At 41.2% G+C, this 144,179-nt stretch overlaps 2 long non-coding RNA genes and 1 pseudogene across 4 annotated transcripts in view; all 3 read left to right on the plus strand.

Moving 5' to 3' along the window:
• Nucleotides 1-45,766: 45,766 nt before the first annotated feature.
• On the plus strand, nucleotides 45,767-102,352 carry LOC141414826 (uncharacterized). Of its 3 annotated transcripts, none has more exons than XR_012439712.1 (6): nucleotides 45,767-46,439; nucleotides 91,398-91,606; nucleotides 91,982-92,116; nucleotides 94,485-94,612; nucleotides 96,197-96,307; nucleotides 96,972-102,352. It is a non-coding gene; the product is annotated as an uncharacterized lncRNA (long non-coding RNA). The 3 variants fall into 3 exon arrangements; XR_012439713.1 differs by lacking the exon at nucleotides 45,767-46,439 and adding an exon at nucleotides 68,450-68,532; XR_012439714.1 differs by lacking the exon at nucleotides 94,485-94,612.
• On the plus strand, nucleotides 61,721-61,816 carry LOC141415343 (small nucleolar RNA U13; annotated as a pseudogene).
• Nucleotides 102,353-141,664: 39,312 nt separating the features above from the next.
• Nucleotides 141,665-144,179, plus strand: part of LOC141415041 (uncharacterized) — a 4,097-nt gene continuing 1,582 nt past the window's right edge. The window contains exons 1-3 of the long non-coding RNA XR_012440068.1: nucleotides 141,665-141,745; nucleotides 142,121-142,394; nucleotides 143,501-143,620. This is a non-coding gene — a long non-coding RNA (uncharacterized lncRNA). The remainder of the gene's footprint in view (nucleotides 141,746-142,120; nucleotides 142,395-143,500; nucleotides 143,621-144,179) is intronic.

Consider the following 144,179-nt stretch of genomic DNA (forward strand, 5'->3'; position numbering starts at 1 on the left):
ATGATCCTCTGGATTTCTGTGATATCTGTTGTTGTGTCCCCTTTTTCATTGCTAATTTTATTATTTTGGGTCTTAACTCTCCTGCTTTTGGTTAGTTTGGTTAAGGGTTTGTCAGTCTTGTTTATCTTGTCAAAGAACCAACTCTGTTTTATTGCTGCTTTGTATTGTTCTTTTAGTTCCCATTTCATTAATTTTCACCCTAATATTGTTTCTTTCCATCTACTAATTTGGGGTTTGGCATCTTAGTGTTTTTCTAAGACCTCAAGGTGCACCATTAGGTTATTATTATTTCAGGAGTGGAAGTACTAGGGTTTGAATTTAGGGCCTGGTGCTTGCTCTGCCTATACTTTATCACTTGAGCCATACAGCCAGACCTCATTAGGTTATTTACTATGAGAGCTCTTTGATTTTTTAATGTAGGCACTCATAGCTATAAACTGCCCTCTTAGAACTGCCTTTGCTATATCCCAAAGGTTCTGGTAAGGTTGTGTTTTCATTGTCACTTGATTTTAAGAGTTTTTAAAAATTTATTTTATATTTCCCTCTGATTTCTTTAATGACCAAATAATCATTAAAAGAATGTGTTGTTGACTGGGCAGTGGTGGCTCTCATCTGTAATCCTAGGTACTTGGGAGGCTGAGATCTCGAGAATCATGGTTTGAGGATAGCCTGGGCTGATAAGTTTCAAGACCCCCATCTCCAAAATAACCAGAGCAAAATGGACTGAAGTGTGGTGCCTGTTTTGCAAGCACAAAGCCCTGAGTTCAAACCCCAGTCCCACTAAAAAACCAAAACAACCAAAAAACCAAAAACCCCACAAAAACTAGAAGCTTCTCTTCTTTGTGTACCAGGAGGTGCTTGTGGCCTAGGGGCTGGGCAGATTCCAACATTCTCCAGAGTTCCCCTCTACCCCCAGTTAGTGTACCCAGGGGTGACAAACATCCAAGCCAATGTGTGTGTCCCCTGAGTGCATCAGAGAGTGGGGAAAGCAAAAAGAGCACTGACTTCTGTATTGGAGTGGACCTGATGCAACTGGGCACTCTGCCAGTCCATCAGAGCCCAACCAGCAGTAAACCACCTCCCAGAGACTGCAGAAATCCAGTAGTAATACAGACAGGATGACATTCACACCTTTGCCACAGAAGGTGGGCTACCCACTTACCACACCTTCCACAGCCAGAGCTCCTGCTGCTTAAACTTCTCAGTAGGTCTGCATCTGACCCTCCTCTTTTCCATGCTGCCTCCTGTGACTGTCTCTGACCCAAATGCTGTGACAGGGTATGCCTAGGCTTTCTGATTTACGACTGTTCCTTGTTTTTAGGTCCCTGGAGTAGACCTAACAATACTCCCTCTCAAGCACCTACCTGGCTGTAGCTCTTCCAGATATGTGGAGTGACATAATTTTTTTTTTTTTAAGTTTTCTCTCAGATACGAAGATTTCTTCTCTAATATTGGCCTGCCATGCAGGAGGAGTCAATGTCACACCAAATGCACACACTGGATTTCAGGTTTGCGAGAACCATGGATTTGTCCTGCAGCTAGAACTGACAGTGTTGTCACTCGGGCTGCGTGGCTTCCTTTGTAGTTGTGGCTTCTGGTCCCCTCCCCCTGGGGGCTGGGGTTGGAGCTGGGGTTGTCTGTTTCTTAGTGCTTCTCAGCTGTCCTGTCACCTGTCTCCTGATTCCCAAATGCTCTTCCTCGCTTTCTCTTCTTGAATAGTCTCTCCTTTGTTATCCTGACTCTTCTCATTCACAGAGTTGCACAGAGGAAACTTCTAGTCTGCCATCTTAGTCCAAAGTGGGGATTATTTTTAAAAGGTGAAATCTTCAAATGTTGGCAATTATTTCAGCTTTTAAAATCTGCACCTAGAGCAACAACTGCACCAGGCAAACATGGTTGTATCTGTGAACCATATTCACCCAATGGCCTCTGTTCAGCCTCCCTGGCAAGGGTTGCTCAGGTCAAGAACTGGCCTGTCAGACAAACAGACAGACAGGCCCACTGGGGTCTGTTCCCTATGACCTGAGCCAGTACTCTGGTTAAATAAAGCCTTGAGAACTACTGTGTGCTCCCCGTTAATCGGACCTGATCTTGGACTTGATCAGAACTTGGTAGCTTTTGTGGTCTTAGAGATCCAACCAAAATGACACCTCTGGGTGCTCCAGCTTCCTTATCTTTTTCTTATGTTTTCCTTTGAACTCCTTCTGGTCCCCAGGCCTCTGTACAGCCTGTTTCCCATTTCCTTGCGATTTGTGGGATAAACCTGATGATTTTCCCTGTCTCAGCTGTTGGTTTTGTAATTGGGGGCCCTCCAAGACTAGAAACCATTAGATAAGTGAGTGGCTTAGGACAGACTTTTGTCCTGAAAGGGCCAGAGACATGCTGGATCGTGGCTAACCACGATTGTTGGAGTTGGTTGATAGAATTTCACCAGCATAAAGCATCCCCAACCTTGATGGGTTTTCTCCCTTTTCTTGGGCAGCAGCCTGCCTATGGCTCTGTACTGGGACCTGGGCTCACAGGCTGCCCCTTGAGGAGGGAGGCAGCCAGGCCCCAGCTCTCAGATCTGGTTTAACTTCTTCATTCTCCACCTGCTGGGTGGAGGCCCTCTTAGGGCCCCTGGGATGCTGCTCAGGGTAATTATACTTAATCCCTTTTCTCCTTGGCCCAGACAGTCTTGGATTCTTGTAGTTAGTGAATTCTGACTTCACAAGATGCCCACACGGCTGCCTTTTAGTGTAGCTTACTTGGCCGGGGTGGGAGGGCAGTAAGCAGAGTGGGAATGAAAAATGGGAAGAAGGAGAGGAAAGGGTAAAAATTTGCTGCTGTGATTTCTCAGCTTCTATAAAACTTGCTTGGCTTGGACTAAAATGTGGACAAAAACTCAGAGAAATTTTCCACAGGGATTGTTTCATCTGCCATGAAAATGCTCGGCTGTGTGTGTTGCCTGGAGGAGATACTATCAGGCTTGTTTTAGAGTTTCTGAAAGGTATTTGGTTTCTCCATGTGCTCATTATAACATGTGGCAGCTTGAAGTTCAAGTCAGATTGCTTTGTTGATGTTTTTGAAACTGTCACGGGATTTTTTTGGGTGGCAATTTAGGTACATTCCTGCCAGAAGCAGCTTGCGGGAATTTCTCTTTTCCTCGGGGTATCCTGAAGCTATTTTGGTTTGTTTTTGGTGTGTGATGGCCTCTGGCTCATCTGAACAAATCCCTTATGGAAAGGGTCAGAGTGACTTTTCTGATAGAGCTGGAATTCTTCCTGGCAGTGGCTCGTCCAGGTGGATGTTGGTACCTGGAGGGAGGCAGTCTTTCCTTTTGCCAATGGCCAGGTATGTTCAGTGCTGGTCTGGACTTGTGACTCCAGCTCTGAGCTGTGACTGGGACTTTCTCAGTCCTGCCTTAAAGAGGGTTCCTAGTGTGTTGTAGATTGGGCCCTTACAATGGATCAGTGTGGGGAGGGGAAACGGGGCTGGGAACTTGAAGGATGGAATGGGGTATCTTCCTCTTAGTGCTCCTTTCTTGCCAGTTGGTTGTATTCACTGCTCAGACTCCCAGCAAGGACGCCAAGATTCCTTGGCGCTGGGGGAGCTTTGACAGGCATCCCTGGAGGCTGGGTCTCTAGGCACTGTGACAAGATGGCTGGCCTCACAGTTCCTGGCCTCTGGACAGCTGTAGACCCCAGGAGTTGTGGTGGCCCTAGAACATGACAAGGACTTCCTGTTTTGCTGAATTTTAAACATTACTTTAAATGTAAACATCTGTGCATTTAGTGACTATTGTCTTGGAGGGAGGCCGTTCTAGAGGCTCCTTTTAGGTAGTGGTCAACAGATAGGAGTGCTGTCACCAGACAGACTGTGTGCCAGCTTGCCACCAGGAGTCAGGCTGGAGGAGTGGTTCTAAGAGGTAGTGCACTTGCCTAGCAAACCAGAGTCCTTGAACTCAAACCCTACTACCACAAAAAACCAACCAAACAAAAAAATAAATTCCCTCAAAATCACACTAAGAAACATTCAGATTCTCAGGGGCCCTGACAGGCAGCTGTAACAGCAGCAGATAGAAAAAGGGACCGATTTCTATTTCTTGGCAATCTTTACATTGTCAGCTCTCAGTACATGGCTTTTGTACAGCGACCTGGTCATAGGATGGACTCAGTGTCCTCTGGCGTTATCCAGTATTCCCGGCATTCTGGGACAGTCTAAATTCCTTTTATGTTTTGTCTTAGAGTGAAGAGTTGGGAGTTTGGGAGTGAGACAGAAAGGAGGGGGAGTTTTCCTTTTTGTTTATATTCTCACCATGGTTTGAAATTTTGATTGTGTGTCTGTGTAACTTTTATCCAAGTAAATACATGAAATGATTTCAAATCTCTCAAGTTTTCACTGCATTACCATTGACACAGAGTTCCTTTTTTGAGTACACACTTATATAGACAGTGAGGAAAAATTTTGGTGAAAACAGTCTATTACTTGGTAGTGGAGTTTTGGATGATTTTAAGTACTTTTTCATATTGCACTTTCTTACTTTTCTTCCATGAAGATACATCATTTGCATTTTAAAAATAACGGTAGTACATAACTGTAATCCCAGCACTCCAGAGGCTGAAGCAGGAGGACTGGAAGTTCCAGGCCAACCTGGTCTACATAGCAAGAACTTGTCTCAAATAAACAAACAACAAACTATCTTTGCCATCATAAAATACTCTGATTTCTCTCTGTCTTTTTTTTTTTGTGATTTATTTATTTATTTATTTTAAGATAGGGTCTCACAAAGTATTTGCCTGGGTTGGCTTCGAACCTCAATCCTGCTCTCTGCCTCCTAAGTGGCTAGGATTATAGGTGTGAGCCACCAGTGCCTTGCTAGTTACCTTTTCAGATAGTATTTTTGCTCAGGCTGGCCTCTGACCTCAATCCTCCTATCTCTACTGCCCTTGTAGTGGGGATTACAGACCTGCACCACCTTTCCTAGTTTATTTGCTGAGATGTGGTTTTGCTCACTTGTTGCCTGGGCGGCTGGCCTTGAATTGTATTCTGTCCCAATCTGATTCTCAGGCAGCTGTGATTACAGGTATGAGCCTGGCCCTGATTTCTTGGTCTTAATTCCTGAATTGCATACCTGCACCAAGTCCTGTGTTGAAACCCTAGCCTCTAATGTAACTGTATTTGGAGCTAGTACCTTTAAAGAGGCGATTCAGTCAGAATGAGGTGAGGGTGGCCCCTAATCCAATATAACTGGTGTCCTTATACCAACAGGGCGTTAGGACACAGACACACACAGCCAGAGGTGGCCACCTGCAAAACAAGGACAAAGTTCTCCAGATAAACGAACCCTACCAATACCTTGATCTTGGACTTCCAGCCTCCAGCCTTGTCAGAAAACAGATTTCTGTTGTTTTAAGTTACCCAATCTGGTTATTTATTTTTATTATTATTTTTGGAAGTACTGGGGTTTGAACTCAGTGCCTTGCATTTTCTAGGCGGACTCTTTACTGCTTGAGCCACTCCACCAGCCCTTTATTGTGCTGGTTTTTATTTTTGAGATAGGGTCTCTTGAACTATTTTGTCTGGGTGGGCTTCAAACCTCAATTCTCCTGATCTCTGCCTTCTGAGTAGCTAGGATTACAGGTGTCAGCTGCCAGCACCAGTCAGTCTGCTTGTTTATGATGGCACCTCAGCAAATGAATATACTTGGGTTTGATGTACTTGATTCATCCTGGCCAAGGAGAAACTGGGGAATATTTTCCTTTCCTTTCTTTCTGTCTCTCTTTCCTTTCTCTCTCTCCCTTCCTTCCTTCCTTATTTAAATATACTTTTTAGAAGAGTTTACTTTTTATTATCGTTATGTTTGACAATAAAAACTAACTATGCTGTCAGCAAAACAAAACAAGTTTTTTTTTAAATCACAGAAATTTACAACCAGCATTTAAAGATAAAGCTTTTGAAAGATTTATTGAAATAAATTATCTCTGCCTACATATTTACCTAGCACCCTTTTTTCAATTACTTGTCAACATTCTAAAAACTTCTAGTTAAGTAAAATGCATTTTACTTTGCCAATAATTTTAGGTAATACTTGATTTCTTCCCAAAAGGACTACCTTAAAATATGCTTTAAAACATGGGGAAAAAAAAATCCAATGGGACATAAAACTATGTAACCTATGATTACATGTTTCACATTCTCTCTCTCTCTCTCTGTTTTTGGTGGCACTGGGGTTTGAACTCAGAGCCTCATGCTGCTAGGCAGGCACTCTTACCACTTGAGCCACTCCACCAATCCTTTTCTTGTGATTAGTTTTTTTTTTCCAAGATAGGGTCTCATGAATAACATTTCCCTGGCCTGGTTTCGAACCAGGATTTTACTAATTTCTGCTTCCTAAGTAGCTAGGATTAAAGGCGTGAGCCACCTGGTGCCCAGCTCAAATTCTTAAAGTTAAATACATGAAGAATTTGACAGGTTTCAGGACCTAGTCTGCTCATCTGCTCTAATGCATGTGGATTCAACATCTTACCTTTCCACGTTTTTTTTTTTTTGTGTGTGTTTATTTACTTTTCTATGTTTAATTAAACCAAAGAACAAAGTGGTGAAAAGGGAGGGCTCCAGGGAAGAAAGAGACCATAGTGCCCCAAAACTTACTCTCCTATCTTGTAAGGCCCACACCTTTTCCAAAGATCAAACCCCCAGGCTTTTCCATTGCCTAATTTGCTTGACCTTTCTTTTTTGTATCATTTTTTAATTAGAATACATTGATAGTACAAAACCCAAGCTTTCTCTTGAATCTAAAATCTGGCAAAATTAAGACTGGAAATTTATCCATTGATTATTTGAGGGCTATTTCTCTTCAAACCTTTGGGGACAACGACATCTAGTGGTAGTTTCTTTTATCTACCCTTTTCAGTGGTTCTCGATCAGGCTGTTCCTTAGCATTATTTGAGAGGTTAAAGGCTTCAGCCTAGACAAATGACATCAATCCCTGGGGTTGGGAGCCAAGAATCAGCACTTTAAAGCTTTCTATAACAGTCCAAAATGCAGCCACGGCTGAGAACCACAGGTCAATGGTGAAAACAGAATTCAGCAAAACCAGTTCTGGCTTGCAAAAGTCTGAGCTTATATTACAAAGTGCTGTCTCAGAATAGGAAAAAGTGTGCTGATTTTTGTTTGCAACTTTTAAAATACATGTGTGTGTGGAGTATGATCTGGTTTGCCCAGGTGCCCAGGAGCCTAGAACAGTGCTGGGCAGAGTCAGGGCTCAAATCACTTTTTTGAAATTAATGACCTAAAGAGAGTCTGCTCTTAGGCTATGGCAATTAGAAATGATTTTTTTGGGGGGGGGGTAGTGGGGTTTGAACTCAGAACCTTGAGTCACTCCACCAGCCCTTTTTTGCGATGAGTTTTTTTTTTTTTTTGAGATAGGGTCTTGAGAACTATTTGCCTGCTCTGGCTTCAAACCATGATCCTCCTGATCTCGCCTCCTGTGCAGCTAGGATTACAGGTGTGAGTCACCTGTACCTGGTTAGATATATGATTTCTTTTCTTTTCTTTTTTTGCGGCACTGGGGTTTGAACTCAGGGCCTCATGCTTGGTAGACATGCACTCTGCCACTTGAGCCATTCCACCAGTCCTAGAAATGTGATTTCTATAGGACAAAAACCAAAACAAAACAGTGTCACTATAGAGTTTAGTTATGATCAGTTCAAAGTGACTTGTGGACTCTTAAAGGAAGATGTTTCTTGGGCTGCCATGTGACCATGTCTGTCATGCTGGCTCATTTTTTTGTGGTCTTTACTGCCTCTGATCCTTGGAGAGGATTCTTCTGAGGTTCAGTAGAGCAGCTAAAAAAACAAAAAATATTAATTAATGTTAGTTAAAAAGAGATGTTAAAGCTAGTAGCTTTTTTTCTGTGTTTCCCCACTATTACCTTTAGCTTAGAAAGTTTTCTGTCACACTTGGAAATCAATCACGGTTTCATTTACAACTTCTAGCTTTGCCAAGTGCTGATGGCTCACGCCTGTAGTCCTAGGTACTCAGGAGGCAGAGGTCAGGAGGATCGCAGTTTGAAGCCAGCCAACCTGGGCAAATAGTTTGCGAGACCCTATCTTGAAAAAACCCATCAGAAAAAAGGGCTGGTAGAATGGCTCAAGGTGAAGGCCCAGAGTTCAAGGCCCAGTATCATAAAAACAAATAAAAAAACACTTCTAGTTTTAAAAAACTGGCAATGATACGTGTGTAAGGGGGATGGGGAACTCCTCATACACTGTTGTGAACTGGTGCAACCACTATGGAAATCAATATGGAGGCTTTTCTCAGAAAACTAAAAATAGAACTTCCTTACGACCTGGACAGCCCACTCTTATGCATATATCCAAAGGAGTGTAAACCAATATGTAAGACAGATACCTGCACACCATGTTTCTTGCAGCTCTCTTCACAACAGCCAAATTGTGGAAAAAGCTGAGGTGCTCAACAATTGATGAATGAACAAAGAAAATGTGGCATGTATATTCAGCCATGAAGAAGACTGACGTTACATTGTTTGCAGGAAAATGGGTGGAACTGGAAAGGTCATCATATGGAATGAAATAAGCCAAGCTCAAAAAGCCAAATATTCAATGTTTGTGCTCACATGGAGAATCTAGATTTAAAATGATGGTAATGATGATCACGGGGCACGAGTGTAGAAGGGGGATTGTCAGATGGGGGTATCAGTGAGAGCTGGAAGGGGGAAAAGGAGAGGAAATTGGGGTACAGAGGTTTGAAGTATATTATCTATCTACCATCTTTCTGTCTGTCTATCTATTTATCTATCTATCTTGTTATCTGTCTTGCTATCTATCTTGCTATCTGAAGATGACATAATGAAACCCACCAAATACTGTTTGAAAAAGGAAGGAAGGAGGGAGAAGTTAAGAGAATGTAAAGGAATAGGTGAACTTTTTCAAAGTACAATGTAATTCCCTTGTACTATTAATGATTTCTACAATAAAAGAAAAAAATGCAATTGAAAATTTAAAAAACTCCAAACTTTTTTAGTGTTAAAATAGAATTAAAAAAACAACAACAAAAAAACCAGGGGCCAGTAGCTCTCTTTATAATTCTAGCTACTCAGGATTGAGGTTCGAAGCCAGTCAGAGAAAAATGGTTCTTGAGACCTTATCTCAAAAATACTCAACACAAGAGGTAGAGCACTTGCCTGGCAAGTGTGAGACCCTGAGTTCAAACCCCAGTATTGCCTCCCCCCCTAAAAATGAACATCAAGCTGGGTATGGTGTCACGTGCCTGTAATCTCAGCACGGCAAAGGGTCATGAGTCCCAGGCTATCCTGTGCTGCTTAGCAGCCCCTGTCTCAAAACAAAACAACTAATGGAACAACACAGCTGGAATCAAGTTTTGTACATAGTGAACATCCACCATTATCATGATTTGTGGGTGTTCCGTCCCCTTCCCCGCTTGTTGAGGTGCTGTGTTCTGCACTAAGTCCTGTTGCAGACAAGTGTGGAAGAAGTTAGGAGAGACAGTTAAGACACTTTCCTGGCAAGGTGAGGGGAAGACTATTGTGCTTTGTTGCTGTTGTTGTTGTTTTGCTGTGCTGGGGATTGAACCCAGGCCCTCCTGAATGCCAGGTGAGCACTCTGCCACTGAGGTACAGTAGTAATGGTAGCTCAGACAATCTGCTTTTGGAGATTCTTTGAGAATCTCTGGGCACCTGCTCCTGAGCCTCAGTGGAAAGAGAACAGGGCCTGGTGAAGAGGTCTTTGGAGACAGCCGTTGCTGAGCTCTGGGCTCTGATGTCCCTTTCCAGGGAGTGTGGCAGGGCTTCTCAGCTGAGCTTGAGACTCTTAGGGGAGCTTGGGAAAGCACTTTCCATGGGGGCAGACCTAGGCTAAGGAGGTTCTCAGGCTGCCTGGCTGCTTTTCAGAGTCAAAGAGAGCTACTGCGTGTGGATGGGCCCCAGGCCAGCCCCACACCCTCAGTGTGTAGGACATGGGATGTCTTGAGGGCCAGACAGAGGGGAGTACCATATGGTATCATTTGTAAATTCTTTAACATTTCCTTTAAGAGGTCATGCTTCATTCCCTTCTGCTCAAGTGTGAAGTGGACTTAGTGACTTGTTCTAATGGAAAGGTAAAGATGCAGGAGGTCTGGCATGAGGTGGGAAAGACATCTTGCTCTCTCTTGGGTCACTTGCTCTGGGGGAAGCCAGCTACTATGTGAGGTCATTCAATCACTCCTAAGATTGGGCAGTCAGATAAAATACAGCATGACAGGTACTTAGAAACTGCTTTTGCTAAAAAAAAACATTGACTCTAGACTGACTCTAAAAGTGGGTTAAGATGGGTGCTGGTGGCTCACACCTGTAATTCTAGCTACTTGAGAGGCTGAGATTGGGAGGATTGCAGTTCAAGGCCAGCCTGGAGCAAATAGTTCTTGAAACCCCATCTCTAAAATAAGCAGAGCAAAATGGATTGGAGGTGTGGCTCAAGCAGTAGAGTGCCTGCTTTACAAGTGCAAAGCCCTGAGTTCAAACCTCAGTCTCACCAAGAAAAAAAAAAAGGCAGGAAAAAGCTTGGCATCTCTGCCTCCATCTTGCATAGGTCTCCTTTGCTCTGAGTCTCTCTCCTGCAATCATCTTGAGTTTCAGGAAGGACAGACTGATGAATAACATATTTATCTATTTTCTCTCTATTAAAAAAATTATCATCATATTATTGTACTGGGGTACATTGTGACTTTTTACAAAAGTTCTTACAATATATCTTAGTTAAATTCACCCCCCTATTATTCTCCTTTACCCCCCTTCTTTTGACACGAGTACATAATATTTACACCATACTCACTCCTCTTCTCCCCCAACCAAGATGTTTTACCTTCCTGCCCTTTGTTTTTGTTTTTATTTTTTCTTTGCCTTTTGTTTTTGAAAAAAGATATTTCTGTTTGTTTGAGATAGCTACACAAGCAGTCTCGTTATGACATTTCCATGTATAATGAGTTACAACAAGAATTACAAACCTCTTTTTTCTGCCTTCACCACTACTTACCTCTTTATTGGTGTTTTGGGGTGAGTGGCCCAACCTGATGTGTGGAACCCCTGGAGATGGGCCTCTGCCCTAAAACTCCAGTTACAATAGGATACTCAGTTAAGTCTGAATTTCAGATAAAGGGTAAGTAACTTTTAAGCCTAAAATGTGTCTCAGATATTGTACTGATGGTGATCTTTATTCTGGACCTGAGATTGTGCTTGGATTTGTGGTGATCTGTGGATTATCTGTGACCTATGAGTGGGCAAAAAGCTGGTGGCATTTTCATCTGAGGAAGGGGCTGATGCATTTGTAAGGACAATTAAAGGGACTGGGGGAGACATCAAAAGAGACCGTTTAGACTACTCAGCATACTGATTGGACCAGGAGTGGTTTCGAGGCTTCTCAAAATGCTGCAGATATGGCCTGTCTTAAGAAAGACCTTTTTTTGTTGGTTCCTAGTAACAGAATCCTCCTGCAGCAGGAAAGAGAGTTTATTGGAAAGATACATAGCTGGATGGAATAGTAGGCATTCTTTTTCTAATATTATATATACATATATATACTATGTATACACACACACATTTAGGGCCGTGTGCATTCTGGGGAATGCTCTACCATTGAGCTATGCTCCCAGCCCAACATTCAGTATTTATTTATTTATTTGTTTTTTGGTGGTACTGAGGTTTGAAGTCAGAGCCTCAGGCTTGCTAGGCAGGCGCTCTACTACTTGAGCCTCTCCACCAGCCCTTTTTTGTGATGTGTTTTTTTTTTTTTTTCGAGATAGGATCTCGTGAACTATTTGTCTGGGGCTGGCTTCAAACTGTTATCCTTTTAATCTCTGCCTTCTGAGTAGCTAGGATTTATAGGTGGGAGACACCGGCACCTGGCCAGCATTCAATATTTTTAAATGTATGTATTGATTCAGGGATAGACATCTCACATGAACTCATGCTAATTAGTGCAGCGTTTTCCCCTACAACAGTGATTGGGATAGGAAAGAGTGAGGTCAAGCTTTTGCTTAGTAGTTGGGGGAAGATAAACTGCTTTTCTGATTGTGTAAGTGGATGTGAAGTTGGGAACTGCTGCAGCCATGTTGATACATTGAGCAAAACCAGATTCAGGACAATGTTGACAAAGGGAGAGAGCCTTGGATGATAAAAATACAGAGAAAGAGCCTGAACTCTGGTCCAAATGCTCCTGAAATCCTCATCATCTCATTTGCCAGTATCTCGAGACGTTTTTGGTTGTCACAACTGGGTGGGGGCTACTGGCATGTAATGAATAGAGGACAAGGATGTCGCTGAACACTCCAGAATAAATCGGAGAGCACCGTCACCCTGCCACAAGGAACGATGTGGCCAAGGTGGGGAGCGGACCCAGTGATCTGGTAACATTCAAGTCCTTTTGCCACAGATGCTTTGCAGGCGGTTCTGTGTCCTCCCTACCTCGTCACGAAGGCCTTGTTCTTGGGGCTCTTGGGGACTTTTGTACACATGGTTGTTCCCCTTCCAGTGCTTGCCCCTTCTCATTGCCCAGGACCCCCCTCCCACACACTTTTCTAAGCCCCGCTGCTGCCTTTCCTGGTGCTGCCTGCCTTCCCAGGGTTCTTGTCATTGTGGAATTTGGCTGGGCCTCCTGGGCTTACTGGTGTGTGCCTGGCCCTTCAAGGCTGGAAGCACTGCAAAGGCAGTGACTCTGTCTGTCTGTCTTCTCTTATGCATTCAGAACAGTGGGACATGGTAAACTTCAGTATGTGCTTGGTTGTAACTAAATCAAGGACAAATGAATGAGCCACAGCTCCGATATCTGCAGTAGCCAGAGGAAACATCTATCTCTTTCTTTGTAGCAAGCACTGAATGAACAGTTGTATTTTTTGTCTTTTTTGGTGGTACTGGGCCTCATGCTTGCTAGACAGGTGCTGTACCACTTGAGCCACTCCACCCGCCCTAGTTGTACTTCTGCAAGTCCATTCTTTTGCACTGTTCAAGAGTAAAGTAGCGATTAACTCAAAATGGATCAAGGATCTTAATATCAGACCCCAAACTCTTAAGTTGATACAAGAAAGAGTAGGAAATACTCTGGAGTTAGTAGGTATAGGTAAAAACTTTCTCAATGAAACCCCAGCAGCACAGCAACTAAGAGATAGCATAGATAAATGGGACCTCATAAAACTAAAAAGCTTCTGTTCATCAAAAGAAATGGTCTCTAAACTGAAGAGAACACCCACAGAGTGGGAGAAAATATTTGCCAATTATACATCAGACAAAGGACTGATAACCAGAATATACAGGGAACTTAAAAAACTAAATTCTCCCCAAACTAATGAACCAATAAAGAAATGGGCATGTGAACTAAACAGAACTTTCTCAAAAGAAGAAATTCAAATGGCCAGAAAACACATGAAAAAATGCTCACCATCTCTAGCAATAAAGGAAATGCAAATTAAAACCACACTAAGATTCCACCTCACCCCTGTTAGAATAGCCATCATCAGCAACACCACCAACAACAGGTGTTGGCGAGGATGCGGGGAAAAAGGAACCCTTTTACACTGTTGGTGGGAATGTAGACTAGTACAACCACTCTGGAAAAAAATTTGGAGGCTACTTAAAAAGATGGACATCGATCTACCATTTGATCCAGCAATACCACTCTTGGGGATATACCCAAAAGACTGTTACTCCAGAGGCACCTGCACATCCATGTTTATTGCGGCACTATTCACAATAGCCAAGTTATGGAAACAGCCAAGATGTCCCAGCACTGACGAATGGATTAAGAAAATGTGGTATCTATACACAATGGAATTTTATGCAGCCATGAAGAAGAACGAAATGTTATCATTCGCTGGTAAATGGATGGAATTGGAGAACATCATTCTGAGTGAGGTTAGCCTGGCTCAAAAGACCAAAAATCGTATGTTCTCCCTCATATGTGGACATTAGATCAAGGGCAAACACAACAAGGGGATTGGACTATGAGCACATGATAAAAGCGAGAGCACACAAGGGAGGGGTGAGGATAGGTAAGACACCTAAAAAACTAGCTAGCATTTGTTGCCCTTAACGCAGAGAAACTAAAGCAGATACCTTAAAGCAACTGAGGCCAGTAGGAAAAGGGGACCAGGAACTAGAGAAAAGGTTAGATCAAAAAGAATTAACCTAGAAGGTAACACCCACACACAGGAAATCAATGTGAGTCAATGCCCTGTATAGCTATCCTTATCTCAACCAGCAAAACCCCTTGTTCCTTCCTATTATTGCTTATACTCTCTCTACAACAAAATTAGAGATAAGGGCAAAATAGTTTCTGCTGGGTATTGAGGGGGGGAGCGGGAGGGGGTGGAGTGGGTGGTAAGGGAGGGGGTGGGGGCAGGGGGGAGAAATGAACCAAGCCTTGTATGCACATATGAATAATAAAAGAAAAATGAAAAAAAAAAAAAAAAAGAGACTGAAAAAAAAAAAAGAGTAAAGTAGCACAGAAAAGTTGTCTAGTATATGTATATTGGAATACACATAATAATAATAATGGAATATTTTTCAGTCTTAATTTTTTTTGTAATACTGGAATTTGAACTCAGGGCTTCACATTGTAAGGCAGGTGGTCAACTGCTTGAGCCACACCTCCAACCCTTTATTCAGCCTTAAAAAAGAAGGAACTCCTGCCACAGGCTACAGTGTGGATGACCCTGGAGGAGATTGCACTAAGTGAAATAAGCCAGTCATAGAAAGACAAATACTGCAGGATTCTATTTACATGAGGACTCTGAAGTAGTCAACCCTTAGAAATGGAAGGTAGAATGGTGGTTGTCAGGGCACAGGAGAGAGGGAAAAGGGGAGTTGTTGTTTATTGGGTGCAGAGATGCAGTGTTGCAAAATGAAGAAGTTCTAGAGATCTGTTGTACAACAATGTGCATTTAATTAACACTGTTGTGCCGTTTGCTTAAAAATGGTTAAGATGACTATGGGAAGGGGACCAGGAAGTAGTGAAGAGGTCTGGTAGAAATGAACATGTGCATGGAAGCAATGCTAGGAATCTCTCTGTATAGCTATCTTCATCTCAAACTAACAAAAATGCTATGCCTTTCTTATATCTCTTATGTTTTCTTTCAACAAAATCAACAAGAGGGTGGAACTGGTTCTGCCTGGAAGCAAGGAATGCGAGGGACGGAGAAGGGGGGAAGGTGACCCAAACAATGTATACACATGTAAGTAAATGTAAAAATGATAAACAAAAAGAGTGAATAAAAACAAATAAACCTGAAAAAAAATGGTTAAGATGAGGGCAGGGTGCAGTGACTCATGTCTATGAATCCCAGAGAGTCAGGAGGCAGAGTTTGGGAGGATAGCAGTTTGAGGCCTGCCTAGGCAAAAAGTTAGTAAGACCCTTTCTCAACCAATTAGCCAAGTGTGGTGGTACACCCCTGTGGTCCCTGCTATGTGGGAGGCTATAGGTAAGAGGATAGTGGTCTGAGGCCAGCCCTGAACAAAAACACAAGAACTTGCCTAAAAAAAAACTAAAATAAAAAAGGGCTGGGAGTGTGGCTCAGGTGATAGAGCACCTGCCTAATAAGTGTGAGGCCCTGAGTTCAAATCCCAGTACTGCCAAAAAATGGTTAAGGTGGCAAATTTTATGTGCTGTTTTAAATTACACACACACACACACACACACACACACTCTTAGCAAGAATTAAAAGTGAAATTATTCACGTCAGTTGTATTGAGGGAGCAGGGCTCAGGTGGCTTCTTGTATCACGTTGTGCTTTTTTATGAGATTTTACCTGCTTGTTTCAGAGGGTGGTCTTGTTACCAAGTTCTGGGGCACCCATTGAGTCTGTGCTGCCTGAACCTTCTCCCAGTCCTGGTCAAGGGGGTGGGCTTCTCTTTGTCACCCTGACATGGGGGTAGGTGTGCGGAGGTGCCAGAACCCGGTATCTTGGTGCTTCAGTCCTCTATAGCAGGCAGACAGCAGAACAGCAAGGCCAAGTTCACTAAGTGACACACAGTCAGTGGGTTTTCCCTTTGCACTCTACAGCAGAGCCTCTGCTTTTTTAATCATGGCCCGCCCCACCCCCCAACCCCCCTCCGCTGGTCCTGGTTTAGACCCCATGTGGTCCTCAGTGTATTTTCCAAGTGTGTCTCAGCCACAGGCAAAAGGCTCTCTCCAGCTCTGAGAGGGGCCCTCACACCTAGTTTGTCACTTCTCCTGCCTTCAACTGCCCCCCTCTACCTGGGCCTGGCAACCAGTTAGCACCTATGCTGAAACAGAAGGCCTGGAACAGAAGGGGTCCTGCACCTCATTCCCAGCTCAGGGAGCCAGGCTGGAGAACACCCTCCCTCCAGGAAGAACAATCCTCCCCTCCTATTTTCTGCCCTCATTTCCAGGGAGAACTGCATCTTGGCTAATGTCACATTCTCACACCTATTTCCTAATCTCATTTCATGTCACTTTCACAACAGAGGTCAATTAGCCTTGAAGACGTGATTATAAGCTTGGGGGAAAAGACTTAAAAATAATGAGATGTATTTGCTGCAAGAATAATTAGAAAACGGAGGTAAGGGTTAGGAAGAAAAATTAAAAACAACCATAAAAATGTGCCACCCAGAGATAGTCTGAGCTCAGTGTGCCTTTGCCAGAAAGCAGAGCCCGGGAGGAAGCTGGGTGAAGGACAGGGTCATGAAGCAGGAAGGAAAGACCCAAAAGACAAATACTTATTTGAGTTGACTGCTGGGAGACAACTGGTTGACCTGTCAAAAGCCCTGTACCCTGTGAAACACGTATTGGGATCTTTAATGGGAGAAGTAGCTATCCACAGTCTCTCACCCCTACTGTTCAAACATTTGACCTGTGGGAGGTGACTGCACCTGCATTCTGAATCACGCATGCATATACAGAAAATCTATAAAAATCATAAAATCTATAAAATGCTTTATAGAGAAAACAAAAAAGAAAGACCATATAGGCTGGAATTTGGAGTTGGGGGAACTGGTTTGCGTGGACTAAGTCAGGTGAGGCCAGGACTCTGAAGTGGCGTGTGAGAGGCGTCTGACGTATGTTGCCGTTAGGTTTGGTACACAGAAGTCATGCAGACTAGCAGTTACCATGAGCTAGTCTCAGAGCCAGGGTTTTATACCTATGTACACCTCATCTCATCCTCTAGTGCCTCAGGAGGAAGCACTGTTGTCCTCATTTTAGATGCTAGAAGAGTGAGCTTCAGGGAGGCTAAGCTCACTTACATAACCCAGTTAAAACCCAAGCTGTCTGAATCCCCCTCCTCTTTAATTAGTGTATAGTTATCATTTGGCTTGCCTAGCATTCACTCTGGCTTCAGGTTCGATTGAGTGTTTGACCCTCGTTTTGCATCTCTCCTTAGCTTTCCATAGTGCCAGCTACATTTTAAGTTGGTCAACAACTCCCAGAGCTATAATGCGTTGTGATCCATGTCTAGGGGGATAGATTCAGAAAGACAGTTTCCCGGATTTCCAGTTATTACCTGATTGGCTCAGCCCAGCTGGTCTATTCATTCATGAACCAATGGTTGAGGTCAAGGCAGTGGAACCGGCCAATAGGCCTAAGTCAGGGTCCACCCTAGAAGGATTCACTTTCTCTAAATAAGGAGTGGAAGGCCTGTGGATACATGGACGTCTATGTTCAGATGGGAAGGTGGGAGAATGAGAATGGGTGTTGGGTAGATGTCCTTTGATAATTTGGGCATCTTTCCTTCAAACTTTCAATTTTGAGCTATCTGTACAAGAATGCAATGGTTGGAAGGCACATTGAAGAGGTGGTTTGCTCTCCCTAACTGCCCAGCTAGCACGTACTTATTCAGCATCCTGATTTCTGACTTCTCCTGAGCCTGGTTCTCAGGTCTTCCGTCTAATCTAGAAACAATTCTCTCTAATTGTTCTTTTAATAAATTCCTAATAGTTGTTTTTAATAAATTCCTCTTGTCAAGGCCAAGATCCAAGAAGGAATAAAGAAGGAATTCCTCTTGATTAGTGAAGACTGGCCTTAGCTGCTAAGGAACTGGAAGATGGATATACTTTGTCAGAGGACAACATTCAACTTTCAGCTAGTGTTGAGAATTCATGGTGGTGCCAAGAAAAGGGAGAAGTCTTAACCACTCCCAAGAAGAATAAACAAAGAGAGAAAAGGTCAAGTTGGCTGTTGTGAAATACTGTAAGGTAGATGAAAATAGAAAAATTAGTTGGCTTTGTTGTGAGTGCCCTTCAGATGAATGTGGTGCTGGATTTTTATGGCCACTTTGACAGACATTATTATGGCAAGTATTGTCTGACTTACTGCTTTAACAAACCAGAAGACAAGTAATTGTGCATGGCTTAATAAAAGACACGAAATAACAATAACAACAACAACAAAAAAAACAAAGGAGAAGAAAAAAAGGTCTTTGTATATTAAGGGCATCAACTTACATGTTGCAATTATTTCTGCTAGTTGTGGTTTATATTTTAATTTAATTTTTTGACCTATGTAATATAAAAAATTTTATATGATCATGTCTATCAATTTTATCCTTCATGGTTTTTACCTTTGATATTGTGTCTACAGGGTCTTTAATCTTCTTACAGAGGACACTCAGGTCTCCACAAAACTCTAACAAGACAATATGCTTCTGCTAACCACCTTGCACCCCTACTCAACAGTCTCCCTTCCAGAGCCTTCACAAGCATTCTTTTCCTTTAACTGAGTCTCCTTAAATTTCCCCACGCTCGCCCTGACTCTGGGAATACTATGTGCATGGTCCTCCTCAGTTCTCTACCTCCCTGATTGTAAGTTGATCATCCACTCAGGACGTGAGAGGAGTTTAAATGTTAATTCTCCAATGAGTAATTAACTGAAGCATCCTGTGCTCCGGCAGTTTATAAATTCATTTATTAAACTACATAATGCAGTAGATCCACGACCCCTGCTCAGGGGAGAAGTATATAATCAGATCTCAGGCTAGGCATGGCCAGGGCTTCCAGCGAGCTCTTTCTGCCTTTACTAACAGCAATCAGCATAACCATACTGGATCATGGAAATCAGGCACTGGAAAGAGGCCGGTGGACACATTGCTGAGGTCCATGGTTTACAGGTCATTCACCCTGTGAATGAATGACTACATTGTCACTGGAGCCTCCAAATGGGGTTCTAGGAAACATCCTTGGGGTGTTGTCAGCTGTCTTGATCACGTCTGTGGGCGTCTGCGATGGCTGGTGCATCCAGAATATCCCACATGATTGCTTCTCCCTTCCCTCTTAAGTCCACGAGCGGCCATGAGATAGAGTCCTGCTATTCTTGAAGTCCTGAAGTTTCCCAAAGGCAGGGAGTGCCATTCCAAAGGAGGTCAGAAAGGCTCTTTTTCTTTCTGGGGAGTCTCCAAATAGTCAATTCAGAAAGCTACAGGGTGGTTTACTTTTATATAAAGCTTCCTTGGAAGAAGTCCACATTTACTTGTGTATTTATTTTTAAGGGAGTCATGTATTTTCCAGGTTGGGGTGAAATGTTCTTTACCTCCAACATAGAAGTGCCCCCTGTAGAATAACCTCTGCGCTTGGCTTAGGGAAAGCAGGGTAACTTCTCTTAAGAGTTTAATACAGGGAACAGCTCCACTGGTAAGTGAACTAGAGCCACTGGAAGGAGGTCTTTAAGAGTCTTGGGCAGCCCTGGAAGAAGGGGGTAGGGTACATCCACAAGAGTCGAGAGACTTAAGGTCTAGATAAAGGTTTAGGTAAGGCTTGGGGTTTGGGGAACTGATAAGCTGCACAATTTGTGATTGTGTGTGTGTGTTTGCGTGCCTTTTGGGTGAGGGTTAGAGTGAGCCTCCAGAGGCTGAATAAATTGTCTGAAGGTCATACAACCAATAAATGATAAAGTCAGAGCTCTTGACTCAAGGCCCCAGTGTTCATTCAACTACATTTCAGTGGACATAAATGAATCCTAAGTGTTTTGAAAACGGTATATCATCACTTTTTTTTTTTTTTTGGCAGTACTGGGGTTTGAATTCAGTGCTTCATGGAGCCATTCTGCCAACCCATGATTCTTTTTTTGGTGGGACTGAGATTTGAGCTCAGGGCTGGGTTCTTGCTTAGAGCTTGCAAAACAGGTACTCTACTGCCTGAGCCATGCCTTCAATCCATCACCACTCTTTACTCTTCATAGTGTCATGGTGATGGATGTCCAGAGTTTTCAGTGTATTAGGCTCTTATTGCTGCTATAACAAATGACCACAAACATAGTGGTTCAAAGCAACACAGCTTTATTCTCTTACAGCTCTGGAGGTCAAAATTTCTGAAATCAAGATGTCAGCAGGGCCATGCTTCTTCTGGAGGCTCTAGAGGAGAAGGTTTCTTAGCTTTTTCCAATTTTTAGTGGCTGCTTGTATTCCTTGGCTTGTAGCCTTTCCACCTTTGAAGCCAGCAGAATGGTATCCACCCTCAAATCTCCCTCTGACTCTCTGATCTCTGCTCCTGTCCTCACATTTTCTCTGACTCTGGTGTTCCTGCTTCTCTCTTTCTATCTGTACTGGGAATAGAACCCAGGGCTTTGCACCTGCTAGCAAGCACTCTACAGTGAGGCATGTCCCCAGCCTTCCTGCTTTCCTCTTGTAAGAACTCTTGTGACTATCCTGGGCTCATGGGATAACCCAGGATAACCTCCCACCTCAACATTGATGACTTAATCACATCAGAAAGTTCCCTTTGCTATGAAAGGTTACATAATCACAGATTGGGGATGGGTTAGGACATGAACAGTTTGGGGAGAGCCATTATTCTTTCTTCAATATTCAGTGAGGTAGATCTGTTCCACTTTTCACTTTATTGCAAAGTCCCCCAGGGAGAAATGAGGACAACGATGACAATGGTTTATAACATCTTACATTAGATGGTGATATACCATTTTCAAAACACTGATATTTATTTTAAGTCCACTGAAATGTAGTTGAATGGGCACTGGGAATTCGAGCCATGAGCCCCGACTTGATCACTTATTAGCTGTCAGACCCTCAGACAATTTACTCAACCCGGGGAGGCTCAGGATTCATGTCTATAAATTAGAAGAGCATTGTGGTCAATAGGAAGAATTAGCTGGATAATGAGTAAATTGGGACTGTTGGAGTGCTTTGTGTGAGAATTTCCTTTGGAGAAGTGCTTTCCAACTCTTCACAGTCTGGGATGAATTTGCAAACTTGTCCAGAAATGTTTTGTTTTGTTTTCTTTTTTATTCTCCACTTGTGTTATTTCAAAGAAGCCGACACTGAGTTGGGATTAAATGTGCAGATTTATTGGGGGAAACTGTGGGTGGAAACGGAGAGGGGGTGGAGAAAGCAGAGAGAGTCATCGGATGCTGTTGGAAGTCTGGCACCTGAGGAAGAGAAAGCTGGGTGGCTGGGAGCCAGGCTTGCTGGAGGAAGTGGATTTTGGGTGAGATAGGCTGGTATCGGATTGTGCAGGGTCTTGAATAGGAGCATCAGAGGGCTTATGACAGAGGAGCTCCTCATCTCCAGCTGCCCTTTAGGAGGGTGGTCCTAGGATAGAAGAGGGTGGGTGAGAATGGCAGAGCACACAGCTGTAGCACCAGCATGGGCTGCTGCAATGCCCTGTAGGTGGGCAATGGGGAGGTCTGCACCAGGTCAGGAGGTGATGGGGATGGGAAAGGAAGAAGAACCACGTGTAACTATTCACCCCCAAGGATAAATCCATTTCATTCCTCCATGCCAATAAAACCATTGGAATGTGTTGGTTTCAGTTGTCTCTAAGCCAGGAGACGTTCACCATGCTTTGTTAAATGAATACTGTAAAGATGGCATTCATTTGGTATGTATTGACCCCATCCCAGTGTGAGATGTTCTGATAACTCTAGTCTGCAGTGTAGCACATTCATCTTTCCTTTCCTTTCTTTCTTCTTAGACCTGAGAAGCAAACATAATTTATGTCAAGAATAGGAATGGTCAGAGCATAATTCTCCCATTCTTTGATAGACGATAACCACCAGAGGAGCGATGTCAACTTGTGTCCTTTTGAATTTATCCTAACATCTGAGGTTTCTTATATTGCATTAAGATAAAAACAAGCAGGGGCAGAATTCAAGTAAATTTATGTAAATTTCAAAGATCATCACTCTTGTTGCTAATTTGACCTGAGGATGTTGCATCTGTTTATGAGTAGTGCTGTCAGGCAGTGGTAGATTCCAAAGCAGGTTAGAGTTAGAACAAGGGAATGGCTCCATGACCTTATTGTTAGAGGGGAATCCCATTGAGCATGCAGAACAGGCTTTGAGACTTATTGTGACCATAATAAATGGCCTGGGGGTATTGACAGATGGACAGAATGTAGCAGCAGAGTACACCTGAAAGTCCTGGCAGGTGGTCCACTTCACAACCCCTAGCTGCTGGCTGGGTTAAAAATAGGATTCTACTCTTTGGACTGCAAAAAGCAGAACAAGCCCTCATCCAAGAGAAAATTCACATTACCAACAGTGGGTTCAAAAAGAGTGAACAAGACATGACCAGGAGCTGTGGATTAGGGTCACTGCTACAATAGGGATTGGTAAGTGTCCACCATGCTGCCTCTCTCTCTTTTTTTTTTTTTTGGTGGTGCTGAGGTTTGAACTCAGGGCCTCATGCTTGCTAGGCAGGAGCACTACTACTTGAGCCACTCCACTGGTCCTTTTTTGTGTTGGGTATTTTTGAGACAGGGTTTCCCAAACTATTTGCTGGGGGCTGGCTTCCAACCTGATCCTCCTGATCTCTGTTTCCTGAGTAGCTAAGAATACAGTGCCCAACAGAGCCACTAGTGCCCAACAAGGCTGTCTCTTGAGTTTTCTGTGTCTAAGATTAAGCTTAGAATGAGGGTAGTGAGGCTCAGCTGGCCCTTCAGGTGGAGATAAAAGTTCCCAGTGGGGAGGAAGAGGCTGGAGCCAGGGTCATCCAGGTGATGGATTTTTATAACATAGATGGTGATCTCAAACTTAAGAATCAGAGCCATCTGGAATGTTTGTTAAAACACAGATTCAAGATCCCACCCCTATTCAACATACGAAAATCAATAAATGTAATAAACCACATTAACAGAAGCAAAGACGAAAACCACTTGATCATCTCAATAGATGCAGAAAAAGCCTTTGATAAGATCCAACACCATTTCATGATAAAAGCTCTAAGAAAACTAGGAATAGAAGGAAAGTTCCTCAACATTATAAAAGCTATATATGACAAACCTACAGCCAGCATTATACTTAATGGAGAAAAACTGAAACCGTTCCCTCTAAAATCAGGAACCAGACAAGGATGCCCACTATCCCCACTCCTATTCAACATAGTACTGGAATTCCTAGCCAGAGCAATTAGGTAAAAAGAAGGAATAAAAGGAATGCAAATAGGTAAAGAAACTGTCCAAATATCCCTATTTGCAGATGACATAATCCTATACCTTAAAGACCCAAAAAACTCTACTCAGAAGCTTCTAGACATCATCAATAGCTATAGAAGGTAGCAGGATATAAAATCAACACAGAAAAATCATTAGCATTTCTATACACTAACAATGAGCAAACTGAAAAAGAATGTATGAAAACAATTCCATTTACAATAGCCTAAAAAAAAATCAAATACCTAGGTGTAAACCTAACAAAAGATGTGAAAGACCTCTACAAGGAAAACTATACACTTCTGAAGAAAGAGATTGAGGAAGACTATAGAAAGTGGAGAGATCTCCCATGCTCATGGATTGGTAGAATCAACATAGTAAAAATGTCGATACTCCCCAAAGTAATCTACATGTTTAATGCAATTCCCATCAAAATTCCAATGACATTCATTAAAGAGATTGAAAAATCTACCATGAATTTATATGGAAACACAAGAGGCCATGAATAGCCAAGGCAATACTCAGTCAAAAGAACAATGCAGGAGGTATCACAATACCTGACTTCAAACTATATTACGAAGCAATAACAATAAAAACAGCATGGTACTGGCACAAAAACAGACATGAAGACCAGTGGAACAGAACAGAGGACCCAGATATGAAGCCACACAACTATAACCAACTTGTCTTTGACAAAGGAGTTAAAAATATACGATGGAGAAATAGCAGCCTCTTCAACAAAAACTGCTGGGAAAACTGGTTAGCAGTCTGCAAAAAACTGAAACTAGATCCATGTATATCACCCTATACCAAGATTAACTCAAAATGGATCAAGGATCTTAATATCAGACCCCAAACTCTAAAGTTGATACAGGAAAGAGTAGGAAATACTCTGGAGTTAGTAGGTATAGGTAAGAACTTTCTCAATGGAACCCCAGCAGCACAGCACCTAAGAGATAGCATAGATAAATGGGACCTCATAAAGCTAAAAAGCTTCTGTTCATCAAAAGAAATGGTCTCTAAACTGAAGAGAACACCCACAGAGTGGGAGAAAATATTTGCCAGCTACACATCAGACAAAGGACTGATAACCAGAATATATAGGGAACTTAAAAAACTAAATTCTCCCAAAATTAATGAACCAATAAAGAAATGGGCAAGTGAACTAAACAGAACTTTCTCAAAAGAAGACATTCAAATGGCCAAAAAACACATGAAAAAATGCTCACCATCTCTAGCAATAAAGGAAATGCAAATTAAAAGCACACTAAGATTCCACCTAACCCCTGTTAGAATAGCCATCATCAGCAACACCACCAACAACAGGTGTTGGTGAGGATGTTGGGAAAAAGGAACCCTCTTACACTGTTGGTGGGAATGTAAACTAGTATAACCACTCTGGAAAAAAATTTGGAGGCTACTTAAAAAGCTAGACACTGATCTACCATTTGATCCAGTAATACCACTCTTGGGGATATACCCAAAAGACTGTGACACAGGTTACTCCAGAGGCACCTGCACACCCATGTTTATTGCAGCACTATTCACAATAGCCAAGTTATGGAAACAGCCAAGATGCCCCACCACTGATGAATGGATTAAGAAAATGTGGTATCTATACACAGTAGAATTTTATGCAGCCACGAAGAAGAACAAAATGTTATCATTTGCTGGTAAATGGATAGAATTGGAGAACATCATTCTGAGTGAGGTTAGCCTGGCCCAAAAGACCAAAACTCGTATGTTCTCCCTCATATGTGGACATTAGATCAAGGGCAAACACACAATGGGATTGGACTTTGAGCACATGATAAAAGCGAGAGCACACAAGGGAGGGGTGAGGATAGGTAAGACACCTAAAAAATTAGCTAGCATTTGTTGCCCTTAACGCAGAGAAACTAAAGCAGATACCTTAAAAGCAATTGAAGCCAATAGGAAAAGGGGACCAGGAACTAGAGAAAAGGTTAGATCAAAAAGAATTAACCTAGAAGGTAACACACATGCACAAGAAATCAATGTGAGTCAACTCCCTGTATGGCTATCCTTATCTCAACCAGCAAAAACCCTTGTTCCTTCCTATTATTGCTTATACTCTCTGTACAACACAATTAGAAATAAGGGCAAAATAGTTTCTGCTGGGTATTGAGGGGGTGGGGGGGAGAGGGAGGGGGCGGAGTGGGTGGTAAGGGAGGGGGTGGGGGCAGGGGGGAGAAATGACCCAAGCCTTGTATGCACATATGAATAATAAAAGAAAAAAAAAGATTACCAAATACAGTCTTCCCAAAGGTCAAAAAAAAAAAAAAAAATCCCACCCCTAGAGTTTTTGACTCAATAGAGCTGAGATAGGTCTGAGTATTTGCATTTCCAGTGTGTTCCCAGATCCTGCTGGTGCTGCTGGCTCTGTGTCTGGTGTTTCTGCATATTTACTGTATTGTATATTTGAGTCATCAGGGAGTTTGAAAACTACTGTTGCCTGAATCCTATCTTCAGGGATCCTTATTTGATTGGTCTAGAGTTCCCAGGTGATTCCAGACTTTACAATCATTGCTTAGGCCCTGATAAACTCTCGTCACACCATGTTTGGTTTGTTTATTTTTTCTTTTATGAAATTTATTCTAAAATTTACATACAGTAAAATTAATTCTTTTATTTATTTATTTTTGGTATTTGGGTCAATGAGTTTTGACAAATCCTGTAACCACTATTGATGTCAAAATATAGGTCCAGCCAGGCACCAGTGGCTCACACCTGAAATCCTAACTACTCAGGAGGCAGAGATCAGGAGGAGTTTTGGTTCATCACTGGCCAAGTTCCCTCTTGCTGTCCCTTGAAATTCAACTGCTCTCCTGTTCTCGTCCTGGCAACCAATGTTCTGGGGTTTTTTTTTTTTTTTTTTTTTTTTGGTACTGGGGTTTGAACTCAGGGCCTCACCCTTGCTAGTAAAAAGAATTGTCTTTTCTGGTTATGGAACTCTTCTGTGTCCTGACTGTGGTGATGGTCACACAATTCTATGCATTTGTCAAAACTTATAGAGAGAATTTTATTCTATGTAAATTTAAAAAAATGTAAAAATAATAATAATTCATGTTTTTATAGAAGTGTCAGATGTTACAGAAGTATAGAAAGGACAAGGCGTAAGAACTTTTTACACAAACACGGCGTGGAGCTTTGAGCCTGCAACCCAGTGCTAACTCTGTTGGCAGTTTACTGAGTACTCTCTCACACTATTTTCTATGAAGACACATGAATTTATAGAGATTTTATTTATTTATTTTTTGGTGGTACTGGTGTTTGAACTCAGGGCCTCATGCTTGCTAGGTAGGCACTGTTCCACTTGAGCCACTCTGCCAGTCCTGTTTTGAATTGAATATTTTTGAGATAGGGTCTCTCCAACCATTTGCCAGGCTGGCTTCAAACAGCAGTCCTCCTAATCTCTGTCTCCCATGAAGCAAGGATTACAGGTGTGAGCCATTGGCGCCTGGCTTGTTTTGTTTTTTTGAGCCTGGAATTTTGTCTTTTCTAGGATGTCTACCTCTGAAGGGAATCATACCGGATGTTGCTTTTTGAGTTTGGCTTATTCAGCTCGGCATAATGCATTTGAGATTCATCAATAGTTTGTTCCTTTTCACTGTTGGGTAGAATTTCTATTGTGTGGATGGAGCATAGTTTGTTTGAATACACCAGCTAAAGGATATTTGGGTTGTTTATAGTTTTTGGTGATTGTGAATAGACTGTCCATAAACACTCATGTAAAGATATATAGTTTCCCAAGCAGGGTCTCACTATATTGGCCAGTTTCTCAAACACCTGAGTCTCCCACCTTAGCTCCCCAAGTAGCTGGGAGTACATGTGCATCACGGCACACCGCTTCATGTAAAGATTTTGTGTGACCATTAGTATTCATTTCTCTAGAATAAATACCTTGGAGTGTGATTGCTGAATCATATGATAAGTATATGTCTAATTTTACAAGTAAATGCCAGACTGTTTTTCAAAGAGGTTGTAACTTTTGCATTCCTGACAGCAATATTTGAGCATTCCGTTTGCTCCATTGTGTGGTAGGAATTTCAATGAGTGGAGATACAGTGGATATACAAGCACCAGTCCTTGCCAGTATTTGTATGTCGTATTTTAGAAGGAGGAGAAGGACCCTATACTTTTAATATCATAGTGTGACTTTAGCTTGCATTTTCCCACTGACTGATGATGCTGAGCTCATTTTCAGGTGCTCTTTTAATATCCAAGTATCTTTGATAGATTTTTCTCTTTTTTTGGCAGTACTGGAGTTTGAACTCAGGGCCTCACACTTACTAGGCAGATGCTCTACCACTAGAACCACAACACCAGCCCTTATTTTTATTTATTTTAACTTCATGTATTTTGACAGGTTCTGTTGTTAGGTATGTTCACATCTTGGATTGTTAAGTCTCTTAATGAGCTGACCTGCTTATTGTGTCATCTTTCTTTTTTATCTCCAGTAAATGTCTTGCTCTGAAGTCATTTTCTGACACTGATATAACCATTCCAGATTTTTAAAAATTAGTATTTGCATGGTATGTATATTCCATAATTTTACCTTTGACTCATCTATATAATTACATTTCAATTTTTTTTTGGAGGAAATATTACATAATATGGAAATATGATATACTCATGTATGAAAATGGAAAAATGAGACTTGTTGAAACTGTTCTAAGAAAGGGTGGGAGAATAAAGAGGAATGATGGAGGGGGTGAATTGGACTAAGATATATTATAAGCATTTTTATAACTATAATGTGCCCCCAGTACAACAATAATATAATAAAAGAGAACGATTATAAAAAATAATTGTTTTTTGTATGAGCATATAGTTGGGTCTTTAAAACTTCAATCTGATACCCTTTATCTCTAAATTGGCATGTACGAACCATTTATAATTTATATGGTCATTTCAGTGTTTAGTTTTGTCCTGTTTTGTTGTTTAACTTTGTTATTTGTTCCCTTTATCCTCCTGACCTAGTAATTGTCACAGCTGTGGTAGCTCCTCACACTGAAAACCCTGCCAGACAGTGTCATCATTTTTGCAGCAACATCCTTAAATACTTTTAAGAAGAGAAAAAAAGTCTATTATATACCCAGATGTTTATGTTGCTTTTCTTTTGTCTGTACACTTCCAGGACTCATCTGGTATCACTTCTTTTTCTACTGACAATGAATTCTGTTTTTTTTTTTTTTTTTTAATACCCAAAAGTCTTTTGTCTTAGTCTGTTTTCTGGTGCTATAACAAAATATCCAAGACTATGAAGCTAAAAAACAGAGATTTATTTGACTTATGTTTATGGCACCAAGAGCATGGTGTTGGTGTTTCGTGAGGGCCTCTTGATACATCATTCTGTGGTGGAAGGACAAGAGGTAGAGAGAGAGGGAGAAGGAGAAAGAGAGAGAAGGGGAGAGAGAGAGAGAGAGAGAGAGAGAGAGAGAGAGAGAGAGAGAGAGAGAGAGAGAGATTGGGCTGAACTCATTCTCTATGAGGAGCCCACTTGAAATGACCCACTGCCATAATAATGACACTAATCTGTTTCATGAGGACTCTACTCTCATGAAACAGTCACCTCTTAAATGTCTCAAAATGGTAACTCAAAAAGTCAATTACATTTCAACATGAGTTTCACTGCTTTTTTGGCCTCCACTGTTTCTGGAGAGAAATCTATAGTTATTTGTTCCCTAGATGTAATCTGTTGTTTTTCCTCTGGTTACTTTTGAGATATTTTTTCCTTCTCTTTCTTCACGGTGCTAGGGTTTGAACCAGGGTTCATGCTTGCTAGGCAGGCACTCTACCACTTGAACCATTCTGGCAGACCTTTATTGTGTCAGGTATTTTTGAGATAGGGTCTCGTGAACTATTTGCTCCAGTTGGCTTCGAGCCACGATTCCTCCGGATCCTCCAGAGTAGCAAGGATTACAGGTATGAGCCACTGGTGCCTGGCATCATCTGAGCATCTCGTGCTTGTGAATTTATGTCTTTCATTTGTCAGATCAATTTGAACTCAGCCACAAAGATGGCCCTTCTGTCAGCATTAGCCCATCTCTCTCATTCTCTCATGCAATTTTGTACTACTTGGGCTGCCCTCAAGTTCAAAGTGATGGAAGAAAAGAGAGAGAGAAAATATAACAGGAATTCCCTTCCTAGTCTTTGGACAACAGACTTGGGGCTTTAGGTGGTTGTAGAGTGGTGACACTGAAGCTCAAAAACTGAGACTGGCTTAGGTCAGAGTATGGAGAGGAAAATAAATAAATATAAAAAAAGGCTATTCTTCACATACTCTCAGCAGCACCATTGGAGTCTTTTTTTTTCTTTTCAGTCATCTGACCAGAAAATAGAAGTTTCTTTTGGAATTTTGCCATTCAAGCCTGAGTCAAAGTTTCACACTTGGGCTCCTTTTGGGTCAAATTTGGAAGATAAGGAAGAGAAAACTTCATATGTGTACTGAACATTCTTCAAGCTTTGGCTTCGCTGAGCTGCCTGCTATTATGTACTTATCAGAGCCCTCACGTGGTTGCTTTTTGTGGTCTGTGAGACTTTTATACTCAGAGGGAGAGAGAGGCTATGATGCAATTGACTTCCATCTTGATTGGCACTGGAAGTTACCAGACTTTCCGACATAATGACCTACTCAGTCTGTTTTGTTCTCTTTAAACCAGATAGGAAGGGGGTTATTCTTCAAAGGTGATGGCTATTTTAATTTGCTTTAACTGATCTGGCTCTTCCAAGGTTGTTCCATCTTCTCCTTTCTCTGTAGCTTCTCTTACAGGAAGCTTTGGTTCTTCTTGGGTCTGGGTGGTAAATTTTGTGCTCCACTCAATTCTCTGCTGTTTCTTCCACAGACTCTGTGACATATAGCTGAACATAGATCCCCAGATTCTCTTCCTCTTGGGCTGTCTGAGGCAGCACATGTATGAGAATGTGTGTGTGTGTGTAGTCTTTTTGTGTGTGCATGTTGCTGTGTATTGAACCCAGGACCTTGTACATGCTAGGCAAGCATTCAACCACTGAGCCACATCTCAGACCCTGTGTGTAGTGTCTTGATGGCAATGTCTAAATCTCTAACTGTAAATCTTTAAATTATCTAGGTCTAAAAGGACTCAGAGACCTTAAGGAAAATAGGATATCAGAGATATTTTCCAAAACCCCTCTAGTTCCTGAGGTGTTGTGTAGGAATGACCTGAATATGGCCTTCTGATATGTAGTTACATGGATTGTATCATGTAGAGTTTTGCCTTCCATTTTAGCATTGTCATTGCTTATAAAAGATCCTTTTGAGTCTAGTTTTATTACCTCTATGTGTGATCCTAATCTTGCCAGAGGATGTGGAGTTTATATTACACTGATGTCTTAGAATCCAGGTGTGTGAGATAAGACTACATTCCACTGTGGAAGTGACTGTATCAAGAAATGACTGGAGGCCAGACTCAGTGGTTCATGCCTGTAATCTCATCTACTTTGGAGGTGGAGATCAGGAGGACCATGGTTTGAGGAGAGCCCAGGAAAAAAGTAAGTGAGACTACATTTCGCTTTACGTGTGTTGGCTTACGTCTATAATCCTAGCTATGTGAGAGGCATAAGTAGGTGGATTGTAGAACGAGGCCAGCCCTGGGCAAAAATGAAAGACACTATCTGAAAAATGACTACAGCAAAAAGGGGCTGGGAGCATGGCTCAAGTGATAGAATGCCTGTCTAGCAAGCACAAGGCCCTGAGTTCAAATCCCAGTACTCCCCCCACCCAAAAGTGACTAGATCTCCATTTGCATTCTTCTTCATGACCCAAGTCCTCACGAATTGGGATGGAGAGAGAAATTTGGGTCCTTTTCTGACTGGCCTTTGCTGGAAGCCCCACCATTGGCTATTCCACAAGGAGGAACAGTTGTGTTCAGGAAGGCAGGAATAGGTGCAGTAGAATTTCCCTTTTTATTATTCCTAAGCTTTTAGCTCAAGGAGGAAACATTTGTATGCTGGTCACAGGCCCAGGCAGATGGCAACTTTCTGAGGCACCTGTTTTCCAGCTGTTTGAACCCCCCATGGAGGCCAGAATGTATGCGAGTAAATATATAAAAAAAAAATGCCACAAACTCTGTTTAGGATGCTAGTAAGTAGCCAGGTAGAATAGTTGTTTAAACAAAAACCAGTGTCCAGGGACATTTGTATTTATGTCCTGTTTTGCCCAGTGCACATGTATTAATCTTGTAGCTGAAAGAATGACTTGATATTAACTTGATCTGATGCCACACTCAGAACTCTGTTTGGAGTAGAATCAAGAAGTCTGGGATGTGGGCCTGATCCTGCCTTTGTCTGTACCTTATGAAAGACAAACCTTTTGTGTTTTGGGCTGAAGTTATTTTCTTCATGAGTAAAAGTATGAGATTAGTCTTTGTTCTCCACCTTTGAGTCTGATTTTTGATTTAATTATCCTGCACGAGTAATCTTTTCGTAAGGTGTCCTATGATAGCGTTAATGCTGTCTCTGATATTCTCCATGTGAACAGAGCCTGACTCTCCTCCAAGTGTTCAATTAGGATAACTTATGAGAACAAAGTGGGGGAAATGACATTGGGTATCATACCAAAACCACTTATGTTATCAAATAATGATGTCTCTTTTCTGGAAACACATAATTATATTTGGAATTAATGATAACATTCTCCAGTATTTCAAAATCCAGACCACAAACAGATAAAATATCAGAGGAAGGAAAATCTTTTGATGTGTCAGAATTCATTTATTTTCCAACTCATCGTGCTTTGTTTTACAGTATGTGAATGAGCACTTATCAAAATATAACAAGGGTATTACTAGAATATTCCATTCTGAACATTTGTCCAAATTCAGTTTAATATGCCCTATTAACATGAAGAATGTTGAAAAGGGATACCAAAGAGACTTCAAGAGGAGATTAGAAACCTAAATTATTCATTGTCCTTAAATATTAAAAAAATATTTAAATTGTAAAAATAATACATAAACAGTTACTTAATTGAAAAAATCAAATAAAAATTTCTTAAATATTAATAACATGAGATAAAAATCCTTCTGTGAGGAATCTGAGAATCTATCTTTTCATGGCTGATACCAGTAATTTAGCATTTTTTCACAATGTGTATAAATTATTATTTAGGATTTTCCTTAAGACATTTTGCATTTTGGTTTGCTCTTTCTAGGAAGAAGGAGACTTATAAAGTGCATCACTTACTTTTTTGTTTATTCACTTATCTATTTTTATGCTTTGCCCTGTTGTATCAGTCATTGTGATGTTTATTTTTTGCAACTCAGAAATACATCTATTGCCATCCTAAGAGGACCTCTTATTTTTGAGACAGAAGGCACAAAAAGATGAGGACTGTGTAGTTGTTCAGGTAGAGAGCTGTTTTATTTTGATTTAGTTTCTGGGGATGACTTGAATATTTCTTTCCTTAAAAGCTCTAGGTTTTCTGATGGTCCAGGTCTTTCAGGTTTTTAGTGAGTTAGTTCTAAGGCTTACTGGAGGGTCTTCAAAGTGTTCTCAGTATCCATCAGCCTAATGGATGCCAGACATTCCTTTTAAAAAAAATTTATGTTTTTACATTTACTTACATGTGTATACATTATTTGGGCCACCTCTCCCCTCACCCCATTTTTCTTTTGTGGTACTGGGGTATGAAGTCAGAGCCTCACACTTGCTAGGCACATACTCTACCACTTGAGCCACTCTGCCACACTCATTGTGGTATTTTATGGTTATTTCCACGTGTCTCATTTCCCCAGCTAAACTGTAAGCTTCTGGAATTATGTATCTGTGTCCTGTAATTTTTGCCTTCCATTTCAGTGGAAGGATATTATATGCAGTAGGTGCTAAGTAAATGTCTTGCCTTGTTAGATGTGCATATCTGTTATACCAAGACATAGATAGCCCAAGTGTCACTTTTAGGAGTTATGCCATCTCCTAGTTCAGCTGTGGTACAACTGTTTCTTCAGAAAGAATAAAAAGAATTCCAGTTAATTGAAAGTTCTGATTTATTGAATTTCATTTTATGAAGATTTTATTTGGAAAAAGGGGAAACTAAATCCAGAGTATTTAAATTTGAAAGATAGTGAATGACAAAGTTGCTATTTTTTTAATGTCTTTCTGACGTCCCCATTCCCCCTGATACACTCGTGGTCATTTCCAAAGGCTGGTTTCTACCATTTTTCCCTCTTCTTGTGGTAGGCACTGGTCACCAGGATGAGATGGGTAGCAGGGGGGTGGAGACACCGTGAAGGTAGTTTACAATGATCTGGGTGCTTCTTATCATATTCGGGCATTTATTTATCCATTCCCGCAGCAAGTAAGTATTGCTCACCTCTTCTGTAGTGTGCAGCGCACAGCTCAGAATTCCAGCGCAACAAGACAAACACATCCTGGCTCTGAGGACTTGTACTGTTAGAGTCTGTTAAGCCCTAAATATACTTCTTTGTAGATCTTTATTTTATCTTATCTTTTTTTTTTAGAGTTTGGGGTCTGATATTAAGATCCTTGATCCATTTTGAGTTAATCTTGGTATAGGGTGATCTACATGGATCTAGTTTCAGTTTTTTGCAGACTGCTGACCAGTTTTCCCAGCAGTTTTTGTTGAAGAGGCTGCTTTTTCTCCATAATATATTTTTAGCACCTTTGTCAAAGACAAGTTGGTTATAGTTGTGTGGCTTCATATCTGGGTCCTCTATTCTGTTCCACTGGTCTTCATGTCTGTTTTTGTGCCAGTACCATGCTGTTATTTTTTTAATTTTTATTTTTTAAAATTATTCATATGTGCATACAATGTTTGGGTCATTTCTCTCCCGTACCCCCACCCCTACCCTTACACCCCGCCTCCTCCGTCTCACCCACACCCCCTCGATACCCAGCAGAAACTATTTTGCCCTTATCTCTAATTTTGTTGAAGAGAGAGTATAAGCAATAATAGGAAGGACCAAGGGTTTTGCTAGTTGAGATAAGGATAGCCATACAGGGAGTTGACTCACATTAATTTCCTGTGCATGTGTGTTACATTCTAGGTTAATTCTTTTTGGTCTCACCTTTTCTCTAGTTCCTGGTCCCCTTTTCCTTTTGGCCTCAGTTGCTTTTAAGGTATTTGCTTTAGTTTCTCTGCATTGAGGGCAACAAATGCTAGCTAATTTTTTAGGTGTCTTACCTATCCTCATATCTCCCTTGTGTGCTCTCGCTTTTATCATGTGCTCAAAGTCCAATCCCATTGTTGTGTTTGCCCTTGATCTAATGTCCACATATGAGGGAGAACATACGAGTTTTGGTCTTTTGGGCCAGGCTAACCTCACTCAGAATGATGTTCTCCAATTCTATCCATTTACCAGCGAATGATAACATTTCGTTCTTCTTCATGGCTGCATAAAATTCCATTGTGTATAGATACCACATTTTCTTAATCCATTCGTCAGTGCTGGGGCATCTTGGCTGTTTCCATAACTTGGCTATTGTGAATAGTGCCACAATAAACATGGATGTGCAGGTGCCTCTGGAGTAACCTGTGTCAGAGTCTTTTGGGTATATCCCCAAGAGTGGTATTGCTGGATCAAATGGTAGACCAATGTCTAGATTTTTAAGTAGCCTCCAAATTTTTTTCCAGAGTGGTTGTACTAGTTTACATTCCCACCAACAGTGTAAGAGGGTTCCTTTTTCCTCGCATCCTTGCCAACACCTGTTGTTGGTGGTGTTGCTAATGATGGCTATTCTAACAGGGGTCAGGTGGAATCTTAGTGTGGTTTTAATTTGCATTTCCTTTATTGTTAGAGATGGTGAACATTTTTTCATGTGTTTTTGGCCATTTGAATTTCTTCTTTTGAGAAAGTTCTGTTTAGTTCACTTGCCCATTTCTTTATTGGTTCATTAATTTTGGGAGAATTTAGTTTTTTAAGTTCCCTGTATATTCTGGTTATCAGTCCTTTGTCTGATGTGTAGCTGGCAAATATTTTCTCCCACTCTGTGGGTGCTCTCTTCAGTTTAGAGACCATTTCTTTTGATGAACAGAAGCTTTTTAGTTTTATGAGGTCCCATTTATTTATGCTATTTCTTAGTTGCTGTGCTGCTGGGGTTCCATTGAGAAAGTTCTTACCTATACCTACTAACTCCGGAGTATTTCCTACTCTTTCCTGTATCAACTTTAGAGTTTGGGGTCTGATATTAAGATCCTTGATCATTTAGAGTTAATATTGCTATAGGGTGATCTACATGGATCTAGTTTCAGTTTTTTGCAGACTGCTAACCAGTTTTCCCAGCAGTTTTTGTTGAAGAGGCTGCTTTTTCTTCATTGTATATTTTTAGCGCCTTTGTCAAAGACAAGTTGGTTATAGTTGTGTGGCTTCATATCTGGGTCCTCTATTCTGTTCCACTGGTCTTCATGTCTGTTTTTGTGACAGTACCATGCTTTTTTATTGCTATTGATTTGTAATATAGTTTGAAGTCAGGTATCGTGATACCTCCTGCATTGTTCTTTTGACTGAGTATTGCCTTGGCTATTCATGGCCTCTTGTGTTTCCATATAAATTTCATGGTAGATTTTTCAATCTCTTTAATGAATGTCATTGGAATTTTGATGGGAATTGCATTAAACATGTAGATTACTTTGGGGAGTATTGACATTTTTACTATGTTGATTCTACCAATCCATGAGCATGGGAGATCTCTCCACTTTCTATAGTCTTCCTCAATCTCTTTCTTCAGAAGTGTATAGTTTTCCTTGTAGAGGTCTTTCACATCCTTTGTTCGGTTTACACCTAGGTATTTGATTTTTTTGAGGCTATTGTAAATGGAATTGTTTTCATATATTCTTTTTCAGTTTGTTCATTATTAGTGTATAGAAATGCTAATGATTTTTCTATGTTGATTTTATATCCTGCTACCTTGCTATAGCTATTGATGGTGTCTAGGAGCTTCTGAGTAGAGTTTTTTGGGTCTTTAAGGTATAGGATCATGTCAACTGCAAATAGGGATATTTTGACAGTTTCTTTACCTATTTGTATTCCTTTTATTCCTTTTTCTTGCCTAATTGCTCTGGCTAGGAATTCCAGTACTATGTTGAATAGGAGTGGAGATAGTGGGCATCCTTGTCTGGTTCCTGATTTTAGAGGGAATGGTTTCAGTTTTTCTCCATTAAGTATAATGCTGGCTGTAGGTTTGTCATATATAGCTTTTGTAATGTTGAGCTACTTTCCTTCTATTCCTAGTTTTCTTAGAGCTTTTATCATGAAATGGTGTTGGATCTTATCAAAGGCTTTTTCTGCATCTATTGAGATGATCAAGTGGTTTTTGTCTTTGCTTCTGTTAATGTGGTTTATTACGTTTATTGATTTTCGTATGTTGAACCACCCCTGCATTCCTGGGATGAAGCCTACTTGGTCGTGTTGAATAATCTTTTTGATGTGTTGTGAATTCGGTTTGCCATTATTTTGTTGAGGATTTTTGCATCAATGTTCATTAAGGAGATTGGCCTATAGCTCTCCTTTTTGGAGGTGTCTTTGCCTGGTTTTGGGATAAGTGTAATACTGGCTTCATAAAATGTGTTAGGCAGTTTTCCTTCCCTTTCTATTTCGTGGAACAGTTTAAGGAGGGTTGGTATCAGTTCTTCTTTAAAGGTCTGATAGAATCATTAGAGAATCCATCAGGTCCTGGACTTTTCTTTTTGGGGAGACTCTTGATTGCTGCTTCAATTTAATTTTGTGTTATAGGTCTATTCAGGTGATTAATATCCTCTTGGTTCAATTTTGGATGATCATATGTATCTAGAAATCTGTCCATTTCTTTAAGATTTTCAAATTTATTTGAATATAGGTTCTCGAAGTAGTCTTTGATGATTTCTTGGACTTCCATGATGTTAGTTGTTATCTCCCCTTTTGCACTCCTGATTCTACTAATTAGGGTTTTTTTCTCTCCTCATTTTAGTCAGGTTTGCCAGGGGTCTGTTGATCTTGTTTATTTTTTCAAAGAACCAACTTTTAATTTCATTAATTCTTTGTATGGCTTTTTTGGTTTCTATTTCGTTGATTTCAGCTCTTATTTTTATTATTTCTCTCCTTCTATTTATTTTGGGATTTGCTTTTTCTTGTTTTTCTAGGAGTTTGAGATGTATCATTAGGCCATTGATTTGGGATCTTTCAGTCTTTTTAATATATGCACTCATGGCTATAAACTTTCCTCTCAGGACTGCCTTTGCTGTGTCCCATAGGTTCCGGTAAGTTGTGTTTTCATTTTCATTGTCTTCCAGGAACTTTTAAATTTCCTCTTTTATTGCATCAGTGACCCATTGTTCATTTAGCAATGAGTTATTCAGTTTCCAGCTGTTTGCATGTTTTTTGTCTTTACTTTTGTTGTTGAGTTCTAGTTTTATTGCATTGTGATCAGATAGAATGCATGGTATAATTTCTATTTTCTTATATTTGCTGAGGTTTGCTTTGTGCCCTAGGATATGATCTATTTTGGAGAAGGTTCCATGGGCTGCTGAGAAGAATGTATATTGTGTAGAAGTTGGATGAAATGTTCTATAGACATTAACTAGGTCCATTTGATCTATTGCATATTTTAGATCTAGGATTTCTTTATTGATTTTTTGTTTGGATGACCTATCTATTGATGATAATGTGGTATTAAAGTCTCCCATGACCACTGTGTTGGAGTTAATATATGCTTTTAGGTCCTTCATGGTATGTTTGATGAAATTGGGTGCGTTGACATTGGGTGCATATAGGTTGATAATTGTTATTTCCTTTTGGTCTATTTCCCATTTTATTAGTATGGAATGTCCTTCTTTATCTCATTTGATCAATGTAGGTTTGAAGTCTACTTTGTCAGAGATAAGTATTGCTACTCCTGCCTCTTTTCGGGGGCCATTGGCTTGGTAATTTTCTTCCAGCCTTTCATCCTAAGCCTATGCTTATTTCTGTCGGTGAGATAGGTCTCCTGTAAGCAACAAATTGTTGGACCTTCCTTTTTAATCCATTTTGTCAAGCAGTGCCTTTTGATGGGGGAATTAAGTCCGTTAACATTAAGTGTTAGTACTGATAGTTATGTGGTGATTCCTGTCATTTAGTTGTCTTAGTTGTTTGAAGGTTTGATTGTGTGTACCTAAGTTGAAGTTACTCTCTACTTTCTTGCTTTTTCTTTTCCTGTTTGGTGCTGCCTACCCTTTCATGGTTATGTTGGGTTTCACTTTCTGTGTGCAGAATCTCTTGAAGAATCTTTTGTAGTGGTGGCTTTGTGGTCACATATTGTTTTAGTTTCTGCTTATCATGGAAGACTTTTATTGCTCCATCTATTTTGAATGATTGTTTTGCTGGATAGAGTATCCTGGGGTTGAAGTTATTTCATTCAGTGTCCGGAAGATCTCACTCCATGCTCTTCTTGCTTTTAATGTTTCTGTTGAGAAGTCTGCTGTGATTTTGATGGGTTTACCTTTGCATGTTATTTGTTTTTAAAATCTCTCTTACATCCTTCAATATTCTTTCTCTAGTTTCTGTACTTTTTGTTTTAATGATAATATGCCATGGGGTAGTTCTATTTTGGTTTGGTCTGTTTGGTGTTTTGGAGACCTCTTGTATCTGTATGGGCATAGATTTCTAGATTTGGGATATTTTCTGTTATTATTTTGTTGAATATATTATGCATTCCCTTTGCTTACACCTCTTCTCTTTCTTCAACGCCCATGATTCTCAGGTTTGGTCTTTTGATGGAGTCGGTGAGTTCTTGCATTTTCTTTTCACAGGTCTTGAGTTGTTTAACTAATAGTGCTTCAGTTTTGCCTTTAATTACCATTTCATCTTCAAGTTCTGAGATTCTGTCTTCTGTTTGTTCTATTCTGCTGGATTGGCCTTCCGTTTTGTTTTGCAATTCTGTTTCATTCTTTTTTCTGATGTTTTCTATATCCTGAGTTGTTTCCTCTTTAATGTTGTCTATTTTTGTCCTGAGTCATTTATCTCTTTATTAATCATGTTCTTTGTTTCACTTTGGTGTTTATACAGTGCTTCTATGGTTTCTTTTATTTCTTCTTGTGCTGTTTGAATTCTCTATTTTTGTTGTCTTGGAATTTCTTGAGTGTCTCTTGTACATTTTGGTTGACCATATCCAGTATCATCTCTATAAAATTCTCATTGAGTACCTGTAGTATTTCTTCTTTTAGATTATTCTTGTGGGCTTCATTGGGTTCTTTGGCACAGTTTATCTTCATTTTGTTGGAGTCTGGATCTGAGTACCTGTTTTTTCATTTCCCTCTGGTTCCTGTACTAATTTTTTGCTGTGGGGAAACTGGTTTCCCTGTTTTTTCTGTCTTCCTATCATTGCCCTTGGTGTTGCTATTGTCCCTGTACTGTGTGCAATTAAGTATTTTCTGTCTTGTAATAATAGCACTAGTGATATTTAGAATGGAAGGGTGAGAGGAGATGGAAAGCAAAGAAGTTAAAGGAAAAGGGAAAAACAAATAAACAAACAAAAAACCCCAAAACAAACAAACAAACAAAAGTTTCAAAGATATAAACAGGGAGAGATTGTGTACTAATCAACATAAGCTGAACAGGTATTAGAGAGACAGAGAGAGGATTGAGAAAAAAAAATCTCCAAGTTTAAATGCAATAAAGTTTCAGTCTTAATAGTTTTGGTGTCTGTCCCTCAGCCTCCAGTCCTGGAGATGGTGTCTCAGAACTAATTCTGTCATTGTCTCATCAAAGGGGAAAAAACCAAAAAAACCAAACCAAACCAAAACAAACAAACAAAAAAACACCACAAAGTGTCCCAAGTTCAAATGCAATACAGTTTCAGTAAGTTTTTCAGCATGCAGGTGTAGTTTGGTTGTTGTCTCATCAAAGGGAGAAAGAAAAAAAAAGAGTCTGGAGACAGTTCTGTGAATGGCTATCTGAGGCTGTGGCTCGCCTGCCTGCTGCTGTCAGCCTGCTGTTGCTGGAGGCTTTATTTATGCAGATCTCAGGAGTGAGCTTAGCACTCACCTGGCCCCTCAGGCTTTGTTTACCTAGAGTTCTCCTGGGTGCGAGCCGCTGCTACAAGCTTTCACCTTTCCAAGCACACTGGGGGAGGTGACACTGCACCCACTTTCTCAGGCTGGTGTGTTTATTTACAGCTCACATGGGAAGTGGGTCTTTCCCCTCTCCTGTGGAGTTTTCCTCCCACTGCCACTTTTACAAGCTTTGTTGCTCCTGGCTGCTGGGCATGTGCCGCCGCTCCTGCCTTTTCCGGCCGGCTTGTTTATTTACAGTTCCATGAGGGATTTCCCCTCCCCCCCTCTTCGGCACTCAGGGTGCCCCGCCCTCTTTGCTACATGTCTTTTTTGTTGTTATTGCTTATTATTCAGTTTTTTTTTTCTTTTTTCCCTGGGTGGGGGTCTGTCTGTCCAGGGGGCTAGGCTGATCTGGCCCAGGGTTGTCTGTGGGAGTACTGTGTACCGCTTAGCTCACCTTGTGGTCTGTGTCTTCCCAAGCCATCTGGGTGCCGGCATCTGGCAGTGGCGTGGGAGCCCTCCTGCTTTCTCCGTTTAACGTGAAGTGGAGATGCTCTGCATGGGCTGAAGGTCTGGAGGAGTCAAAGTTTTGCCTCTTCTCAGTGGTTTTTCCTGTAAGGTGTATCTCCAGCATCTCTCCAAGATTTTACTTTAGGAGGCACGCTTTGTGCTTCCTCCCTCTAGCCGCCATCTTGGAATCTCTCCTATTTTATCTTATCTTGTTATGGTGCTGAAGATTGAACCCTGGGCTTTGGGCATGCTGGGCAAGCATTCTACCACTGAGGCTACATGCCCAGCCTTACTTCTTTGTAGAGAGGACAATGAACTGCTTAAAGTCTGGTGATGTCAGAGGAAAAATTGGATGTCTTCAGATTGATTTCACTGATAATTACTTCACTCTCCATTTGACTCACACAGACTTAAGTCAAATTGCTTTTCCATCCTAAGTAGAAAACTACTTTAATTTTATTAAAAATAAATTCTAATAAATATAGAACATTACATATAAGTGACACATACCACAAGACAGCTTCTTGTGGAGAACTATAATCTTTTATAATACTAATTAACCTCCAAAAATATATTTTTATTCTTTTTCAATGAAAGTTGACACTGTGTCAAGGGCATATTGAGGAATGAATGAATGAAATAGACATTTGACTTGTTAGAAACAGGAGAAAATGGGAGTATGATTTTAAGGATAATCCAGTATAGCTTGGCAATAGCCCTTGATAACTCTCCTGCTGTGTTTTTTGGATAACAGGGATGGAGGAAACAATGAAGATGAAATTTCCAGGAAATAACCCAATCAGGTGTTGCTTAATGGAGTCTACTACCATTAAAATCCAATTCGATTCATTTGGAGAGTGAAATATCACAATGGCAAGTATGCTATAATGGTTTTTGGAAGATGGAATTTGTATAAACTGGGTTAATCCCTTGATCACCAATTCAAATAAAAATAGATAAAACATGAGGAGGTTGGCAGGGCTGAAGGACTGGGAATAGTAGTGGTGATGCCAGAAGGTGTCTTTCCTGCCAAAGGGAATTGGCATAGGGACCAGTCTTGGAGCCCCAATCCTGGAAACCACAAGTTGGTGGAGACAGAAGACAGATTACTCCCATCCAGCTGGGGAGCTGGAGCATGCTCACAAGTGAACTGTACCCTCTGACCTGCACATGTGGCTTTGTGTGCAGAAATTTGGATTTTTTTCCAGTTAGAGTTTTGCTTTCTTTTTAGCCCATGAGGAGTTTAATGGCATGTCATTAACAAGTTATATTTTTGGAAATATACAACTGATCAAAATCTCTCTGGGGACATGCTACTCCCTGTTTGGAGAAGAGTCCCTTTCACCGTAGTAGTTAGGAAATCATTTAGTGATTCTGGCTGGATACCAAAAATGTTCCCCAGAGGTCTGAAAGAGGAACTATTGCAAGGTTCCACTGGACTTCCAGGATATACCTTGTACACACAGGCTGGGTCAGAGATAATGGGAGGATTGCACTAGAAAACCTGAATTATAAGGTTATTACCTTGGACTTGAAATACTTGGACAATCAACAATAATTAGCAGGAATGGGGATTTGATTTGTTTCTATTTGGCAAATTCTTTTAAGAAACTATAAGCAGAGCAGGATTTCAAAAGCATGTTTATATTGTTCTTGACAAACTTTCAATTACCTCACATCCAAAAACTGGGGCAGTATTTGTGATTTTAATGTAGTCATTAAAAATATCCTGCAAGAACCTCTATTAATTCAGTGCTTGATTTGCCTGAATAGAGGGGAGAATGCTTTTGGCTATAAGTTGCAGAAAGCCCAGATCAGAATAGTTTAAACAATATGGATAATTTGTCATCTTGCATAATAAATCCAACATAGGGAAACTTTCAGGACTGAATGAAAATTTGCACCTCAAAAACATCCTGAGGGTCTTGCCTCCCCCACCTCTTTTTCTTTTTCCATTTGTCCTTCTCAATGAACTTGGCGCTTTCTTATAGCAAGAGAGCTACTAGAGTTTGGGCATCAAAACAGATGTGACTGTGTCTAGTAGAATTAAATTCTCCCTGTGTGTTACCTTTTATTAGAGGAGTCACCTCCACAGCCCTCCTGCCCATCTCACTGGCCAGGATTGGAGCTCCATCCCCTTCCTGTCACCCAGGAGTGAGGCCAGCACACTGACACAGATCCAGTGAGGGTTTACTCCTGGTCAAGAAGGGAAGGGATGGAGTTCTGACCAAAATCTCTCATGCCTGTGCATATGTATGTGGCTGTCCAGCAATAGCCAACTGCTGAAGTGTGTGCCCTCCAGAAGCAGATGTCTAGACAAAGTTTAGGGTGTGAGCTGTTAGAAGGGTTCACTTCCTGGGAAGGCAGGGAGGAGGAGGCAGGATTGGGCAGAGGAAGAAGTTAAAGTGCGATGCAGGCCTGATAAAGCTGTGGCCAATGGTGGAGAGTTCTGGGGCAAGTACTGCCAGTCTGTATCATGAATTGGGCTGGAGTGACCAGAACTTTCTACCCATCACCAGATGTGGGCTGCTGGGCAAGGCAGCTCTCTGGGGCTGAGGTAGGCCTGGAAAGGTGCACACTCCACAGCTATGCATAAGGTCCTGCCCTGCTGGGGATCTGGGTGGTGTACCCACTGTGTGCTCTCCACCCAGTGCCTACCACAGCGCAGTGTGAATAATTACATGAATGTGAAGAAAGAACCTGGATTTATTTAAAGGAATTCTATTTATTAATTTACTTATTTGTTTGAATTATTGGGTTTGAACTCAGGGTCTCATGCTTGCTAGGCACATACTCTACTACTTGAGCCACTCCGTCAGCCCTTTTGTGTAATGGGTTTTTTTGAGACGGTCTCATGAACTGTTTGCCTGGGCTGGCTTCGAACCCCAATCCTCCTAATCTCTGCCTCCTGAGTAGCTAGGATTACAGGCATGAGTCACTGGAACCCAGAGTTTTTTAAAAAACTATAATAAGAAAAGGTTTCTGAGCTGAAAAATGGTTCATTGAAAATTCTAACCTCAGTATATTTGAAATCTCCTAAACATAGTAGAAAGGCATTTTTGAAAAACAAACAAAAAGCCTCATTAGTAGAGGATCAAATCACAGTTTTCTCTGCATGTGTGAAGAGAAATATGTAAAAATTGACAGTCCTATGACTGAGTGGAGCCTGTCAATCAGGGTTCTGTGCACCTAGACCCCTTAGGGCCCTGTGTTCTCATGAGCTCAGATCACTAGGAACTCACCTTCGCTGAATGGCTGGTGGGATGTTTCTCTAGAGGAAGGGAAATGTCCACTGTCATACATTCTCCTGGCTTTATCATTTATGACACTGAGTTTATGCTCCAAGATGTCCAGAAGTTGGCTTTTGATATGAAAACCAAGATATTAAAATTCCTGAATCTTTAAAAAAAAAAAAATCTTTGCTATGTGAATCCTGAAGTTGGTGGTAGTGACGCAAGCCTGTAATCCCAGCACTTGGGAGGCTAAGGCAGGAGGATTGAGGCAGGAGGATTGAGAGGCCAATCTGAGCAAGACACTGTATCCCTCCCCCTAAAACAAACAAACAAACAAACAAAGCAATGACAACAACAAAACCATTTTGAAGCCCATTTTATTTTTTTGTCCTGGACTGTAACATCCCCTTTCTAGTCAGGGAGCGCAGGAGGCCATCCTTGTTGCCCGAGGTGAGGGGAAGATGAAGGGCAGGGAGGGTGGGGTGGATGCAGACTCCTATACTCCATGCTGCTCCCCTTCTCTCTACTGTGAGCCTCTGGAAGGCAGCCTCCGTATCTTGTCTTATGCCACAGGCTTGGCTGGCCCAACAGGAGCTACTGAAAAGGTCTTTGAATCAAGGAATGAGTGAATGAATGAGTGGGTGCTTTGACTTTGTGTTTTCCTACTTATTAAATAGAATTAGCAATTCTTAAGGGTGACCACAGGCTAAAAGTACCACCCAAGTGTACGGGTCCCTCACTTTCTCTTATATTCCCTTTGGGTGTCCTGTTTTTCTTCCTCATTGAACTTTCTCTCAGGAAAGGCTCACTGATGGCTTTGCTCCACATCACCATACTGGCTCATGGGCTGTCTTTTGGAATGGTATTTATTTCCTAAGTCTCATCTGGATTGTGAAATGAAAGGGTTGTTTTCGTTAAGGCAATTTTCAGATGCAATTTGTTGGGAGGGATTCTCTGAGGCGATATGGCCTTTCCTGGGCCCCCAGATCCACTGAGTACATAATCTACTTTGCTTACACTAAAGGCAGGCCCTGGGAATCCTTGCTCCACCTGCATCACCAGGCTGTCAGGAGGATAAAGTGGGATGATGGATGGAGGAGGATTTTGAAAACTTAAAAGCTCCTCTCAAATGCAAATGGTTATTGTTGTTAATCCACAGCTGTCAGAGAGGTACTTCTCTTGAAAACAGACCCATCTCTGCAGAGACTGGGGGCAATTTGGAAAGAGGTGTCATTTATTGTTTTTTTGTTTTAAAGAAAATGAAAAATCCCTATCAGTGTAAGCAGTGAGTGAATAGGATGAAAAATTGTTCTTAAAATCAGGATAGATAAAGACACTCTCAATGCCTTCTGTCCCACTCCAAACCCTCTAAAAACTGCAAACTTTGTTTTGGCAGGTTCACTGTCAGATGATAGTGAGCCAATAGCCTTAACTTGCCTCTGTTCCCATATGTGTCCCTACCCCCATTATTTTAAGACAAGTCTTGGCTTGGATCCCATCTTGATTTTCACCTTCTGTAAACTGAACGGGTTCCCTGCATTTAGTTTGGCTGCTGGAGGGGAGAAGGACTTCAGCAGAGGGAAGAGGGCAGAGGGCAGAGGGCAGAGAGCAGGAGAGTAGGTGGGGAATTCTAGGATCTGAGAGGACACAGGAGGTTGCAGTTCAAGGCTGAGCCCTCCTTTCCTGGCCCTTCTTCTGTTTTGTTCAGAGTGCTGTCAGCACAGCCCTGGGCTTGTGGGGGAGGAGGGGCAGGCAGGAGGGTTTGAGGTGGTCAGGTCCTGGGTGTGATTTGTATCCTTTACTGCTGGTCAGATTTCATTAAATACAGCCCAATAGCTTGTGGGTGTTTATGGGACAGTTTGCTGTCCTGTGAGAGATGGCCATTTGAATATGGTGTTTGAACTCAGGGCCTCACGCTTGCTGGGCAGGCACTCTACAATTTGAGCCACTTGCTAGCCCTGCTTTGTGTTGGGTATTTTCAAGATATGGTCTAGTGAACTATTTGCCTGGGTTGGCCTTGAACCTTGATCCTCCTGATCTCTGCCTACAGAGTGGCTAGGATTACAAGTGTGAGCCACCGGCTCCTGGACCCATTTGAAACCATTTGAAGTGAAAGAGGGAAGTCCCTGCTGCTGCCTTTCCTCCCTTTCCTGTCATGGTGCCATTTTCATTCTTTTCTTGAGGAAGGCTTGGCAAGAAATAATAACTAGAGGCCATGTACCTGGCAGGATTTGGGAGACCCCTGAGCTGGGGCACTCGGATTCCATCCTGCACCCTCACCTGTAGCTGGCAAATGGAGCCCTACCATCCTGTGAGTAGCCCTGTGTGGGGAGGGCCTTTCTCCCAGCAGCTGCTGGTGGGTGTGGGCAGGCTTATCAGAGAACAGGAGGGTGTTCTGGGCTTGGGAGGTGGTCCCTTACAATTTTGTCACATTGGTGGAGTTGGAAAATCATGCTTAGATTTGTGGTATGCAGGAGGGGAAACCAAATGACAATTTAAGGCTCAGTAGGTGTTTTGAGACATGGCACTTGGATATTCAGGTGTCCAGGTACCACACTTACTTCCTGGTTTGGGTGTGACATAAGATCAGTGAACAGTCCATTGCGAAGTAATTGCTCCTCTCTCCTGATTTATACCTGCCTCTCTAAACTTTTCAGGTTAAGAATTGCTATAAGAAGTTAAGGTTAAGATAGTTTCAATGTTCGCTTCCTAAGGGATGTAACAGACCCTGCTGGTGCCCGTTCCCAGTTCTGTGCACCCACTGCCCAGCTGCACTTTGCTTCTAGGCTGGCACCTGAGACTTCTTCAGAGGGGCGGCTTGGGCCACAACGCAGAGAGCCAGAGTGCCTGGGTGTTTCCATCTGCCCAGAGGTGGCCGGTAACAAATGACTGGCTGTGAGGGATAAGAAAGGCTGGTCTCCTTGCCTCTGTGGGGACACTTTGTTCCAAAGTTCCCAGTGGAATCAGGGTGAGGCTGGGCGTGGCCTGTAGTCACACCTGGATTTAACTTTTTCACTGTCCCTGTTCTGCTTCCCTACTCCCTTTGTAGAATCCCCTGGGAACAGTGGCAAGTGAATTGTAGTTCTAAGGTCTGGTTCTGGGGAAGCTGTCTTAAGATGTAGGTGGCAAAAGGGGAGAGGTGGTGATGAGTGGGTGTAGGTCATAGATAATCCCAGTCATGGCTAAAATAGATCTGAGCTACACACGTACATGCAGGTACATAGCCTGTGTGTAAAATGCAGAGGGATGGCTGGAGTACCTAGTTACCAGCAAGATGTCAGAACCAGAAGTATGGAGCTGTTCTAGAGAACAGTGCTCAGGATGGGGGCTGGGAATCTGGGTGGGTGATAATCAGCTCACATAGCTCAGGTTCAACCCCCTCCTGGCTGACAGAGGGTTGGCCACAATTGATTTCCTCAGTTTCTAAGGTTCAGGTTGGCATCACCCATGAGATAGTCACAGTGGCCTTTGAGGACACAAGGTTCTGCATGGGACCCAATCCCTGCTTCCACGTGACAGGGTTCAGCCTTGGAGAGGAATCTTTTCCTTCCTTTATGGAAAATCCAAACCTACCACTTGCACTGTAGTCACCCTGTGCACAAACTCCTGTGTGAATGAAAAGAAAACAAAGGACCCACGTTATTTCCCAGAAACTCTAAATGAAAATGAAAACCTTATCTACCATGGCTAACCAGATACCAGATTTTTTTTCTCTTTTTCTCCTCCTTCCACCACCCTTCATGGATTATTACTTTTTTTTTTTTATCACTATCGCATGAGTCTGAATGGGTGTATCACTTTTAATTATCGTTGCTTGCCATTCATGTTGGAACAGATACCCTGCAATGCCATCTCCTATCAGGAAATAAATGCTGACTTAGTGACCTGCGGGAGATAGCTGGTGACCCATTCCGCTGGGGAGATGGCAGACAGCCGCCAGGCTCTTGTTGAATTAAGAAGTGTGACTACAGTAATTAGCGGCAAGTGTCCAGCACAGGATAGAGTAGATTCAGGGCTGAGCACAATCGTCGTACAGGTTGACCTCAGTGAGGGAGAAACGAGGGATTTGGGATTGAGGCCTGAAGGGCCGGGGCAGGGGGTCACAAGAAAGAAGGTCAATACAGAAACCAATTTGACATCTCTGAGCTTGTAATAGGATTTACCCTGGGCTTGCAGACCTTGGAGGTGTTGTCCATGTAAAAGCTTATAATTCTGCAGAGTCCAGGAGTGTGTACTTGGGATCAGAAGAGTTAAATCTTGACTGCTGTGTCTGTAGTATGTGCTTAATGGAACACAAACAAAAAGGAAGAGACAGAGTGTTAAAATAGAACTGGGACACAGATTGAAATGATACGTGATTACTAGCAGTTGTACGATTTATGGAAAAAATGTGCACGCAGGTATTTTAGGAAGTGTAAATAAAACAGATGGATTTATAGAGGGGGAATGTATGCTTTACACACTCAGCTCCTATATCAACAAATGCTGCCTGCAAGGTAGATTAAAAAAGAAAGTTCTGAGCTTGTGTTAGTCACACCCATTTATTTTTGGCATAATTTGCGCACTATTTGGAAGTTGGCAAGAAGAAGAATGTCAGGGCCAACATTTGGTCTTGCTTCAGGAGTTTCTATGAATATGAATGCCTGGAGTTTACATAGGCTTATGCTGTCTCTATAGCAACGTGTGTTTGTTGTGAAAATCTAGCCTTTTAAAGTAAAAAATCCGTATGTTAACTTTGAATTCAACACGCTATCTAATTCTGGTGTTTTAAAAACACTTTTAGGAATGTTGCACTTTTAATATTAAAGGTGCATCGGGTTGGAGGGTGAGTTGATGGGTACCTCTGGGGATACACACACACACACACACAATTTCTGCAAGGGGAATCTCTTGTTTATAGGAGCTAAACTTAACATGCCTCCAATGAAAATAGAGCCACATAGCAGGAACTGTAGCTCACAGAGCAGACTGTGTGTGTGTGTGTGTGTGTGTGTGTGGGTTGTGTGGGTGTGTGAAGTCTGAAGCACCAAAGGAGAAAGTGCCATGGTGGACTGTGGTTTTTCCCATTGGGCATTTGGAACTTGGGGAAGACCTTGGGAGTGCCGCCTGGCTGCTCTGATCCTTTTCAACCTGGAGAACAGAGAAGGCATGGGGGAGCTGGCACTAATGAGGCAGAACAGCCCAAGGAGCAGCAACTCATTCACCCAGCTTGATCCCTTTCATGTGGTGGGGGCTTTTCTTGCCCATAGTGGTATTCTTGGTGGAATTCCAGCCAGATAGTAGTTGTGGGTGGAAATATGAATATGTTTATTGGTCCCCAAGGGAAAAGAACTGGCTCTCTGCAAAATGATGGTGTCTCTTCTGCCCATAATCTCTGGGTTCTGATATCCTGTGTCCTTTTGGGAATGCTCTTTCCTGATCCTCAGTGCTTTCAAGGTCCCTCACACTCTCCTCTCCTCAATCTGATGCTCAGAACACCCATGTGTAAGAGAGGGCTGTTTTGAGAAAGAGTGATGGGCTCTATTCCCCATAAGCATTGTGCTCTATGCTACAGCCTGAGACCTGCCTCTTACAAGTGGCCATTGAATGATGTGTGGAAAGTCATAAATCCTCCATTTTGGCACAAAACAAACAAAAACCAACCAAACCAATGATAGTAACAACCTTCAAGAAAACAGTGCTCAAATTTAATGGATGCGACAGAACTTTGTAAGACTCATCTCCCAATAAAATATAAGTTGACTACTCCCACCACTTTAATAAGAGGCAGCAAATAGTTTTCTATGCATATCCCAATTTACCTGCTTGGAGTGCTATGCTGAGGATCTCAGATATCTCTCAAGGTAGAAGTAACGAGATTGATTATTGATGTCTGCCACTGGCACAGGAGGACTGGAAAAGTGCCAGCTAGTGTACATTGTTGGCACTTCTAGGTCTATTTGCTTTTTAATTTTGATTTATGTTATTTTATTTTTTGCAGCACTGGGGCTTGAACTTAGGGCCTTCACCTAGAGTCCACTCCACCAATCCTTTTTTGTGATTTTTTTTTTTTTTTTGAAATAGGGTCTCATGAACTATTTGCCTGGGCTGGCTTCAAACTGTGATCCTCCTAATCTCTGCCTCCTAATTGGCTAGGATTATAGGTGTGAGCCACTGGCGCCTGGTTTCCATCTGCTTTTTAAGAGGGATAGAGAATATGAAATAACTCTTTAACATTAAAGTTTCAGGCATTAGTGTGTGGAGAAAGCTTGGTCTGGAGGAAGTGAACTTTTTGATGTCCAGCGTCAAGCATGTGCAGGCTTCTCCCTCTGTCTGTGGAGGAGAGTTATATAGAAAGTACACTCTAAGTTACTTAAAATTTTTATCAAATATGAAGAAAAATACTGACAGGAAATACTAAAATGATAGTGGCAATTACTTCTAAGACTAATGTTATAACTTATTTTTTATTTACTTCTTTGTATTTTAAAATCTTTGCTATTTAGGTCCTATTTAGGGGCTAGAGATGTAGATTAGTGACAAAGGCTTGCCTTAGCATGTGTGAGGTCTGGGTTTGAGTTCTAGAACTAAAAACGAAATTCAATTTACCCACCTCCTGGCAGTATTAGAGTCCCTGTCTGGTTGAGCTCTTATCAGTATGTTGAGTCTTAACATGAAAGTATCTGTGATAAGTTGATGGGAATGAGTTGGGTGATGAGTGGGGCGTAGCACTGCATGGCTGCCATTGTCCATCTGTGAATACATGTTTTTCTTTTCTTCATTGCATGCTTTTCTCCCCAGTATACTTTGGGGTCAATTTTCACTGTCCACTAAGATCAGCTTTGGAGACATTTAGTTTAGTAAATTCTTCTTCTTCTTCTTCTTTTTTATTCTTTTTTTTTTTTGTGATGGTTTTCTTGAGATAGGGTCTTGTGAACTATTTGCCAGGGCTGGCTTCAAGCCAGGACCCTCCTGATCTCTGCCTCCTGAGTACCTAAGATTACAGGCATGAGCCACTGGCACCCAGCTAAAAAATTTTTTTATTAGGATATACTTGTTATATTGGGGGGATTCATAATGACAATTTTGATTAGGCTTATCTTGTGTCTTGTCTCTCCCCCTCAAACCTCTCCCCCCCACCCCACTTAAAGCAATTTCAAGAGGTTTTTTTGTTCTATTTCATATAAATATATGAAGTCCATCAACCACATACCCTCACCTTAATCTCCTTCATTCACCCTCCTTCCTTCCACTAGTGCCCTCCCCAACACTGTACCTATTTTATAAACCTGTCTTTCATTATTTATCTTTAAGTTGATGTTCAAAGGGGTGTCTCAATGTATTCCCACTGTGGGTGTGCTTTACTTTGGTCTTTTCAATCCCTTCCGCTACTGTCTCTTATTGCCTTACTCCCCCCACCATTTTTCAACAGCTTTCAGTATACATCCTTACATCCTCTACCTTCACAGATGTTATGTTATGTTTTATAATATTACTGACTAGTTTAGCAAATTCTTATGTCTGTTGGAAATTTCATTTGTACACTGATATCTAGGAATAGAGGGTAAAGTTTGAGAGTCATCTTTCCATTTGGTAGTGACAGAATTGTGAATGGACAAGACAGATGGCAATGACTCTGGCCAGGATCCTGAACACCACTGTAGAATAACTAAGGGTGGACTGCAGAAGGTTTCCACCTTCATGCTCCCAGGAGCAGAAAGCAGAAGCTTCCTCCTGCTTTCCAGCTGAAGCTGTTGTTTGGATTTCCCAGATCTAGAGCCCAGTAGTGTTCATTTGTAACAAGCTAATGCCAGATTTACTAGGAGAGCCTGACACAGACACCCAGACAGCCCTTCTCATAATGCGTCTTTACTTTGGGGTTAGTATGCAGCTCTGTGGATTTTGGCAGGCTTTGAGCATGGGTATCAGACCCTTGCAACGTTCCCTTTCCATCTGAAAAGCCCTTTGCTGCTGTCCCTTGTCATAGAACCCCTTCCTTCAGGACTTTTTGGGGGTGGGTCATGTTTTTGCAGGGTGGTTCCTTTCCAGATGAACCTGTTAGACTTCTAGGATGTTTTAATTGGGGCAGTGTAATTGTAGGATGCCACAGGGCCCTGACAAGGGGTTCTTTATAAATTAGATGACTATGCTTAGTCGTGGTAATGGACATTTATATGCTCTAAACCCTTTATATAGCAGTGGGCTAATGGCCCTTGAGGCCATAGTTACTATTTCGGGTAGGGCTCACTTGTAAAATGGAACCTTTTATTGTGAAGCTGTTTTCAGTTAGTAGAGTACATAAAACCCTTTGAAAGACAGAATTTCAATTTTGTGGTTGTCGTCTTATATAGTTTAAATGGTAAAATCATTGCATACATATATATATTATATACACATTTAATGTAATGTATATTTAAAAGTTAAAATTGTGCTCCTGAAGCAAGACTTCTTAAAAATGGAGAACTATAAAACTGAGTGGAATTTGACCAAATGTACAGTGTTTCTGCTGACTAATAATGTTTAATTTTTTGGGAGAGACAGCTTCTCTTTGGTTTTGTCAGATTTTGTTCCTTAGAGACTGCAGATCTCCATGAAACATTAGGATGTTGTGCCTGGTGGTAGGCAAGAATGCAGCAGGCACAGGTTGTGTGGCTACAAAGGGGAGTCACAATATACTGGTGTGTATTGTGAGGGTCAAGCCTATATGCAGTGCCTACCTGGCTCAATGGGAGGTTCCTGGGCCGTAGAGCCAGGCTACCCTGTCTGGAGAGTTTGGAGTAAGCAGACAGAGTGGATTGTGTGTAGCCCATTATGCTGGTTTGTGATAGGCAGAAGTGTCTGGAGTCAGCTAAGATAAAAAACCACATGACTCAGGAGAATGGATCATTTCCCTGGGCAGAGGGGTCCAGTGCAGCGGGATGTACCATACTTATGGCAAACATGGTTTCCCACCCTACCACTGACTCACTTTTTCCTGATCCTCTTTTCACTCACAGCAAGAGGGCTATTCTTATACTTCAAGAGCAGCAACCACACACACTTCTTGGTTCTGACGGAGGTGACTGAGAAGATTCAGCAGGAGTCACTCTGAGGATGGAAACTTTGTCCCACATACCTGAGGACCCAGCCATCAGATTACACAACCGATTTCTCATGGTTTTACCATGCACTTTTAAACTAACTCTTTTGACCAAGGTCTTTGTTCCTATTCTTTTTCCACCTGTCCTTCTGTCTGATGCTCAATTTGCTAGTCTGAAGGACCAGCCATCAGTGATGGTACTTGCATGGCACCATTCAGGCTGCTTCTGATCTTCTCTTTCCTGTGTAAACCTGTCAGACCCCATCTCATATTTTTCCCAGTATTTCTCTTGTATGTGATCCCCGGCCCATTGTCCTCTTTCTTTGTAGTGGACCACATCAGTCTTTTTCCGCTTTGAAGCCTTTCCTCACCAGTCTAGATATTGGCAGGCATGAACTGTATCAGACTAGAGCCTCTGTCATTGGGTGGCCATGAGGATGAAGCTGTATTCACAGCCACTGAAAGCTCTACCATGGTGCCATGGACAACAAGTACTCTAGAGGGGTCAGCTGCTATCATGCTGCTGCTTGCTATGATGACAATGATAAATGCATCATGTCCTCAACTCATTGTAAGGTCCCTGAAATCTCCCGAATCTACTCTTCTTAGATTTGTGCCTACACATAACGATCTGCACCAGGAAGGGATGGGGATAACTCAAGTCACATCTTCCCTGTGCTAGAACAAGATGTTGGCAGCCCAGAGGCTCTGCCCCAGTTCTTGGTAAATAAAGCACGCATGTTCTTTAGGCAACCAATCAAGTGACTTTCTATTGGCCATCAGTTTCCTGTGTGTGTGGGGTGGGGAAGGGAGAAGGTGAGTATGACGGGAGAGATGGCAGTTTGCTGAGGTGGGAAGAAAGAGAAGAAGCCCTTCACTTTGTCTTTCCTATAAGTTGCTGTTTGTGTAGGTCATGAGCCTCAGGGGAGAGAGGACAGTGCTGGAGTCAGAGGCCAGGGTTTTAGGCCCTAGTTATGCAACTTGCCAGCTGTGTAAGACTGGGAACTTCACAATCTTTTGTGTTGCAGACTCCATGCCTGTAAAACTTGGGTAATGTATTTTTTTGGGGCTGTTCGGGAATTCTGTGAGACAGTCCTTGTGTAAGTGCCATGTGAAAAACTACAAAAAATTAATTGCTGTAATTAGACTTGTCCTGTATTAATAGCTTTCACTTTCACCATTATATTTGTGTATGAATGTGTGTGTGTGTGTGTCTGTGTGTGTGTGTGTGTGTGTGTGTGTGTGTGACAAGGTCTTGCTAGGTAGCTCAGGCTAGCTTGGAATTCACAATCCTCCTGCCTCAGTTGGGATTACTTCACCATTGTATCTTAATTGTTCCCTCTTTCTTTGTCCTCATGCCCCATTCTTCCTCTTCGTTTACTTGCCCTCTACCTCCTTTTCCCTTCTGGGTTGCCAGGGCAGATCTCTAGGTAGTCTGCAAAGGAACAGCAGAGGGGAGTAGGTTTCTGGCCTGGACTTCTGCTCTGCTTTCACCTGGCATCACTTCCTACTACACCTTTCAGCCTGCTCAGAGATCCCTCTCTCCTCACACCTGCTCCCATCTTCACAGCCAGTGTGCATACTTGTGGAGGGTAAAGACTATGTTTGTGTTGCTTTTTGCAAAGGCAGCACACAGAAGGCAATCTCTTAATTGTTTACTTACAGGGGTGCTGCTTCCAGGGGGATGGATGAGAAAAACGAGACAAATGTCCTGGTAGCCTGTGGGCCAGGAACCTTTAGAGGTCATACTAGAGTGGTGGCCCAAAGTGTCATGGAGTCAGGGTTGTAGACTAAAACTCCTGTCAACTCTTTTTGCACCAAAGGCTTGAGAGGTGGTTTCTAGGATGGGGAGGCGAGTGAGGTCCTGGTTGCCAAGGTTTCTGAGTTGAAAATTATTCTTGTTTCCTCCCCAGTAGTATAAAGTTTGGGCGGTCTCTCTAGTTTGCAGACCACCTTGTTAGAAATGGCAGCTCCCATGATAACTGAATAACATGGTGTTAGGTCCTGGAGGACTTTATTTCTTGTGTGTGGGAAACCCACCCTCTGGACCTCTATCCTATGACTTAGAAGGGTAGGGCTTTAGACATTTGCTGAAAGAGGCGTTGGTCATACAGATTCTCCTTGACTTACAATGGGATTACACCGTGATAAACTCATCATAAGTTGAAAACATCATAATTCAAGTGTGCATTTAATATTCTTGACTTATGGAACAGCTTGGCTTAGCAACACAGTAGAGCAGTGGTTGTTGACCCTTGTGATCTTGAGGCTTACCGGGAGCTGTGGCTAGCTGCTGCCTCTCAGCATTGTGAGATAGGATTATACTGCATATTGCTAGCCCAAGACCAGATCAAAATTCAAAATGTGAAGTATGGTTTCTCTTGAGTGTGTATCATTTTCTTACCATTATAAATGCAAAAGATTGTAAGACAAACCTTTGTTCGTCCAGGACTGTCTGTATTCAGATTGCAGATGGGAACAATTCAGCTAGCACAGCACTCCCTGTGGTTCATTCATTCATTCATTCATTCGAATGAAGAAAGGAGGTCATCTCTCAAAGTAGGGAGCAGGTTGTCACTGTGTCAAAGGTTTCTGAGAGGTCAAGTGAGGGGACAACATGGAGACTTCGCCAAGTTAGGTGTGGTGGAAACATGTATGAGAGAATCAGCCTTGAAGGTGAGGAAGAGGATAGAGGAAGTGCGGGCAACTTATGAGATATTGGTGAAGGAAAGAAGCAAGAGTGGACAGTAGCTAAAAGAGAATGCAGGACTGGGGTCAGGTGGGGAGGACAATGTGGCACAGATGAGGATGAAGGATCTACTAGGGACCAAAAGGTAGATACAGGGTCTGGAGGGGGTAACTGATGATGGAAGATTCTGGAGAAGGCAGAAAGGGATGGGAGCTAGTTATCTAAGGCAAGACTGGTTCTGGATAGGGAGTAGAAGAATCTCTGTGAAAACAGCAATGAAATTAGAGAGGAATAAAATAATTGCTGGAGGGTTTATCAATTTGGTGGTAGGAAGTCGGTAATGCTCCCTTCATATGGATTTTATTGACTCTGCAATGTTGTCTGCCAAGGGCTGAAAGTGAGATTTACATGATGGACCAATAGCAGATGAAGAAGTTTGCAGAAAGAACAAAGAAGAGAGTGGAATCGTTAGTATCCATGGAGCATTTCATGATTTATAAGCCATACTGTACATATCTCAATTCCTTTAATTTTGTTCAACCATATGTGATATCCTCCATCTTGAGAATGAGATCCAAATTTGGTTTAAATTATTCTGGGAGCCATGCCTTCTCAAAAGCACCCACAGAGTCCACCAGGGCTCCATCCTAACCAGCTTAGTGGGCTTTTCCTTTATGGGTCTGCACTGTATCACAACTTCTTTCTGATATCTTCTTGCTTCATTCAGACTGTAGTATCGAGGAGTAACAGGAATTTGTTAGGAATTCTCACAAAGTAAAAGGGCATTTTACTTACATAGAAGGTGTTTCCAAGTGAGTGAAGGAGTCTGAACGGGTCACCCACCTGTGTAGTGCAAACCAGGAAACAATCTTAAATGGACTTGGCCACCTGAGGCCAGGATTAGACCTCAATTTTTTTAGATATGACTAAAGTCTCAAATGTCAGAGTGGCATTTATTTTCTGCTGATAGCAGAATTGCCAAAAAAACCCCCCCTCTTTCAATGAGTGGAGGTCTGTCTGAAGATTGATTGATTGATTGGTGATGTCTCCTACAGGTGGGCTTATGCAGATCCCTAATTTAGATCCAGATCTTGAGGCAAAAGTTCCTGAAGGGAATATCAAGTTCAGCCACACATTCACACAGTTAGATTTATGGGTTCCCCTTTTGCAGATAAAGTAGCCAAGTCCTGTCTTTCCACTTTAAGGGCAGTAGTCCAAGCCAAGATGAAGGCAGTCCTTCAATTTTCATTCATTTCCTACTGTGGCATTCTTAAGTGATTTGAGGGCATCTCACAAACTATTCTGTGATACCTCTGTTATTCATCTACAAAGTACTCTTTTTGGGGGGAGAAATTTATGAGTCAACAATTACAGTTAATTTAACCCATTAGAGTTAGAAATTGATAACTCATCCAGCCGGGTGCTGGTGATTTATGCCTGTAATCCTAGCAACTCAGGAGGCAGAGATCAGGAGGATGAAGGTTTGAAGCCAGCCCTGGCAAACAGTTTGAGAACCCTATCTCAAAAAAATCCTTCACAGAAAATGGTTGGTGCAGTGGCTCAAGGTGTAGCCCTGAGTTCAAGCCCCAGTACCACAAAAAAAAAAAAAGCAACATGAATGATACAACAAAAGCTCATGTTCTTAGAAGTATGTTGAACTTAGAAGTGTGCACAGCAATAGAGAACACAAATATTTTTTGACCACACAAGAAACAATGGTAAAAATGACCATATAACAGCTGAAACAGAGCCTTGATAAATTCCAAGCGATGGTAATTATACATACTGTGTTCTCTGATCACAATAGTATAAAACTAAAATTTACCTAAAAAGATCCCATCTGTCAGGAAACTAAATAATATTATTGAGAAACTCTTCAGCTAAAAGGAAGGCTTACTTATAACATTCCTAATGAGTATAAGGGGGAAGTTAACAAAAAAATTTAAAAAGTTGATACCAAATGACAATAGAATCCCTTTTTATCCAAACAAATGGGGTATAGCCAAAATACTGCTTTTTATCTATTTTTCAGGAAATAAAAAGGTTGACATCAAATGCATTAAGAATTCAGCCCAAGAAATTGGAAAAGAGCAGCAGAATAATCACAATAAACAAGAAGGAAAGAAATAAATACAAGAGCAGAAATCAATAACAAACAAAGAAAAGGTAGAGAAGACTGCCGGCCAAAAACCTGTTTTTCTTTTTGGAATGCAAATACAGGAAACATCCTGTAGTTAATGAAGGTGTGCATTAATAAATACTGATCTGGAAAAAGATTTAATAAAATACAAATGGAAAGGGAGATACAACTTAGAATTACAAAACTGATAAGAACTAAATTATGAATAACTTTGTCCTGCCAAATATGGAAAATTTACGTGAAGTGAACATATGTAGAGAACATTCTGAAATTCCTCTATCGGTGAAAGCAGAGGTAAAAACTCGGTGAAAACTTGAATAAATCAATAAGCACCCCCGAAATTGAAATAGTAATCAAAGACTTCCACTTAAAAACAGTGGGGCTGGTGGAGTGGCTCAAGTAGTAGCATGCCTGCCTAGGAAGTGTAAGGCCCTGCATTCAAACCCCACTACTGCACACACATGTAACGTTACCTGGCTCAGACAGTTTTATAGTTAAATCCCAGCAATCTCAAAATAGAAAATAGAAAAATTAAAACTTCCACTCTTATTTTTTGAGGCGAATATACTCCTGATTCCAGAATTGTCTAAGGACAAGAAAATCATTGACCTCTTCCTCTTATGATTACAGACACAAAAACCCTCAATAAAACATTGTAATGGCTTATCAAATGTTAGTTTTAAGATATTAATATATTTTCATTTGGTAAGTTTGTTCAGCCATAAAGGGATGGCTGGATATAGTAATAATTCACTGTGGTGAATAATAGAGCAAAGGTGAAAAATCACATGATGATCTTAGTGAATGTAAAAAAGCACTGTTACAGTTTGAATATAAAATGTCCCCACAGCTCATGTTTTGAACACTTGGCTCCCAGTTGATGGTGATATTTTGGGAGGTTCTGGAAACTTTGGGAAGTGGGGCCTGCCTGATGAAGGTTGTATTGGGTCCATAGTCCCCTTTCACCTCTCTACTTCCTGTCAGCCATGAAGTAAACAGATCTCCACCCCACACTCTTGCTGCCATGATGTTCTGCCCACGGACATGGGGTCAAGCAACCAGGGACCAAACCTTCTGAAACCATAAGCCAAGATGAATCTTTCCTCTTTTAAATTGCTTTTTTTTTAAAATTCATTTATTCATATGTGCATACATCGTTTGGGCCATTTCTCTCCCCTTCCCCCCCTTCCACCCCATCCCTTTCGCTTCCAGGCAGAAACTGTTCTGCCCGTTTCTCCAATTAAATTGTTTCTATCAGGCATTTTGTTTACAGAGATAAAAAGTAATTAACATAAGCACTTAATAAATTTCAAACCTTTATGTTGAAAAACCTGAAGCACAAATTATGCTTAGTGGAGAAAGATGTATTTAAAGTTAGTAATAAGACAACCATCATCATTCTTATTCACGACTAAGCACAACACTGGGCTTAGTCAAGACCATAAATAAGGAAAAAGAGACAGGTGTAGAATAGAGAGAAGGGATAACACTCATTATTTGGGGATAATATGATCATTTACATAGCAAAAACAATAGATTCACCTATTAGCATTAAGCATGGTCGCCAGATGCAAGAACCACTTACAAATAGCAAACAGGATTTTTTTTAGCACTAGCAAAAAGCATGGTAGAAAGTATATTTAAAAACAGAATAATACTCATGAAAGCAACAAAAGCTATGAAATATTTAGGAATTAGCTAAAAGGTAGGCAAAACCTTGGTACGAGAATTATTGAAATTCTTAAGTGCTATTTACATAAGGAACCCTGAATAGCTGGAGTAATTTCTATGTGTTTGAGTGAAATGACAATATAAAATTATGTTGATTCTCTCTAAGTTAACTGATAAACTCCAGGCATTCCCAAGAAAATCCTAGTAGGATTTTGTTTTTTTCAGTACTGGGGTTTGAACTCAGGGCCTACACCTTGAACCACTCCATTTTTATGAAGGGTTTTTTTTCAAGATAGGGTCTCTGGAACTCTTTACTCAGGGCTGGCTTTAAACCTCGATCCTCCTGATCTCTGTGTCCTGAGTACCTAGGATTACAGGTGTGGGCCACCACTGCCCAGCAGATAGATGTATTTGAAGGGTCATTTGGAAGATTAAAGGTTCAGGAATTACTAACAAATTTGAAAGAGGAGAACAAAGAGGGAAAACTTACCCATCAGACACTAAGACATAATAAGATATTAATGTTAAGATATTAAGACATAAGCCTTAACATCTGTATGTGGTGAGATATAGACAAATAGAACTGTGTGACAGAGTGGAGAGCTCAGCTGATAGCCCATTCCTATTAAGGAATTTAACCAATGATAAAGATGACCTGCTAAGAAAATTGGATACTGTGGAAGATTCTCTTCTCAACGATGATGGCAGCATTGTTTCCCCTACCCCCACAGGTGCTTCTTGTAAAGTGACTTCGACCTTCTTCCCTTGAGAGGTGAAGTGTAGGTTTCCTTGCCTTGATTCTGGGCAGGTCCTGACTATGGTGGAAGTGATTTTTGGAGCAGTATCTAAGGCCGATATAGACTTGTTTAGTGATACATATGAGCTTTGATTTTGACAATGAGAGGAAGCTCAAGAAGCCTGTGAAGAGGCCCAAGTAGAAAGGGAACTGAGGTCCCCCAGCCCTGGGGCTTGGCTGAACTCCCAGCTGACAGCCAGCACCAATTTGGCAGCCATCTAAGTAAGCCATCTTGAAAGTGGATTCCTTAGCCCCAACTGAGCTGTTTCAGCTGTTACTTCCAGCCTCCAGATGAACCATCCTTGCTGACCAGTGTCAACACTGCAGCTATGTGAGCAAAATGAGTATTTGTTGTTTGAAGCTACTATACTTTGAAGTGTTTTGTTGTGCTGTGGTTTGTTAAACAAGTCTGTAGCTGGGTGAGTGGTGCACACTTGGGAGGCAGGAGGTTTGTGAGTTCCAGGCCAACCTGGGCCAAATAGCAGGAACCTGTCTGTAAAAACAAAAGCCACCAAAGCAAAACAAAAAACAAATAAAACCCCAGCTCTGTATATAATACTTTAACTAGATGTTAAAGATAAAACAGCATAGTTCATGGAACAGTATCAGTATGAGAATATCTTTGTAACAGAAATGGGAAGGGTTTCTGTTTTTTTTTTTTTTTTTTTGTAGTACCATTGTTTGAACTCAGGGCCTTGTGCTTGCTAGGCTGGTGCTCTGCCACTTGAGCCACTCTAACCAGCTCATGGTGAAGGATTTCTTAAGCAAAACTCCAAACACACAAATCATAAATGAAAAAACTGGGTGAATTGGATTAAATAGAAATTAAGCAATTTTTCCCAGTGAAGAACTGATAAAATTAACAGATAATAGTTTGGAGGAGATGTTTCTAAAGTATCTAACTCCAAGAGACTAATACTTAGAACTTACAAGGAACTATTGCAAATCAATAAAAGAAAGATAGGAGATATTATGAGAAAATGGCCAAAGGGTAGAAACTGGCAAGGAAACCATATAACTTAAAAACATATGAGAAGAGCTCATTAGTGAGAAGACAAATAAAAACAAATGCACAGATACACTCTGCCCATTAGATTGGCAGGACTTGCAAAGCAGAGAATATTAGTTTCTTAGGGCTGCTATAAAAAAGCACTCAAAATGAGGTGACTTAACTAACAGGACTTTATTGACTTATGGAACCAGTTTAGCTGTGCATCACTAGGTGAATAGATAAAGAAAGTGTTCACAGGCATGATGAGTGGGTGTTCATTCCTTTGTGTGCCATGTGCCTCCCTCAAACCTTGTTGTGACATTCGCACATTACCCATCCCACATAAAAAAAAAAAAAGAAAATATAGCATACATAGACAATGGAGTATTATTCAGCTATAAAGAAGCATGAAATCTTGTCATTTGCAGCAAAGTGGATGGAACTGGACGAAATTATGTTAAGTGAAATAAGCCAGAGACAGAAAGACAAGTTCTGCATGTTCTCTTGCCAATGTGGATGTTAAAAACTTGATGTGAAGGTTGAGTTGTGTTATAGAGATTGAGAAGGGTAGGGGGAGTGGTGGAAGAAGGGAGGGTGGATTTGATCAGTGCATGCTGTATGTGTGTGTGGAAACATCACACTGAACCCCATTAGCAGGCACAATAATACAGTAATAAAAAAATAACCCCAGGAGCATATGCTATTTCTAAACATTACAACGCATGCACATACAAGACTCTTAAACACAAGGGTTGGCAATTGCAGGGAGAGAAAGCTAGTTGTAGAATGGAGAAGAAAAGGAATGTAAAAATTGAGACAAGTTAGGTATGTATTGATCTAAAGCAATAATACTTTATGATCCAAGGATTTTGTTCAAATCAACTCTTAGTCATGAAATACACTAACATCTCCCCTCAAAATACTCCATTTCCACTAATGGAATGCTTGCTACTGCTCTTCATCCTATGAGGAGTCAGGATCCTAGGGTTGGACGAGAGCATCCCTTCAGTAGCGCCCTCCCCACCCCTTGGCCCTGCATGCCTGCTGAAGGAGATAAAGAGAAGCAAGGTGCACTTCCTGCCCTCAGGATGAGTCATGTGGTTGGGGAGAAAATAGCTCTAGAAAGAATCAGGACAGCACAGGATGGCATGCCGTGGGGCAAAGGAAGAGGTACTGGGGAAGAACAAGATGTCTGTTCAAGATAAAAGCAGATATAGGAAATTTATTGACTTCGGAAGAATTTGTTGAAATGGAGCCATGGCAGTAGGCTTTCCCTGGGCCTCTAATTTGCCATGGCCAGGAGCATTAACTTTCCAAGCACACCGCCAGGAGGCAGTCAGGTGCCCTGACCTGCCTATGGGGAAGCAGGCAGCAGGAGCTTGCTCCTCCTCCTTTCACCAGGTTAGTTTTATTTATATGGCTCTTAGATTAAGATTTTTTTCCTGAGGACCAATTTCTGTGTTAAAGAGCTTGGAACCCAGAGGCCTATAGGACGAAGTCTCAGTGCCTCTGTACAGCCTCCTGGCACCTTCCCTTCATTGATCACTGTCCCCTAACCACAGTGACCCTTTCCTCCTGCAGCAGTCGGGCTGTGAGCAGGTACTTTTCTGTCTTCCCTGCCTCAGCATCCAGCACAGTGCCTGGCACTTAGGATGTGATAAAGGACTGAGGCTGTGGCTCAGCGGTAGAGCACTTTGCTAGCGTATGTGAGGCCTTGAGTTCGAGCCCCAGCACCATAAACAAAGCAAACAACACAAAAAAACTGTTGATGAGCAAATATTTGTGGCGAACATGAGCGAACTGATGCATGTGTCTTTCTATGTTTCTGTATTTGGTTATATAAAAACACATGACTTTTAAAACAGGGTTCTCCATCTTGGTCTACCACAGAGGTTAGACCAAGTGGCCTGTGGGCCTAGTCCAGTCTGTGATCTGTTTTAGTCTACAAGCTAACAGCTGGTTTTACATTTTTAAAGACTTTAAAAAAATTAGAAGCTTATGTGACAGAGACTGTATATGGTCTTAAAAACCTAAAATATTAATATCTGACCCTTTCCAAAAAGAAATTGCCAACCCATGGGACTGTATCAGAGGACACTATGAAAGAGTCATAGGATTCTGTGGGCTGTGAGGAGCCAACTAGTGCCAGTTAGTGTGTCAGGTGCTGTTCTAATCACTTTGCATATCTTAAGTCACTCAGTTTACCTCCAAATCCTGTAAGGTTGGTATTATTCCATTTTACAGTTAAGGAAACTGAGGCACAGAAACTATGACTTGCCTGTGGTCCCGCAGTGGCTGGGTTCTGACAAGCCTGAGAATCAGAGTATGGTGGGTAAGAACAATTGGCTGTTGTATCATTCTGCCTGGCTTGACTGCTGGCTCAATGACTTAAATGCGTCTCTACTGAAGACGCTTAGCTTAGTGCCTGGAACCAGGAAACATGGATGTAGGTATTGTTTCCTAGCGTTCTTATCTTGATGTTGCCAACATTACATTCACAAATGCCTTTATGTTACTGTAATAGAAATGTAATGGTTGACAGAAAACTACAAAAGTTACACTACCTCCATATGTCAAAGGCATTGGGAACATTTTTAAGTCTCTGAGTTACAGTGGTGTGGGGGAACCAGTTCGTAACACCATGTTGTATGAACAGTTGTGTGTGGGTATTCCCAACTTTGTCACTCAGTGACATCAGTTTGGTAGCTTGAAATTGACTATGATGAAGGTATTTACAATATGGGATGCTAGCAGGTATTACAATCAGAGTTCCCTCTCCACTTTGCATACCACAGCAAGCATCAGACTTACCTCTCTCTGAGCAGTTCCAAAACCTTACGACTATGAGGGCTAGGCAGAAACATGAAGTGAGAGCATTTATTTCAGTGGTGAAAATTTTAATAGATAGAATGAATTAGATCTTGATTTAGATCTAATTTTGCTGTTTTGACATGATGCATTCTAGGGACACACAGTGAGTGTAAAATGATTTATGTTTAAATGGTGTGTGTGTGTGAGAGAGAGACACACACACACACACAGAAAGTAATAGAGGGAGGAGGGAAGGAGATGTTATGTAATACATAAGAGTTTTGAGCAAGAGGGAGCTGCTATGCAGTTGGAGCAGTTAATGAAAGACCAATTATTTCTGGGTTTCATTCAGTTTACTTTCTATTTTTTGCCTTTGCTATTTTTTTGCTGTGCATTGACTCGCTGTCTTTGCATTAGGCTATTCCAGGGTCAGCAGTGGATTTTTATTTATTTAATTTTTTTATTGTTGTGCTGGGTGGGGGGTACACTGTAGCATTTACAAAGGTTCTTGCAATGTATCAAATACATCATACTTGAAGAGCAGTGGATTTTTAAAAAGTAGTCTTATTGAATTTCATTATCTCCCAGGAGGACAAAAGGTTCCTGAGTGGTTGTCCATGCCTGTTGAGTACTGTCTTGAGATTTGTCTTTTTCAACAATAGCTGACTTTCAATAAAGAAATTATCTTGAAAAATTGAAATGAATTTGGAAAGGAGTCAATTAAAGTTTCACACAGTGATGTTGTAGAAGTTTGCTATTATCAGTGGTTGACGCTAATTAACACAAGAATGTGATTTCAGATGACGAGGGATGTGTAAGTGCCTTTTTGTTGCTCTTACTGTGGTGGAAAAACCAACTCTTGTGGAAAATGTGGGCTCTGTAGCCATCGGAATATAATTGTGTGTGTTTTGTTTGTTTTTATAGAACAGATGCAAGACAAAGAACATCGTATGAGATATTGGAATGCAATTTCGAAACATATGTTTCCAAAATTATGGAAACGTTCTGGATGATAAATAAATCCTTTCAGCTTCAGAGGGTACAGGCTGCGAGGCTGGGGGAGAGGCGGGTGTTGGATGGGGAGGAACGTGGTTTAAGTAACGGACTGACTAGTAAGCACATCAAAGCCATTAAAGCATAAACCCCAGATTTAAAAACGTGAGAGGCGAAAGATTATGTAGTGCGGTCTGGCGGCTTTATAGAGCCCGTTTCAAATGAGGGGTAGAACAAAAGCCTGTGCGATTGAAGCTCTTGAAGAGATTTATTTCAGGAGAGAGGCAAACATTTTGCTCTGATACCAATTAGCCAGGAAGAAGCGCCACGTCATAAATGCCAATATTAAAAATGTAAATCCCACACCCCAGGGTGCGTTGAAGACAGGTCCCAGTGCTTTGAAGATGGAACGCATAAAGAGGTAACAGGAAGAGAGCTTGCCAGCTGCTCAGCTCCCTGTGCAGCGGTCCTCTGTCCTGTCCACCGGGAGCTTCCGAGTGGACACAGGCTTTGGTCTGGGGTGGTTTGGTCGCTTGACCTATTATGTGGGATTTCGATCCCGTTCTAGGGAATTCATTATGGGAACTCCAGAAGCCCCTTTTTATGGTACTCTTTTATCTGTGACGGCTCAGAGATGCTCCAGGGCTTTTTAATTTTAGTTTTGATAGCTTAGCTCACATAATAGATGTGTAAGGGTATTTACAAAATGCAGAGTGAAAATCAGCAAGTATGAGGAAGAGCACCTTTTTGCCTTTTAAGGAGTATTTGCATCCATTGACTTACTTGTTCCTCACTTTAGGTCTGTGCAAAAGGAAAGGCAGATAGAGGCATAGAGTTTAGAGTTCAGGATGAATCGGAATGATGCAGTTTAGCCCTTTCTTAGAGGAAAAGAGTCCAGGGAAGTAGAAACATTTTTTTTCTCTCTCCATTAACCTCCTAGGGAAGCAGCAAGGAGAGAGCTCAGTTTCTCTGTCCTCACCAGCATCGTGTTCTCAATCTTGAATTTCTCTCATTGACAAGGAGGAACCCCAGTATTCCAAAAAAGGAAATCACTAGAATGTCAAACAAAAAGTGTTGTCTGCAATAGAGATGTCTGTTGCTACAAAAATATTCAGCTCTCATCACTGAACTGGGATAATAAATCTCTTTACCTTTTGTATTTTGGTGCATTGAAACATTATCTTTTATGATCATAGGTGTTGCTTCATTATTTAAAGCATACTTGTTATTGCAGGAAAGACAAGCTCACATTTGATTTATAATGGAACGATTGTGCTTTGAGTTAAATGAAAGTTCAAAGGAAAATGAATTCTAAATAAGAATAATTGAAGAGATTCAAGGTTCATTTGAGTTTATATTCATCAAGGCAATTGTCTCCAGAAATCCTCTTATTTAAAGCAACAAGACAGATCGTAACTTACAAACTTCGCTTTTATGACATCACTTTATTCTATATATCATAATCAGAAATGTTAAGCCTCAGCAGTAATTTATACAAAACGTATTGTTACAGAGTTATAAATGTCATTAAGTGGTAGACTTATGCCTCAGTGTCATACAAGTCGAAGCTTGGATTTAAAAAAAATTACCCATAATGCAAGCATTCTGTAAAAATATTCTTAGTACTTCCTCCTCCAGAGTCGCCTCATATTAAAAGTTCAGTTTCATTTTACACCTGTACTCTGCTCTGGGAAGTGCAACCTTTATTTCTCCTTCATGTTTTTAAAGTCACCTTCTTAATTCTGGTAGAACATAACTCAAACAACTGAAAATGTTAGCAATGGATTTACAGTCCCTTTGGCTGCTCTCTGTCTGGGATGGGAAGGAAAGTGAAGCTGGAGATAACTTTTCCTGCCATCAAGGGACATCTGGAGAGTAGAGGCGATTAATTGTAATGTGCCAACTAGTTTTGATTATTCAGGGACTTGCCATGAAATTCGTGGATTGCTAAAGTCCTAGGTTTTCTATTTTGGCTAACTCCATCATTCAGTGGCACCTCTGGTGGTCAGGTGGGTCCACAAAAGGTGGCAAAGAAACAGCCCTGCTTGAGTGCCTACTTTGTAAAGATACACGGAGGATTTAAACTCTATATCTATATCTACATATATATGTACGTGTATATCTATCTATCTATCATCTATCTTCTATCTAGTTTCATTAATCTCCACCACAAACCTAGAAGGGAAGTGCTACTATCCTGTTTTGTAGATGATGAAAGTCCAGTGTAATTCACTCATTTCTCAAGTTCTTATTGACTATATTCTATGTGCTAGTCCCTGGATAAAATGAGACATGAAAGAGACGTGGTCCCACCCCTCTTTGAACTTAGCAATCAGCAAGGAAAAGTGAATTAGACAAATCATTCTGCATACAAAATGCAAAATTACAAATGGTGATATGTGTTATCAGTAAAAATTATAGGGAATTAGCAGATTGGAGATTCATAGACAGGGATGTGAGTTAGTTTCTAGGGTTAGAGGTGGCATTCCTGAGGGCCTGGTCTTTGAGATGACTATGGAAAGAAGTTGTCAAAGCTTGTAGAAGATGCCTGGAAGAGCTGGGGTCCAAACCTGAGTCTGCCTGAAGCCAGAGTCTATCCATATCACATCCCTACACACAGTAGAAACCCTGTACTGAAATCAGGACTTTGACCATCCACACTTCACAGCTTCCGGCCCACTAGACTCCCTGTCCTGGCGAGTTGGTGATGATGAATTGGCGTCTGCAAAGGCACTTTGCCTTCTTAGCAAGGAGACTGGCAAACCAAGCAGCCCTCACTCTCTCGGCATTCTTCCCATTTTCTTCATGGTTCTCTCTACATTGGAGTTGGGCACCAGCTGTAAGGTGTCTCTCTGGCATTTCTCCCGATGTGGGGAGAGGCCACTTTCAAGTTCTTGGAAAGGGCTTGATTAATGACCAGCCCACGCCAGAGTCTAGAAACATTGCCCAGGGCCCCTGTACAACTCCCCAGCACTGGCCTCCTTGCTGCCTTTCTCTGCTCAATGCTGCCTCCCCCAGTGTAAAGCCATCTTAGAGATTGGCTACCTGCCTGAAAACTCCCTGACCTGCTGAGGAACTGCAGCAGGGAGTCCTGTTAGCAGCTGTGAGAGGGTGGTTGGAGTCCGACCAGAACATTCTTTGCTCATGTTTTCCACCCACTCCGTGTCTGCAGGGTGAGAAGCCAGTTGGACACAGTGGCCACCCAGGGTTGAACCTTCCAGCTGGATCCAGGGAGGGGAGCTGTGGAAAATGGAGGTGAGAAGTAAATGAAACATTTTCTTGGGGCTTCTGCCTGATGATAGCAGGAGCTGTGATTTATCAAAAAAGACAGAGGTCTTGGATCACTCCCTCCAAAAAACCAAAACCCCAAGTGGGGGGCAGGGGGAGAATCTTCCTGAAGCCCAAATTTCTACCATTGGTGATTTCCTATCTGGAATTAGCATTGCCTTTTTACTTCAGTGGTTTTGTTAAAATGCAAACAGCCTGGGGAGAAGCTTGTGAATGAATTTATTGGATCTAAAATTTTTCTGTACCTGGTGAAAGGACAGTTGGAGGGCCTTGGGTGTCTTGGGAAACAAGTTGCTAAAGTAGGAGGAAGTAGGGTGCAGCCACTTTCCCTGGTCCTAGCTCCCCAGCCTCCCTTTTGCACAAAGCAACAATATCTTATTGTCACTAGGGGGCAGAAGTAGGCCAGCAATTGGCCCCTATTACTTATCAGTTCTGAAAACCAAAGCTGGCAAATATGCATTATCAGTGTTTTCTTTCTCTTAAGAATCCAGAGGCTGGGAGCCAGTGGCTCACACCTGTAATCCTAGCTACTTGGGAGGCTGAGATTGGGAGGATTGCTGTTCAAGGTTAATAGTTCATGAGACCCCAGCTTCAAAATAACCAGAGCAAAATTATCTCAAGGTGTGGTAGAGGGCCTGCTTTGGAAGCCAGAAGCCCTGAGTTCAAACCCCAGTTCTACCCAAACAAAACAAAACAAAACAAAACAACAAAACAAAACAAAACCCAAAAATCAAAAACCCAGAGTTTTCTGAGATGGTATGATTATAAATATTAGGCTGCAAATACTCAGAAGATAAAAGCTCTGTGTAGGTAAAGCAGATAGACAATATACTCTATTAATGTTCTCTATTATTTTTATTATGATCACTTATGAAACATTTCTGAGAGTTAAACTTCAAATGAGAAAGTTGGAACCAAACCGTCTTTCAAATGCATAGCAGTGCCCTTGAGTTCACAAAAGAGTGAAAATTTACGTACAGATATATTTTTTTCTGAGAACAAGCCCTCTTGAGCAATGGTGAAACCAAAACTCCCCCTCACAATCAAACAGACATTGCACTTTTATGGATGGATCTGTTCTTACTAAACAAATCTTACTTGGCAACTTATCTCAGAGCAAATAGTAAATCATTCCCAAAAGCTCCAGGCATTTAGTTCTTTCTGGGCAGTAAAACTTTGTGATGGTCTTGACAACATTTTGTAAAATCATAATTGCTTAGGGAAAGTGATTCTGGATGTCTTAAAATGTTCAGAATTAAAGAATAGCTGTTCCTTTGAGGGAAATTATCCTAATGCCGTGTGTGTGTGTGTGTGTGTGTGTGTGTGTGTATTATTTTTTATGTGAATTTTGGATTATAATCTACAGACCGCCATCATGTCTGTTAAGAAAGTGTATGAATTTGACTGGGAGGTCAGGCTCATGCATCATAACCAGATTTTACAGAGAACTTTGGGACAGGGTGAAGATGCTTAGTTGGCTATATATTAAGGTACCAGTACTCTCTGTTCAGTCCTACCTTAAAAATATATGTAGAAATATACATATGTATGTACTTAGTTGTGTCCCCCAATTCATATGTTAAAATCCTAAGGGCTGGAGACATGACTCAAGTGGTAGAGCACCTGCCTAGCATCTGGGTTGAGGGGTAGGGTTCAAGTGGTAGAGCTCCTGCCTTATAAGTACAAGGCCCTGAGTTCAAACTATAGTACCGCTCCCCCAATAGTCCTAGATTCAAGAACCTCAGAATGTGACTGTAAGTGGAGATAAGGTCTTCAAAGAGGTACAGTGAGGTCATTAAAGTGGGCCCTGATCCAGTGTAACTGATGTCCTTACAGATATGTTTTTATTTTTATTTTACTGTACTGGAGATTGAACCCAGGGCCTCATGCTTGCTGGGGAAGTACTCTATTACTGGAGCTATGCCACCAGCCCTATTTTTTTTTTTTTTGTTTTGGTGATATTGTTGGTGGTACTGGGATTTGAACTCAGGGATTTGCACTTGCTAGGCAGGCACTTCCTGGGTTTGTTTTAATTTCTGAGTCTGGTCCTTTTAATATTTGTTATTATTATTTTTGTGGTACTGGGGTTTGAACTCAGGGCTTCATGCTTGCTAGGCAGGTACTCCATTCCTTGAGTCATGCCTCCTGCCCAGTGTCCTTATGAAGGGAAATTATGACACTCACACACAGGGAGAAAACCATGTGAGGACACATGGAGAAGGCAGCCATCTGTAAGTAAAGGAGAGAGGACTCAGGAGACAACAGACTTGCTGACAAGTCAGGCTTCTCTAGAACTGGTTGATAGGAATTGTTTCTATATCCAATATGAAACAGTCTTCAAAATAGCAAATATGATGTTGTTTTCAAAAGTCAGTGTATTAAAACAGTATCTTTGCATATTTGAAATAGAGCTCACAATTTGGATTTGACAATTTTAATATCAGTCATTTTAAAGTAGAATTATTTAACGAAAGTCAAATCACTGAAGTCATCATTCCTGTGTAAGTTGTCATAAACTTAGCCAACTGTATTTGTACCAGGATTCAATGTAACTATGTGCCCGTTTCAATTGCTTATCCTTGGGAAGTACAAGTGCATGTTTTTTTTTGTCTTTTCCTCAAAATTGTGATAGGACACAATTTTGTCTTACTTTCTTGGTAAAGCCACAGGGTATTGTTGCAGTTTCTCTTTGGGATGGGATATAGAAAAGGGTAATAATCACTACTACCACCTCACCTGGGTGTTTTTATCAAAAACCCAGAGGGCAGAAGTGTAGCTAAGTGGCTAACCACATAAGAACAGGGAATGCACTTGTTTTTTGAAACTTTTTCATCTAGTTTTATTATCTCCCTTCTGTCACCAGATTTGCTCATTAAATAAGAACTTGTCAGGAGGCTGGGGTCAAGCTTGGCCTGAGTCATGGTAACCTTCTGGAATCTTGGTGCCTTCCTGTAAAGGGCAGGTACTCCTCTGATCTTCCTACAGCACTGACATTCTCTATAGTAAGTGAATTTTTGAGGCTAGTGGGTAAGTGCTGGGTTCGAAATAGCCCTTGGCAAAACTGGAAAGTTCAACATTCTTGCCCTGGCCCAGTGGCCCACAGTCTCCTTTCCAAGGCCTTTTTGAGTTTAGGTACCAGAGGCCCATTCTCTGGTGTCATCTTCTCCATCTTTCCCTCTTTCAAAGGCATTGGATGGGAATCATTCATGGTAATGCCAGTTCCTCAGTAGGACACCTTGCTCCATGGTGAGAGTATTTTAAACCACATTCCTATCTTTTTTTTTTTTTTTTTTGCAGTACTGGGTTTTGAACTCATGGCCTACACATGAGTCATTCCATCAGCCCTATTTTTTTGTGAAGGGTTTTTTTTTTTTTGGGATAGGGTCTCATGAGCTATTTGCCTGGGCTGGCTTTGAACCACCATCCTCCTGATTTCTGCCTCCTGAGTAGCTAGGATTACAGGTGTGAACCACTAGCTCCGGTCACATCCCTTATCTTATGTGTGGGACCTCCTCCTTCTGAGAGCAGTCCCAAACTTCTAGGAGCCAGTGGCAAGGCATCACAGGGTCAGGTCCTCCTTCCTATGCATCATGCTTGGAAGGCAGCTCCCTTCTGCGCTGGAGGAGAAGCTGGTGTGAATAGAAGAGCCGTGTTAAGTAGTTGCTATGAGCTCAGCATAACAGACAGGTGTTTGTGAGCAGGATTAGGAGCCTGAGTCTGCAACCTCTTGCATCTTCATCCTTTTATGAGAGGGTATATATTTGGGTGTGTATTTGCTCACTCTGGGCAACTCAGTGTCACACATGGGAGCCTGAGGCTTATGGGTAGGGGGACAAGGCAGGGCATGAGCAGTCTCTCATGGTGCTTGCTTTGTTGCCTCTCTGTCATATAGTTTGGGTAACACAGCATGGGAGACATGAAGAGATTGGTAAAATATTTGATTAGATGGACCAATGGATGAATGCATGAGTCCTTGGAGCTCACACCAGAGACTCCAGTTTGGGGCTTTCATTTGCTTTCCTCCTGTCCTCTCCAGTTAGGGGTGAGTTTGATACCTCAATACCATGGACACTGTGCTACTACTTGACCCCATACTACACTTTCTTTGTGTTACACCGTGTAGCACATAGTACATAGGCATATGCATACGACACATGCGGTATCCATTGTAAAACACCCACAAAAATGAGAACCTGAAAAAGAATGAGAAAAATAAATGCAAATAGAAGTTCTAATACTTCTTCTTCCACCCCGATGGATGCAAATAAACACCTCTGGGAGGGGGATGGACATTTGCTTAGTGTAGTGGTTTTATGCCTGACATTGGCCAGAATCTCTTTCACCCACCAGATGAAGTAAAAGCAGAATTCAATTAAATAAATTTTCACTGAGAGCCTATTGCATGGTGGGTAGTCTGCTAAATGCTAAGGGTGACAGCAACCTTATGGTCTGGGTTATTCCAGGCAGACCTGATTTAAAATCCTCTCTCCCACTTCCTCAGAAATAGACTTATACTAGCTGGTTGCATGCCCCGATTTTCAGTACAGAAAGTCTTGTGACCAGAGCCGTGGAAGACATTAAAGATATGGAAGACTGCTTTTGTTCCTCAAGTGTTATTTTGGGATATGTTGTTAGGGGAGACCACAGTAAAGAGCACGGGTCCCCAGGGAGGGGCACACAAGAGCTTCAAATGTTTTGGTGACTACTATTTCTGAACCCAAGAGGAGGAGGCTCAGATTTCCTTTATTATTCTTATCTGATTCATACATATATGCCATAGGTGCACTTATGAAAGATGAGCTACTTGATGAAAAGCAAAAAGAAATATAAAAAGACAATAGAAGGCACCAGGCCCTCTGGGATGAAGTACAATTAGGATGAAGCAGACAGTACATTACGCAGATCAATGGGGCTGGGGCAGTGTGGGGGGGCTTAGCCAATGAGGCTGTCACCGCTGGACCTGGAGGCATGGTGGAATGTGGGCGGGTAGAGAGGGGCTTGGTCCCTTCAGGGGAACTGACAGCAAGAGCTAAGGATGGAGGTGGGATTGAGCCCGAATGGTATGAGTGTGCACAGGAGGACAGCTGGCGGGCCTTCAGGGCTTTTTCTTTTTGTTTATTTGTTTTTGAGATGGGTCTCACTATGTAGCCCAGATGGTGGAGCTCCTGGGCTTAAGTGATTCTCCTGCCTTGGCCTCCTGAGTAGCTGGGATGACAGGTGCATACCACAGTGCCTGGCTCCTTTTTGGGAGATAGATGGGGTGAAAGGGGCTAGAGCATGTTATGAAAACTAGATAAAAGTGTTTTAAAATGTATTGAGGATGCTGAGGCACCATTGTCCAAAGTAAATGAACTTTTGGAAAATTCACTTGAAGCCATGGGAAATATACCTGTTGATGTTATATGCCTGATGCTTCCTCATTTCACTGGTCTCTGTTCATAAGGCAGCAAGAGCTTCCTTGTTAGTCTCTCTCCCTCCCATTCTATGTACTTTTAGATGAAAGGTCTTATATTTATATTTTTGGCAGTATAGGGGTTTGAACTCAGGACCTCACGCTTGCTAGGCAGGCATTTTACCACTTGAGCCACTCTGCTAGCTAGTTGAAAGGTCTTTTAAACATGCTGTCTAAACATATAATTTCCTGGCTGAAAAATGTTTATTTTTTTCTTTTTGATGGTACTGGGGTTTGAACTCAGGGCCTTGATTGTTTGGCGAGTATTCTACCACTTGAGACATGTCCTCAGCCCATTTTACTTTAGTTTGTTTTTTAGGTAGCTTCTCTCACTTTTGCCTGGACTGTCCTTGGACTGTGATTCTCTTACTTCTGCTTCCTGCCATCTAGCTTGGATTATAGATGTACACCACCATGCCCGGCCCTTCAGAAATCGTTTAATGGTCCCCACCATCTTTTTAATAAAGTCTGATTGCTGAGGTATGGCCCACAGTCCACCTGTGCCTTACCTTTGTCCTCTCCAGCCTGGGTTATTCCAGGTGCACCTGATTTAAAATCCTCCTGCTCTAGCCAAACTGAAGCATGCATGCTTCCTGAACTCTCCATGCCCACCTTTGTATTGCACTGTGTGGCTGTCTCTGCCCCCTTCCCCTGCCTGACATCTGCTCATTCTTTAAAACTTGGCTCAGGTGTCAGCATCCTCTAAGACCTTTGCTACTCACAGTGTGGTGTGTGTGCCAGAGGCAACGCAACTGAACCTCTCCTGGGGGCTTATTAGAAGTGCAGAAGCTCAGGCCCCACCTCAGACCTGCTGAGCCTGAAGTCTGCAGGAGAGTTGCATGCACAGTGAAGTTCCAAAAGTGCTGCTAGGCAGCCTCGCCTACCCCTGTGTACCACTCACAGATTGACTAGTTAGACTGCATGCACTCCTCTGAAGTCTTCTGCTTACTTCGATCTTCCCTATTGGACTTTGAAATCTCAGAGCTCACTGGCAATATCTTATCCATCTTTGCTGACTAGTGACTTCTCTAGAGCTAGCATGTAGTAGGTACTCAATAAATGCTTGTTGAATGAGTGGACAATCAATAATGGTCTCATGCTGGGAATAAATGTTGCTCTGTTGGTCATGCAACAGTGTAAGTAGGAATCTGTTCTTCATTGGGACTTGACTTAGCTTTCTTGTCTCAAGCATCTGTTTAAATGAGCCACTAGGCCAGCCAGGTCCGTGGTACCTGCCAGAGCCCAGAGCTGGTACTGCTAACGTTGACACTTCTGCCCAAACACTCTCCCACAATTAGAAATGTTTCAAAGTGACTGCTCCTTGAGGGGAGACACCAACTGCTTCCGAAAAGCAGCCTTTTCAGTTAGAAATCTTCCTTCTGATCAAAGGTCCACTTTAAATCTGGTTTAAAGTGAGGATGAAGAGGCCAAGTGGCATGGGGCATCACCTTTTTTTGACTCCTTACCCTGAAGAGCCCTCCTCAGGACTCCTAGTTCTCTCCAGCCCCAGAGCTAAGTTTTCTCTTTTATCTGGGAGAGGGAGATGGGTGACCTCATGCCAGAACTTCAGTGGGGAGAGATCCTCCTTTTTGCATTGGCTCCAAGGGGCACATCCATGGCTCAGTTATAAAATCCTGGAGCACCATTCCAAATGGAGGTGGAGGAGGGGACCTGAAGGTTGAGCCTTTACCTACACCTTCTCAGAAGGTTTCCCTGTTTTCTGCTACAGAACAGATTTTTGATTCCTCTCTTCCTGTCCTTCCACCCTGAATTTTCTCATTTAACCTACTTGGACTCAGGACAGTGAACTCTATTTGTGATGAAAATAATGCCTTGCTTTGCAAAGGGCTTAACTCTTCAATGTGTTTTCCAATCTTTGATCTTGCTTGACTCTCACAAGATGTGGCAGAATGGTTTCAGTGACTTCATTTTAGACATGTGGAAATGAAGGGAAGAGACTAATCCAAGGTCATTTAGCTAGCTGGAGGGTAGAGCTGAGGTTGGAATTTAGGATCCTGACTCTTAGTCAAGAGCTCTTGGCAGCCTGCTTCCTGATTTTGAAAGATGGATTCCTGCATATGTGTACCATGTGCCAGGACTTAATGTATTCTCTGTTAATCCTCATTTTTCTGAGAGATAGGTGCTCTATCTTCTCCATTTGACAAACCCAAGAGTAAAGTCAGACTCCCTGTCCTGCTAGTCAAATTTCTTCTTCTGCAAGATCCAGCTCAAATCTGACTCCTGGGCTTCCCCTCCTTGCTTTCCCCAGTGCCCGTGTTGCTTCTCCTCACTCTTCCTTTGAACTTGGTTGTCTCTAGAGCATCCCTCATGGGGTTGTAATTGTTTGACCTGTGAGTAGTTTGAGGGCATCATTTTTTGTTTGGGATAGGATACACTACTGGATAATAATATTCTTTCTTCTTCCTCTGAAATTTCATCTACAGTTTTGTTTCCTTGGGTCCCCTGGGTCCCCTGGAATAAAGAAAAGTGTATTATACATCAGGGCACATTTGACAGATGTAAGTGATTATACTAATAGTGGGATTATTTCCCTATGTGTCTAATGCATTCAGGCATATTTCAAATGAATTGAGTTTAAAACTCATCCCTAAAAATGAAAAAAGAGGTGTTTAAGTTTTTCCTACCTACCTCTTTCTTTTATCTAGATTTTAAAACCTTTTTGTCTTTGTAATATGATGAGGATATTGTACTACTTTAAAATTACTTTAAAGTACTTTGATATAGAAAGGCTGACACTAGCTTCCAAATATATACTTCTGTATGTATGTGCACAAATGCCCAGTCATGTTAGCATATGTGATGTGTGTGTATTTGTGTCTAAATTTATTTTGACCTATGTATTAGGGACATTCTTTTACTTAAAAAGGGAACATATAATTCTGGGGTAGGTACCCAGTTTTGAAAGCTTCTAATCAGAAGTCCACACGCCAGGGTAGACATCAGCTAAATTTATATCTAACCAACATCAGAGGCTTTGTTATTTTTTATAAGTGAAAAAAGTTGTGTTTAAAGTCTATGGATTGATCAGAAATATTGTTGAGACTCTCTACTCAGGCCTGTATGGGGCTTAGAAATCTATTTTAACAGTATAAAACTTTTAGAATGGTGTCTGAGTCTTCATTCTGAAAAGATCCCAGCCACTCATCAGAAAATTTTGGTCTCATGAATCTAATTTACAAGATCTGATGAAACCTGCCATTAAGTGATTTGTTTTGTTTGCCTTTGATGGGTCTAAAAGTTCTGAGAGAGTTGCAACTTCTTTGAGCTTGCAGACAGGGTTGTAGGACTGTTTGGGGGCCTGCTTGCTGAGTGAATGAATGTACATGTGGCAGAATTTGGCCTGTGTCTTAATTTCATTGCTAATAAAGGTCAAGAGGAGAGATCTAGAGACTCCATCCACAGCTAACTATTGAACACCACCCACATTAATTAGAAAGAATGTAGTCTTTGCTAACAACCAAGCAGATTAGGTAAAATGCCAACAGAAGATACGGAATAACTTAGTTCCATTTTCAGAGTGGCCTTTGGTCCACTCTAATGAAATTTATTTCCATTTTTATGATATTCAATGATCAGCTTTCTCAACTTTGCAAGAGAGGCTAATAAAGTATCTTCCAAGCAAACAACAGTAAGAGCACAACACCTTTAATGATATCTGGGTGTTATCTCATTATATTTCCTAAGATTAGTGTTAAAAATTCAGTGGGGCCTTGGATGAAATGAATGTTCATGTGTCAAGAATAATTTGTTCATTGAATGGTGTACAAGAGGCAATAAAGATGGCAGCACTGTTGTCTGTCTAGGACCACTGTGAGAGACTTCAATTTCTTTATACATTTTGCCACACATTGCCTATTGGGATTAAAGAGAAGAGGATTATTGCTGCGGATGTTGTGGTAGTCATTGTTAAAATCCATGGAGGGTCAGGATAGGCGAGCTGGTTGGGCACATCCTGCCTTGCCAAAATGGGGTGCTACTTCATTTCTGGGGTTGGAGAATATAGCTTTTTTTTTTTTTAAATACAGTACAAATAATAACGACAAAAAGTAAAGAACCTTGGAATAATATACTCTGTTAATTATGGTTATCTTTGGATGATAGAAATTTTGATCATATTTTCCATTCAGTTTTTTCCAAATAATTTTGGCTCTTGATAGTATTGTTTGGGAGTGCTCAGTGTGAAGGACCTATTTACCAAAACAAATTTTCAAAAACATTTATCAACCAACATAATCAGATTTGATTGTTCACACATCCTAAATGGAAATGTTTCTTAATAGCAAAATGGGACATGTTAATGACATGTCCTGCTGTTGCAGCAGGGCTCTAAAAAGCTGCTTGTGAAGTTTGCACTTACAGTGATTGCTGCTAGCCCCCTGAGTCTGAGTCCAGTGATTATTGTTCCAGAAATTGATGACTGCATTGGGGTGCCTCCCTTCTCTCCCAAACTTTTGGCAAGCCTACCTAACTTCAAAACTTGGGTTCAGAGACCTGGTAACCCCAGGGCTTAGCCAGTACAACACACCTGTTCCCTGGTCTTTTACCAATACTGAATATTATCAATTTTTTACTTCCCATCTCAATAACTAGGGTTCCATGAAATCTTTCCCAATGGAAGCACACTATTCTATCATGTGGTCATTTAGCTTCTTACTGGATGTTTATAGATCATTTCAATAATTCATCATTTAATTTTTTTTTGGTGGGATTGGGATTTGAACCCAGGGCTTCATGCTTGGAAAGCAGGTGCTCTACCAGTTGAGCCACATTTCCAGTCCTCATCATTTAATTCTTTACAAAACTCACTTTTGTTTACTATTTTTCTTGATTGCTTTAAGTGAAGCAGTAACAAGATGACTCCCATGTAGAATATAGCTTCTCTGTATGCCAACAAAAGAAGCAGCTACAATTTTAAATGTTGTTTGTCTGTATGACAAGGAAAAAAAATGAGATTTCATGGTTTAATTTGCATTTCTTTGATCACTGAAAAAGTAATATGTTTTTCACATGTTTATTAGTCATTTGTATTTTTTTTAAAGTGAATTGCCTCTTCATAAACTTTGATCTTATTGCTATTGGTGGCATCATCATTTTCTTGTTGATAAGAACTTTTAGCATATGAAAAGCACACTTAATTAAAATTGTTTTGGGGTGCTGGGGATTGAACCCAGGGCCTCATGCACGTGAAAGCAAGTACTCTAGCAAGTACTGAGCTATATCCCCAGTCACATATTTAATTTTAAATGAAATCATGGATAAAAGAAAAAGTGATCAGAATGCAAAGAAAGTATAAACAGTGTCTTGGCTGGTTTCCATCTTGTTCTTCTCTAATTCATTGTTCATAGGGAAAAAAAAGCATGTCTGATCATGCCATCTCTCTTTAATAGCTAGCTCTGTTTGCATTTAGAAACAACGCCCAAGTGGAGAGAGGAGGTCCTTTATGATGATTCTGCTTGTCTCTCCAGACTCACTTCTAATCCTTTACATCCAATTCCAAGAGTTGCTTTTAGTTTCCAGGAAGTGCCAGCTTCTCTAGTTTGAGCCATTTGTGTGAACTGTATCCTCTGCCTGGGACTCTCTCTAGTTCTTTTCTGATAAATACTACTCCTCACTTGGCTCCGGATTGGACACCACCTCCTATTTAGACCAGTCATTCTCAACCAAAGGTAATTTTTGTCATTCTGGGGACACTGGCAATGTGGAGACATTTTTGGTCATCATGCCGGTGGAGAGTTATGCTACTGATATCTATCGGGTACAGGCCAGAGAGGGTGCTAAATATTCCTCAATCCATAGGACAGACTCCACAACAAGGAATTATCGAGCCCCAAATATCACTGGTTTTAAAATTGAGAAACTCAGTTTGACATCTATAAGGTCCTTATCAACCCTCTCATCCCCTCCCTCTCATTCTAAGCTAGTTGGGTGTCCCTCTTGGCACCACCCCATGCTTACAACCTTCATGACCCTGTTACACCATTCTCTGATTGTCTTATAGACTAGAAACTTCTTAAGGGAAGGCTAGGACTCAGACAAGGGTGGGGAATATGGTTGTCAGAGCAGTATAGCATAGTATGGACTGAGTAGACAGTGTCTATATTTGAACCCTAGACTCTGTTACTTAGTGGCTATGTGACCTTGGGTAAATTACTATCTTTAGTTTCTTCTTCTGTAAAATGAAGATAGAAATAGCACCTACCACATAATTATTAGGAAGTTTTATATAGAATTAAGTACAGGAAAATGAATGAAATAAGCACTCAATGAATGCTTGTTAACGAATAGCAGGTGTAGGCCTCATTGACTATTTCTCTCATTCTTATCTTCCTCCTGTCTCACTGAGCATGTGGTAATTTTTTTTTACAACAATTTGAGGGGCTCAAAGTGGTAGAGTAATTCCCTATCGAAGTAAGGCCCTGAGTCCAAGCCCCAGTACTACCAAAAAAAAAAAAAATCATCTAGCCAGGTGCAGTGGCTCACTCCTGTAATCCTAGCTACTCAGGAGGTGCAGATCAGGAGGCTCAAGGTTTATAGCCAGTGTGGGCAAAATGTTAGAGAGGCCTCATCTCAACCAATAGCTGGGTACAGTGGCACACTTGTCATCCTAGCTACTCAGGGAACATAAATAGGAGAATCGTGGTCCAGGCCACCCTAGGCAAAACCACAAGACTTTATTCTAAAAATATGTAAGGCAAAAAGGACTGGGACATGGTAGAGCACCTGCTGGGTAGGCCCAAGGCCCTTTAGTACTCCAGCACAGCAAACAAACAAACAAACAAAACAACAACTTAAAAGTTTCTTTTCTCTGTTGCTCTTCATTTCTCCATGTCCTATCTTTCTCTCTGTAGACATGAATTGCTAAAAAAATATATATATATTTCCTGTTTCTATTGTGTGTAGAGACAAATAAGAGTGAGCCAAACATGAACTCAGACACACACTCCTCACTTAGGAGACATTTTCTTTTAAATCAAATGCGTACATAGTTCCTAATTTCATATGTGGTGGGAGCCACAGAGACACTTTTACAAAGGAATCTATTGAAACATGAAGGATTTGCACACGGTACAAAGGACACAGTCTGCCGCAGTCTTGCACACCATATCAAATCAGCGTCTGCCGTTACATAGTTGAAGTTAATTTGACATTGAAGTAAACAAATCAAAGTGTGTTTATAGAATAATTAGGCCCTATTCTCAATGCTGTGGCTGAGAAGTTTTGTCACAATTACTGATCAGTGGTTTTCTTTGTTTTGTTTTGGAAATTCCATAGCAACACACAAAAATAAATCTGTTGTTATTACACGAGTACTTATGTAATTCCAGTATCGTGGAGGGAAATGATCGGAGGATGAAGTCAATAAATTTTTCCTTGAAGCTCCTCATTTTGTTTCTTAGAGTGTAACTTGCTTGGATCTTCGGAACTTGATACGAAAGAGAGACTGTTATGAGCATGGTCCAGTCTTTCAAGATAGCTTTAAGATGCTCATTCTTGCTTATTCCTTGCCTGCTTGTGCTGCTGGGGCCTTGTCTCCTTGGTTCAAGGTCTTGTGAAATGAATGTTCTCATCCTGATCAGCAGTAGGAAATTGACACGAGAAAACAAACTAAGGGAGTGCCATTCTTCATTACTTTATTAAGAGAGTTATTTCCCCAAGGAAGTTCGCTAAGCCCCTGAAAGGCATCTACTTAATCACGTGTACATCAGAGGGGGCTTTCCATGGGGCTACACCTGGAATGTATAGCTACAGGAGGGAGTCTTCAGGGAGCTGACAATACATGGAGGTGTTGAAGTTAGGACTTCAAAGTCCCTGAAGTCATTGCAGCCCATGTAGAGGTCAAGAGGCGGTCTCCTGAGATGCTGTGCTATGTCCCCAGTTGCTTAAACTTAAAGACTCTGTGCCCTTGGCTTCTAGCACCCAATTTCTGCACAGAGTCCCTGTTTCCTCTCACTACTCATTTGAGGGCGGGGTGATAGTGGGCGCTATGTGGCTGTCAAACTCTGGGGTCTGCTGCTAAGTGTTATTTTAATTTATCTTCATCTAAATTCCTTGTGGAGGAGCTTTTCAAACACGAGATTGTCTTATTAAGAGGTACTTATGGCAAAGTAGAGTGAGCTCCACCTTTGATGAAGACAGAAGAGGCCAAGTTTGATGGGTTGGACATCCCTAGACAAAGAGAGTAATTAGTGACTTAATTGCCTCTTCACCCTTTCCTTTTTAAAGAAAAAAAAAAAGTTTTTCTTTTCTTTTAAAACCCGCCTGTCTTAAAACTGGAATTCCCAATGCTATTTTATAGCTTAGTCAAAAAAAAAAAAAGAAAAAAAGATGAAGAATAAATCAGAACCCAATTTTTCTATTACATTTTTTTGTAACACCTTCCTTATGTCCTCAAACCATCATGCATTGATTTTACCTTTCATGGCTTTGGAGGTTGCAGCCATCGGTTTGTGGAGAGTTCAGTACCTTGGATGGATTTCCTTGTGTTTGTCTAAATGCTGATAAGTTACATGGCAAATTATTGAAATAAAAATAGCTTTGTCAATAAGCAGAAGCAAAGCCACTTCAACATTTGTTCAGCACTCATTGCTTTTCAGGGCCTAGACAAAAATTAGTGGATAGGATTAAAGAATATATTTGTCTTTTATCCCATGTTTGAGTTCTTGATCACAGAGGCATGGTTTAATCCAAACATCAATAGCACCTCGTCAATTCAGTCAGAGACAGCTGTCAAAGTGGACTTTGGGTTTGTTAGAGCTTTGCGTTTTATCCTTTTTTAAGGTCATGGAGTATTTTCTTTGATTTTTGATGCTGAAATCTTTCTTAATCTTCTAAACTTGAGAAACATCTGTTAAGATTTAATGGGATGGCTTTTGTCTTAAAATTAGAGCCCATCTTGCAAATCTTTCCATCTTCCTTCCTTTCCCAGCTCCCAATTAGAAAAATGGGGAGTTGGGGCAGAGGAAGTGAAGTGTGGGTTCTTAATCAGATAGAGCTTCTTGCACACTGGCCAGAGAACAGTGTGGAAGTTTGCTGGTCAGTGTGTGAGTGAGTATCAGGCAGGGCGCCATGCCTTTGAATGCTGAACTCCATGAACCCAGTGCTCAATTTTGGTTTGCTTCCTGGTGACATTAGCAATTTCTCTGTAGGACATCACTTAGGCTGGGATCTGAGTGGCAGATTTATGGGTCCCAGAGAGTAATAATGAGACAAAAATGATGTAAGGAAGAGAAACAGCTGGAAATAGGAATTTTAACCTTTTCCCCTAAGCCTCCTCGTTACTGGATTGCATGGTGTCAATAAAATTTAGTAGTTAAAATAGCTGGAGGTACAGTAACAGCATCTAAAAATACATGCCTGCAAATCTGTACAGACAGCTGTCATGTCTGTTGACAGAATATATTAGTCATTATCCCCATCAGGAGACGCAAAATCATTGCAGTAAGCGTGCATACCACGTAACTGCTAGTGACTTGGGAGGCTCTCTGATCAAGCCACTGCCACTGAAAGCAGGGTGTTTCCTTTTAGTCTGCTTTTTATGTCCTTAACCTCATGGTGACTTTCCACCAGAGCTCTTCACAGGGAAGCACTAATGTTTCTACTTGCAGCTTGAGACACTTTCCCTCCTACCCTTGGCATGGAAGGATGTGCTGCTTTTTCTTTTCTTTTTTTGGTGGTACTCAGGATTGAACTCAGAGCCTTGAGCTTGCTACATAAGCTCTCCATCACTTGAGCCATGCCCCCCAGTTCTTTTGCTTTTAGTTTGTATTTCGAATAGGGTCTTGTGATTTTTTCCTGGGCTAGTGTCAAACCAAGATCCTCCTATCTCTGCTTCCTGAATAGCTAGTACTTATTTTTGAGATAGGGTCTTGAGATAACTTTGTCTGGGCTAATCTCACACTTCAATTCTCCTGTCTCTACCTCTTGAGTAGCTAGGATTACAGGCATGTGCCACCAAGCCTGGCCAGAATACTTTTGTTCTGAGCAAAGATGGGCCAAGACCTTTTAGACTCAAGGTGCTAATATGTTGGAACCTTCTACAAATGTAGTATCAGAAAAACATGTCTAGTTTCTGAGAACTGGATGAATACCACAGTCTGAGGATTTATGGCCTGTCTAACCAAGTGAGAAGGAATCCCCCAGTTTAGGGCATGTGCAAGGTAGTAGCGGAGTTGGGTCTTGGAAGTCAAAGAGAACTCTCAATGCCACGTTTAGGAGCTATGCACTTTGGGGAGTTTGTTTAACTATTTGGAGCCTCTGGTTCTTAGGGAAAAATGGGAACGATCCTAACTACCATACAGCAGTGTTCAGACATCCCAGGAAAGCACTGAAAATGTGCCTCCTGTGAAACTGATGATCGAAAACTATTTTTCCTTCCTTCCTTATTCCCCTGGCATTTTTCCCTCTGCTGAGTTCTTACCTTTTTCAGTGGAAGTTTCCATCAATCTGGAACTAGATTTACTTACAAAATGGAGAGAGAAAGACAATCCCCTGCCTCTTCAAACCATCCTCCCCTCCCCAATCCTTGGCCATTTTCTAATTTGGCTGGAGGGAGAATTTGCATTGCTAATGAATACTTATTGTATCAGGCATGTGTGAAATATTTATGTATAATCTTCACTTTTAATCTTCAAAATGACCCTATGAAATGAATACAATTCTTACCCCAAAATTTTCAGGGGAAGAGACCGAAACTCATAGAGGTTTGGGTTACTTGCTGAGGATCACACAGCTGACGGTAGAGGGACCAGGCCTTAACCCAAGCATCCTGTCTTCAGAAGCAGCTAGTATCCCATACTCTGGAACAAGTGAGCCCAAGTTGGTCAGGGTGTTGAGGCCTGTTAACTATATTCCCATAGCCTCTGGATTTACCACGCTCTGTCTCTCAGACACTCAGCCCCAAGTCTGGAAGGAAGAACTCGTGTGTGTGTGTGTGTGTGTGTGTGTGTGTGTGTGTGTGTGTGTGTGTACACACAAGCCTGAGGTGGAGCAAGGCAGCTCTTCTGGGAGCTCATGTCCTGTCAAGGGGGTGTTGTTCTCCCCCCTGGCCTCTTCCTGCCACTTCTGACAAGGTTTTCAATTAGCAGCTTGTAGAGGCCCAGCCTGTGGTCCCCATTTCATCAAAATGCATAGCTGAATTTCCCAGGAGGGGATGAAAAGGCAAATGAAGTAGGGGGAGTGGAGAATAAAGACCCCTTGAATGGAAGGCCAAGAGCAGCACTGGTCACGTGGGGCCAGGGGTCATTTGGGAAATGGCTGTCACAGAGATGAAAGGAGAGATTGTTGCTTCTGCAGCGGCTGCAGGATGTGGGGCCAACAGGCTGCTTGCTGTTGGGGCTCTCTGTCCTGTTTCTGGCTTCTGGTGGAAGGCATACAAAAACTATGGCAGGTAAGTGCTCAGGTCTACTAGTGCTTAGAACAGGTCATTTCCCCTCTCTTTTGGAAGGTGAATGAATTCTCCCAGATCCTTGCTGGCTCCTGCCAATGGAAGACCTGGGTCATCTCCAGGCCTGACTATGCAGTGCCTGAGCTGCTTTGAACTAGAACCTCTCTCTTGCCAGACCAGGAGGATACCTTTGTCTCTGAAGACAGCCTGCTGGCTTCTCTCTCTCTCTCTTACTAAAACTGTGTGGACACTTCACCTGGAAGCTGTGTTAGTGTTCTTGTTATTTGCAGGATCATTGCCTTAAGGGGAAAAAAGTTAAGATACATATGCTTTCCAAGAGGAATGGTATGCTTTTTCCTTCTCTCCCCAATCCGATACTCTCAATCCACCTGAAAGAAAGGACTCCTTGAACTGAGTGACAGAAATGCGCTGTGGTACAGGTTGAAAGGAATGTCTTCTTTGAACTTATGTGAGGCTAGGGATCATCTGAAATAGATCATGGATCAAAGCCATGTCAGTCCATTTTGTGTTGCTATGACAAATACCCAAGCTGTGTACCTTATAAAGTTTATTTGACTCACTATTCTGGTCACTGGGAGATCCAAACAGCATGGTGCTGGCATCCTGGTAAGGGTCCCCTACCTATGTCACTACATAACAACTCACTCTTAAGGGAACTAATACATTCCATGAGACCAGCATTAGTCACATCTGAGGGTGGAACCCCACAGCCTAATTACCTCTCCCTAGGCCTCACCTCTTAAAGGCTCTTCCAACTCACCATCACCCAGAGGACTAAGTGTCTAGCACATGAATCTTTGGGGACAAGCCATATCTAAACTACAGCAAAACTTAAATTCAAAATTCGGTGTTTGAGAACAGGGCTAGCAAGAATGATTTCAAGAGGCATGAGTGGCCTTTAAATCCTCAGTATGGAGATTATGTCTTTTTTTATGATCTAAAGATAGTCTGCTTTGGAAGAAGTCTGAGCGTATTATTGGTGGTTCTGAGAGACAGCGTTTGGACAGGTCAGAGAGTTGAAGATGTTCTAGAAGTCCGGAGGCAGGATCACAGGCCTTACCTTTCCTCATGTCCTATAGCCTCTGAATAGCAACCATAGACATGCATGTGGTGAGGATTCAGACCTCTGACCTATTTTGTCGGAGAAAAAATGTGCAGAAATTGAAAGGTTGTGAATTGTGGTGATCTTTGGATTTGAAGTTGTCTTCATAGTTCATTCTCCTTATCTGAAGGATATAGTCATAGCTTCTGTTCTTTTCTGTGTTTTCCTTTTCTTCCCTTTTGCCCCGCTGCCATCCTCTTTCCCAGCCAACTTCTTGTTGAAGACTGTTGGAGAAACTAGTTCTCCACAGGACAGATCTGAGTCATCCTGTGAGGGGCGGATAGTTGTTAAATAGAAACATGTGAAAACAGGCCCTGGGACAAACTGGACTCAGGACTGACACTGCCAACAGTTTCTGGGTGAGGGAGATGGAATTACAAGTGTGGGCCGGATCTCAGTGCACAGAGCAATGCCAGGCAAGAATCGCCTGTGTGGAGGACGAGGAGAAATGCAGAGAGAGGACTGAGTGGATCCCACTGTTCAGTGAAGCGAGACTGAATGTCCATGAAGTTCTTCTGGATGCAGTGATTGTCAGCTTTGAAACTAGTCTTGTGGGCTGGGCGGTAGCTCAGAGGTAGAGTTGCCTGCCTAGCCGGTGCAGGGCGCTGGGCTCCATCTCTAGCAGTGGAGAGGGTAGGGGGAAAGCTTGCAGGTGAGGCGTGTACCGTGTCCCATGAGTGGATTCTCCCTTCTTCCATAGCCAAATGACTGGGCAGGATGATTTGATGAGCATTCTCCAAGGCACTGGGGTCCCCAACTAGTAAATACACTTGCTTTTGCAAACCCTGTGCATAAAAGGCAAAGTATCACGTCTTCCCCTGAATTCTTGAGGAAACTGCTTTTATACACAACACCAACCTTTGGCTGCATGACTGAGACGGAGCATCGTTTGCATGCCATTACCAGGCTGTAAAGTCTGGTCAGAGCTGCCTTTTCGGAGTTTCCAATCTTTTGGGATCCTTGGAGGGTCACCCTGCAGGTCAGGTTTGTTTAGTCTGGTCTGTAATGGTGTAAAGTGGCCTTGACTGTGGAACCTACCTAAATAATGCCCCATCTGTTTGATTCTTCAGCAGTTCCTCTGAGTTGTGTATATGTTTCGCTTTCTAATACTTGAGGCTGACTTGGATTTCATTGTTAATAGATGGCAAATTGTTTCTAAAAACAACCCTATCTTGCTTTGAAAGTTAGCCAGAGTTCAGAGGGCCCCTGCCTTTTTACAGGGTGACATATCTCTATTTTCCCTGGGAAAATCACACTATGCTTCTGTGTTTTATATACACGTTACTTACTCTTTACATTTCTTTCAGGAGACTCATCTGGACATATTATGTTTAAACTTTTTATTGAAGTATTACACGGGAGAAAGTATCACCCATCATAAACGCATAGCAAATTTTAACAAACCCAACACATGTGGCAAGTTGTCCCTGCAATAAGAAACATACACATCACACTTCAAGAACTCACTCTCCACTTGAGCAAATACAATTTTAAAATTTCTTTTATTTATAATTTATCCACAGTTTTCTACATTGCAACTTATTCCTTTTTTTCCCCCAACATTCTGTGAGTCATACTCTAAGGACTGGGAGGCAGAAAGAGCTTGTCTGATCTGGTAATAATTTCTTTCTAAAATCCTTGAATGTGGGGTGGGCAGAATGGCTCAAGTGGTAGAGCACCTGCTTAGCAAGTATGAGGCCCTGGTTCAAACCCCAATACTGCCAAGAAAAAAAAAAATCCTTGAATGTGGCATTGTCGCATCCTATAGAGCTTAGCAAATTCAATGATATCTTGTTAAAATGGGCTTATTTGTATAGGGATCTTTCTAGAAGCTCAAATCATCATCTTACATTATTTCTCACAGTGAAACCTGATTTCACAGGATTATCTACATAGTATGGGTCTCTTTATCTAACTCACACCTTAGTTTTGTAAAACATTATGGAGCCCACTTTATTTATTAATGATTTATAATTAAGGCCTTGGGAGTGGGGAGAATGGTGGTGGAAAAAAATGCTTGTAGCAAACATTTTAACTCAGGCATTTAGGAGCAAATAGGTTCCCCTTCCTAACCATTCTAGGTTTCAAAAAGAATCGTGTTTGAAGCCCAATACAAGGACTTTCCCCTCTTTTCAGAAAATGGTTCAGTTCCTTTTTTCTCAATCGCTCCATCTCCCAGAACAGCTTTTGTTACAGCAACATAAATAAAAAGTGACATAAAATTATACAGCCCTGTGTAAAGTAGCTTAAGGAAAATGTCTTTTATGGCAGCTTTTATGATTTCACCAATTAGTTATTAGTTTCTCCATTTTTAATTTGCTGTCCTGCATATGCGTTCTGAAAGGTTTCTTTCCCCCCATCTCAGTGGTAACAAGGCTGGGGGTGATGGGCCCCTGTTCAGCTGACTCTCTTATTTCAGGAAGGCAATTCCATTACAGCCTGTTGCTAGATATGGGCAAAGTAAGCCCCTGGGGGAGAGAAGCCAGTATTGAGCCATTTTTAAGCAAGCAGAGTTTAACCCCCGTATTAACACCATGTCCCCAGCCACCGCGGCCCTGTTCCCCACTGAGGGCAGCAGCAGTCAGGCCACAGAATCGCATTGCAGTGGCTGGTCCTTAAGCTGATAAACCCTGAGATTTTAGTAACTTTCCAAACATTCCTGGGGAGTGAGAATAACAGAGATTTACTCCTGCCAAAATTTAATCATGCAGAAAAAGTGAAATTAAGATCAGCATATAGATTATTTTTTAATGTGATTGCTCGACAGCAGAGGGCAAGGAAGCCAGAAGTTGAACACTTAGTGCAGCCTCGTCTAGACCGTTGCAATTTGATTCATTTAGGGGAATTGTGTTCGGTTTGAGGCTTTGGCTTGGGCGAGGCTGGTCTTTCTGGGAGTGCATGATGTCATTGTGTCAAACATGTCACAGCCAAGGCATTCTGGTATTTATGTTGGCTTCAGATGTAGCCCAGGGTGCATGGCAGCCTCAATTTATTGCTACTTTAACTTTGTTTAGTCATGGAGAGGCTTTATTTATGTTGGTAAATTTCAAACAGTGGCCAACAGTGACCACACAATGAAAAGGCCTGCAAGATTCATCATCGATAAATCACCTTGTTGCTGAGTTTCTTTAATTAAGGAAAAACTCCGTCTGTTGATCCCTGTGGTTGCTGGAAGGAAAGCAGGGTGGGGGAGGGCCTTGATTAATCCATCTATTAGCCCAGCTTTGGAAAGTGAGTCTCCTGTTTCTGATTGTCGCTGGGCAAAGACCTAAATAAAAATTTATCTTGTCAAAACCTATGGGCTAACTGAAAGCAAATAAAGAAGTTTTATGGCATCCACATAAAGTTAAATAAATAGCAAGAAGGTGCAGTGCGTCCTACGGACATTTTTCAGTACAGTACGTGGCTGTTCTTTGGGGAGAGCTCATTAACTTAAAAAAAATTGCCTTTAATGGGCCACTCATTATCATCATCATCAAATGCTCCACTTGTGTAATGTTCCAGGGTTTAAGACCTGACTAAAACCAAGGACTGGGGCTCATGGCTGGGTGCTGTTGGAACTGCTCAGAATAGAAGATGCGGTGTGTGCTCCCAAAGGAGAAAATGTAGGGCTTGTGGAGTGACTCAAGTGGTAGAATGCTTGCCTAGCAAGCCTGAAGTCCTGAGTTCAAGTCCCAGTACCACTAAAAAGCCAAAAAAACAAAAAACCTGAACAAAAGGGAAAATGTAGACTCTATAACCAACATTGTTAGTGTCGGGCTCTTTTTTACTGATTCCTCTGGAAAGTAGTTGAACTTCCTGAGGATGTTGGAGGAGGGTTGGCAGGATAAAGCTTTTCATGTCTGACTAAATCAGGGACCTCATTGTTAGTTGAACTGAACCTTTCAGATGGCGGCTTCCCTCTCCTGGAATAGTCTAGAGGAATGTATTGGGATTGGAAATCTCTATCCAAAGCAGTTGAAGCCGACTTCTCTCTGGGCTTGGGCTCACGAGGGAGTAAATTTTATTTCTAGTTAAAAAATATTCTTGTCTCAGACAAAAGACAGCAACCAGTGATGGAGAAGGCCAATTTTGATACAGGAATAAGTTTAAGATTATTCCCTTTTCCTTTTTAGGCTATGAAAAGGGTGCTGTCCTGATACCGAGTTTAGGATCTGTTCACAGAAAAGCAATTTCACAAGTGTCTAGCCTTGGCACTGCATACACTTGGTAATCATCTCCTGTCTGTTTGATGGAGCTGTACAATAAGCGTGGGCTTGGGGGAGTCTGGAGCTTTTGAGAGGCATCTCCTGTGGAATCCTGGTTTGGTAGGCATCTTCTTTGGGACATGACTTATCCTTGTTGACAGACTAAAGCTGGTTATGGATGTTAGCTGATGGGTTTGCATGGCATGTTCTTGGCTTTGTTTTTTTTTTTTTTTTCCTGCTCCTGTTGTCCCCTGTGTTGATTAATGGATCATGGCACCCCATGACTGAGGATGGTGGTCACAGTGATGCTGTGTGAGAAGGAAGGCTGTTCTACCAGGGTCTAGTTAGGAGAGGCAGAAATGAGTGAATGACGGAGAGCTGTACTATGACCTGAGTAACAGGATCAGCGTCACTAAACTGGGAGGCTTCAGGCCTTTGCAGATGCTGCTCTACTCCTCAGATCTCCCCTGAAATAATGGGCATTTCAACTTTCTGGCCATCATCCCCTTAGATTAGTGAAAAAAACATTTGTTTGGATATGAAAGAATTTCAACATAGAGGTTATGATTTGGAGTATAGAATTTGGCCGTAGGTTGATTAAAAAATTTCCAGCCACCTTGTAATGACTAAATGTAGTGAACTTTTAATCTTCTTCATTGGTTTCAGGATAGACTACCTTGAACTCACCTTAGTTTGCCCTGTGCATCAGGAAGGACATTCTAATTTACTCCAGCATTGAAACCAGAGGTTAACAACAGAGCAATAAATATATTAAGCTCCTGGCATGGGTCTAGCAAGAGCAGGGGAGCATGGAGACCCCAAAGAATCACGTCATGACTCTTGCCCTGAAGAGGACTCTGATCTCCTTGAAGGAGGTAAGAGTGTACCTGCAGGGGGCAGTTCCTTCCTTTCCTTTTGAGCTTGGCCTATGTGGGATAACTCGCCACTGAGATCTAGGGAAAGTTCCATCACATCACTCCGCAATCTTTTGTTTGCAAAAATATTCTTAATTGAATATACCACTGTGGTTTTTCATCTAGGCTGCTTTAAAAAACATTGATGCCCAGGCTGCCACTCCACCCTCTGCCCCAGACCAATGAAATGAGAATCCTTGGGGATGAGGCCCAGGCATCAGCGATTTAAAAGCTCCCCAGATGATCCCAAGGGGCAGCCAAGGTTGAGAAGTATAGAAATGAAATATGCAGTGCCAGACAAATAATGAAAACTTCAAATTTGTTTTCAAATTGCAGCTTCTCCCCTTGTGTTCCCATGGCCTGCAGTTCTGAGATGGAAAGACAAGCAGAGGAAGCCCGTTCTTCTCTTCCCTTCATCTCCCCTGCCAATTTGCTCACTGAAGCTGCTGACTGCTCTGCTCTGTGGTTGAGGTGGGTATGGGGGGAGGGAGGGAGGACAGGAAACAACTGGGAGGGTTTAATGTGATTGGCATCAATGTCATCTAACATGGCTTCTTTTTTTTTCTTTTATTATTCATATGTGCATACAAGGCTTGGGTCATTTCTCCCCCCTGCCCCCACCCCCTCCCTTACCACCCACTCGGCCCCCTCCCTCTCCCCTCCACCCCCTCAATACCCAGCAGAAACTATTTTGCCCTTATTTCTAATTTTGTTGTAGAGAGAGTATAAGCTATAATAGGAAGGAACAAGGGTTTTTGCTGGTTGAGATAAGGATAGCCAAACAGGGAGTTGACTCACATTAATTTCCTGTGCATGTGTGTTACCTTCTAGGTTAATTCTTTTTGATCTAACCTTTTCTCTAGTTCCTGGTCCCCTTTTCCTATTGGCCTCAGTTGCTTTTAAGGTATCTGCTTTAGTTTCTCTGCGTTAAGGGCAACAAATGCTAGCTAATTTTTTAGGTGACTTACCTATTCTCACCCCTCCCTTGTGTGCTCTCGCTTTTATCATGTGCTCCAAGTCCAATCCCCTTGTTGTGTTTGCCCTTGATCTAATGTCCACATATGAGGGAGAACATACGATTTTTGGTCTTTTGGGCCAGGCTAACCTCACTCAGAATGATGTTCTCCAATTCCATCCATTTACCAGTGAATGATAACATTTCGTTCTTCTTCATGGCTGCATAAAATTCCATTGTGTATAGATACCACATTTTCTTAATCCATTCGTCAGTGGTGGGGCATCTTGGCTGTTTCCATAACTTGGCTATTGTGAATAGTGCTGCAATAAACATGGGTGTGCAGGTGCCTCTGGAGTAACCTGTGTCAGAGTCTTTTGGGTATATCCCCAAGAGTGGTATTGCTGGATCAAATGGTAGATCAATGTCTAGATTTTTAAGTAGCCTCCAAATTTTTTTCCAGAGTGGTTGTACTAGTTTACACTCCCACCAACAGTGTAAGAGGGTTCCTTTTTCCCTGCATCCTTGCCAACACCTGTTGTTGGTGGTGTTGCTAATGATGGCTATTCTAACAGGGGTGAGGTGGAATCTTAGTGTGGTTTTCATTTGCATTTCCTTTATTGCTAGAGATGGTGAGCATTTTTTATGTGTTTTTTTGGCCATTTGAATTTCTTCTTTTGAGAAAGTTCTGTTTAGTTCACTTGCCCATTTCTTTATTGGTTCATTAGTTTTGGGATAATTTAGTTTTTTAAGTTCCTTATATATTCTGGTTATCAGTCCTTTGTCTGATGTATAGTTGGCAAATATTTTCTCCCACTCTGTGGGTGTTCTCTTCAGTTTAGAGACCATTTCTTTTGATGAACAGAAGCTTTTTAGCTTTATGAGGTCCCATTTCTAACATGGCTTCTTTTGGATGTGGCAGATTTTTTGAAAATTTATTTTGAATTTTGATGGATAATCATTATATATATTTTTGGGATATAATATGATGCTTTGATCTATGTATACCTTATAGGATGATTCAGTCAAGCTAATTAGATATCCATCACATCATCAACTCATTTTTTTTTTTGTGGTGAGAACATTAGAAATCTATTCTTTTGTCAATTATGAAGCACACAATACATTATTATTAACTGGTTCCATCTAATGTTATATATCGCAAAGTCTTTTCTCTTTAGTCTGAGACTTTGTACCCTTTGATCAACATCTCTATCCCCCTCCAACCTCTAGTACCTCTGGTTACTACCTTTCTTCTCTCTGTTTCTATAAGATAGACTTTATATAATTGAGATCATATAGTATTTATCTTTATGTGCCTGGTTTATTTCACTTAATACAATGTCATCTTGTTCCACCATTGTTGTTGTGAATGACTGGATTTCCTTTCCTACAAAGTGGAGGCTGGAGTATTCCATTGTGTATAGGTACCATGAACATTTAGGTGGCTTCCATATCTTCGCTATTGTAAATAATGCTGCAATGAACTTGGGAGTACAGATCAACATCCTGATCCAATCCCTTTGAATAAATTCCCAGAAGTGGCTTGCAGGATCAGATGGTAATTTTGTGTTAGGTTTTTGAGAAATCTCCATACTGGTTTCCAAAATGGCTGTAGTAATTTACTGTGGCAGATGTTTAAAGCTGATTCATTTTGGGGCAGCAGCAAGCATTTTTGTATTCTTCAGCAATACTGCCTTCCTTCTCTGGGAATCGCTTCACTGCTGCTCCCTCAGCAGTCTTCAGCAGTCTGACTTGCACAGACAGACTCTGCTGGTGTCCCATTGGCTCCCCAGGAAGCTATCTCAGGCAGAATCCCTTCAAGATGGTGCTAGGTCAGCACTCTCAGTCATGTGGGTCATCCATTCTTTTCTCTGCCTTTAGACCTGACAGCCACTATTTTCCCTGAGGCTTGTCCACAGCATTCTGGCATCAGCATCTGGTACCCTACAGATCTTAGAGGACACTGAATAAACTCTGATTTCCTTGAAGCTCTTTCTACTAGGCCAGAGGTATGGAAAGCACTACTTAAACACTACTTGTTCCCCAACATGTGTTCCATTTTTCTACCACAATAGAGTGAATTTTAGTCACAAACATAGCTCCTCAGAATATAGACTATATTTCTATCTCCCTTGCAGCTAGATGGGGCCATGTAACTAAATGTTGATCAATGGTATATTAAATAGAATAATGTGGACAGCTTCCTGGAAACATCCTTGAAGGGCAAGGGCCTGTCCTTTTCCTTATGCCCCTTTCCTATTAAATAGAGTGCAGTTGGCTGGTGTGGGAGAGTCATCTTGGATCCAGAAGTGGAAGTGAAATGCAGAGAAGGTCAAGCAATGAACAGGAATCAGCCTGGGTCCCTGATGACTTGTACATTGACTAACCACTGAAACTTTCACCAGAGAGAAATACAACTTCCATCTTTTAAAACCCATTATAGATCACAGGTTGTCTGACACTTACAGCTGAACCTAATCGTAACCAATTCAGAATTCTATCCTGAAATGTAAGTGTCAAGCATGAGCTTAGGCAGATGGTAGGTTGCAAGGACACAGACACTGTAAACTAGAGAGATGGTGGCTCTGCTATGTGGTTGCAAACATTTGGTCAAAGTATATCTCAGAAGACAGACCATATGTTTGTGAAAATGGTTGAAAAAGGTCAGAATGATGATGGTATTGTCTATGTCTACTTTTAGCAAATCTTTTAAGAAAGAGTCGGTTTATCCAAGAGCTAACTTGGATAACTTTCATGCCTCTGTGAGTAGGCATGAAAGGAAATACAGTTTTGCTAAGGGAGGCACTCTGCTGCAGCCTGAATTCTAATTTGACCAAGAGTCTAGCAATCTGGGGCTTTCCAAGTGCCAAATAAGCTAACACGATCTGTATCCCAAGTTGATACAGTCCTAAGAGGGGACTGCAAAATGGCATCCTCACTAAGATGTAACACTATGGCCCCAAACCTTCAATCATTTTCCTTGAAGAGATTTCTGTTATACAATGGGAATCACCTTAACTGGTTACAAAAAAAATCGGAACTCATCCAAGATTTTGTTTCAGTTGCCCCTATGTTGAGTGAGAGCCATGGCCAGAACACAGGCTAGTGCATAAGAGGCCTGAGACTTCAGACTTGAAAACTCTGTTTAAATGAGAACTTTGGCTGTGGTTTATCACAAGTGGAGACAGCTACTAAAATTTTGAGGGAATTGAATTGGGCAACAAAAAGCCTGTAAGCATCAAACTTTACAGTAATACCTGGGCTCCTGAGCCTGCATTGCAGGAAGTTGTGAAAGGGGGAGCTGTGTGTTCTCCAAGGACCATTTCAGATACAGTCAAGAGGCTAATGGGAATTTCAGGGGGAAAAGCCAGGTATTATGGACAAGGGAATTACTCTCAGGAAGGAGAACGAGAGGCTACCTCAGCGTCTAAGCAAAGAACTGACTTCACCCTCAAGGAAGAGTCTTGTTTCCTGCCCAGTGATATATGACAAAAGTTATGGACCAGAAACTTCTGGGTATTTCCCATTCTCCTTATTTACAAATGGAGTTTTAAATTGCTTTTATCTGGTTTCTTTTCTCCCATTTTTTTTAGGTGTGTGGTGGGAAGATAACTTACTATGAGTATATAGCCCACTTGACCATGAAGAACAAAATCTGGGCCTTGTGGGAGGCCGGAGCGCCATTTGTGCACACAGAATTTGAGGTAAATAGAATCACTACTTGGATCATTATCTTCTTTTCTAGAAGGATAGGTGTGGTCTATGTAGTCTAAGAAGGGTACACATGGATATTTTTAAGGTTAAGAAGGTGAATTGTGGAAGAAACAACAAGTTTTCTCACTATATGTGCCTTCTCCCTCTTCTATGATGTAGTCTTAGATTTTTCGTTGGGTACATGGCTTCCTAGAAGAAAGACTACATTTCCTAGATTTCTTGTAACTTAGCTATGTCACTAACTTCTGGTCAATGGGATATAGTATGTGTTGTAACTCCCAGGGAGTGTTTTAAAAAGGATGTGTACCTTTCTCCTTCCCTTTTAGCTTTCCTGTGGTGGACACGTGGATAGATTCACTCTAGCAGACCCGAACCATTAATTTAGATACTTACATGAGAGAGAGGCACTTCTCACTTTTGGGAGTCCTTTGTTTTGGGTTTGGTCTCACTTGCAGGTGAATCCAATGCTGAGCCCTTTCTTTGGGCATTTTATAATTCTTGGCAAAATTTGATCTCTACCTCCTTGATTTTCTTTCCCTTTGCTTTCTAGAGTTGATATATAAAGTAAGGGTTTCTTGAATGCCTACCACCTTTATTGATGGAAGAATACTATTCAACATACCCTCTATTTGTGGGCTTTTTTTTTTTTTTCAGATGTGGAAGGTACTACTGTCTGCCTTCCCCACAGTCATCCTCCCTATCCAAATTCAGTGTCAGTACACAGCTCCAATCCAGGAAGTTCCTTACTGACAGATCATATTTGCATCTGGGTTTAAAGCAGCTTTGTACTTCATGGGAGATGAAGCCCCACTCCAACACAGAGCAAGTACCTTTAAGCCAAGCCAAGCAGAAGACTCTCCTTACCCTTTCCGGTGGTTGATATAGGGACTTGTCATGTTGTGTGATTCTGGCTAATAAGCTGCTAGGAGAGCTGGAAGGTGGGCATGCTTCTGGGAAAGCTATTCTTTTTTTTTTTTTTATTAAAAAGGAACACAAGGAAGTGGTGTTCTCTCTTCCATGTTATGTGAGTGTGTAATGCTTAAAACATCCACAGTCACCTGGCCACCATGAAGGGACTTGCTTGAGGACAAAGCTAACATGCCTGGGAAAGCAGGGCAGAAAGATGGAAAGAAACTGGGCCCTTGGTGATACTATTGGTTGGGCGTCACCAGTACCAATGTGTATGACCTCCAGACTTCTTGTTTTTTGGGAAAATAAGTCCCAATACTGCTGAAGCCATTTAACACAGCTCTTTTGTTATTTGATGGATGCTGAAGTACTGCTGCCTGCTCAGAAATAGGGCCTCCATCCCCTTGTCCGATCTCCCACCCACAGTGCCTCAGCAGTATCTGCTCATTAGAAGATAGCTGGGCAGCGCTGCCTCCTACTGGTGACCCCTTTGCGATCTTCTCATTGACCCTGGGGGAACGGATGGCTTTGGCCACAGACTACTTCATGGGAAGCACAGGATCAGTCTCTCTAGGAATTAACCTCTATAATTCCTCAGCAGAGACCATGATGGAGCTTCTCACAAGGTTTCAAAGAAGGCTTATGGGTCCTGGAGGGTAAGTGCATGTACACAGCAGATTACAGCTGGGGCACTGGCTCTGACTGATCTTCAGAGTGTTGTAAAGACCAGCTCCCAGTCTTACCCCTCGTCCTGACCTACTCTTGACCCCTGATGGAACAGAAAGATTTCCCCAACGCTAGTCTCTGGGCTGTGCAAAATGTGGTCTGAAGGCCAGCGGCAGCAGCATCAGACCTGGGAGATGGTTACTGAATTGTAATCTGTATTTTAAGGAGACATCAAGGTGAATTATAAGAGTATTGAAGTTTAAGACGCTATTCTAGTTTACTACTTGACTCCTTTGCTATGATTTGAATATGGTTTAAGACTGTTCCTAAAGGTTTGTTTTTAGAAACTCAGTCCCCAGGCTTGTGAATGTACTGGGAGATGGTGTGGAACCTTTTGGAGGTAGAGCCGAGAAGGAGGTGCTGAAGTCAAGCAGGCGAATGCCCTCAGAAGGGATTGTGAGACCCTGGTCTCTCTCTGGCTTCTTGTTTTGTGATGTGATACTATGAGGTCAGTAAGCCTTCAGCCGAGGCCAAACCAGTGAAGCTTCCTCCAAACTGTGAGCTAAGCAGACCTATTTTTGCTCAATATAGTTAGCCTGCTTTGGGTATTTTATAATAGTTATGCAAAACCAACTAGTAACATCCTCATTTCCTATTCTAGTTTCGAACTCTACCTGGGATGACTGACAATGGGAATATTCATTATTATTTTTTCTCAGGGAAAACGCCACTCTTTCAGTGGTGTGGCTCTTTGGGTTCAATAAGACAATCACACAACCGAACACAAGTACATATCCCCAAATCAGCAGCCAAATCCAGGGGGAGGCTAAACTGGGTCCTATTATTTTTTAATTTTTTTTATTATAAAAGTAATATTAAAATATTAGCATTGAAGACAAAAATGAATTTTATATATGTTGACATTGCCTCTTACCCTTATCTACTTATATATTCAATTTTATGTATTTGATTCAATATTTTATGACTGCATTTTATACCTCCATTTTCATTCAATATTACACTGAGCTATGCTTCCATTCTGTTAGGCTCTTTTTTTCTTTCTGTAACCTGTATTCTCCTTGAGATAACTAATGTTCAAAACTTAATTCATATTTTTGCAGAACTTTCTCCATCCTCGTGTAAGTATGTGTGTATAAAATGTACATGTCATTTTGGGGGGGGGTCAGTCTTTCTTTTTCTTTTATCCAAATGAGATTTTTTTTTTGGTAGTGGGATTTGAAATCAGGGCCTCACTCTTGCTAAGAAGTCACCCTTACTGCTTGAGCCACTCTGCCAGCCCTTTATTTTTGTGATGGGTTTTTTTCAAGATAGTGTCCCACAAAGTATTTGCTTGGTGCTGGCTTTGAACCAAGATCCTTCTGATCTCTGCCTCCTAAGTAGCTAGGATTACAGGTGTGCACCACCAGTGTCCAGCTCCAAATGATATTAAGCATTTACATCAGCTTGAAGTTTTTCATCTGTAACTATCATGGTCATCTTTCTAGGTCAGCTGGCACAGAGATAACTTATAATAGCTACATAACATTCCTTAGTAAGGATGCATTATAAATTATTCAATTCTTCCCTTGTTCAAGGATATTCAATTTGTTTCCAGTTTTCCAACACATAGAGTCTCATGTACTGTTATTTTTATCACTAAAGACAGATGCCTGTGAGGGATATTGGCAGGTCAAAGAATGTATACATTAGGGTAAGCTATAACAAGTAAGCTCTGGAAAATATAATGCTTCAAATGTAATGAATGTAAAACTGTTCAAGTTATGTCCACGTTTTCAGGGGTCCTCTGCTCCACATGGTCATTCAGGGATCTAGGCTGCCAAGGCTCTTCCACCTTCAACAAGTGATCCCAGTGTTGTACCTGAACCAGGACTTAGTCACCTGCTGCAAAGGAGTCTGGGAACTGTAGTTTAGGTGTGCATAGAAGAAGAGGAAACAACTTTCATCAATAGTTACTCAGTTTCTGCTACAAAGGGTCAATGAATGTTTAACTCAAATGTACATTAGGTTGCTTTTGCAAATGGTGGTAACAACTCACATTCTACTAACAATACATCAAAGTATCCATAACCTGGAATCATTACCATTACTGGATGGAATTATTCTTTAAATTTTTCTAAATATGATGAATGAATGATATTATTGATTTAATTTTTATTGCCTAGAAAATTAATAGTTGAATATCTTTCTATAAATTTGATAGTCATCTGTCCAATTAATTTTTTTTCTATTTGTCCTACTGTTCTCTATTCCTTTTAATCTTATCTTATGTCTTTCTTGCTTTTGTTTGGATAAATTAATTTTTTGAGTTCATTTCTCCTTTTTTTTAGTGTGTTAATTTTACATTGTGTTTGCCTACTCTTTTAGAGGTTAGTATAGAATTTAAGCATGCCTCCTTGATTTACAAAAGTCTAATATAATGTTTTAGGTCAGCATTCCCAGAAGACAGATGGAGTTGCAAATCAGGGTTCAGGAAGTTAACTTGGGGAGGGTACTCTTGGCTTACCACCAGTGGAAGGGAAGACCCTTACCCATCCAGGTTCAAAATTAGTTTACAGAGGAACAAAAATCAGGCAGGCCTATGAGTTCTTGCTAGAGAACTCCATGCCAGAAAGCTGATTGCTAGCCATACAGCATTGATGTTTAGGAAGAGAGGTGTTGCAATCCAAGAATTGTCTTAATTTGTGAAGACTATACTAAAAAATTCTGTAGTATGCTAAATTGTACACGAGTTGAAAAATTATGCACAATTTTTCTGTGCCAATTGAGGATGAAAGGACTTGGAAATAAGAAAGCCATGGTGTGAAATGATTTACCAATATTTTATTTTGTTTAGATTCCACAATCAGGAATTTAATTGTATTTAATTTAAATGGAGTTGTAACTTAAGGGTGAAGCTGGGGTCTGTAAAGTTTCCATTAGTTGTTACTGTTAGTTTTTGCTATTTTAAAATATTGGGAAATGTGTTTTTTGGTAATATAGTTGGCCCTTTGTTTCCATAGAGTCCATACATGTGGATTCAACTAACAGTGGATCAGAATATTAAAAAAAAGGAAAAGAATTCACCTGTGCTGAACATGCATAAACTTTTCTTGTCATCATCCCTAACCAGTACAGTACAATAACCGTTTACTTAGTATCCAGATTGTCTTGGGTGTCATAGCACCGTAGGGATGATTTAGGCATGAGAGGATATGTGTAGGTTGTAGACAAATACTGCTCCATTTTATATAAAGAACTTGAACATCCATGGATTTTGATATCTGTGAGGGTCTTGGAACCAATCTCCCAAGGATACTGACAACTATAGTTTTTACCTGATGGCTCAGAGTCTCCTGCTATTTAAAACCAAAGCCCATTTCTTTCTTAGTCCAAAACAAGGCCTTTAATGGGTAAGTGGCAGGAATATTGTGTTTGCAGAACCACTAAACCCAGAAAATATTTTCTTCATCCCTTCACTGACATAGATTTTTATTCAATGATAGAAAGTCTTGTATTGACAAAGAAGCTAAAATGAGCTGCTTAGAGCTCATTTCGAATGACCTGAATGTATAGTTTTTTGTGATTATGAAAAATGAATAAACTCCCAGTGGCAGATATAATCTGTGATTAAGACCCCTCTTTATAATATCTTCCAACTAGAACTTGTGAATGACTCTTCTTGAGTTAATTATACTTAAAATCAGAATATATAATATAATCTTAACTGTGTTAAATTATGCATAGAAAAAGAACTTTAAAGATAATACAATAAATGAGAATGTCTCTGGGTAGTGAAATTCTTGGTGATTTTAATTTTCTTTCTTTCTTTGTATATTTAAACAAATTATGAACATAATAAATGATATTTTTAGTACCAGAAAAAGGATGCTACTGACAATCAACATACACAATTATATATATATATCATATAATATAAATTTTGTAACTACTATACATGGGGCAAGATTTAGAAGGGTAACTATGGTGTTAAGTGAATGGTTCACAATTTTAGATACTATAACTGAATGAATTCTCTTCTCTTTTCTTATTTTAAAAAAGTTTTTATGTTAAAATGGCTATATATTTCTTTCTTACTGAAAGAACACTCTATTTATAAATATACTAAAAGTATACTTCATTCAGCATAGTAATTCTAAAATGGGTGCTTATAGAAAAGATGTACTTTCTATTTTTAATTTTTGTTTTTGTGACAGGGTCTTGTTGTGTAGTCCAGGCTGGCCTCAAATTATTGATCCTACTGCCTCAGCCTCCTGAATGCTGGGATTATAGGCATATGCTGTCATATCAGTTTTATTTTTAACTCTTTAAAAGTAGAGTTTATGTAAACTGTAGCCCTTTTTCTCTTACTATTCCAATAAATTGCTTTCAAAATTAATGACAGTCTAAATAGTTAAGTTTACTGTAAGAGTCATCCTAATAAAATGATTTTAATAAAATAATTATTTTTATTTCAAAATAGCTAGTAGAGAAATTTTGAGTGTTCCTAACACAAAGAAATAATAAATGTCTGAAGTGATGGATATGTCAATTACATGATCTGATCATCACACATGGTGTATGTGAATTGAAGTGTCGTACTGTACTCCAAAAATATGTACAATTACTACATGTCAATTAAAAATACATCAAGATGATTATTTTATGTGAAGCACAATGAGTTTACTTTTTAAAAATACAATAATTACATTGAAACAGAAGATCTGAATTTTGGACTTGAAATTCTAAGTCATGGAGTTTTAGAGAATAAGAGCTTTTTTTGGGAGAGTCTATCTGTGTAGCTCAGGCTGGCCTGGAGCTTAGGCTAGCATCAAACTCATGATCCTCCTGTCTCCACCTCACCTGGCCAAGAAAAGACATTTGAATTGACTTCAAATTCAACTTCCTTGTTGAATGGGGAAACTGAGTGGTAAGAGATGAAATGGGCAGCTGAGTTTCACCTTCGCTTGCGTTGGAACTCAAGGTCTAGAGTCTCTGAACAGGAATTTCTCTTTTTGTTACTATTCTCACAAGGACTGAATCTGAGATGTTTGCTGGAGGAAAGTGGCATATGTGGTCCATTTACTCACCTGCATAGGCAAAACAAAATGTCCTATTTTTGTTTTTACAATTGTGAAAAGCACCTTTGACTCCTACGTCATAGCTCTTTGGCCAAAGCTGTTTGGTGACCATTTGAAAGGAAGCCCACCATCTTCAGTGCTTTTCTTCTTGCTCAGAATTTCACTGTAGAATTTACTGGAAGAAGATCTAGGAAGAACTCCCTGAGTATTGGACAGCTTCTAGGATTAGACCAGCAACATGTATTTACTTTCTCTTGAACAACTTTTTAGATAAAACCAGTGCAAAACTTATTTAAAAGGTATTTCAGGTGTTACTGAATGTACTAAACTTGCAAAAGAATTAAAAAAAAATCTATCAAGTGACCCTTCTGTAGATTCTGGAGTCTAGAAGAGGGTGAAGAGTGATGAAGAAAATGATGTATAGGTATGGCAGTGTGAAAGGTGCTAATTCATATTTCATTTGCAGGGGCGAGGCATTCAAGGGTATTCTGGGCAAGTCTTATTTTCCAAGGCATTTTCTTGCCTTATGAAAGCACTATAACAATTGTTTTGAGGTATATTTGAGATTGAACTCTGGCATTAAGTTTTTTTTTGAATATGTGGTAGCATGATAACATATTATCTGAGATACAAGACTCACCTTTGATGCGAGAGTGATCAAATTTACCATTTCCACTAGGTGGCATTAGAAACTTCTGAAGCCATGAACTAATTATTAGTCACCTTTGTTAGGCTGTAAATTACACCTGCATGTTTTAAGAGGTAATTGGCAATCGACTATCTAGTGTGTTTTCACTCTGTTGCCAGCTACATGGTGAAGGCGTTGGTATCAGATCTCTCCATTGACATAAACAGCCTCAGAGATTATCAAAATGCCATTCCACAATCTCATATGCCAAGCAAGAGTTTTTAAAAACAACACATACCCTCACATCACTACAAATTAAAACCAAGTAACACTAGCTTTTCTTGTCCTAGCTAGTCAATCAGCTTAGAACAATCATTTTAGGTAGATGGGATAAATGAAAAGTTTTGTTTTCCCAGCAGGTGGAGAATTTTATTGTTTCTTTTGAATTAGATGCTGTATTTCCAACATGAGGGAGCAAAACAACAACAACAGCAATTTGAAGATTGATGAATTTTCTTTTCATGGTTGTTATAGGGAAATGGTTTTAACTTACAAGTGAAAATTTCCATTGCCTACAATGGACACACTTCCCAGTGTTTCTGAAAAGGGTTTGCCTCTTCAGATGCTCTGTCCAGTTAACCCAGGACACAGGAAGTATGGGGTGTGTGTATCTTTTCTTCTCTCACAGTGGCACATTTCTACAGCCACCTCCACTACCACCACTGCTGCTGCCTGCAGCCTAGCCTGCTTTCATCATTTCTTCCTCTTGATTGGTGTCACCTCGCATACTTAGAACGTCTGCCTGTCTGTTCAGAGTGTGAACACATTCCTCAGAATGCTGTTCTGCTTGTTTCACACCAGTGTCAAAATGACTTATTAAATTCGGCACCTTCTGATACTCAATGGCTGATGTGTTGCTGTCCAAACAGTAAATGACAATAAGCATATGCAGCTGGTGGCCTCGCAAACTCATTTAATTTGATAAAAATGTCACTGCAACATGCTTTAAATCGCTGTCCTTTTCATCATTGCTAATTGCTAGCTATAGACCTTTTTCCTATGCTTAATACAAGTGTTAGAATACTGCTCCTTCCAGCCTGATTAAGAACTAAAAAAAAATGTAGAATTCCTTTTCAGTGGCAGCATTATTTCATCAAGAGATGGATTTTGCTCTTAATTAGCCAACATGCCACGAGGGAAGCTTCAGAGTCATGGGTGTGAAACAGCCTCAAGCAGGAGATCAATCTAAAGGAAAAAAATGGTGGCTGGGGAGTAATTGGCAGCTCCGGTGAACGTGGGCTGGTTATAACAGTGACAATATGTTCCCGTGGAATATCACAACCTCGCCCCGCTATTTCCAAGTTGGCACATTTCAAGCTCAACAAAAGATGAACAATATATCCCATGGTTATTTGTCTATTGTTTTCTATTTTTTCTTGCTACTTTGTTGAGGTTTTCTTGTATGTTGGTTTGACAATCTGGACATTTCCCTTGAACGGATTATGGGATTAAAAAGGTATACAAATTAAAAAAAAAAATAACCCTTCAGGAGCTCGATGCTTTAAAAAAACAGATCTGGAATGGATCCATTCAGCAGAAACTGGCAAACTTGCACTCATTTGCTAAATCCAAATGCTGATTTAAAAACCAGCACCTCCTCCCCCACCCATGAGTTGAGCTCAAACTTTTGAAAAAGATGCACACTAGATTGAATAGGAGCTGATTCCATTTGTTTGATTATAAAGGCAACATGGAAAAAAAATCACAACATAAATTTTTTCCCCCTTAGTGGGCTGATGTTTAATTTGGCTAAAACCTACTGTTATTTTCCTCTTTTAAAATAAGCTTTGTGTGTAAAGCTCAACCCTTGGAGTGAGCGAGCTGACGGCCACACAGAGCCAGCCCCTCTGCTTCTCTACAGGGCTTCATCTGTACAAAATGGAATGGACAAAAGAAGGAAAGCTTGCCTTTCTTGGGATTCTTGCATTTTGGACTTGCTTGTCTGTCTTCTTCTCTTTGCTAAAAATTATTGCCCATTTGATTAATATGGTTAGGAATGGATTTTTCCAAGTAGGAGTAGAAGACATCCTGCAAATCCCAAGTGGTCTCCCTTCCAGCCATCTACCTACAGATTAGCTTGGATTGGCTAAATTTGCTTTGAAGATACAGGAACCTACTTTCAAATAAACATTTGCTTTGACTCCCATTGTATGTCTAAAGCTAAGAAGTACATTTTGATCACTAGATGATCCGAGGCTGTCAGAGACCCTTTCATTTTCTCTTCTCTTTATGTGCTAGTGATACCTCTGGTCGGTAGAAGAAGAAAATGTTTTTGTGGTATTTCCAGCAAGGCCCATGAAGGCTCTTTCTGCTTAAATTGAGCAATGCCAAGGCTCACTGAAAGTGAATGAGGACCATAGGATGTCTGAATTCTTCTAGATCAACATTGGCCTACTTGGGTAATTCCAAGTTAAGAAAGACCAAAGCTTCATGCCCTGGTCAAAGTGAGCGGGTCCTATCAAGTGTATTAGCAACCCTGTAGCTGTTTTTGGGTGCTGATGAGGATGCATGTCCCATCCCTGGCTGGTACATGTAGGTCCAGTGCCCTTCTGGCTTAAATGCTGGGGCAGAGGGAACCCATCCAGGTTTTTAACTTGTATGAAACTTCCCCAGTTCCAGCAGTGACCCTACTTTACAGGGTGTCATTTTCAGATAGGTTCTGAACTCAGCTTAGTAAGGGAATTCAGACTTACGTCATCCTGAAAGAGAAACTTGGGTTCTCTGAGCTTTGGCCTTATGGTAACACCAGCTCTCTCATTTATTAACTGGCATAAGCTTTTCTAGAATTATAATACTCATTCCCCCAAACAAGCTGGATGGTAGTTTTTATTGGCCACATAAAATAAAACTTTTCTTTTCTCTGGCACAAGCAATATATAAACACAAACTCTTCTGAAATATTAATATAATAAAGTACTTATTCACTTGCCCTGACCCAGTGCAGGGCTGCTCCCAAAGGAAGCCACCCTTATGCCTTGGCCTGTGGCATACTTTTTTGTCCTCTCACACATATGTTTTGCTGGCAGGGTGAGGGGGTAGCACGGGGGCTGTCGAAATCGTTCAGTGTTATTTTGGTACTTTCTTTTTTCCCAAATGTGAACAGTATCACCTTGTGTGTATTATTTCACTTTTCCCCAAACATGAATGGTGCTACCCTGTTTGTATTATTTCACGACTTGCTCTTTTAGCTGAATGGTGTGTCTGAGAGCTGGCTGTGGTGTTTAATAGAGGCCTAACTCATGCCTTTGAGGCACTGTGTGAGCTTCTATAACATAAAAAGAGCAGAGTTTGTTTAGCAGTTTTCTCTTCATAACATAGATGAGAAAAACCAAGGAGCAGGGAGAATCAGTGACTTATCCAAGGTCTTTCAGTTACTTAGCAATGGAGCCTAGGGGGACAATGCAGGCTGGGCTGAGTCTCCAACACAGGTGGATCCTTTGTATTATTAGTTCCTCCCCATCCTGCCACCCCAGGAAGCTGCTTCCTGCATCCTCTCTCTGAACCCTTCTTTCACCTTCACTCTTGAAGCCACACGAGTCTCTGAGTCCACATTTCTGACACAACTGTCCTAATTTCCTGGCACCAGATCTATGTGGACCCTGAAAGTACTCCAGGATGAACAAACATTTTGGAAAACATTTTACACAAGTACAGGGTGTCTTTCAGCACTTTAATGTTTTGTTTTATTTTGCCAACCAAGTAGTTTTGTGATCATTTGCACTGTCCTAACCCTACAAATCTTTAAAAGAGTTTTTCCCTTACCCAATAGGAAGGTGTAGGAGGGATGTGGGAAGCAATTGCTTGGGGAAATATGGCTCTCACAAGCAGGAGAAAATGGAACAGATGTTTATGGTGGTACCATGCGTCAACAGGAATTTCTAGTTCTGAAATGGCTATAGCATCAGAAAGGGAGGATGTTTCAGTAACTTGGATGCTTTATAAATGAAAAGACTTTTTTTTTTAGACAGGTTCTTGCTATGTAGCACGATCTGGCCTTGAACTCGGGATCTTCCTGCTTCATTCTCCCCAGTGCTGGGATCACAGGAGGGTACCATCCTGACCTGCTATGGAAGGTCCTTTATCCTCCCCAAGGACTCAGTGGGTTGTTCTATTTTTTTTTTTGGTACTGGGGGCTTAGCTCAGGGCCTTGCACTTGCTAGGCGAGCTCTCTACCACTTAAGCCACGCCCTGAGTCCTAAAGCAGTAGTCTGAGGAGCTGTTACTTAGTCTTAACAGATGAACTATTTCAGGAAAAAAATGTTAAAAAAAGGTCCTGTTTATAAATTCTTTTTATCCCTGGAATGCACTAATTTTTGTAGTTCAGTTCCAAGATGTGGAACTTTACATAGATGTATTTGAACATAAAATTTTAAAGGCATTGTTGCCCCAGCTACATGGTACAGCCTCCTCCTCCTGCTCCCCCACCAACCACCTGGTTAGTTTTCTGAGAGTTTCTGCAGGAAAGGTTTACAATGGCTGGTTCCTGGTTTGATGTCATATCGATAAATTATGGTGCTTTAAACAGATGTGATCTCACCGCATGGAATTCTTCAGGGTAAAGCTCATGAAAAGGTTTTTTTCCCCTCTTGGTTTCATTGTAGTTTTGTTGTTTGGAGGTTTTATGTTGTTCATTTAGTTTCCTGGCTATTGGGGTTTTATAGTCATATTTCCTTTGTTTAATATAATTTCTTTTTTTTCTTTTAGCTATTTTTGTTAGGGTGCCCAGAGGCTTCAGTTATGAGTGGCTGTAAAGTAAATATATTATGATTATTACAATGATAAAGTATAAGCTTTTAAGAGTCTGCTTATATTGACCCATATATTCTCTCTCCTCTACACACAGAGGCACACTGGAAACACAATAGAAAACGGCTGCCAATTTAAAATCAGAAGTTAAGAAAAGCCAACCCAAATGTATAGCGAGAGAGCTTCAGGCTGGACTGGCTCCCAGCAAAACTGGGACTGGAAATATCTTAGATTCTGTTGCATTTGCAATGTGGCAGAAGATTGGCAGAAGTGTCAGCACCAGAGCAGAAACTTGCCTGTTACTGCTTCGTGCCCAGCCCTTCCCAACTCACCTGACTCCCTGAAACCTTTGTTTTTTTTTGTCTGTGCCATGGGGGTAAGGTATCCTTCATCCAGAGATTGCTGTGAGGACTGATTGAGATATTGTGTGGAAGCCCCATGCACGGTCCCTGGCACACAGCAGGTGCTCAGTAAATGTGAACTGGAGTGGACATGCATCCCACTCCTGACCCCTCACAGTGCCTGGTGTCTGTCTCTGGCTTCCCTGAGATACGGTAGCTTACTGAAGTAGACCCTGAGGCCATATCTACACTTAGTACCTTATTACTTAGGTTTCCTGTGCCACCTGCTTCCTTCTAGTCACAGATTCCAGACCACATTCCAGCAGACCCTTGTTTCTGCTAGATGTCATGCTTTAAAAGGGACTGATAACCCTTCAAGTGTGAGGTGATAGTGATTTATGGTTGTCACCCCTCCAGATACTGTGTGGAATATTACAAGTTTTGCTTTTATTTTCTTGGGCACAAAAAAGCATAGAAAGCCAAAGGAACGTCTCCTCAATGGTGGATTATAGGCATTGTAGCATATTTCTTTTTGTAAATGGAGGGAGAGAGGGCTTTTCACCCCGAAATCTTCCAAGTCATACTGTATATGTAACTTTTGAGTCTCTACTCATACTGATTTTTTTTAAACTGTGATATGAATGTCTTCCACAAATTCGAGTGTAATTGGAACCCAAGAGCACGACCTGATTTGAAAACAGACATAATCAAGTTAAGATGAAGTCATACTGGATTATGGTGGGCCCTAAATTCCATATGACTGATAACCTTGTAAGAAGAGGACGATTTGGACACAAAGACATACAGGGTATAAGGCCATGTGAAACAGAGGCAGAAATTGCAGTGATGCATCTACGAACTGAAGCCTGATAAGGATTCTGACAACCACTTGCAGCTGGAAGAGGCAAGAAAGGCATCACCTCTAGAGCCTTCAGAGCTTCAGAGATAGTGGGGCCCTGTCGACACCTTGATTTTGGACTTGTAGCCTCTAGAACTTGGAGAGAGTAAGCTTCTGTTGTTTTAAGCCACCCAGTTAGTGGTCCTTTGATAGGGAAAGGACCAACTACAACCATACAGATGCTTGCTGGATGCTCAGGATTAGCCTCCATGAGTCCAGCAACAGAGAGGGCAAGGATGCATCCAGAACAGTGCTTGGACGTAGGGCATGAGGCAGGTGCCCTTCAATTGGAGGATGTGTATAGGATATAGAGCAGACAGGATTACAGTGCAAGTTACAAATTACCTGTGTTCAATGAGAATAAGCCTCGTTTTCACAGCAGCTAAATTGTTCTCGAACTTCTTGAAGAGAAAGTGAAGTTTGAAGGGATCACTGATATGTCAAGGAACTATAAAATCATCTTAAGAAGAGAAAGTCCACTTCTTTCCACTTGAGTTTCTATTATTCTGTAGATTAGTACACCTGTACCTATGAAAGAGAGGCCTTCTTCAAATGCAAGTGCAAGCCCAAGGAGCTTTGGGAGAGGAAGGGAGGCTGACTTTCTCCCATTTTCTATAAGGAAGTAAAGAATTGTGCAACTCTTCTAATTCAAGAATTCAAGAACGATCTCTTTAAACACTTGAAAATTTATTTCTGAATGTTGAGGAATAGAATTTAGGAAGAAGAGGCTATTGTGTGTCAAAATAGAGGAGGCCTTTACTTGATCATTTGAAATAGCAGAAAGAAATAGTGTTGTGGAACCATCTATTCAACAAACACTTCCCAAGGCCCTGCTCCATGGGAAGCACCAATGGGGAAAGATATCAATAAGCTTGACCCTGGCCCTTAATTGTTGATGGGGGTGGCAGTGGAGATAGACAGGCTTGCAGGTGTGTGACGATAGAAACAGCTAGCATGTTCGAACAGCCTCAGAATGCCTCTTGCCACCATGCTAAGGGCTTTATATGTAGGACAGAGTTATTTATTGCCCTTCTACCTCATAAAGAAGGTTGTTATTGGACCCTCTTTACAGGAGAGGATGTTGAAATGAGGAGAGACTGGGTAATTTGCTTAGGATAGTTCAACTAAGAGACAAAGCAGAGGTTAACCTCCTCTCAGGCTCTGTAGAGACTACTCACCACTGAGAGTGGTTAGAACTTAGCTGAGCATGGGCTCAAAAGTTAGACTTCCTGGGTGTGAATTTTGTATCTACCCACAGCTAATTGTGCCCTGGAGCAAATTCCTTACTGTTCCACTTGTTCAGAGGGGGCTAATGGCAGCACCTGCCTCATAGGTCTGTTGTGGGAATGACACGGTCTAGTGCAGGCAAGGTGTGGAACACAGCACCCAGCATGGTGAGGACGGTCAAGAACTAGCAGCTCTGGCTATTACATTGGGCTGGGGGGCTACTGCAGGGGGTGCAATCAGAATGCTGTGGAGAGCAGAGGGGAGTCCAGATGGTCTTATTGAGACACAGCTGCAGACCAGGCTCTGTCCCCTCCTGTGTGGCACTTTGTACCAGCTTCAGGCATGGATCACTTTTGAGGTCAAAAGGGAGATGTGTGTGTGGGAGCTTTGGAAGTGTAAGTAGGGAGTGAAGGGGAGGAACAAAGAACAGCGGACTGATCTTCAATGAAGTCCCATTTTAAAAGTGATTTAGAGGTGTCAGCAAGCCTATTTAAATGTATTCCACCAAAGCACTTGATAGACAGGCCATAGTTTATAGGGTGGGAAAGGAGATGTTTTGGATAACTCCTAGTAAAAGTGCCTGTAGCCCAGGTGGGATGTGGAGGCAAAGGCTTTTTAAAAAAATGAGTGCTATTTGGTGGCTGCCAACAGTTTGAAACACTTGTTCTCAAATTATTTGGACATGTAAGTACTAACACAAAGTGGGGTTTTGAAAAAATGGCTGGTAAACTTATGTAATCAGTAATCTCATGTGGCACTAGGAATGGTCTAAAACCACTGATACTAGTGGCTTTGTGAAGTGCAGGCTTTGAACTTGAAGCCAGGGCTTGGCTAACTCCTATGTAACCTTTGCCATTTGGCTCAAATATCACCCTTATCTCCCCAGATGGACACCCTCCCAACATCTCTAGTGTTGCTGGAGTGATCTCTTTCAGGGTTTCACTGCCTTTACTCTTCTCACCAGCTTCTAGAACCATGGACCCAGGGTAGTTGACTGAAGTAGATAGTATTAGGCTATTAGACTAGAGAATGGGGACAGAAAGGGGGTTCTTAAACACTGCCAATGATAGTCATTTCACAATTTTGTATCAAACAATACTTGTTTGAATTTAAAATCCAATGTATTACCAATTTGGACTGCTTTTATGATAATAATTCTACTTAAGGTAATTCTTTTTCCCCATTTGGACCTAGAAAAACCACAAAACTTAGGCAGTTCACTTTACTTTCTTGGAAGTGAAGCCAACATGGCTGCCTTGGGTTCAGGAGAGGAAAGGAAATGGATCTGTCTTTCCTACCTTCCAAGAAAAGAGGAAGACACTAGTTTAGGTCAGGTAAGATCTGCTGTGAAGCAGAGCAGAGCAGTGAAACCTTGGGATAAGGTTCCACTATCCACGCCTATGACTTTTTACTATCTGTGCCAGAGACATTGAAAGTGATTCTTCTTAATACCTTCCTGGATAGCTTTGGGATAATTTGAACTTTAGAAAAGAAATTGAGGGGAGAAAATCATTTCCATTTTCTTCTTGTAAAGATTTAAAAAAAATCCACCAGTCCAAATCAAAGCAGACAGGTTGTAAAGTTCTAGATTTTGTTTGAAATTCCTCTTCTGTGTAGAACAGTGTCTTTGCTCTGTATTGGCAGAATCAGCCTGTTCCTTAATACAAGCCAACACACAGCCATAAACCAGACAGACAGGCATAATGTGTTTGGCAAGTATTGTTATTTGTTACCAGGAGGGCTTACAGCACACAACTCACCTAAACAGATGAGCTCTAAATGCTTGGATTACACAGGGCTGTAAATTTAAACTTACCCAACTTGTCTGGGTGAGAGTGTTCTTCTCACTTGACTGGTTGCTACTGCCTGGTTCTTTAAGGGAGATTAAAAGGCAAAACAAAGCAAACCTGTAGGAAATGGTGCCTTGGAACCCCCAGATCTTGAATTACTACTGGATTGGTCTGAGAGTGGGAGCAAGGCCCTCTGCATGCATGTTAGGTCAATAGCAGGCAGGTTGCTTCCCTGTGTTTTGAGGAAGGCAAGCACTGTGGTGTTAAGAACTAAACTTGGGATCAAATTCTAGCGCTACCACTTACCAGCCAAAGGACTTAATGTCTCACACAATTCTCTTTCTCACTGGTTAGTTTCTCTCCTCCCCTTCCCTCCCCTCTCCTCTCCGCTGCTATCCCCTCCCCCCCATTCTCTTCTTTTCTTGAGACAGGGTCTTGCTATGTAGCCCAGGTTGGGCTTCAGACACCCAAGTGCTGGGATTACAGCCATGTGACACCATGCCTGGTTAGTTGTTTCCCCTTCTGGAAAAAGTAATACTTTCACACGTTTGAAGACTTAAAAAATGTAAAAACACACATGCTTAGGATCTTCCCTCTGCTCTTCCTGTCAATCTTGTTCTCCTTCACCTTGATAAGCTCATTACATTCTTATTGTTCTTTCTGGTGTTTATGCAATTATATATGTAAACGAAAATTATTATTTTGCTTCCTTCCTTACCCAAAAGGCATCATACTATATACATTGTCTTATTTTTTCACTAATACCATCAGACATAAAGATCTTCCTCATTTTTTTGCAGTTGCATGTTATACCCTGGTATGTAGGTACTATAGTTCATTCAGCCAACAACTCATTGCATTGTTTCTAGGCCTTTTCTATTAGAAATAATTGCCAGGATGGCTGGGGGAGAATTTCAGTGGTAGAGCACTTGCCTAGCACACACAAGGCTATGAGTTTGACCCCCATTACTGAACAAATGATGCTAAGATGAACATTCAATGTCTCTCTATCCCACGTGTGCTGATACACCTGTAGGAACACCTTTGCTGGGCAAAGGAGGAATGCACTTGTAATTTTAGTAGAACGTCAACTATGTGGGGCTGACTTCTTCAAGAATTTGCTTTAACTGAATGGTGATTGGAATGATGCTATCATCTCACATTAAAACATATTTAAGAAAGACTACTGCGACACTTAACAGTGTACTTACTTGAAGATAGTGCAGTACAATAGCTAGGGGTAAAGACGCAAGTCAGATAGTTCTGTTTGAAACTTAGGTCCATCACAGACCAGTTGTACCTCCTTAGGCCAGTTGGCTCCTTCTCTGGGTTTCAGCTTCCATCATGTGTAAAATGCTCACCTGGTCAGGTGGTTGTGAGGATAAAATGAACCATTGGACATAAAGTGGCCAGCACAGAGCAGCACTCAGGAAGGGTAGCTATTAATTCCATTGGACAGAAAGTTTCAAGTCTACTAATATTTTTGTTTCCAGGGCCTTTGACCTAGAGTTGATTTCATAGTATGTGCTCAGTAAATATTCTCTGACTGAGTACTGCAGTGATGCTGTTGGAGCTGTGGTTTCTTGCTTCCACATGGCTTCTTCATGAGGATCTTTGGACAAACATACTGGCCTGTCTGACTGTTAACTGTACTTCTATACCAGTGGTTTGTTTTTATTCTATGGACACTGTGGATTGTGCAGTGGGTTGTATTTTCTTCTTTTTAACCTCTGTGGCTGAAAGACTCAGAGCTAAATTTACTAATCTCTTTGAACCAGGATCCAGACCTTGGGGCAGACATTTAGTAACACACAGGTGTTTCTCAAATTTACTGTACTGCTGTATCACCTGGGACATTAAAAAAAAATTCCAATAGCCAGATCACACCCCGTACCAATTAAGTCAGGGTTTCTGGAGGTGTGACTCAGGTATCAGGACATTTTAAAGCCCCTCAGGGGTTTCTAATGCATAGACATGTTGAGAACAGGTATTCTAAACCAATGTCACCCCAACCTTTATCTTGTTTTTCCTATTTGTATTTTTCTTTCATGCTAATGTATATTATCTCTCTTCCCTCCTGCATTTTTCATCACCTGCCATGTAGAAAATAACACATGGCTTCTTAGGAGTCATGAATAGGGTGCTTAAGAATAAAGAAAAAGAGGGAACAGAGAGGGAAATCAGGTCTTTCTAGGGAACAATTCATTTATTCATTTATGCATGCATCATTCACTTACAGTCAACAAATATTTATGAAGTGTTTTGGGCTTAGCTCCAGGTTTTTGGGGATGGAAATTACCTCTATGTTTGGAAAAAGAATATCTAAGAGAGATTCTTCTTAGTGAATATATTTTTTAGATGTATGATAATTTCAGGTTGTTTCTTTTATCCTCCAGGGAGAATCTTGGCATTTCCTCAGAGCAACATCCTAACATGTACAACAGCTGGGTGTGGTAAGAAACCTAGAGACATGTTAGTCACTAGAATCTGTCTTGGCCCCAGAAAAGCCAAACGTTTGTCTGATGAAGCATAGAGTAGATCTTGACGTATGTCTTTCATCACTTGGCCAGGTCCTTTGTTGGATGAAAAGGTAGCAGCTGAGAGTATTAGCAGAAACAATTGTCAGCCTAAGCTGGGAGTCTGGGCCAGGGCTGTCTGAGAAGTCCCACTGAGCACAGAAATCATCCTCATAAACACAGACCCACTGAGCTCAGAGTCCTGGCTTCCCTCTGGCATTAGCTAAGACTAGCCAAGGTGCTTCCTAGCCTTGTGTAGACCACGGCAGTAGCAATTCTGGGTTGAGGAAAGAGAAGCAGAACAAACAGGCAGCTGGTGACAGGGTTAACTTGAGATTCACAGATACATACCCTTACTGAGAAGAGCTCTTCACAGGACAAACACAAGTGGGAGGAAGATGCCATGCCTATCAGCAGACAATCACTGAGTCCAGCTCCCTGCTCTCACCTACATGTCAGAAGTCAACATTCCAGCCCAAGGGATGCATTTTTTCAAGAGATAGAAACAAGGAATCATGAGGTAGCTTGAAATTGCCACTGAATTCAAGGTTGATAACAATATGGACTCTGTCTCCAAATGTGGAATCCTTTGCTGGGTTTTTGCAGGCTCAGCTATACCATTGGTAGGTAGCTACAGGGCAGTCAGCAGCTGTGGCCACACCTAAGCGGGAGTCTCACCTTCCCAGCAGGTGCAAATATACAGGAGAAAATTGAATAGGATTTTCCTTCAGGTCCTACCAGGAAGCTTGCTGACTCTCCGTTTTGTTCTCATTTTCAGTTCTTCGGTGTCTAACCAAAGCCTTTATGTTGTTAAAAATGAAATTAGCACAAAAAGAGAAGTGGCCAAAGATGACACTGAAAAGAGGTGGAAATTGATGGTCCAATCAGGCTTCCCCAGCAGGAGTTGGGATCTCACATTGAACAAGTTGACGCCACCCATATTTTTGCAGATACGGGCGCATTGGATAAGCATTGCTGCATGGCCACTCGGAGCCCTGGGTTCCTACCACAGGGGTGCCACCAACACCCCAGAAGTGGCTCCAGCTGCTTTCCTTTGAATTCCCCTACCCCTTCCTCTCCTTCAGTCCCCCCTTTGCCCCAGTACCCCTCAGCACTGACCTCAAAATGCACATGCCCTTCCTCAAATCTGGAAGGATTTATTGCTCGTTGGAGGAGCAAACAAGAAGGTTTTTGGTGATGTTCAAAAGCACAAATGTCAATGCCATGGCCTGGCCGCTTGGAAGAAACTGATACTGGTCAGACTTGATGGCTGCAGGGAATAGGGGGATAAGGTGGAATGGGGGACTTTCCCTGGATCCCAGGTGGATTGAGTTACTTCAGAGAAGTGTGGGCCAGAGAGAACGCTCATGTTTCCCATACCAAGGGGCAGCACTGCAGGGAGAGGCTCGCACTGAACACCCTGGAGGAGGCCTGGAGCGGGGGTTTTTCCTGACAGAGTGCCGTCTGGCCATGTAGCTGGACTTTGCCAAAACTTCATCTGAGTGCTCACTTTAATGCTAACGTAAGGAAATGATTAAGCCTGGAAACTTGAACTTGGAATGTGGTCTCTTCAGGCCCAGGGTGCTTCTAGTGCAGCTTGCTGGGTAAAAGACAGGTTTTCCCAGTTCCAGGGGGGGCTGTGCAGTGGAGAGGGAAGAGCACACAGCTGTGGGGTAGGATTTGTAGGTCTGGCCTGGTCAGTCACCCTGGTGTGAGTTGGGACATCCACTCAGCATCTCTGGGCTTCTCATGAGCATCTTCGCCCTTTTCTACCTCAAGAAGTTTGATGCAATCCAGTGTGTTATTAATTTGGTGTCATTCTTTCCCTATAGTTTATGTAGAAAGGAAGTGGAGTTGTGGTAAAAAGAAGCTGGGTGAAGCCAAAACACACATCCACAAACCCCCTTGGCACCTCTCAGTGCAGTTTTACTTGTCAGAAAGTGCGCTAACAGACAGCTTGATTTTTCTTTGTGCAGCTTGTCTGTAAATGGCACTCGAACTCACATATTCCCTTTCATCTTTGTGACAGAAATCTGATTCCGTAATTCTTTGTGAAAATGTAGATGATATGCTGCCGTAGTTACAGTGAGTTAGGTTTAAGTGGCAAATGCCTACTGATAAAGACTTAATTAAAGACACAATAGCAGTGGGAGGTCATTATAGTAATGACAGTCCCAGCTCTATTGTTGGGGTCCAGTACTGAATTGGAGCAGCACGTTATCACTGCCTTACTGTCTTGGTTTGATGAGCTACTCATCCTGTACCTAGGCTTTCATTTGTAAGACTGGTGCTTTTTTTGCAAATGCCCTGGTTCCACTTTATTTTTGTGTAGACTTTGTGCCTCATTTAAAAGGTGTGATAAAAGAAATCAGTTCCTATGGGGGCATTCTGTTTCATCTTTTTCTGGACATATATTAGACTGGCAACAGTGGAATGTGAGAAATTGCCCTAGAATTTCTTTTACAGCCACGTGTCTATAAGCCGTGTATGCATGTATGTGTGTGTGTGTGTGTGTGTGTGTGTGTATCAGAGAAAGAGAGAGAGAGAGAAAGAGAGAGAGAGAGAAACAGAGAGAATTCTGAGAGCACAGAGAGCAAACACTTGTGAAACCAGGAACTTTCTCTTTGCCTGGGACAAAGCAATGGGTGGTACAGTGTGAAACCTTAGAAGGGCCTGACTTTGAGGTGGTTGTGAGGTACATAAAACTGTTGTGTCTCATTTCTGAGCAAAGATTTGGAGTACTTAACACTTCCCAAAGGTCTCTCTGCCTTCTGTCATGTCTGTCATGTGAGTGAGTCCAAGGGCACTGCTCTCAACCAGGTCTCAGTCCTTGTACCTTGTGCATTTGAGGATAAACTTCCAGACTTGTAGGAAACCACAGGCCTTGAACTGGCTTTCTTGTCATACATATTGGAATGTTGGAGTCAAAGGAAGGAGACATTGGCAGTGTGCAAATGTGGTTAAGAATTTTGTCAACGTCATTTCAGATTTTTAACATAATGGAGTAGGGGATTAAGCACGAGGTACATCAAACTGACAATCTTCTTCCTGTTAGAGTTCTAGGATAAGTAGTTTGTAGGTTATTTAGACATTCTACCTATCAGTTAAAGCTATGCAAGATTTTGTCCTTTTTTCCCCTTAAGTCTCTCTTTCTCCTGACTCTGAACCTAGACACTTTGCATACTAATTCTTCAATAAGTCATTTTGTCTTTGACCAGGGCCAATGAGATAGATGGGTCAAATAAAGTGAGATTCATATAGAACAGTTTTAGAATATCCAGGGAATGAACCTCTAAGTATTTTCCCCACTGCCCTGCTGCTGCTGATGGAAACTGTCCCAGTTGTAATGAATTTCTTTGGGTTACCTTACATGTTATGGATACCTTTTAGATGAACAACAGTGTGGCTAGGAAGGACTCTTTGACCCTTGACTGCTAAGAGTCTTAGGCCATTGAGGCTTAGATGAAATCAAATAAGACTCTCACATGCCCTCTCAGGGTCCTATGTGCTGACCTTCTTGAGTTTCTTGATTGGTTCTTGACTGGTTCCTGAATTTGTTGGTTAAAATCCTGACTGTTGGTTGCTCCAAGGAACTGTTGACCTCTCGCAGCCTACCAATTGGAATTACTTTAGATTTTGTCCCATTGACTCATTTTCTATTTCCTGGACCAACTTTGATATATAGCTGCATTTATTCTGGCATCTGTCTCCAGTAAGTCCCAGACCTGGGTTTTACCATAGCTTGCCAGTGCTCAGGGCCTTAGTTTAAAATGTTAGTAATGCTTAAGGGAGTGACTCCTATTCTTTGGGTCTTTTAAGAGATTAGGTTCCAGAAGGGAAAGAACTAGATTCTTGGGTAGAGAGCGGGACTGGAATGGTATGTGGGAAGAGAATTTTGGTGTTTATTCAGTGCTTCTATGGTTTCTTTTATTTCTTCTGTGCTTTTTCAAATTCTCTATTTTTGTTGTCTTGGAATTTCTTGAGTGTCTCCTGTACATTTTGGTTGACCATATCCAGTATCATCTCTATAAAATTCTCATTGATTACCTGTAGTATTTCTTCTTTTTAGAATATTCTTGTGGACTTCATTGGGTTCTTTAGCACAGTTTATCTTTGTTGGAGTCTGGATCTGAGTATCTGTTTTCTTCATTTCCCTCTGGTTCCTGTACTAATTTTTTGCTGTGGGAAACTGGTTTCCCTGTTTTTTCTGTCTTCCCATCATTGCCCTTGGTGTTGCTATTGTCTCTGTACTGTGTGCAATTAAGCATTTTCTAGCTTGCAATAATAACAATGGTGATATTTAGAATGGGAGAGTGAGAGGAGAGGGAACGCAAAGAAGGTAGAGAAAAAGGGAAAAACAAATAAGTAAAACAAACAAACAAACAAAAGTTTCAAAGATATAAAAAGGGAGGGATAGTGTACTAGTCAACAGTAAGCTGAACAAGCATTAGAGAGACAGAGAGAGGATTGAAAAAAAAATCTCCAAGTTCAAATGCATTAAAGTTTCAGTCTTAATAATTTTCAGTCTTTAATAATTTTGGTGTTTGTCCCTCAGCTTCCAATCCTGGAGATGGTGTCTCAGAAATAGTTCTGTCGTTGTCTCATCAAAAGGGAACCAAACCAAACCAAACCAAACCAAACAAAAACACCACAAACTGTCCCAAGTTCAAATGCAATACAGTTTCAGTAAGTTTTTCAGCATGCAGGTGTAGCTCAGTTGTTGTCTCATTAAAGGAAGGGAGGAAAAAAAAATGTCTGGAGACAGTTCTGTGAATGGCTATCTGAGGCTGTGGCTCGCCTGCCTGCTGCTATCAGCCTGCTGTTGCTGGAGGCTTTATTTATGCAGATCTCTGGGGTGAGCTCAGCACTCACCTGGCCCCTCAGGCTTTGTTTACTCAGAGTTCTCCTGTGTGTGAGCCGCTGCTACAAGCTTTCCCCTTTCCAAGAACACTGGGGGAGGTGACACTGCACCAGCTTTCTCCGGCCGGTGTGTTTATTTACCGCTCAAGTGGGAAGTGGGTCTTCCCCCTCTCCTGTGGAGCTAGATCTTACCAAGACATTATATTGAAATAGTTTCTAGATTGGAGTTGTGGGAACCAAGCTTTGAAAGTCATGGGATATGTTTTTAAATTTTATTTATCTAAAAATACATTTTTTAAACATTTAGATACAGGAAAAGAATAAGAAGAGAAAATTAAAATCTATCTATTGTCTCTCAGCCTTTTGACTAAGATTAAGTGCAAAGTCTATCTATAGTCTCAGTACCCAGAATTATCCATTGCTAACAGATGGTATATTTATTGCTAGTGTTCTTTTGCAGTTTAAAGAAAAGTCACTGTATTGTTTTTTCCAGGGAAGCTATATTTGGTGGTGAGAAGCAAGGAGATGTTGAGAGAGATGGGCAGAGAGAGAGAAGAGCCAGAGAGCTCCTTCCATCTTGTTAGGTTTTTGGCTTCTTCCCCTTTCTTCTGCCTGAATTGCTTGAGCTGCAAAGAGCTGTTAACTGCAGTAGTGAAATATTCAAGGAGTTATTTTATGGCCCTGCAATGATCTGGTTTACTGCCAAGGAACAGATGCCCATGGCAGAAAACTCAGGTAATAACTGAGTCTGGAATCTCAGTAAGGACAGATAATTTTGAATGAACATAGTATTTGGAAATGGTTAACCACAGAACATGGAAATCATCCATGGTGAGCATAGGCCAGGAGGTTAATATTCTGTTTTCTTTTGCTATTTAGATATTTTCCACTCCATGCATTTGCCTTTTTTTCTTTATTCATTTATTCATATTGCATTTGTCTTTTAATTTCAATAAGACAAATTTCAATTCTAAACTTTATCTTTAGTATCCGAAGAAAAAGGAGAATATTGTATGTTGTTTATTCATCTGTGGTTGGGTCCATCCACTTGGAGCAAAAATTTTGAAATGGAAATTTGATCTCTTTAACCTTTTCACCATGGCCCTATTGGAAATAGAGTTGCTATTTATAATTAAGATACCAAAAAGTTATCATGTAAAAAATGATGGAATTCTGGAAAAATGAAATGTGTCCTAATGAGCAATGACAGGGAGAATTATGGATAGTAAGGGAATTTGAAAGACCAAAGGCAGAGTTTAAATATGACTTTAAGTCAAATGACTTGCACATCACACATAGGCTTCTTAGTGGAAAAAGTTCCAAATAGGAAGTGTTTAAGACTGGGAAAGAGGGGATCAACATTTAAGGTTCTGGTGGTTTATTTTTTAACAGCTTTTTTGAAAGTATAATTCACAAAAGGAATACAAATAGGTAAAGAAACTGTCAAAATATCCCTATTTGCAGACAACATGATCCTATACCTTAAAGACCCAAAAAACTCTACTCAGAAGCTCTTAGATACCATCAATAGCTACAGCAAGGTAGCAGGATATAAAATCAACATAGAAAAATCATTAGCATTTCTACTATACACTTATAATGAACAAACTGAAAAAGAATATATGACAACAATTCCATTTACAATAGCCTAAAAAAAAATCAAATACCTAGGTGTAAACCTAACAAAAGATGTGAAAGACCTCTACAAGGAAAACTATAAACTTCTGAAGAAAGAGATTGAGGAAGACTGTAGAAAGTGGAGAGATCTCCCATGCCCATGGATTGGTAGAATCAACATAGTAAAAATGTCTATACTCCCAAAAGTAATCTACATGTTTAATGCAATTCCCATCAAAATTCCAATGACATTCATTAAAGAGATTGAAAAATCTACCATGAAATTTATATGGAAACACAAGAGGCCACGAATAGCCAAAGCAATACTCAGTCAAAAGAACAGTGCTGTAGGTATCACAATACCCAATTTCAAACTATATTACAAAGCAATAACAATAAAAACAGCATGGTATTGGCACAAAAACAGACATGAAGACCAGTGGAACAGAATAGAGGACCCAGATATGAAGCCACACAACTATAACCAACTTGTCTTTGACAAAGGAGCTAAAAATATACGATGGAGAAATAGCAGCCTCTTCAACAAAAACTGCTGGGAAAACTGGTTAGCAGTCTGCAAAAAACTGAAACTAGATCCATGTTTATCACCCTATACCAAGATTAACTCAAAATGGATCAAGGATCTTAATATCAGACCACAAACTCTAAAGTTGATACAGGAAAGAGTAGGAAATACTCTAGAATTAGTAGGTAAAGGTAAGAACTTTCTCAATGGAACCCCAGCAGCACAGCAACTAAGAGATAGCATAGATAAATGGGACTTCATAAAACTAAAAAGCTTCTGCTCATCAAAAGAAATGGTCTCTAAACTGAAAAGAACACCCAAAGAGTGGTAGAAAATATTTGCCAGCTATACTTCAGACAAAGGACTGATAACCAGAATATATAGGGAACTTAAAAAACTAAATTCTCCCACCTAAAAAATTAGCTAGCATTTGTTGCCCTTAACGCAGAGAAACTAAAGCAGATACCTTAAAAGCAACTGAGGCCAATAGGCAAAGGGGACCAGGAACTAGAGAAAAGGTTAGATCAAGAAGAATTAACCTAGAAGGTAACACACATGCACAGGAAATTAATGTGAGTCAACTCCTTGTATGCTATCCTTATCTCAACTAGCAAAAATCCTTGTTCCTTCCTATTATTGCTTATACTCTCTCTTCAACAAAATTAGAAATAAGGGCAAAATAGTTTCTGCTGGGTATCGAGGGGGTAGGGAGGAGAGGGAGTTGGTGGAGTGGGTGGTAAGGGAGGGGGTGGGGGCAGGGGGGAGAAATGACCCAAGCATTGTATGCACATATGAATAATAAAAAAATAAAAATTAAAAAAAGAGAAAGTATAATTCACATACCATGTGGTCATTTGTAGTATACAATCCAATTTATTCACACTTGTGCAATTGTCATCAGAATCAATTTTAGTACTTTTTTTTTTTTTGGCGGTACTAAGGTTTGAACTTAGGGCTTCATTTTTGATAGGGAGGTGTTGTACCATGCGTCTATCCTTTTTTGCTGTGGTCATTTTGGAGATAGGCTTTTGCTTTTTTGCTCAGGCAAGCCTGGACTGTGATCCTCCCATTTTACCCTTCCTGCCATCGCCGGGATGACAGGGGTGCACCACAATGTCCAGCTTTTTTTCCATGGAGATAGAGGTCTCACAAACTTTTTTGTCTAGGTGGGCCTAGAACTGTGATTCTCCCAATGTCAGCCTCCTGTGTAACTTGGGATGAGAGGCACACACCACCACACCTAGGTATTGATTGAGATGAGATCTTGTGAAGTTATCGTCCTGGCTGGTCTTGAATCACAATCCTCCTCATCTCAACCTCCTGAGTTGCTAGAATTACAGGCATGACCATTGACACCCAGCTCAATTTTAGGACATTTTTTTATCATCTCAACAAGACATCCCTTTTCATCTAGTTATCTTTTCCGCTCTTCTATTCTCCCAACCTAGGCAACCAAGAATTATATTTTTATCCTTAAATATTTGGCTATTCTAAATATTTCATATAAATGGAATCATATACATCTGCTCTTTTGTCTTTAGCTTATTTTATTTAGCAAACTGTTTTCAAGATTTCGTTCACCTTGCAGTTTATATTAGTGCTTCATTCCTTTTTCATTTAATGCTTAATATTTAATCCCATTTAATATTCCATCATGTGGATAAATTACATTTTGTTCATCCAGTGATGTCAGTGCAATGGGAGGAGTCTGCTGGTGGGTATCAGACTGCTGATTGGCTCCAATATCTGGTCTCCTGTAATAAAGACTGCAGTTCAGACGTCTTTATATGTCTGAATGAATGACCATGTGTCCAAATTTTTGCTTAAAGCGTTTATAAGAACAAGGGTCATGTCTGTCTTTTCTTGGGCTGGAATGATGCTTCCTGGTGATGAGACATCTTTAATAAGTGACAAGGATAGCACCTTAGGGATGAGTGGTTCATATATTCTGAGAAGTCTGGAATTACTGCATTTCAATATAGAAGGAGGCAGGACCCTGAAGACTTTACAGATCAGAGTCCACCAAAACCTTGAACTTTAGATGAGTAAGGAATACATCTTGGTTAGGCCACTATTATTTTGGGTTTCTTTTAACAGCCAAGCCTGTAGTCTAATAACAAAGACAAGGAAGGAAACTCAGCGCTCTGCCCAGGCCTATGAACCATTCAAGTCTTCCAGCAGTTGGATGTGCCAGTGAGAGCCCAGGGAAGGGTGTGGAGATAGGAAATCCGAGAATCAATCGCATGTATTATCAAAAGTCCCTTATCTACCTGCTCCTCCAAACTTGGCTTATTGCCCAGCCTTAGATTTTGGTACCAGCATTCATTCCAAACAGACACTCCCTGTCTCAGACCCTTGAGATCCACTCACGATATAACCTAGCCCTGGGATTATCTTGTCAAGGGCTTCTAGGCCCCCAAGCTCTCTATCCCCTGCTGAATGTCTTGCACACCACCTCTAACTGGTCCCACTGGAGTGGGGTCTTACCTCTGAACAGCTTTGAGTTGCTGTGGAATTGTTTCAAGTATTAATACTTGAAACAAGTATGGTCAAGGTGTCTTGTCTCCACCTATGAAAGAATTAATTTTGAGAGGTCGAGGCACATTATTTGTTGTGTTGTAACCCTTCTTCAGACACACTATGCCTGTAGGCACAGCTTAACAATTATGAAATAGGTCTTAAGTACTACTTGCAGATACATGAAAATATTTTCAAGGAATCACAGACAAGGGAGCATAAGAATGATTTCTCTGCTTAACTCACCACTTTTATTCTCTAACCCACCAATTCTATCCTCCTTAGTGGAAACATATTTGTTAGAATGCAATTAGATTGAGAGCTATTAAAGGCATAATTAAATATGGAAACAGTTACAGATTAGCATATATACAGGCCTGAATGTGGGTGTGTGCATGGGTGTGCACACAATACAATTAAAAATATGGGGTGCAAATGTTATTTTCCTTCAGAGAGACACAAATGCAAACTCACCCATTTCTCCTCACATGGGATACTCCCTGGGGAGGGAGGATTTGTGTCTGATCAGAAACTCACTTGATACCACATCATTTTCATCTCAATGAAGCACTTGGGGTAGGGGTAGGGGCTGATGTATCTCTGTAACCAGCATCCAGCATCTAGGAAACCCACCATGGAGTAACCAGACAAATTACATATGTTCCCAAAGTGCTTCCAACTGTAAATGTCTGGTGGAAAGCATTCCATTTTATGGGTTCTCTCCCCCTGGGTTTGTACTTGCCTCTTTTCACATGCCAGGCACTTTGCACAGATCCAACAATACCCTCAAAAGTCCTGAGAAAGAGAAACTACTGCAAAGGCAATGGGTTCTACACTGGATTTTTGGTAGAGAACAGAGGGCAGGAATTTCAGAAGCAGCATCTGTCTTTGAGACAGACACTTGATTTCTCCCAGCTGTTTATGCTTCTAATACTTTCTATATTTTTTTTGAATAACATCTTGGCCTCTCTTAACAGGCAGAGTCCATGCTTAGCACAGTAGATGGAATAGCGAATTTGGAGAAGTATTGTGGGAGGCAGAGCTAATGGGAACGGTACTGAGTTAGGTCTCCATCCTGCACCACCTTTACTTGGTAGTGTGACTTGGACCAGGTACTGATGATAAGTGATTACATTAGCTTTCTAGGGCTCCCATAATAAAACACTCCAGGCTGGTTGGGGTAGGGGTAGGGATCAAGAGGAGAAATATATTTTCTTGCAGTTCTGGAGGCTGGAAGTCTAAGATCAAGGTGTCAGCAGAGTTGGTTTCTCCTGAAGTCTCTCTCTTTGGCTTTTCACTGTCCTCACATGGCCTTTCCTCTGTTTTTTTATATCCTTGGTGTCTCTTTTCTCTTCTTCTAGCTATATCATTCATATTGTATGAAGGCTCTCCCTTATGACCTAATTTAATCTCAATTACCTTTTAAAAGGTCCTATCTGTGAGCACAGTCACATTCTGATGCATACTGGGAGTTAGAACGTCAGCATATGAATTTCCTTGGGAAGGCCACAACTCAGTCCATGATACTAATGACAATATGATGATAGAAGGCTGTAGTTTTGAATTCTTGCTTATCCTTGACACTATTGTAATTTCTGACTTTGGCTTATCTTATTTCATTCTCACACAGTCCTGTGAAATAGATATTATTATTATCTTTTTCAGCAGGCACAAAAGCTGCTCAAAGAAGCACAACTAGTGAATTGTGGGGTTAGGATTCTGACTCCAGAGTCCTGGCTCTGATATCCTAAGTCATACCTATCTTGAAACACTGGGGGAAGGGGGAAACACATGTTTTCTATACATGCAATGGGTTAGATTTTGCCTACGATCTCTTCAAGTTCTAGCATTCAAGGGTTTCATTTGACCACCCTTCACTCTTTCTGTGCATGCTACTTCTTAAGAAAGTTAAGTTCTAGGTACTTTGGAAGATGATGAAATGGGGCTGGTTTTCTGTAAACTTTCATCCTCATGTAAGTCTTGGTATCTTACATTATTGCTTATTATCAAGTCCCCTGTTTATATTCTGGCTGGTTTTTAGGTGCCTGCTGTGTCCCTCTTGCCTGAGTTTTGTTTTGGATACTTATCTCATCATATGGGATGGTTCCTAAGGGATCTGACTTCTGTCTTCTTTTCAGCAGGGTTTCTTAGAATAGGGAACCTGTCCTTGAAACCAAGTCTGTGCTTCCTGTGCCAGTGTCTCTGTTGGCATCTCTGCTATTCAGCTTCCTGAGCCCCAGAAACCCCACTTTCTTCTCAGAGGGATTCTAGTTGGTGACCTGCTTTGCTTTTGCCTGGCCCCATTCTCCTAGAGTTAGCCAGTTCTGGCAGCTATATTGTGCCTTCTCAGGGCATTTAAGAGATGAGGAAGAGAAATTTGGTAAGATGGGGACCAACTATTTGGCTTTAAACCTAACAATATCCTGGGTCACTAGTATAGTGGCATTACAACCTAACTTTCAACTTGTTGCAAGGTTATATTTCTGGAGTGTCTCAGTTACCTCCTAGTTACTGCTTTTATGTCTTGGTATTTCTCATAGCCCTCTAGCACATACTGGTATTTCAGATTTACTTGGCACAATTAAAGAAGTTGCATGACTGCCAGTTTCTCTTTTTCCTCCCCCTTCAGATAAATTGTAGAATCCAACTTGATTAAAACATTTATTAAGTGAGATTTAATAGATTCCAGTAGTGCTGCGTGTGTGTGCGTGCATGTATGCATGTGTGCGTGTGCATGCATCTATTATCCATTTCTTCCACGTGTGCCAAGAATGGCATGTGCATAGAGAATTGTTCATGGAACTTGCTTTATTTTGCAATTTACTAGCAATGTCAAATTAGGAGGGGGCATTTAATGGATTCCTACAGAGAAATTCCTATTGTGGTCGTATTAGCAGCAAGTTTCATTAAAAAGGTCTATTTTTCTCTACTGGGATTTCAGTAAAGAGACGATGTTTATTTTTTCAGTGGAAAATTGATTGTAACTAAGAGGATACTTGGCTTGAAAGTAGGGAATTATCATATCATATGATTAAATGAAAGCTTACCTTGTTATAAGGTAACTAGACATATCCCAGTAGAATTGAGACAATGTTTGATTAAGCCAGATTTTCCTACTTTATATTCAAGGAACAAATTAAAGAATAATTGAGATCCTTTTCAGATCTTTTATAAGCTGCATATATAAAGCTTCAGCTCCAGGTGGCAAAGCAATTAGCTGATGAATAAAATCAACCCCACTGTCATTCGTCAGATGTTTAAATTCTATAAACCAGATAAATTAATGTGTTCCTTAAGCCAAATAAACGGTCATGCTCTCCATGTTACCACTCAATTCCCTTGGGGAGAGGTTGGAAGTGTGTTTATGGATGGACTAGGATCTACTTAATCAGAGAGGTTGAAATTAAGTTGCCCTTTTGATTTTCTGAAATAACTGTCCATCTGGCACAAAGCCTATTTTCCAAGCGAAGTTGTTAGACATGATGATTTGGTTTGTTTAGTAAACTAAGGATGGGGCTGGTCCCAGCCTCATGCCCTCCTGGCTGGATCATTAAAGATATTTCCATTTTCTTGTACTTGGCATTGAGAAGCAACCCAAAGTGCTCTGGCTTCATTTATTCCTTGCTTGTAAGTATTACAGAAATTACAATCTCTGTTGCCTTTGTGCTTCCAGATTTATTTCTTTAAGGTGAGTTCCCTGGATAACCATAAGGTACTGCCATTGTGTGATGATATGGTGGGCTTTTCTGACAATGATGACTACATAAGGTACATTCAAGCCCCAGAGGATATTCTTCAATTAGCTGGTGACTAATTTTCTGTTGGCCAGTTCTACTGCTCTGCCATTTTCATTATAAGTATTGCTTTCAGGGCTTGCTGGTTGGCTTTTACTCTTTGCCATCTGGCTCACTTTGCATGGTGTCCATACTTTGTTCACTGTGGATGGTCCTTTAGAATCTTGCTACTCAAATTGTGAGCCTGTGACTAGCAGCAATGGAGTCACCTGGTTGCTTATCAGAAATACAGAAGTTCAAGCCCCACCCTGACCAACTGAGTTGTTGCATGCTTTTTGTCAGGCTCATGTATGTGGCATTAAAATTTGAGAAGCACTGCATTAGACAGGGTTTTCTTCAACTCTGGTCAGGGTTGGAGTTGTGAAGTAAAATTATGCAACAAATGGTATTATCTAATTTATAGATTTTCTGAACCTTAAAGTCTCTTTTATTTTTCATATTTTATTCCCATTAGCCACTAGCCCTTAAAATAAGATGCCAACCAAGAAGAAGAGCTACAGATAATTTTTTATGATATTGATTATTGGAGTCTAGCATTCATCAGGAACGGTAACAAAAATTGTCAATTATTTATCGAAATTGAATTTAGATCTTGCACTAATGGTCGAGAAGACTCCAGATGAATTTTCCTGTTAAACTGCCAGCTAGCTATCTATTAAGTGCAAAATATTGGTCCCACTATGGCACAGCAGAGAGACAACTGGATTGGATACTCAGCACTGATTTATCTGCTATGGACAAGCAGTTGTATTTTGAACTTGATTTTCTTGTCTGTACAGTGTGAAGGCTTTGGAAGCAGATGACTGTAAGGTGTCTTCAAGGTCTGGATGTTTAGGATGTGGCATGACTATGTGGAAGTCTGAGCAAGTTGTTTTGACTACAACAACTCAGAACTGTTCCAGTGGCTAGAAACGGCCCCACACGTGGGTTCTCCTGATGCTGTTGGAGTAGTGTCATCCCTCGTATTCATTCTGCAGCAGCTTGGACATTGTCTACATGAATTCCCAGGGATCTAGAGGCTGACCTTTGGGTGTGATGTAGGCATGTGTGTGTGTGTGTGTGTGTGTGCGTACATTTGCAGCCTATAGAGACTGTGTGAATATTCATGCCACACAGGGACTGGAGGGAACAAAGCAGTAGAATAAATATGTTTTAATGTAAGGAAGAATATGAAGCTCATGAATAGTGGAATGAAACAAAACTCCACACAATCTTTGCTATAAATGAAAATTTGATATTTTTCCAATCCCTGGTGTGTTGTATGCTGTTACTGTTTTTTTTTTCTTTTTAATCACAACCTGTCTTCTCTTTCTTTCTTTTCCTTCCTCAATATGTTTCATTCTGGTTTGCATTTGGAAGTTCATTTTGGGTTGTATGTGTGTGCTGTAGAAGTTAGGTGGTTATCTTTTGATGCCAAGAAACATGGCTTCAAGATTTGAGGAATTATTACTGAAAGAAGCCAGGCAGTTAAAGAAAAGCCCACTTGTTCTCTTGTATTTGCAGAGCAGCTCTGTCCAAAGGCAGTGTGGGGAAGAGATGAACTGTGAGCTCCTTCCCACTGGGAAGTTGGTTTGCTTACTGATTCCTGTAAGATCTAAATTTCTTCTTTTTGAAGTGCAAAACTAGATTAATTGCCTACTGTGTGCTCAAAACTAGACATACAGAAGAATAGGATGCCATCCCAGCCCTGAAGGGCTCATATCTAAAAGAGGAACGCATGGTCTGTAATTTCCATTTCCGATGATAGCTCTCACTTTGAATTTTATTGTAATGTGAGCATATAAGAAAAGGCATAATGGTTATTTGAGAGCAATTTCATTTTCTGGTTACACAGTGTTTACTCAGATTTGTGTAAGAATGTGTGTGAGTATGTGTGTGTGTGTGTGTATATGTGCACCTGTGTGTTGAGGGCTTTGAGTTACAGCTTAAGTGATATTAATAAAGCAGATTTCTGGTCTCCAGAGGAAGGCAGATTCTCAGTGCAAAGTATGATATATTCTAGTAAGTGGGTTTAGGTCTAAAATTGAATATGTTAAAATATATCCAGGGATCTTTAAGGGGGCTACGTTACAGGGAATTTGCTGCCTCTTAAAGTTGATTTTTGCAGGTTCTCTGTATTGTAATTCTGGAGAGACAAATTTTCTTCAGGTTTTGCAGGCAGGAGGCTGTGCTTTGTTGATGCAAAGGTGTGCCACTTTTAGGGAAGCAGTTCTCAAGCTTTGATAGGCTTGAGAAACCTAAACCAAAAAGACACCTGAGAAACTTATTTACAATACAGATTCCCACACCGATTGCTTTTTGCACTCCAAATTCTGATAAGGTAAGGTGTGACAAGAGGCCCAGGAACCTGCATTTAAGCAAACTTCCCTTATATGATTCTGATTTAGGGAGAGTCTGAAGCCACACTTTGAGAACACTGGTGTGCAATTCCTTCACTTGGGTCATGTCTAGGCACAGGCCTACATATTATATGCTTTAAGAGTGTTTGAAATTCTCGATAAAAAGAACGCCATGCAGTTATTAGTTTCAGATGTGACAAATGAACAGAAGACTCATGAGGCTGCATTACACGATGTGATATACTCTGCTCTCAGACTGCCTTGATTTTAATTCTCATTCCTGTCCTTACTGGAAGCATGTCCTTGGGCAAGTCATGTAACTGCTTTAAGCCTTAGATTCCTCAACTGTAAAACAGATAGTGATAACAAAAATAGTCAAGTTAGGCTCTTATGAGGATTGAATGAAATAATGTACATAAAATGCTTGGCACAGGGCCCTCCAGAGTACATGCTCAATAAAATTTGGCTATCATTTCTATTTATAATAGCAAACAAAAATAAGAGTAGACAAGCGTGCATACTTTTATGTGACAACTTTATTCACTTAGGTAAGTGTGAGCGCTTTGCAAAGTCTCAAGTTAATCAGCCCAGGATTCCTAGGGACAGTCAAAGATTTCATAATGACTCCTTTAACTGCCTATGTCATGGTCATGGTAAGGCAGGTTGGTAGTGGCTCTGTCTCACAGGGTGGGTGTCTAAGGCTCTTCTAAGCCTGGCCACATAGACTGAATCATTCAGCTATGAGCCCAGCATGTCTTTGCTGTCTTCTCCAGATTACACGTTTTCTTTTGATGTCATGATTATTTGCCTGATAAACTGGGACATTTAACCTCTTGTTGGACGGGATTAATGCAATTGACAGTCATGGTTTGTGGAGACAGTGGCTGACATGGTTTTAGGTCCTTAACTGAAGGGACAGAGGACTCTAGGGAGAATGATGTCACCTCCTCCAGATACATGGTTTTTCCACTTTGAGTGTCCATGGGTGCATGCACTTGACCTGAAATTGTGTGTGGCTTTCATTTAAAGCAAAAGCTTGAGACTGGCTTGATTTAAGACATCTAGCAAAATGCTAGCACAGTTGGGAATTTTGGATTTCTTCTTAAGCAAAATGAAATATTAACAGAATCCTGAGAAACAATGAACAGACTTAGTGTTATTTCTGTCTCACACTGAGCTGAAGTGGTCCTCACACTGCACAACACTGGAATCACTCAGAGAACTCTGTGCAACCCCTGGAGTTCCGATTTAATGGCTCAGGGTTTCACCTTTGACCTTGGGAGTTTGAAAAGCTCCTCTGGTGACTTGAAAATTCAGTCAAGATTGAGAGCCTTTACTTTACAGGATTCTTCTACACAGTTTCATGTTTGGCTCTTTATATATGTGTTCCCTGATGTGTCAAATGTATCTCTCCAACTTCTTCCATTTATTTTGAGAACTTTCAAAAGTAAAGAGAACTTCAGAATTACTCTACATCAGTGGTGCTCAGCTGGTGATGATTTTACCCCATGAAAGATATTTGGCAATGTCCACACACTTTTTTTTTTTTTTTGCTTTCTTTTTTTTTTTTAATTTTATTATTCATATGTGCATACAATGCTTGGGTCATTTCTCCCCCCTGCCCCACCCCCTCCCTTACCACCCACTCCGCCCCCTTCCTCTCCCCCTCACCCCCTCAATACCCAGCAGAAACTATTTTGCCCTTATTTCTAATTTTGTTGTAGAGAGAGTATAAGCCATAATAGGAAGGAACAAGGGTTTTTGCTGGTTGAGATAAGGATAGCTATACAGGGAGTTGACTCACATTAATTTCCTGTGTGTGTGTGTTACCTTCTAGGTTAATTCTTTTTGATCTAATCTTTTCTCTAGCTCCTGGTCCCCTTTTCCTATTGGCCTCAGTTGCTTTTAAGGTATCTGCTTTAGTTTCTCTGCGTTAAGGGCAACAAATGCTAGCTAGTTTTTTAGGTGTCTTACCTATCTTCACCCCTCCCTTGTGTGCTAAAGCTTTTATCATGTGCTCAAAGTCCAATCCCCTTGTTGTGTTTGCCCTTGATCTAATGTCCACATATGAGGGAGAACATACGATTTTTGGTCTTTTGGGCCAGGCTAACCTCACTCAGAATGATGTTCTCCAATTCCATCCATTTACCAGTGAATGATAACATTTCGTTCTTCTTCATGGCTGCATAAAATTCCACTGTGTATAGATACCACATTTTTTTAATCCATTCGTCAGTCCACACACACTTTTGATGGTCACATTAGAGGGGTATGAAATTGGTGTCTAGTGGGTACAGGCCAGGGATGTTGCTAAATGTCCTGTAATGCTTGGGACAACTTCATGACAAAGAAATATTCTACCCAAAATGACAATAGAGTCAAGGTTAAGAAACCCTGATTTAACTTGACCCCTCTTATTTTATGAATGGGAAAATGTGGTCCAGAAATGATAACTTGACTTTCTAAAGGATTCATGGGTAATTATTGGCAGAATAAAATTCCTAACCAGTATAGCATCATAGTGGAACCCTGCCCTTATTCTCAAAGCCTTTCCCTTTTAACCTACTGCCCTAGGGACATTTATTTATAACTCATTGTGTTTCCTTTCACCCCTTCAAATATCCCCTTGCTTTCATTGGTAGTGATTTATTTCCCATATTTTAGTGTTTCAAATTTGTTTTTAAAAAGCCAGTCTACTTAAGATAAATTGCAAAGGTTTAGTAAGTGTCACTTTTCTTTGCTCTAAGATGGCATTATTGCAACTTGGGCTGTTCTGTACAGATCAGCACCTCTGATTGGGAGTTATATAAATCTTTGATTAATTTAAAAATGGGCAAATGAGGTAATTGTTACTTCATAAATCTAGTTTAATGAACAAAATTGTTCTAATTTAGGCACCCTCAAAATGAAATGTTAAAAGGACTTCTTGGTGATGAAAAGAGTGGCAGAGCCTCCCTACTCCCCTCTAGTGCAGCCAGTGTGAGTGTGACTTCGTGTGCATGTGTACACGTGTGTGTGCATGGGCACAGGCACACATACTGCTGAGGCACAACCTCTCAGCCCCAAAATGTTGGGAGAATAGGAAGGTGATGGAGACTTTGAATTAAGATCCGTGAGTCTGTCTCCATTCATTTACGTACTCCCCTAATTCTCTCCATCTTCTCCCAGCTGAAGTAATTAACTGTGGTTATTTCTGGAAGGTAGGATTTGGGATTATGTGTGATATATGTATATCATGCATAAGTTATATATATGTACATATATATATATATATATATATATAAAACACTTCTTTATTCTCTCTATATTTTCATTTCCTGTGAGCACATTTTTTAATAAACAGAAGTCATTTAATCAAATAATGTAACTTTATTGTGAACTATTATTGTGAACTTTTTGCCTGGCCTGGTCTGGAACTGTGATCCTTCTCATCTCAGCCTCCCAAGTAGTTAAGAACCACCAGCGCCTAGCTTATAACTATTTTTTAACAGTCCATGTTTCAGAATCTCCTGGGAACTCTACAAAACACTAGGGCAGAGATTCTTATTCCATTGGTCTGGGGTGAATCCTGAGATCAAGTAGTGCTTAGAAGCTTTCTGGATGATTCTTCTGTGCAGCTGGAATGATGCATCTGGTTATCAGACAGTGGTTCTCAAATGCCTGCAGAACTCTAAAACCCTGGTTCCTGTGTCCACCACTAAACTTTTGATTTAATTCATCTGGAGTACAGACTGGGTTTCGGGTAAATGAAGATTTTCCCAGGTCACTCAGGAAGTAAAAGGGCTAAGGACTTTTTTAGGGACAGGGTTTAATTTGCTGTCCTATGCAGGAGGATGAAAGCTTTAGCCCTCCCCTGCTTTTCCTGTCAAATGAGAAGTAATAAAGAGGGATGGCTCTACACCTTGAGTGCACCAATCACAGTGCTAGAAACAAGTGCTAATCCCTTTTGGGGTGCAATGACAATCAATGTTGCAAAAACACTAGATGGTACTTTTAATTATTGAAGAAAGGAAGGGCTAGATAATAGGACTTTTCTTATTAAGACTGCTTTACTCTATAAACTACTATGAGTAGATTCATAAGTGAGGAGATGCCTTTGGTGTGCAAATAATCCTATGCAATAAGTACTAATAATTGTTTTTAACCTGTTAATATTTTTGTCTTCTTTTTCCTTTTTTCTTTCTTTCTTTTTTTTTTTTTTAAAGTGTGGAAGACCTTTAAAGACACTTAAGGGCTGCTACCTTGCCAGGACAAAGGAGCTTCCTGAAGTGTGAGAGCTGAGCTCTCTAGTGTGACGGGTAGGGTCTGAAGAAGGGTCTGAGGCCACAGGGAGGCACACCTGTGGGTCTGGAGAGCGTTCCAGCTGTGGCCATTTCTGCTTTTCTGCTTTTTTGCTGAAGCCACTTGGGAGCAGTGTGGCCTTGCCTATGAGGAAGGCAGCTCAGGGAGCCTTCCTGGAACTGACCAGCACAACCAGGCCTGCAGTCCTCAGCTGATGACAAGCGAAATATTTCACAGAATATAAATCTTTCATCTTGCAAATGCTCTTTTGGTGAGAAATAAGATAGTGGATAAGGAGTGGGCAGAACCCTTACCCAATGAAGAAAATGAAAGGATGGAGCCTCCTGTTTTTGTTCTGTGATTTGATAGTGGGAAGTCTGTGGAAAAGAAGATTCATTGGTTAAGATAGGTTCATTGGCTATGATAGTGTCTTGAATGGGAGACAATTAGAACCCTTTATCTCATTGACATTATAAAGGGAGAGGAGGAGAGAGAGAGAAAAAAAGAGAGAGAGAAAAGACAGAGAGGAGAAGGGGAAGGAAGAGGAGAGGGAGTGAGGAGAGAGGGAGGAGGGAGAGAGAAGGAGAGAGTCTCCAGGTTGTAAGCTTGTGTGACAAAAGTCAAACAGAGGAATGTATGATTAGGTCCTTTCAGTCAGTGTTGTTCTCACAAGCAAAAGCAACTGTATGAACTTTTACATGTCATGTTTGTTCTGGGTCTTTGAATAGATTTTTTTTTTTTTTGGTGGCACTGGGGTTTGAACTCAGGGCCTTCCACTTGCTATCTAGGTGCTTTACTACATTCCTGGCTCCTTTTTGCTTTAGTTATTTTTCTGATAGGGCTTGTGCTTTTTGCCTGGGCCTGGCCTCAGACTGTGATCCTTCTATCTATGCCTGTGGAATAGCTAGGATTATAGGCACGCACCACCATGCTTGGCCCTGAATTAGATTCTTTACCATGGGTGCTTCTTTCTTCCAAGAAGACCATGTCTAAAGTATTATTTTGCAAAATTATTATGAAATAGTCTGTCAGCATGTAATTAGCATCATGTCTACGTATTTTTGGCCCCTCTCTAATTTTTAATGCTTTTAGGATCATGTAGAAAGGGAGAGAAGGAAGTGGATGCAGGGAGCTGGGGTGGAATTCTGGGAACAAGGGACAGAGGTGCAGGAAAGGGAGAGAAGTGAGATGACCAGAGATTTCCCTCCAAATTGGCATGGTTATAGGGAAACAGGAGTTGAAATACAAATCTCCTCACCTGGTTTGCAGGCTGGCTCTGAAACGCCTCTAGGTGACACCTTTTCCAGGTGTTGCTCAACCACATTTACTCAGTCTTGTTGCAGTCATCAGTCCTTAAGGAGAATAAGCTCAACTTCAGAGGAAGGCTGGAAGAGATGCTGTGAGATGAGAGAGCAAACAGATCCTACCCTCAGCTTTTCCCTAAAGTCACAGGAGGAAGGGGCCACCTACTTGCCAGCTTTACTGCTATGTACTTGGGCAAGTTTCCCAGAGGTTGTGAGATGCACTCAGAAGAGGGGGCACTAGATACTGGAAAGCCAGTGCTGAAGGCCAGCCGGGACCCAGCATGTGAGCCGCCCTGCTCTTCTTCCCTCTGAAGACCAGAACTAGACATTAGGTCCACAAGTAAGTGCTTGTGGACCTTACACCACAGGGTTGCCATGACAAAGTTTTAGGGGCTCCACAGAAACAAGGAAACAAGAGCTGCTCCTCGGTGCATATAAATAGTCTATTATGTATTTTGACACAGAAAGTTCTTCAGGTAAACAGGTGTAAACCATTAGTGTTGGCACAATTATTTACACATTTCTAGGTGTGGTGACATGGATGGAGACCCCATCCTTTGGCCTGGGTGCCTTTATTTTGCTTGGCGGTGAAAGTGGAGCCCATATGAAACACGTGAGGCTTTGTGCTAAGGACCTTAGATATATTTTCTCACTCAATCCTCACAAAAAAATGATGTAGGTACTGTTACATCTTTGTTGTGCAGACAAGAACACTTTGAAAACCTGTGTCTAGATTCACCTGGATGGCGGGTGGACGAGCTTTGGAGACTGTGTTCTTATAGTCTCCTCCATCTTCAGAGGGTCTTTCCTGCTCCTGTGCTTATATCCCAGGGTGTTGAGCCTTATGGATTTTCCTACTATGGGTTAATGGATGTGAGAGTAAAATCTTCCTTTTCATTTAGATTAATTGCACCCATAAATTAATTGCAAGACATAATGCTGAGAGACTCCAGCTCTCCGACAAGGTGCTAGGAGAAATGAAAAGCTTTTTGACTTTAAAGCAATTCTAATTGCTTTAAACAGCAGTGTTGCATCCTCACATGGATTCCCAGTCATAGGTTTGGACCAACTTCCTCTTGAAAGAAAGGAAATTGAGAAATTTACAATTCTTAGCCTGAAAAACAAGCAAAACATCCCTTCTACTCCAACAAACAATGACAAAAACCCAATTAAAGTAGGACTTCCTCATTTTGTAGGGAGATGTCCTATAGATAAAACCCGTCCATAAAACCTCTGTATTACAGGGTTTGGGAAGCTTCTGTGTTAGTGGACCCATTGAGAAGGTAGGAGGGTAGAGTGCACAGGGAGGGCATGAAGGCGTTATATCCCTTCCTGCACACCTTGCTCTATGCTTCTCTTACATCTGGCACCTCCAAGTTGTGTCCTTTATAAACTAGTAATAGTAAATAAAGTATTTTCCTGAATTCTGTGAGTCAAATTAGCAAACCTGAGAGTGAGTCAGGGAACTCCAGCTTATTGCTGGTTGGTCAGTTGGGACTTGTGATTAGTGTCTGAAATGAGGACAGTCTTTAAGGACTGAGACTTTTACTTGCAGGATCTGTTACTAACTTCCCATAGATACTATCAGAATTAAATTGAATTGTAGGGTATCTAGTCAGCATCTGGGGAGTTGGAGAACTGTTTGTTGCACATTTGGTATCAGAAGTGTGAGTAAAATAAATCACAGTACTGTGGTTAGACTCAAACCCAGGTTGTCTGAACATAGTACTTTTTTTGTGTGGTACTGGGGTTTGAACTCAAGGCTTCCTGTTGCAAGGCAGGCATTCTTCTGCTTGAGTCACACCTCTAGCCCTTTTGCTCTGGTTATTTTGGAGATAGGGTTTTGCTTTCTGCCTAGGCCAGCCTGGACCTTGATTCTCCTATTTTAGGCTTCCCATCATAGCTTAGGATGACAGTCACACCATTGTGCCCAGCTATTGTTTGAGGTGGGGGGTCTCATGAACTTTTTGCTAGGGCTGGCCTTGAACTGTGATGCTCCTGATCTGAGCCTCCCAAGTAGTTAGGATTACATGTGTGAGCCACCAGTGTCCAGCTTGAACAGAGTACGTTTTTAACAACTGTGCTGTGGCCCTCCCTGTGATCTCCACCAACTTATAACATTGGTTATGTTATAACCAGTTTTAACATGTATTTTTCTCTTTTTGGTGGTGGTAGCAGTGTAAAATTGTTTACATAGTAATATCATTAATTTATATCTTAGTATGTGATATACAGTTGAGCTGGTGTTTCTTTGACAGCAGTGATTTTTGGCACCTTAACATTCCACAGCATTTGGGAATGTAACAGTCATGCAGTGTAAATCTATCAATTTTATTTGTTTTCATTTTTTTCCTTATTATAACAACATGTGTTCTATGTGGAATAGATAATGCCAAGATGTCAAAAAGAAAGGTAAAAATACTCACTATGCTGCAATAACTAGACAAAAGCATTATCTGTAGATAAAGGTTGTGATACAAGAATTTTATACCCAGCCAGGTTGTCTTTCAGCGTGAAAGCAACAGAAGTATATTCTGTGTAGGCAAGATTTAAAAGAATTCCATGATAAGTGATTCTCTTTATAAGATTTTGCTCATATGTCTCTGTTGAAGAAAATGCTGGAAGCTAAATTCTAGGTGACTAAGGATGATGGATACTGTATTGTGTGATCAGAATTGAAAACCAGCGTGTAAAAAAGGTTGAGAGCAAACTTTTAGGTAGTTAACATTTGTCTATTTATATGTCTAGTTAATTATAAACGATATAATTTTTGTAAAAAAATCACTCAGAAATACAAAAGTAATTATGTGGCAGTTTGTTCTAGATCCCTAGACAGTCATCGAAGTCTTAGAAGGAAGCTGTGGGACTGGGTGAGGAGAAGGAGTGGGAGAAACAGTGCGAGGGGAAATGGGAGCTGTGGTGAAATCAAGGCCTCCAGCTTGGATAATCCAACCATTTGTACCCAGGGTTTATTTGTACCCTAAAAAAGTGAAATGCTATTAGCCAAGTGGGGAGTAGTATCTTTATTAATGTTACTTCTTAAACATTTAGCTAGGTAACTCCATGGCTTTTGGTCAGTCATGCAATTTTTGCACTGTTTGCTTTTGAGTTGGTTCTTCTGAACTCGTGTATTACTTTGAGCTTAGTTCAGTTTGTGTTTCTTAAAGTAACTGCAATGAAAAGAAACAACTTTCTAACTGGTTCTAGCGATTAAAGACACTTTACTTTTTCCTCTGAAAGTCAGTCACCAAGTCGAAGCTGGAATTATAGATATGGGTACTCCTCGCTTTAAGGAAGCACTAAACAAATTGGACTTTACCAAAAAGAATCATTGTCTAATACTGACTGAACTTGCATCTAATACTTCCTGAATGTAGTTTCTTATAACACAGGGGTGTAGCTGTACTGCATACGACCTCTTTTAGAAATGCTGGGTATTGCAATTTGGTAATATCCAGCAAGCATGCATGTTTGTGTGTGTGTATGTGTGTGGTTGGGCAGAGAGGGCCAGGAAGGACTCACAATGTGTTCAGATGATGACTGATAAGACTCCAGTCACACACAGACTAATCAACACTTCGGTGAGGAAGTTAGCAGCCTTTCTCTTGCCCTGACTGCTTCTTCTCCTGGTGGTGGCAAGGCTGTCAAGCCTCATTACTGGAAAGTTCACCCTGTTAGATTTCTATTTAGACCAGGAGGATGTGTTAGGAAATTGCTCAGGCTCTGTGGCCATTATGACACAAATTTAGACAATGACATTCCAAGTCGTGGTCAAGGAGTTTTGTTTATAGCTTCATTTAAAGATATGGGCACTAATAAATAACTTAAGAAGTCACCATATGTGCATACTAGTAGATTAGATTAAGCAGATTTAATCTTGACTGAGTAATGAAGTGAGGTTGGCATGAGTTCCAGGGTTGAAGCAAAAATAGAAACAAAACCAGTGATGGGCAAAGACTTGAAATAGAATGTATAATATACGCTCACCGGGTTGTGCTGAAGTCATAAATAAACCCAGAGTCTCAGGGTGAAGTCAGAAGAGGTTTGCTTCTTGCCTCATGAAGTCCTATGTGGGATAGATGAGTGTCTGGCAGTACTCCCCCATCCTGTTATGCTGTTATCTCAGCAGGTGGTTTCCAGAGTTGCCAAGGCAAAGGACTAGATGTCAGCTCTTTGTGCCAGGGCCCAGAAGAAACATAGATCACTTCTGCACACATTCACTGGCCGTGACTGTCACACGGCCCACCTCACTGCAAGGGAGCTGGGTTGCTTAGGCTTACTGAGTGACCAAGAAGGAGGCAGGTACGGGTGAGCACAAAGGAAGCCACTTCAGAATAGAGTCTAGGGCACAGTTAGTTAATTCTATGAATATTCAGCAGAGGATGATACATTCCAAGGGAATCAGGCGTGGGCCACCAATCTTCTTTGGAATAAATGATAACCTGTGTAGTTCTGGGATCACCTGCACACATGGAGATGGACAGAGTCCCCTACCTCTAGTTTCTGGCTGGGAGTCTGCTTGATGTATGTTGAACTGAACAAAATCTTAATACATTTTTATGAAGTAAATCATCCTTTTCTGTTATTTCCTTGGCTACTGGCCCTGGCTTAGTGGGTCTAACTACTATTCAGGTTAAAGGTCCTCATTGCAGTCTGGCCCATCTCCCTAATGTCCTGGCATCTTCTCAGCCTTACAAAGTAGCCTGACTCTGGGCCCTCGCTACTTGTGATTCCCAAAGTGGCATGACATAGGTGGTAAGGGTGTAACGAGACTTTATTTTAACATGATCCTTCAGACCTCCACATGCCCTCCTATAGTCACTGTGGAACACATGCTGGCACGGGGCCTATAGCAGAGAGGGCCTCTGTGCTCCTCAGTATAAGGTAGGGGTGAGGAGAGTTGCTTCAGGAGATGGACTATCTAGGTTAAATCTTGCCTGTACCACTATCAGAGACCCTGAGCCAGTAACTTAACCTGTCTGTACCTCATGCGTGGGTATATTATAAATGATACTCAAGTCATAATGATTGAGTTAATACACAAAAAGCACTTAAAACAGTGCCTGGTGAGTGAAAAGTGATGAAAAAGCATTAGTTATGGTCTCTATCCTTCAGACTCAGTTCACATGGGCCTGAGGCTTCCCCGAACTTGCTTCTTTTCTCGTCTTCCCCAGCACTCAACAAATGCCTCTGCTGTACCATTTATCATGCTCTATCATACCATTAATTTTCCAGTTCTTCTCTCTTATAGATTGTGATTACTCGAGGACAATGTATTGCTCACCATTTCCTCCAGTCCTTGTCAGAGCATCTGATGTGCAAAATAGATGAGTAAGTATTGTCTGAATTGATGGGAAGAGCCAGAGTGGGAAAAATAGCCAGAATTCACCAATACGTAGCTCTCCTCTCATTATTGAGTGCAAAGCAAAGCAAGGTTTCCCAAATCCCTCAGCATCTAGATGAACCACATCACTGAGTTCTGGCAAATGAAATATGTGTGGAAATGATGGGCACCCCTCTTAGGTCTGACCAGGAACTTACTGCACATCTTCCATGAGTCCTTTCTCTCCCTCCTATCCAGTTGGCTAGAATACGGAAGCATCTCAGTATAGAAAGATCCCAGACTCCTGAGTCACCACTTGGAGAACAGGGACCTAGACTTTGCAAGTTGTTGTCAGGTTTCTGAACTCTGACCCCGTTTTCCAGAGCAGGTTGTGTACTTCCCGGCCTGTGGGAAGCTATGGGAAGCATAAACATTTTCTGCAGGCTCCAAAGCATGGAATGGCTGCAGAGCCCAGAATAGCTATTTGGATCAGCCCCTATGAGAAACAGAGAGACCCAGAAGCAACTAAAACCCATGGAAAGATTGGAGATACTGGGGCAGAGTGGAAGTGGGGAAAGAACTATGCTTTACCTCTGGTTGCTTCCACTCCTTATGGCCTGCATCAAGCAGCCTCTCAGTGTGATTCTATTCTTACAGGTGAGTGACATGGAAAAAAATCTGCCTTTCACTTCACACAGCATCCTTCTGAGAAACAAGTGCAGTTCCTTTCTAGGTACCTATTGTACTAATAAATGGAACTGCTTGTAACACAAAGGCATTTATTTTCTCTTTTAGCTAATTTAACTTTTAGAGCTCTGGTGAAAAAATATTTTATGTTTTTACTCACCTAATGTGATTTTTAAGATATTCTTGGATTCAGTTTTGTTTTCAATTCTAGGAAATCAGTTTAATTCACAGAAGGCTCATTCATTTAATGGTTTTTCTTGCACGTAGTTAATGCTTAATCATTTGATCAAAATTTCTTAGTATCTTCACAAAGCTCAACTGGGGAAGATGTTGGATGGGGAAATCCTCTGTATTTGGCAAAGCCTCTTTCATGTGGACTAATTGAATGGAAATAGAAAAACCAGTTGGAATTGGTGAAATTAACTCACAGACTATTTTTCAACGAGGTTCTTATGGGATTTCGAGTTGATCCAATTAAATTAAGGAAAAGTATACACCAACATAAGTTTTTAGGTCATTTCCTTCATTTAGCTGGCTAGCAGTTGGCATCTGTATTTGTATCTGTGTATATCTGCATCGGTTTATATCTATCCTGTGAAATTCTTTTGGCTTCTTGTAAACTCTTTGACTTTGACACCTTTTGGGCATTGTCTACCTTTATTTAGTGCATTATGAAGCAGTATAAAGAAGCACCATTAGCAAAAGTAAATCTCAGGGAGGGCTCTGTATAATTTTAAAATTAGAGGCGTTCACTTTTTTATTTTTTGGTGGTGATACTGGGGTTTGAACTCAGGGCCTCATGCTTGCTAGGCAGGTGCTCTACCACTGAGGCTTTCATATTTAAAGATGGGTGCAATTCACTCTTAGGAAGGCATTTTTTGATTTCCTAATTATTCAGGTTTTCATTGCTATATGGAAGGGTTTTAGGATTAGATTAGCAGTGCCTTTGTTTGTTTTTGGAAAGGAAAACTGGCCCTTGTACAGACGCCAGTCCTATCCTGGAAAGCTGAGGTTCAGTGGTGACTGGAATGTACGATTTAAGCTTTTCAGCCTTAGACATGCTCTTTCCTATTCAGGGCACTGCTTTGCTGCAGGACAAGGGAGGTGTGTTCTGGAAGGCCATGTTTCTCTGTGGTGAACTTCTAAGTACAAAGAATGCATTTCACTGACTGCACAGGAAAGTCAACGGTGGTCAGGTAAAATGGAATATGCCACCTGTGGCATTTTCTTCTTTATATTATTGCTGTTTAGTCTCAGATAGGTCTTTAGTTGTCCATGGTGAAAAATAGAGGCCTTGAAAAACTTTGATGGGCTCATAGATTATCTATAAGACGGTTTATGAGTAGATTAACAACATAATTTATCCTCCAAGATTGTACACTTCAGAGTAGAAATGGGTGTTATTAATAATTATGTCAAGAAATAGGCAAAATGGGATTTTCCCCACATAACCTAGACACATGGTCATTCTGTTTGTGAGGAATGTGTATCTTTTACGTGTTAGATATTAGGGCCATAAGAGCATGTGGCAGATGTGGCTCCCTCCATCAAAGAGTTTCAGTCCTCTTCCGTAGTGTAGAGTGGGGCTGGGGACCAGCTCTCCCACCAGGGATGGCATTGCCCAGCTGCTTTGCATTCAGGTAGTAGCAAGGACTGCATCTTACCAATGGAATGTTTTTGGAAGTGAGATGTGTCACTTGGGGCCAAACAGCAGGTATGTCTTGCACTACCCTCCCTTTCTCCCTCCCTTGCCCC

Source organism: Castor canadensis, chromosome 12 (assembly GCF_047511655.1).
Source record: "Castor canadensis chromosome 12, mCasCan1.hap1v2, whole genome shotgun sequence".
NCBI lineage: Eukaryota > Metazoa > Chordata > Mammalia > Rodentia > Castoridae > Castor > Castor canadensis.